This window comes from Balaenoptera borealis (genome assembly GCF_965194805.1).
Source record: "Balaenoptera borealis genome assembly, chromosome: 14".
NCBI lineage: Eukaryota > Metazoa > Chordata > Mammalia > Artiodactyla > Balaenopteridae > Balaenoptera > Balaenoptera borealis.
In genome coordinates, this window is record NC_138875.1 from 65,512,012 (window position 1) to 65,638,654 (window position 126,643).

The 126,643-nt window shown below is 55.9% G+C and overlaps 9 protein-coding genes and 1 long non-coding RNA gene across 24 annotated transcripts; 5 read left to right on the forward strand and 5 right to left on the reverse strand.

Moving 5' to 3' along the window:
- Window positions 1–18,517: 18,517 nt before the first annotated feature.
- Window positions 18,518–23,715, reverse strand: ZNF70 (zinc finger protein 70). The gene is made up of 2 exons (XM_082353966.1): window positions 23,293–23,715; window positions 18,518–20,189 (listed from the first exon to the last, which is right to left on the reverse strand). Exon 2 carries the CDS (start codon window positions 20,124–20,126, stop codon window positions 18,792–18,794), a length of 1,335 nt encoding a protein of 444 aa, XP_082210092.1. The 5' UTR covers window positions 20,127–20,189; window positions 23,293–23,715; the 3' UTR covers window positions 18,518–18,791.
- On the reverse strand, window positions 23,715–27,702 carry VPREB3 (V-set pre-B cell surrogate light chain 3). Its single transcript, XM_082353972.1, has 2 exons — window positions 25,648–27,702; window positions 23,715–24,814 (listed from the first exon to the last, which is right to left on the reverse strand). The coding sequence occupies exons 1-2, from the start codon at window positions 25,694–25,696 to the stop codon at window positions 24,498–24,500; spliced, it is 366 nt and encodes a 121-aa protein (XP_082210098.1). The 5' UTR covers window positions 25,697–27,702; the 3' UTR covers window positions 23,715–24,497.
- A 68-nt stretch (window positions 27,703–27,770) lies between these two features.
- LOC309610744 (uncharacterized protein C22orf15) lies at window positions 27,771–31,783 on the forward strand. Its single transcript, XM_082353970.1, is given in 7 exon segments — window positions 27,771–29,544; window positions 30,131–30,217; window positions 30,309–30,446; window positions 30,680–30,754; window positions 30,835–30,864; window positions 30,867–30,990; window positions 31,702–31,783. Coding segments are annotated over 6 exon segments (462 nt in total). The 5' UTR covers window positions 27,771–29,519; the 3' UTR covers window positions 30,974–30,990; window positions 31,702–31,783.
- A 14-nt stretch (window positions 31,784–31,797) lies between these two features.
- On the reverse strand, window positions 31,798–33,718 carry CHCHD10 (coiled-coil-helix-coiled-coil-helix domain containing 10). The gene is made up of 4 exons (XM_082353971.1): window positions 33,558–33,718; window positions 33,088–33,307; window positions 32,095–32,242; window positions 31,798–31,996 (listed from the first exon to the last, which is right to left on the reverse strand). Exons 1-4 carry the CDS (start codon window positions 33,596–33,598, stop codon window positions 31,977–31,979), a joined length of 429 nt encoding a protein of 142 aa, XP_082210097.1. The 5' UTR covers window positions 33,599–33,718; the 3' UTR covers window positions 31,798–31,976.
- Window positions 33,719–33,868: 150 nt separating this feature from the next.
- MMP11 (matrix metallopeptidase 11) lies at window positions 33,869–46,586 on the forward strand. Of its 6 annotated transcripts, none has more exons than XM_082353948.1 (8): window positions 33,869–35,076; window positions 41,698–41,927; window positions 42,831–42,974; window positions 43,055–43,188; window positions 43,331–43,572; window positions 43,690–43,906; window positions 44,604–44,861; window positions 45,731–46,586. In XM_082353948.1, exons 1-8 carry the CDS (start codon window positions 35,044–35,046, stop codon window positions 45,862–45,864), a joined length of 1,392 nt encoding a protein of 463 aa, XP_082210074.1. In that variant the 5' UTR covers window positions 33,869–35,043; the 3' UTR covers window positions 45,865–46,586. The 6 variants fall into 6 exon arrangements, with proteins under 6 accessions (XP_082210074.1, XP_082210077.1, XP_082210072.1 ...); XM_082353951.1 differs by lacking the exon at window positions 33,869–35,076 and adding an exon at window positions 36,324–36,553 and having other exon boundaries at window positions 43,694–43,906; window positions 44,742–44,861; XM_082353950.1 differs by lacking the exon at window positions 33,869–35,076 and adding an exon at window positions 36,333–36,553 and having other exon boundaries at window positions 44,742–44,861.
- A 1,086-nt stretch (window positions 46,587–47,672) lies between these two features.
- Window positions 47,673–74,289, forward strand: SMARCB1 (SWI/SNF related BAF chromatin remodeling complex subunit B1). 2 transcript variants are annotated; one of them, XM_082353968.1, is made up of 9 exons: window positions 47,673–47,970; window positions 51,698–51,836; window positions 53,347–53,476; window positions 55,371–55,508; window positions 57,558–57,685; window positions 60,752–60,918; window positions 67,521–67,711; window positions 73,491–73,622; window positions 73,958–74,289. In XM_082353968.1, the coding sequence occupies exons 1-9, from the start codon at window positions 47,878–47,880 to the stop codon at window positions 73,995–73,997; spliced, it is 1,158 nt and encodes a 385-aa protein (XP_082210094.1). In that variant the 5' UTR covers window positions 47,673–47,877; the 3' UTR covers window positions 73,998–74,289. The 2 variants fall into 2 exon arrangements, with proteins under 2 accessions (XP_082210094.1, XP_082210093.1); XM_082353967.1 differs by having other exon boundaries at window positions 47,739–47,970; window positions 51,698–51,809.
- Window positions 74,290–76,253: 1,964 nt separating this feature from the next.
- On the reverse strand, window positions 76,254–80,708 carry DERL3 (derlin 3). The gene is made up of 7 exons (XM_082353969.1): window positions 78,290–80,708; window positions 78,102–78,167; window positions 77,953–78,026; window positions 77,755–77,848; window positions 77,146–77,341; window positions 76,598–76,688; window positions 76,254–76,494 (listed from the first exon to the last, which is right to left on the reverse strand). The coding sequence occupies exons 1-7, from the start codon at window positions 78,380–78,382 to the stop codon at window positions 76,413–76,415; spliced, it is 696 nt and encodes a 231-aa protein (XP_082210095.1). The 5' UTR covers window positions 78,383–80,708; the 3' UTR covers window positions 76,254–76,412.
- A 6,191-nt stretch (window positions 80,709–86,899) lies between these two features.
- Window positions 86,900–110,784, forward strand: SLC2A11 (solute carrier family 2 member 11). Of its 9 annotated transcripts, none has more exons than XM_082354662.1 (12): window positions 86,901–87,430; window positions 90,574–90,672; window positions 92,930–93,090; window positions 96,183–96,307; window positions 97,948–98,077; window positions 98,594–98,742; window positions 101,389–101,576; window positions 101,699–101,809; window positions 102,215–102,316; window positions 102,410–102,485; window positions 102,704–102,831; window positions 103,139–105,128. In XM_082354662.1, the coding sequence occupies exons 3-12, from the start codon at window positions 92,963–92,965 to the stop codon at window positions 103,508–103,510; spliced, it is 1,509 nt and encodes a 502-aa protein (XP_082210788.1). In that variant the 5' UTR covers window positions 86,901–87,430; window positions 90,574–90,672; window positions 92,930–92,962; the 3' UTR covers window positions 103,511–105,128. The 9 variants fall into 9 exon arrangements, with proteins under 9 accessions (XP_082210789.1, XP_082210788.1, XP_082210790.1 ...); XM_082354664.1 differs by lacking the exons at window positions 86,901–87,430; window positions 103,139–105,128 and adding exons at window positions 87,468–87,962; window positions 107,646–109,461; XM_082354665.1 differs by lacking the exons at window positions 86,901–87,430; window positions 103,139–105,128 and adding exons at window positions 87,469–87,962; window positions 110,470–110,784.
- On the reverse strand, window positions 110,390–112,665 carry LOC309611003. Its single transcript, XR_014234277.1, has 2 exons — window positions 111,117–112,665; window positions 110,390–110,669 (listed from the first exon to the last, which is right to left on the reverse strand). It is a non-coding gene; the product is annotated as an uncharacterized lncRNA (long non-coding RNA).
- Window positions 112,666–112,793: 128 nt separating this feature from the next.
- Window positions 112,794–113,628, forward strand: MIF (macrophage migration inhibitory factor). The gene is made up of 3 exons (XM_082354681.1): window positions 112,794–113,018; window positions 113,192–113,364; window positions 113,447–113,628. Exons 1-3 carry the CDS (start codon window positions 112,911–112,913, stop codon window positions 113,511–113,513), a joined length of 348 nt encoding a protein of 115 aa, XP_082210807.1. The 5' UTR covers window positions 112,794–112,910; the 3' UTR covers window positions 113,514–113,628.
- Window positions 113,629–126,643: the final 13,015 nt, after the last annotated feature.

Sequence of the window (126,643 nt, forward strand, 5' to 3'; positions counted from 1 at the left end):
ATTTATTACAACCGATGGACCTACATTGACACATCATAATCATCCAGAATTCATAGTTTACATTCTATGGGTTTGGACAAATGTATAATGACATGTATTTATCCTTGAGTATCATACAGAGTATTTCCCTCCTTACCCCCAACCCCCAGCAACCAATGACCTTTTTATTGTCTCCATAATTTTGCCTTTTTCAGAATGTCATATAGTTGGAATCAGACAGTTGGTAGCATTTTCAGATTGGCTTCTTTTATTTATTAATACACATTAAATGTTCCTCTATATCTTTTTATGACTTAATATTGATAGCTCATTTATTTTTATTGCTGAATAATATTCTATTGTCTAGAGGTACACAGTGTATTTATCCATTCACCTATTCTAAGATATCTTGGTTGCTTCCACATTTTAGTAATTATGAATAAAGCTTCTATAGACATGTGTGTGCAGTGTTTTGTATGAGTTTCAACTCCTTTGCGTAAATATCAAGAAGCATGATTGCTGGATCTTATGGTAAGAACACGTTTATTTTTGTAATATACAGCCAAACTGTCTTCTAAAGTGTCTGTGCCATTTTGTATTCCCACCAGCACTGAATGAGAGTTCCTGTTGTTCCACATCCTCACCAGCATTTGTCAGTGTTCTGGACTTTGGCCATTCTAATAGGTGTGTAGTGATGTTCATTGTTGTTTTAATTCCCATTTCCCTGACGATATAGGATGTGGAGCATCTTTTCCTCTGCTTATTTGCCATCTGTCTATCTTCTCTGGTGACCTGTCCAAGTGTTTGGCCCATTTTTTAATCAGGTTGTTTGTTTTCTCATTGTTGAGTTTTAAGAGTTTTTCATATATTTTGGATAACAGTCCTTCATCAGATGTGTATTTTGTAAATATTTTCTCCCAGGCTATGGCTTGTGTTCATTCTCTTGATCAGTTGATTGTTAACAAGGGTGCCAAGACAATTCAACCAAAGAGTCTTTTCAACAAATGGTGCTGGGACAAATTAATATCCGCATGCAAAGAATCAAGTTGTACCTCTACCTCACACCATATGCAAAAATTAACTCAAGTGCTTGCTTCAGCAGCACATATACTAAAATTGGAATGATACAGAGAAGATTAGCATGGCCCCTGCGCAAGGATGACACGCAAATTCATGAAGCGTTCCATATTTTTTTTAGAGAAATGCAAATCAAAACTACAATGAGATATCATCTCACACCGGTCAGAATGGCCATCATCAAAAAATCCACAAACAATAAATGCTGGAGAGGGTGTGGAGAAGAGGGAACCCTCTTGCACTGTTGGTGGGAATGTAAATTGATACAGCCACTATGGAGAACAGTATGGACGTTCCTTAAAAAACTAAAAATAGGACTACCATACGACCCAGCAATCCCACTACTGGGCATATACCCTGAGAAAACCACAATTCAAAAAGAGTCATGTACCAAAATGTTCATTGCTATTTACAATAGCCAGGACATGGAAGCAACCTAAGTATCCATCAACAGATGAATGGTTAAAGAAGATGTGGCACATATATACAATGGAATATTACTCAGCCATAAAAGGAAATGAAATTGAGTTATTTGTAGTGAGGTGGATGGACCTAGAGACTGTCATACAGAGTGAAGTAAGTCAGAAAGAGAAAAACAAATACTGTATGCTAACACATATATATGGAATCTAAAAAAAATGGTCATGAAGAACCTAGGGGCAAGACGGGAATAAAGACACAGACCTACTAGAGAATGGACTTGAGGATACGGGGAGGGGGAAGGGTAAGCTGGGACAAAGTGAGAGAGTAGCACGGACATATATACACTACCAAACGTAAAATAGATAGCTAGTGGGAAGCAGCCGCATAGCACAGGGAGATCAGCTCAGTGCTTTGTGACCACCTAGAGGGGTGCGATAGGGAGGGTGGGAGGGAGGGAGACGCAAGAGGGAAGAGGTATGGGGACATATGTATATGTATAACTGACTCACTTTGTTATAAAGCAGAAACTAACACACCATTGTAAAGCAATTATACTCCAATAAAGATGTTTAAAAAAAAATTAACTCAAAATGTATCAAAGACCTAAATTTAAGTGCTAAAACTATAAGACTCTTAGAAGAAAACGTAAGGGTGTGTCTTTATAACCTTGGATTTGGCAGTGGATTTTTAGAACTGACACCAAAAGCACAAGGAAGAAAAGAAAAAATAGACAAATTTAAAACTTTTGTGTATCAAAGGACACTATCAAGAAAATGAAAAAACAACCTACAAGGAGAAAATCTTTGCAAATCATGTATCTGATAAGAGTATAATATCCAGAATATATAAAGAACATTTACAAGTCAACAAAAAAAGACAATCCAATTCCAAAATGGTGAAGAAACTCAGATATTTCTCTAAAGGAGAGAAATATATACAAATGAAGAACATGAAAAGATGCTCAACATTGTTAGTAATTATGGAAATGAAAATCAAAACCACAATGAGATGCCACTTCACACCCAATAGGATGACTGTAACTTTTTAAAATGGAAAATCACAAATGTTGGCAAGGATGTGGAGAAATTGGAAATTTTGTACATTGAAGGTGGGAATATGAAATGGTGTAGCTGCTCTGGAAAACAGTTTGGCAGTGTCTCAAAAGGTTAAATATAGAATTACCATATGACCCAGCAATTCCACTACTAGGCACATACCCCAAAGAATTGAAAACAGGTATTCTGATAAAAACTTATTTACCTATGTTCATAGCAGCACTATTGACAGTTGCCAAAAGGTGAAAAGAACCCCAAAGTCCATCTGCTGATGAATGGATAAACAAATATATACATGCAGTGAAATTTTATTTGGCCATAAGAAGGAATGAAGTACTGATACACGCTACAGCATGGATGAACCTCAAAAACACGCTAAGTGAATGAACCCAGTCACAAAAAGTCACATATTGTATGATTCCATTTACATGAAATATCCAGAATACAGGTAAATCCAGAGAGACAGAAAGCAAAATTAGTGGTTGCCAGGGACTGGAGGGAGGGGGACGGGATGGGGAACGACCACGTAATGGGTTCGGGGTCTGCCTTTGGGGTAATGACAATATTTTGGAACTAGATCGTGGTGATGGTTGCACAAAATTGTGAATGTACCAAATCCACTGAATTGTTCACTTCAAAATTCTCCATTTTTTGTGGTGTGAATTTTACCTCAATTAAAAAAAAATCTCTACCCACTCTCTCCCCCAGGGGACCCGAAGTTCTCTGGTTCATGAACTTGTGCTAACAAAAACCACACCCAAACAGACAGAAATAAAGTGTATCAAACGCAGGTGTGACGTGGAGTCAGCCAAATGACCTGGAGGAAGGAAAAATCCAGGCCTGGGAGGTATCTGTGTCCTATCTCAGGGTCATCCTGGCAGAGATGTCATCATGTTCGGGTATTGCTGGGGCCCCAAAAGGCTCAGCTGGAGGCAACGGGGTGCAGCTGAGCTACAAGGACACGGGTGTCAGCCCAGCATCAGGGAGATGATGGCTGGTTTTCTGAGTTCCTTTTAAAATACACTTTATTAGTCTTGGTCTTTAGCTTAAAAATAACAGCTCACTCCAAATAATGTGGAAAGTACAGACAAACTGGAGAACAAATTTACCCCTCGTACTTCACCCAGAAGAGCCACCACTAATATTTTGATGTACTTCCTCTATTTTAATTGCAAACTACAACAACCATAAAAAGTATATATAAAATGTACCTGTAAAGTTGAAAAAGTATTGTAATAAAACCGCCATCATGTACCATCTAAGCTCAGAACGTAGCCAGGACCTCAGGACCCCCAAATTCATCGTTTCTTTAATTTTCCTTACAGTTTTATGTCCTCCGTGTGTGCCCTTAAACTAACCATTTTTCAGCTTTGCCTGTTTTTGAACTTCATGTAGATTAAGTTGGACTGTATGTGTTTTCTTTCTCTCAACACTGCGGCTGATACCACCCACGCTGCCCAGCGCTGTTTTCACTGTGGACATGGAGGGGCCCCCACCCAGCTGTGTGCCTGGCTGGCCACCTCTGGGCAGATCTGCCCCCAGAGCAGGGCCATCAACACTGGGGCCGGAGGGAGGGTTTCTCCAGGGCCTGTCATTGTTCAATGCATTGTTTCAATTTATTCTGTTTTCAAAAATGGAGACAGCTTAATTTTTTCCTGTAATAAAACCGGAAAAATGTATAAAGAAGGAAAGTTTCCAGAACAGACTGGAGATTATGCTGGTTGTACCTGGTGTGTGTCCTTCCAGACTGGACCTCACATTCCACACAGAAAACAGATCAATGATAGATGTATAGATAGATGACGGGTAGATGATAGATACATAGACACATAGGTGATAGATGATAGATGCATACTCACATACATACACAGATGACAGAGAGAGGAGAGGGGATGGATGGGTAGATATTTTCTTTTCGTCACTGAACCGCACACGCACACAGGTGTGGTAACCTGGGCGTGCGTCACACTTGGGCATCACGCTTGTGAACCTGCGGCTCTCACGACACTCAGTGGGTCCCTCCGGGCACCACTGTCCCGCACAGGATGCGTCCAATGCCCCGGCCTCCATCCCTGGGCAGGGATGCCACCACTGACTTCCGGCTGATCCTCCCCGCAGGGATCAAAGGTCATGCCCGTCTAAGGCTTTGAGAGCTCGTTCCAGACCGACTTCCAGAAAGGCAGCACACATTGCCCCCCAACTCTCAGAGCCCGGGAGGACCCCTGGATCCTAGGGAAGGGATGGCACAGGCGTGGACAGAGAGGGGCCCGAGGACACTGCCCCCCCGCCTGTCCCACCCGACCCCTGCTCTGCTCTGAGGCGGGGGGCTGACAGGGGCCCCGAGGCCTCTTCCCAGCTCTTCAGAGCACCCGCCACAAGCTGGCCTGAGCCAGCCGGAAGCCCCCTCCTCAGGGAGTCTTCGGACCCCTCCCCTCCAACCGCGGTTGCCCTGCGTGTCTCCCTGGCAGCACGGAGCCCCCGGTGAGAAGAGAAGGCGCAGGGCTGTGAGCTCAGCCCCCCGCTGCTCTGGGGTTTGGGGCGGGGAGTGTGTGAATGCTGGGAGTGGGGGGCTGTGGGCTGGGGTCTGTGGAGTCTGCACAGGTGGAGCTGTGGGAAGGCCCTGTCGGTGGTCTCCACAGTCAGAGCCAAAGGAAGGGGTCTGGCCCCTCTGCCCCAGATAACGTCTGGTCCCTCAGCTTCTGAGGCCAGAAACCCCCAGTTTGCCCTTGATGGGGGAGCGTTGGAGGGGAGGTCCCCAGCCCCAGTGTCTTCAACAGCAGGGCCTGGTTCCCCATCTCCCTGGCCCTGATCTCAAGAGTCTGGGGTGTCGGGCCCATTAGGGGTCCCAGCTGCCCAGCCCGGCTGCCCCAGGAGTCAGAGGGGGGTGGGGGTTACTGGGGAACCTGGAAGGGGTCTTAGAGATTGGGCCCCACCCACTCACCATTCACAGGAGAAACCAGACCCACAGGGGGCAAAGGACTTGCCCAGGTCACACTGTGAGCCCAGCTGCTGGACTCAAGGCCCAGCACAACCTGCACCCCAAGACTCAGCATTGCCTCTGGGCTGTGGAGCTGAGGTCCATTCCAGCACATCCTTGCCCAGGTGGTGCTCACTTCTTGTGAACAGGAGGGATACACAGTGTCCAAGGGGAGAAGCTGATGCCGTCCGACATACCCACTCCCAGGCCTTGGGGAGTAGAGTGAGCCCCCAGACCCCGGTCCCTTCTGACCCGCCAAGCCCCAGCCCGGCTCTCCCCCAGCCTGGGGGCCTCAGTCCACGCCTGGGGCCTGGAGCTGGGCCTGTGGGGAGCTGACCTGGGGGCAGGACGGCCGAGTTCGGGAGCCCAGCCAGGCCGTCACCATGCACCACATGGGGGTGTCACCCACACAGGGGTGTCACCACTGTCACCTGACTGTGCTCATGGGCCACATGGAGGTGTCCGGGCTGCATTCCTGGTCACACACTCGTGTTCCCGTACCGTGCCACCCCCACATAGGCATACACACACATGCACACATGCTCACACAGGTGCACACACATGCTCACACATATGTACACACATGCTCACATATGCACACACGCTCACACAGGTGCACACATGCACACACTCGTATGCACACACACTCAGAGGCACACACAGAGGCCGCAGCCGACAGTGCCCTCTACTGGCCACTGTTGTCATTTCTCTGGAAGGTTGCAATCACACCTGCAAAGACCCAGGATGGTTCATTAGAAATCCCAGATGCACAAGTCTGGGAAGATCGTTCTCTCCTTTCACGGGGTGGGGGATGTGACCTGGCCAAGGTCACACAGCAGGCAAGCAGTGGAGCCCTGGTTCCTGACCCAGATTCCAGCTCATTCCAGCTCCCAAGGCCCTGTCAGAGCCCAGAGGCTGGACCCTCTGGGGCAGCGGAGCTGGGGGTCTTGTACTCCCACCCCCCTCACACACACAGGTGCACGGACCCCCAGGAGGGAAGAAGAACCATGGGAGAGGAATCTTCAGACCAGAGAGTCCCCAAGACGGGCCTCCTCTGTGCTGATGGGATGGGGTGTCGGGAGGGTAGGGGGCTGGACTTCACAGAAACCCCAAAATGCCAAGAACACTGACACAGACGTGCCACACACGCCACACAGAAGCAAGAAACGCTAACCAGTGTTCCACTAGCTAAGATCTTCTCCCAAGAGAAGGAAAACTGGTCACGCCGGGTCCCCTTGTCCCCCAGGCCCATTGTCGCTCCTTCCCCAGAAGAAACAAGCACCATTCACTCCACCCATAGCCTCTGATCCTCTCTGAAGCCCAGTGCTGCTTCGGGCCCTGTGGATGCAGCAGGGGCCTCAGAGACCAAGTCCTGGAGCAAAGTCCCAGTGGGTGAGGCAGGCCGGACAAGCAATACGTTATACTATAATGTGAGGTGTGACAAGCTCTTTAGGAAAGGAAGGGGTTGGGGTGAAAACTGTTGGTTTAGGGGGATGGTCAAGAGAGGCCACCCCTGAATGAAGGAGGGGACCCCCCGGGAGGTGCCAGGGGAGGAGCGGGCCTGGCAGAAGGGACAGCAAGTGCAAAGGCCCTGGGGTCAGATGTGTCTGACAAGTTGCAGAAACAGCAAGGAGGTCAGTGTGGCTGGGTCCAAGGAAGGGGTCAGGGGAGGGGGCAGGCCCTTGGGGGCTTGCAGAGCAGGCTGAGCACCTTGAGATTTGTCCAAGTTTTCAAAGGTACCTGGACGATATCATGCCGCCATACCTGCTCCTTCTAACTTCCTGCACATACATCTCTGGGACTGGGATCCAACCAGTCAAGCAGGGGGAGCCAGACGGCTCAGCGTGTGGACACGGCAGGTGCTGCCGGGTCTGCGTGGATGGACATTGGGCAGTTCCGGTCCTCCCCTCACAGACACGGCCCGGGGAGACCTGTGCATCCCTACTGTACGGTCAGCACTTCTGGAGGGCACACGCCCACCTGGAGCCGCTGGGACATGGCGTCTATGTCGGGGTCACTGCGACCTGCGGCCTGCTCTGCAGAGCAGCCTGACTCACAGCCCCGGGGACAGGCCAAGCCCGCTCCTGCGTCGGCGCCCCTGCTCGGATTGTGGCCCCTGGACGTTGTCCCCAGCGGTGCGCCTCCCCCACGGGATTGAGAACCCGGAAGAGGTCCACAGGAGTCACTCGGAGGTCCCTGAGTCCACCCCCGGCCCCCCACTGTCCCTGCCTAGGGTGACCCCGGGCTCTGGGCCTCAGTGTGTCGGGGTGTCACTAGGAGGTCCCTGAGCCCCGCCATCTGGGGCCCCTTCCTCCTGGTCGCCGCTCTGGGTCCCCCTGCGCTTCCAACGAGGGGATAGCGACCCCTGGCGGCCGAGGAGGGGGCGGCAGGAGGGCCCAAGTTAGAGGGGGAGGGGTGGGGCGACCCCCGGAGGGCACAGGGAGCCCCTCCCGGTCCCTACTCTCTGGGCTGAAGCTGGGACGGGTGTGCCCATGGGGGGACCCCCCACCAAGGTCGCCTCTTCAGACAGAGAGGGAGAATTCTGAGTGGGCGACGCAGGGAACCAAGTCCTTCTGGGCATGACCTTGAAACTGCCCAGGTAGCCAGGACGAAGGAGAGCGCTCCTCTCCGTCAAGAGGATCTGAGCGTCTCTTAATTGGAATCGGCTCCTTGGCTTCTGCTCTTTAAAAAAGATACAGGAATTTTGCACCTTGAACCAGTTCTGGGGGACTTTAGCAATCAATTTGAGGGAAATTGGCATCTTTTACTACATTGAACTTTCAATCCATGGATATCCACTCTCTCGCGCGCGCTCTCTCTCTCCCCCCCATTAATAGGTTTTAATAATTCTCAATAAAGTAGCATGTAGAGTTTTCCCCATAAACAAATGACTTGGGCATCTCTTTAGATTCATCCCTAGTAAACTGGTATTTTTAATGAATTGTAAAATGTATCCTTAAATGTTATTCTCCATTTGCTGTTATATAGAGATACAGTAAGTTTTTGCATTTGAAATTTGCTACACTTTTTTATAGATTCTGTTAATTTATCTGCATTCTGTGGGACTTGCTACATACTTAAACACATCATCTGTGAAGAATGACAGTTTTGCTGCTATCTTCCCAATTCTTATACATTCACTTCCTTCCTGGTCATTTCAAAAGCCAGTTTGGAGGGGGGAGAATTCCACTTCTGGAACAGCAACACAAAGAGTTCCACAGACCCACCTCTAGCAAAAGTGGTGAAAATTATTTTAAAATTTATATATTTATAATAATATTTAAATATATGTTTATAATTATATATTTATAATATACAAATGTTTGTGTTTATAATTATATACTTATAATAATATATTTATGTTTATAATTGTTTTTATGAATTCATAAAAATATATAATATAGTTATATGTTTATAATTGTGTATTTATAATTATATATGCATGTTTTATATATTAATTTTAAATTTATGTATAAATTTTAAGAAATAATATAATCTTTGTATATAAATATTTAAAGTCTTTAAATATCGTTAAACCTCTATATCTTTAAAGTCTCTGGAAACGGACCTAAGGGCATACAAAAAATGAAATATTTATTCAAGGAAGTCTACCAAAACTTGGCAAGAGCAGTGAGAATCTGTAACATTTCACCTATGAAATGACCTGTTTCCTCCCTCCCCCCCTCCCAGCACAACTTGACGGCACCTCCACTTCAAGTAGGTGCAGCAAGAACACAGGGCACCCTCTCCACCCAGCTCCAGGTCTAGGTGACATCTTCCTATTTCCCAAGGAGAAATGGATGGCTGGGGGTACGGGTGCAGGCTGATTGCTCTGGTCCCTCAGCTAACAAGCTCCAAACGTGCTTCCTCGTAAAGGATGATCATATTCACCTGGTCACATCATCACAAATGAAATACCTGCCAGCTACCCCAAAACACCAGACTGAGACCTTTCAACGCTAGAGGGCGCCAGAGACCGCCCAATCCCATCCAGGCTGCAGGGACTGCCCCACAAAACTTGTAAAAAAGAAGGTAGATTAGGTTTGAATTTCAGAAAAACAATAGTTTATGTATGTCCCCTGTAATATTTGGGACATACTTATACTAAAAAATTATTCACTGTCCGGGCATCCTGTATTTTATCTGGCAACCCTCTTCATGAGCGATGAAAAAGAACGGCGGTGACTTTGCGTCTTTTTTCTTTGCTCCTTATTGTGTATGTATTTATCAACCACGTTCTCTTTTCTTCTCAGCATTACTTTATGTAGGAGTTGTTGGAGGTTAGCAGAATATTCAGTGGAACTGTGACTGAATTTCAGGAGGAATTAACACAGTTGGCTGTGGATACGACTCTTGGGAGCAGGTGTCCCTCATTTTGGGGAGAGGGTGAGATCTCTGGGACAAGGACGGGGCCTCCGAGCTGGAGGAAAGCGCAAGGCCCAGAAACCGCCGCCCTGTTTTCCCGCTTTCCTTCCCTTTTACTGAGTGCAGGAGCCAGTGATTGGCGTGAGGATGGCCCCGGGTCTGCTCAGCAACCCTGACCGACTGTTTAGCGTAAGTATGTCCCAGATCTCAGCACCTACGCCCCCACCTACGGTAGGATAGGTGGGGGATGAGGGCAGCCCCTGAGATAGTGAAACTGTGGGTCATGATTAGTCAAATCCATTCCACCTGCCGTCACTAAGCAAGGCCGTTTTAAGACCTGCATGTCCTCCAAGCACGTAGCCCAAATGATAAAATATCTTCCGGGTTGTTTTCTAGAAACTCAGAGTCAGCTGCATCTAGTTGGAGCTGAGCTGGCTAAGACTGGATGGGACCCCTGACCCTCCCACTGGGCGTGCGCGAGGGTCCGCTCCGTGAAAAGTCCGCCCCCAGATCGTGCTGTGAGCGTGCAGAGGCCGGGAGTTGGTTACACCTGCGCAGAACCACAGTCCCTGCTCCTTTTTCTAATCGTTTCCCCCCACGCTCCCCACACCTCAGACCGCCCTGCTGCTTGATTCTCCACCCTGTAAACACCCAGCCCCTTGCTTTCAGGGAGGCAGATTTGAGAGTGTTCTCTGATCTCATTAGCTGCCTTGCGGATAAACCCTCTCTTTGCTGCAAACCTCTGGTTGTTTAAGCGTTTTGGCCTGCTGCGCTATGGACACAAAGAACCTGGTCCCGTAAAAATAGCTAAACCATTACACTTAGCACTTGGCCCCCACAATACCCCACAGATCACCGACCACCAAAGGTTTTTCTTTGAATCCCTTCAATAGTGAATCTTCTAGAAAGCTTCTGTCTAGCCCAGGCCTCCGTTTTCCAGATCCCTGGAGGCGCAAAGGGGGTAAAGATTGTAATTCAAACATAAATACCCTGGTCCAGGTAGAAATCAATCGCCATTAGCCAAAGGGAGAAATCCACTCCTCCGCAACAGACAAGGCTGATGGTTTGGGGTGGCCTTATTGATGATTTCTTGAGAAAACTGCCTTCCCTGGAGAACACAGTCCAGTATTCTGCCTCCGGTCCCTCGAGACTCCTGGGCTCACTCCTCGTCTCCACTCCCCGTCCTCTGGGCTCTGATGGGTGATGCTCCAGGTCCTGGTCCTGCACATGCAAACAGCCAGCGGCCACAGGGAACAGCAGGAGGAGGTGGGGACCTAACAGGTCGGCCCCATCCACACTGGGGTGAAACCAGAGGGATGGATCAGCAGTGAGAACACAGGCAGCTCCTTTGGGATGGCTGCTGGGGGGAGGGGACACAGAAGGATGCAGAAGTTCTTCCCTCCAGCCAGCAACGTGTAGGGCAAGGTCTCCCAGGATCAGTGAGATTTGCCCCCAGGACAGTGAAGCTAAAGAAGCCTGTCCAGGGATGTATAAAAGAAATCAATTTCCAAAGGACCCAGAAGCTGTGACCACTTAGGACTAAATACAAACACTCTTGCAAACACCACAGGCATGTACAGGCTGTGTTACACGTCAGCAAGGAGGGAACCAGTTTTCCTTTACCCTCACCTCTCCCAGAGGCCACACCTGGTGAGAGTGAGGGTGGACACTCAACTCTCTGTCCCCCCAAACATTTCCTGCTTCCAAGTGTCAGGAGGGGACGAAATCCTGTCCTCTCCCCACCCCCCTCACGACAGCTTAAAGGGCAGTACTGCTTCAGGGTGGCCTCCCAAGGGTGGCCCCAATGTCATGTTTTTCAAAAATGACCACCCCTCAGTCTGTTTGAGGGCTTTTCATAGGAGAAATCTCATGGGAGGTGAGGTGGCAGTGGAGGTGTGGCCTGCAGTAGTTAAAACCAACATTCCCAGACAAACTATTACCAAGGAGGTTGGATTTGGCTTTTTCGAGGTGATCCTCCACACGTAAGATAAGGAACAGGAGTCCCAGTTTAGCTAATTAAGCTCAGTGGGGCACAGGATGCAGCCCAGGAGTGCGGGTCACAACTTCTGAGTGGCCACAGGACAATAGGCTTCTCAACCGTTGGTCACAGACTCAGGTCATTTGGCCTGACACCCAGCAAAGGGCTGGAGTGTAGAAAACCTTCAGTTAGATCAACCCCACTGGATGCCCCCTGCTGGAAGGCAATGGTTGAGGATAACTGAATGGATAAAGAAGATGTGGTGTATATACATAATGGAATATTAGCCATAAAAAGAATGAAATAATGCCATTTGCAGCAATGTGGATGGACCTAGAGATGATCATGCTAAGTGAAATAGTTCAGAATGAGAATGACAAATACCATATGATATCACTTGTATGTGGAATCAAGAAAATGATACAAATGAACTTATTTACAAAACAGAAATAGACTCACAGACATAGAAAACAAACTTATAGTTACCAAAGGGGAAAGGCGGGGAGGGATAAATTAGGAATTTGGGATTAAGAGGTACACAGTCCTATATATAAAATAGATAAACAACAAGGACCTACTGTAGAGCATAGGGAACTAAATTCAATATCTTTTAATAATCTACAATGGAAAAGATCTGAATAAGAATCTATCTATACCTATCTATCTGAATCACTTTGCTGTACACCTGAAACTAACACAACATTGTAAACCAACTATATGTCAATTAAAAAAAAAGAGGGTGACCCTCTCCTGGACCCTTTCTCTCTTCTCAGTCTCCACTAACTGAAGTGCTGGCCCTGACCCTAAACTCAGCCTCCTTCCCCAGCTCTACTGCATCTGACACCCAGGACGCAGCACGGGGCTGGGGCGGGTTGGGGCAGGGGGCCTGGCCCTCTCAGAATAGCTGACCCTGGGCGAGAACCCCCTGTCTTTGGCCCAGGCTCTTCCTACAGATGGGAGAGGGTCCCCTGAGGACGAAGGCCTGCTCGGAACACAGGAGCTCCTGGTGGGGAGGAGGAGTCCGATCATTGGGAAGCATCTTGACACCGGTTTCCATGGAAACCAGGGTGGGTGTTTGCAGAAGAGGCTGACCCCATCAGGCTGCAGGGCAGAAAGATCACTCTGGCTGCGGTGGAGAGAAAGGCCGGGGGTGGGTGGCCAGGGAGGGGGCCATGCAGTGAGATGGGGGGGGGGGTGGCATTAGGGACATTGTGGGCAGGACTTGAGGGGATAGGTGTATGAGAAGGTAGAGGAGGAGGGGTCTCCGGACCCTGGTTGTGATCAGCGAGACCGGAGGAAACAACGGGCGACCAGAAAGAGGGTGAAGAGCGCGGCTGACACTCAGGAGGAAGCCGCCAGCTCACGAGGCAGTGCTGGGGGGGACACAGCTGCCCATGACACCTGCAGGCCACTCCCCTCCAGGGCACAGCAGGTAGAAGGGAGGATGGTGGGAGTGAGGCCCACACTGGGAATGCGGATGGGCTGCCGGCAGGAGGTAGAGGCTCCAGTTCATAAAACCCCATGCGGCCCCACCAGCCTCCAGGAGGGGAACTGGCCCTCTCACTACCTCCAACCACACGCCCAGGACAGCTCTTCGCTTGGGGGTGCCTGTGGTCCCGGGAGGCCAGTCCAGAGCCACGCAGTGCGGCTCCCTCTTCCACATGAGGCCACGTGAGGATTATGTAGGGAGCGCGTTCGTTTGTGGCTGCTCATGACCCCCTCTCAGTTCTGGGGCCCAGGAGCCGGAAGACCCAAGTGAGGGCCGGGGAGGACAGAGGTGCTCCTGTCATCTCTGCAAGAAGAGCTGGCCTGGCTGAGGGTGGCAGCACAGGGGGCAGGGATTGAAAGGTGTAGGGAGAGCCTTTCAATCTGGTGCTCTGGACCCCAGAGGGCAGAGAACTCCCAGCGAGCAGGGGCCGAGGAAGGTGAGTGAGAGAGGCAGATGCCCACCAGGGCAGATGGGGGTGGGGGCTGGGGCGTGGGAGGGTCTCCAGCACACGGCCCCACCGGCCTCCTGGCGACTGGGCGAGCGTCTGGCCTGTGGTGCAGGAGGGATGGTCCACCTCAAGACACCCCACTCCACACTCCCCAGGCCACCTTCTGACTGGGTTTCCTGGTTATCAGACACTGAAGAGGGGGTTCCCCCACAAGAAAGGGGTTGCCTTTCCCCACCCCCTGTAAGGTGGTGTGTCAGTCGATGGCAAATACATCTAGACATGTGTGATGCTGGCGAGCATCCGCTCGGCCCCAAGAGCAGAGCGACTCTGAGCAGAGAGGCCGTTTGGTTTCCACCTCGGCCCATGGTGACTGAACCCACTGTGGCCTCTGAGAAGTCCCGGCAGCAGCAGGCTGGGGCTCCAGCATCACATCTGAACTGTTCCTCCCCAGGGCTGCCGGCAGATCTGACACTAAACCACTGCACCTGTGGTAAACCACTGGCCTCGGGTTCCCACCTACAACAGGAGTGGCCAGAGTGACCATCTTCTTGAGCCTCTGCCTCCACCACGGGAGGGGTCGGGGAGAAAGGGGAAAGTTTAGGGGACCATCCTGGGACAGACAGGTGATGGGGAGAGCAGCACAAGATCAGGGTCCCCACCTCTCTTTCACATGACTGTGTGGGTTCCCTCAGGGAGGGTGGGCCTGACGTCTAGCTCTTTGCTGCATCGCGTATTATTTCTAAAAAGTAAAGCACAATGTAGTGTTCTAAGTTATGTTGAACAAACTTTGGGATTAAGAAGAACAGAAAATCAAAGGAATATTTCACAATACTAATAGTGTAATAATCACCTACGCCTTCAGTTTTCCACACAGGTTTGCATTCCTCAGTCTTCCAAGCCCCACGGGGCTGTGAGGTAACATCATTCCTCCACATCACAGCCAAGGACACTGAAGCGAGAGGATGTGGCTTCAAGAGGGGCTCAGGACAGAGCCTGGCACTGACGAAGACCAGGAGGAGCAGGTGTGCCCAATGGCAGACCTCTAGTCTACCCAGAAGTGATGCTCTACACATGGATAATAACTCATAGAGACGGGGGTGGGGGGGAGATGAGCATGACCTTTTTGGGTTAAATGAATTAATATATATTAAAATATTAAGATGAAGATAATTTATGCCTTACTCTAAACAATAATGTTAATAATAGAACTTATGTGAGAAGAATTACAGAAAGAATCAGAAAACAAAATCCAACAATTTGCTGTTTATAAGTTACAGATATATAGCAAAATATATACACAAATTTTAAAAATAAAATGCCGAGCTAAATAAACTCTCACGCAAATGCAAATTCAAAAAAAGCAAGGGGCTTCCATTATGATATTTGCAAAAGAGAAGTTGAAGCTAGAAGCATTAAAAGAGGCAAAGAGGGCACTAAAAGGCACAGTTTTTCGATATGTCACTATTAAACATATATGCCCCAAATATGGTAATTACTTGATCATTTGTACCCTGCCTATTTCTTAAGAAGATAACTGCACGACTAACAAAGCAACAACATACATAAAATAGAAACAGAAATTAAAGCAAAATAGAAATACGTAAAGAAAAAAAACACACAAAATCAGACTGTGATTTGACTAGGTAAATGAGTGTTCTTACCTACTTTGGGGTCACAGAGCCCTTCCAAAATGTGGTGAGTGCTACAGACCCCCCTCCCAGAATAATTCATGCATGCACATATCCACACAGCTTTGTTCAATCCCCGGCATCCACGACCTCTGAAACCCCTGCATGCTCATGGACTCCCAGGCAGTCCTTGGACCCCAGGTTAAGAACTCTGAAGTAAAGTTAGAGAGAGTATGGATTTGAATAAAATAATATAAAAACTGATTTAACAAATAGAACTGATGGAGTAAAAACACGTTTCTTGAGAGTACACAAATGTCTTATAAAAACTGATAATATATTCAGGCCCAGAGAAGTTCTATGGACACTTAGAAATGTTGACACCACCACGTACCATAAGAAGTAACAGCCATAACCTCAGCAGTCATCACTGGGAAATATTAAATTAATAATAACAATAACAATAATAATAGTTGGGTCAAAGGGAAAGTCCTAAGGACAACAGCAAAAGACAACACATGTCAACGTTACAGAGCGCAGAAAAAGCTCTAACTGTAAGAAAAAAATCATAGGCTAAAGTACCCCCATTTACTAGAAATATTAAAAATGATTAACTATATCTAAATAATCTTAGAAATGTAAAGTATTAAGTCAAAAAAAAAAGAAAGAAAAGAGCAGAATACATGCACTTTGACAAACAATTCAATTAGTAAACAGAACCAAGAACTGGAGCTTTACAACACTCAACACTTCCTAAAAGAAGGAAAAAATGTAAGACAATAAAACAAAAACAACTAAACCAAGGACGATTAAAATATTACCAAGATGATCTCTTATAACATCACATTGTTTGAGAACCTAAATAAATGAAAAGATTTAAAAATACATAAGAAATCAGTGAAAGAATTTGAACTGAAAGAACAAGGCTCTGCTCACACTTCCTACAAAGAAAGTACCTGCCTGGTCTGACCATGGTTTTGTGAGAGTCTGTCAACCCTTCAGAAAGGGGGTCTTAATCCCCATATTACATAGTCAAAAGGAAGAAAGGAGATGTGGGGGAGGAAGAGAAAAAGTGCATATTCAAAAATGTGAGAACAGCATAAATGAGCTGAGAGAAGCTGGGCGTGAGTGGGGTGCATCTGGGCGTGGTGGGAACACCGAGACGCTTGCTCGCGCAGGTAACCCAGGCTGGTTAAAATGGGGGTTTACGTGCAGAAGACCCCTGAAGGTTGGTTTTAAGGAGAGTGGTGACATGTGCAAAGTGATGCTTGAAAAAAAAAAATTTGGCTGGTGCACAGTGTGCGGGGACAGACATCAAAGGTAGGAAGCAGACAACTGGCCAAGGCTGAGGCCGAATGCGGGGATAGCAGGGGGCGAGGAGGTAGATCTTGGGGGGGCGCTGTCCCACTTGCACTGAGCAGGGGTGTCAGTACTCTGTCTTCACTCTCACTGGTGACCGAAGACCCTCCGTGCAGGCTGCCTGCAGACAGTGCCTGGCACCACCCGGTCAGGCTGGTCCACCTGCTCATGCAGAGGCTCTGCGGGGACCTGGAGAGCTGGTTCAGTGCTCCACAGACTCACACAGCAGAGAGGAGCTGGACGGAGCCGATCTTCCCAGCCCAACAGACCTGTCGCTTTAACACCTCTGGCCTACCAAGCCACACTTAAGAAGTAACCACTATGGCGTTCCCATTTTCATTCATCTAATCCATACACAGCTGCCCAGCTGAGCTTCTCATAAGCTGAAATAACTAGTGTGACCACGATGGGTTCGTGGGATTTCAGCCAGAGACTCGGAAAGCTTCAAAATAGCTCAGACTGCGTCCTCCCTGCACTAGCTCTGAGGAGCCTGGGGAGCCAGAACTAAAGATCCTCGTGGACACACAAAGGCCTGGGACAAACGCTTACCAACCAGCCAGACACGGCACTGCCTGAGCCCATCCCTGGGGTGGCGGGCAGGGGTCTGAGACAGGATGGCCACCTTCAAGCTCTGCTCTGGACGATGCCATCGGGGAGATGCTGGGGCTGCCGGGGAGCCAGCACGGGCTCACAGCCTGCTATGCAGGGGAACCTTCTAATCACCTGGGGAACTTTAAAAACATGCCGGAGCCCCACCTCTGGGGATGCCCAACTGAACTGGTCAGGGCAGGACGCAGACAATGGTACTCGTTAAACAACCCCCAGTGGGGAGGACAGAGAGAAGGACAGGACGCAGACACACTGCCGCTGCGGGGACGGAATGCAGGAAGTGTCCTGCCCAGGGCGCCGCACCCAGGACACAAGCTGGAGGGAGGGAGGGAAAGCCTGGCTGAAGCGGGGGTCCTGCCATGTCGGGAACCAGACAGGGATGCACCTCCCTTGCAGGTGGGGCAGGGGTCACTGTGGGTCTCCATCCTCAATCGCCAGCTGACAAAGCACGTTCATGCGTGTTCCCACTCTGAATAGGAGCCTTGCACCAGCCCTTAGGGGAATGTGGCCAGTCCCAATATGCCCACCTCACGGAAGGGGTCACCAAGGTGACGGAGGGGCCAGAACTGGAACTTGAACCCAGACCTTCTGACCGAATCACCTTCTATCCCCTTGCACTGGAGGGCGGAGCGGAGGCTGCAGAGCGCCGACCAGAGACGGGCCCCAATGATGTCCAAAGCACGCTGTGGTTGGGGCCCTAGGTCTGGTGGAGGGTTACCCCCGGGGGAGCAGTGAGCCTTTGCCCGGGCTGAGCCAGAGCCAGGCTGCACCGTCCCCCGGCCTCCTCCGGGACCACGCCTCCACCTCCTGGAAGAGCTGCCGGCCAGAACCGCCCTCAGCTAACCCAGGTGGAGGGCTGAGAGAGCACACAGGGGCCTCACCCCCACACCCAGGATGAGTCCTCCAGACCCTCCCTCTGCTCTGTCACCTGAGCTGGCCGTCCCCACCAGTGCCCGAGGCGGGCTGCTGACGCGTCTACTTTGGATCCATTTTCCTTCAGTTGATTGGACCGCGAACACGGTTACTTCTTCTAAAAGTGCCTGATGTTAGAGCTCATCTGACATTTTCATGGGTTTAACTCCACTTTCTCCCTCTGACGTTTATTCTTCTTCTGGATTCTGGAAAAAGCGAATAGAGGGCAAAACTAAACCCCATTGGGTCACAGGTGAGCACGAGACAACTGAGAGCCGGCTGTGCCCTGGCGCCCCGGCCCTTGGCCTCCCTCCCCACCCCACCTAGTACCCCTGCTGGGCCAGGGCCTTGGAGGGGGGGGCCGGACCCTGCCACCAGGGTGGGCGGGCATTTCTAGGAGGCACTGGTCTGGGGAGGCGGGCAGGCCTCACAGATGAGCGGGGGGCTGGGCTCCAGCTGGCAGAGGCGCGGGCTGCGGCGCCAGCCCCTCCTCTAGAGCTTGTCCCCCGCATGGACCTTCTGGTGGCGGATGAGGTGCGAGCTGCCCCGGAAGGCCTTGCCGCAGCGGTTGCACTCGTAGGGCCTCTCCCGCGTGTGGGTCTTGTAGTGCTCGATGAGGGCCGAGCGGTGCCGGAAGGCCTTGCCGCACTCATTGCACACGTAGGGCTTCCGGCCCGTGTGGATGCGCTGATGCTGGATGAGGGCCGAGCTGTGGCAGAAGGCCTTGCCGCACTGGCCACACTCATAGGGCTTCTCACCGGTGTGGATACGCTGGTGCTCGATGAGCGAGGAGCTCTGGCTGAAGGCCTTGCCGCACTTGTGGCACTTGTAAGGCTTCTCGCCCGTGTGTGTCTTGCGGTGCTCGATGAGGTTGGAGCTCTGGCTGAAGGCCTTCCCGCACTCCTCGCACGCATACGGCTTCTTGCCTGTGTGGATCCTCTGGTGCCGGATGAGGTGGGACCGGTGGCAGAAGGCCTTCCCACAGAGCTCGCACTCGTGCGGTTTCTTCAGCGTGTGGATCTTCCGGTGCTGGCTCAGGCCCGAACTCTGGTTGAAGGATTTCCCGCACTCCTTACACTGATAGGGCTTCTCCCCGGTGTGGATGCGCTCGTGCTTCCGGAGGCTCGAGCTCCGACTGAAGTCCTTCCCGCACTCCCTGCATGCGTACGGCCTCTTCCCGGTGTGGGTCTTCTGGTGTTGCGCAAGGGCAGAGCTCTGGCGGAAGGCCTTGCCGCACTCCCGGCACTCGTAGGGCTTCTCTCCCGTGTGGATGGCCTGGTGCCGCAGCAGGTGCGAGCTCTGGCTGAAGGCCTTGCCACACTCACAGCACTCGTAGGGCTTCTCCCCCGTGTGGATCACCAGGTGCCTGAGCAGGTGCGAGCTCTGGCTGAAGGCCTTGCCGCACTCGCGACATGCGTAGGGCTTGGCTGGCTGTGCAGTCCTGTGAGGCCCCTCGGGTCCCGAGTCCCCCCTGCCCGCCGTCTCCCCATCGGGCTTACCGGACGCTTCCCCGCTGTGGATTATCTGGCACATAGTCAGGTCTGATTTCTGGAGGAAGGTTGGGCTGGACGGCTCATCGTCCTGGGGTCTGTCTCCTGGGGGGACGCTCTGATGCTGGACGGGGCTCGAGCACAGACTGCTATTCCCCTCATAATCGTCCTGCTCCCCCAGAGGGATCTCCTTGTAGATGACAGCCATCTGCTCTAAACCCCTTTCCTGAAGAAAAGGGTCCCCCGGGTCCTCCTCCGGGAAAAGGTTTGTCTGCATCTCCAACCCATCCTCAAACACGAAAGCCTCACCCAGCTTGGCTGCCGGGGGAATCTCCATTGTGGGTCCGGGCTCACCCCCAGTGACTGTTTCTCTTTGGGACACACTTACTGCTCTCAGATTCTGAAAAGAAAACAAGAGACACTGTCAAGTCAGCAAGTCAAGCACCTAGTAGGTGCCAGAGTCTAAGGTAGAGATAACCAAAGACACAATCTTGCCCTTGAGATGGTCCTTACTGAGTTAGAGACAAGTTTGACTTACCAGAAACAACTGCAAGGAAGACAGACAGACAGACAATGCCACACTGTGGTGTCCAGACACTAAAGGCTCAGGGTGTCCAGAAAGGTGGGCAAGGACAGGAAGTGGAGCCATTCTGAAAAAGGGGCAAGACTCCAGCTACCGGAGGAGGTTGGGGCTGGGGTCTTGTTGGGAAAGAGAGAGCACACACCTCCCTGCTACGATCGGTCGGCTGCAGGCCTCCAGCCCAGAGCCCCAGCCGGAGCCCTGGGAGTCAGCCCTTCTCATTCCCGCCGGCACACCCCATCCTGTCCACTTCCCGTCTTTACTGAAGGGGTCTCTGCCTCTCTCCTCGCTGCCACTGGGCAGCTCAGGCCTCAGTGTGACTCGCCTCCCCGCTGGCTGCCTACCTCCAGCTTCCCCCCTCCCCGCAGCCCGTTCTCTACGTGGATGCCAAGGTCAGACGCCCAAAACACAGTCCTGATCACAGCATCCCCCTTCTCAGGAGCTTGCAGCAGCCCAAGTCCTCCACACCCAGCCATGCGGCCCTGTCCCCTGCTTCTCCTTCCACACACCCCCCAAACTTCCAGCTCCACCACTCACACATGCTGCTGTTTCCTCCTCCTGACTGGTCCCCACTCTTCTCACATGGCCACTTGCTCATCCTTCCAGACTCAGTTCAAATGTCCCCTCTTCCCTGCACCCTCAGACTCTGACAATCTTGGGCACATGGCCTTGGTGACCGTGGAGCATGGGGCACATGTCCATCACAGCACTCACCACCTGGAGGGCAAATGTCATGGCAGGACTTTCCCCACCACCGCCTGCGAGCTCCCCAAGGGCAAATCCGGGGCTCCTCCATATTGGAATCCCCAGCTCCCAGCACAGCCACTCAATCATTACACACACATTTATTGAATAAATAAATGATTGAATGGAGGAAAAGTTATTTGTGTTTGTGTTAGAACTGCTTACCACACTTTTATTTTATTTTGCCAAAGTACTCTTTATTCAAATAAGTCAATTATCTGGGAGATATGAATAAATGAAACATACAAAAGCAGAGCTGCTCCGGTTGAAGGGGGTGTTTTCGGAGGGACAAAGAAGGAGGCTAGAACACCCCACTCAGCCCCCCATCCCACTGTGGGGGCCCAGAGGGAGCCCCACAGGACCCCATCCACAAACTGCTATGCAGCCTCCAGGGAAACTCTTCAGGTACCATAATGATGACAACTCGAGTTTATTGAGCAACTACTGTGTGCAAGGCACGGCTAGACCTTTTACAAGCATATCTCATGTACTCCTCAGGACTCCATACAAAGGTACTATCATCCTTACACTGAAGTCAGAGAGGAACTGCCTCAAAAAGACATACTAAATTAATCAGAATAGTCATGATGGAACTCATTCCTATTTGGAATTTTTTTTTTAATGAATTTTCAGCCAGTAGAAAGGCCAGGTGTGAAAAAAAGCACAGAACTGCAATATCCTCAAGAAGCCTGTGTCAGACTTCCCTGGTGGTGCAGTGGTTGAGAATCCACCTGCCAATGCAGGGGACGTGGGTTCAAGCCCTGGTCCGGGAAGATCTCACATGCTGCGGAGCAACTAAGCCCGTGTGCCACAACTACTGAAGCCCCCACACTACAACTACTGAAGCCCGCATGCCTAGAGCCCATGCTCCGCAAGAGAAGCCACCGCAATGAGAGGCCAGTGCACCTCAACGAAGAGTAGCCCCCGCTCGCGGCAGCTAGAGAAATGCCCGTGCACAGCAACAAAGACCCAACGCAGCCAAAAATAAATAAATAAATAAATTTATTTTTTTTAAAAAAAGCCTGTCATCACTCCCATTCCTCTTCACAACCACGGTCTCCACTCCCCCCCGCCTCACCCGACCTCCTCAAACCTCACGTCCCATTTTCACCCTGGTCCACCCCTTCCCCATCTAGCTTAGACCTTCTCTACAGCGGGTCTAACTATGGGCGTCACTTCAACCAGCTCTCTGCCCAGCATCACATTCCTCACCTCCCTGCCCTGCCACTAACTACCGACCTCCTATGCCAGCTCCTCCTAAGATGCTGAATGTTGCCAAGGAAAATCATATGACTGTTTCTGGCACGGAGACAAACTTCAAGTTTCCAATTTCAGCTGGGACTTCAGCTCCAGCATCTAATGACCTCCTTACGGCCAAGCCCTCTCTTCTGGGTCCTCACTTCCTCCCCGCTCTGGAAGGCCTCCCCAAGACATCCCTCTCAAAACCCTTCATTTCAAAGACTGCAAATTGGCACTCTGGGGATCCTGCCACAGACACGTTGTGTTTGGCTCTCAAAGAGTCAGGCTTTTCCATTTTGTTTAACTTAGCTGCCAATATTTAAAACTGAGTAGGTTTTCTCATGAAAAACTGGACGATGTGAAAATACGAGCCCACCCTTCACTAACCCACCTTGCTGGCCAACCTACCCCCACTCCCACGCCCCACTTCATTCTCTCGGTTTCTTTCCCCCCCCCCTAATTTTAATGCCCTCTGACCCCTCTTTCTCGGTATCTGGGGATTGTGCCTCCACCCACCTGCTAAATCCTGGTGTTTCCGAGGTTCCCTCCTCGGGGGTTTTCCATTCCCACTATGTACCAGCTACACGCTTAAGTCTCCACTGTGTTGAAAAAGTTGGCGATACTTTATCTGTGCCCAACGATGTTTTAAATATTTTGGGACCGAAAATCCAAAGGTCTGGAACCCCACGCTTCCCACCTCTCTCGGGCCTTCCCCGGCTCCTCATGCCTCCGTCACTCCATCCTCCTGGGACCCCCAGGGCCTGGGCACCCGGCCGACCCTCGGGCCAGTCAGGGCCTCCTGGCTGGAGACCAGCGCGCGGCCGCGCACCCGCACCTGCTTCCACGGACGGGAGCCGCCCACACCTGCGCCACCGGAGGGAGAGGTGGCCACACTGGCTGCCGCGGAGCCACTCACCTAGGCCGGGGCGGGGCCGCTCACCTGAGCGGGGGCGGGGCCGCGGGCGAGCGGGGCGGGGCAACACCTGAGCTGCTCCTGCCCGCGGCCGTGGCCTCGCTCGGCTGGGGCTGCTGACGCGGAGCCCGCGGCGGCCCGAGAGCCTGAGCCCCGCCCCCTCGCGCGGCACTTCCGGGACCGCTCTAGGCCGCGGGGAGGCCAGTGTCTCGCTGGTCCCGCCGCGCGGTACGCGTAGCCGCCTGGACGCCGGGGTCCGGGTCGCAGGACCGGGGTCAGGAGAGGCCGTCTGGTCGGCTCAGGGCTCCGGGCCGTCCCCGAGCGCGTCCCGGCTGGGCAGGCGTTGGCGGGAGCGCAGAGGAGGAAACTGAGGCCGGGACGGGCGGCCGGCTCCTGGGCACCTGTCCTGGGGGTGGGGCCCGGGGTCGTGCTGCGATTCCCCCTCCCTTCCTGGGGAGCTCTGGTCCTGCTTGCTCACCTCGTCCCCGCAGAGACAAATGAGGAGAGCCCGGAGAGGGCCCAGGAGATGGCTGGGAGCGGAGCCTAGGCGGGACCCTCTGTGGACCCCACCTCTGCATCTGAGCGATGGCCTCCGTTCAGGTGGCGCCTCTTAGGGGAACCGGGAGGGAAGCGGGGTGTGTTCTTCAGCCCCCGACCCCCCTCCCAGAGCTCCCTTCTGCTTCTGGTGGCAAGACTTGCCCCTACACCCAAGGATGGCTGCTGCCCATTCTGCCCCTGCCATCTGCCCACCTGTCTTCAGCACCTTCCGTCCTGGCCCTCAGGTGCCTCCTAGCCCCATCCAGGAGTAGGCATGGGCTCCTAGGGACCCAGTCCAGTGACCCTGTGTGTGTTGGACCACAACCAACCATGCAGAGCTGGGACCAGCAAGGGCTGGTTACTTTTTCTCTCACTCCATCTCCTCCAGTCACAGGAAGGCAAGAGCCACCATTCTGAGCCCCCTGGGGGCTGGTAGGGAGGTGGGGCCCCACCCAAGGGTCTCAGGTGCTTCCCCTTCTGCAACAACCCCCAGAATCCCTACCCCCACACTCCCAGACCAACCACAGTCACTTTTTCAGCCAGGATCTCATGGCCCTCAGAATAGTTATTGTTGACATGTTGATTATTAACCCATTTTACAGAGGAGGAAAATCAAGGCTTAGAGAAAGGGAGGGTCCCAAGGTCAGGAGCATAAGTGGGAGGCAGATGGAAGGCACTCATCCCACACCCCACCCCTAGGGTATGTAGCCCACGGAGCAGTAATAATCCGCGGCGTCTTCAGGCTGCACGGGGCTGATGGTCAGGATGCAGGCATTATGGGCTGCATCCGTGGCTGCCGAGAAGCGGTCAGGGATGTCAGGGGGGCGGTGGTGGTCCTCCTCTGAGCGGTAGTGGAGGAGCAAGCGGGGGGCGCTGCCTGCCCGCTGCTGATACCAAGACACGCCGTAGTCCCCGACGGTGGCATGGCGGGGGCTGAGCATGCAGGAGAGTTGGGCCACTTGGCCTGGGAAGACCAGCAGTGTGTCCGGCTGGGTCAGGGTTGGCTGGGAGGCTGAGAGAGACAGACACACTCAGGTCTGGCCTGGGCCCCTTCCTTCCTGCCCCTGCCCCACAAAGTCTTGGTCAGACTCCCAGGAGAATCCGCTCCCTAAAGCTCACAGCCCGGTGCCATGGGATCGTCACTGGGTGGGGCACAGAGCTGGCGACCCCTAAGCCCCCATTAGTGTCATGTTCCCAAGGAGCCATGTTCAGCTAAGAATCTAGAGTTCAGAGGGTGATCTGGTGGTCGCTGGGCTGCCCACCCTCATCCCTTGCCCTGCAGACCCCTATCACTTTGGTCACACTGGCTTGTCCAAACCCTGGCTACAGACTGACAACCCCCAAGAAGCCTCCTGGGCTGTTACTACCCACTGGCTCAGCCTCTGGCCACTGGCTGCTGAAGACCTTCTCAGGGTTAGCTTGTTCCTGAGGCCCTGTGGGGTAGGAACCAGCCCACACCAGCTTCCCCTCTGAAAAACTCAAAAGATGACGAGTCTCTGAGACCCCCAAGAGTCAGAGTCCAAAGGGACCCTAGCAATCTGGTCATTCACAAATGGGGAAACTGAGGCCCACACAGAGAAATGACTTGCCTCAAGTCTGGGGCAGGGCCACCTGTGGCCAGTTCTCCTCTCCACCTCAAGGACCCTTGCAAAGCCTTCCCCACTGCCCACATGGATTTGCTTCCTTATAGGGGGCTTCCAGAGCCAGTGTGGGAGTCCTCCTCTGAGCGGTAGTGGAGGAGCAAGCGGGGGGCGCTGCCTGCCCGCTGCTGATACCAAGACACGCCGTAGTCTCCCACTGTCTCCCACTCCACCCCCGGGTGAGCAAGGCCCAGGGAGGGCTCACCTGCCAGGAGGACCCCAGTCAGAAGGAGGGCCAGATGCCAACAGGCCATGGCCAGAGGCAGGGAGGCAGGTGGGAGTCGCTTGTTGTGTTGGGCTTGCGCTGGGCGTGCTCCAGGTGCTTCAGGGCACACTGGGGAGGCTGCTGGACCACGACAGCCTGCATGCAAATCAGCCCACTGACACGGTGGGAGGGCGGTGCTGGGCCCCAGCAGCCAGACCTTATCTTCCCAGACGTCAGCATCCCGGCCCCACAGGGCCTTCTTGAGAACAGAAGCCCGGAAATCCACATGTGCAGTTAGAGCAGGTGGCTGCTCTTCACTGAGTTATAACTCATACGGTCAAGTGCACAAATCTTACATGTATGGCTCAATGATTTTTTATATATATCCCTGCAGCCTCTACCCAGACCAAGATTTAGAACATTTCCATCACCCCAGAAGGCTCCCTCATGCGCCTCCCCTGCCAGTAACGCCCTCTTAGCCCCCGACGGTAACCGAGTGGGACTCTGTGGTTAATCAGTTTTGCTGTAGAACGTCAGCTATAAATGGAGTGATAGTGTGTCCTCTTTTGTTTCTGCTTCTTTTGTTAAACATTATAAGAGTCGTCCGTGTGTGCAGCAATGCTTAATTCATTGTCACAGCTGTGTGTAAGCCACTGTGTGGATAGCCACAATTAGTTTATCCATCTCCTGTTACTAGCCATTTGGGTGCTTTCATCTTTGGCTATTTCAAGGAGAACCGCTGCGAGCATTCCTGCCTGTGTCACTGGTGCACCTGAGCTCTGGTTTCTGCTGGGCAGGCACCCAGGACGGGGAACGTTTCCGTTTAGTGTTGGTTTTTTTTTGGCCGCATCGCACCACGCAGCATGCGGGATCTTAGTTCCCAGACCAGGGAGCGAACTCGTGCTCCCTGCAGTGCAAGCGCAGAGTCCTAACCACCGGACCGCCAGGGAAGTCCCCTTTCTGTTTAGTTTTAGTAGATACCGCCAGGGTTCCCGACATGGTTGTGCCGATCTGCACTCCTGTTGTGGGTAAGAGAGTTTGCCAGACCGAGGGGAGCTGACTTTGGTTGGGATTCAACCCGCGTTGGGATTCAAACCTGAATCCCAGATCCTCCTCCTCTTAACTGCACAACTTCAGCCAAGTTCCCCTCTCTGTGCCTCAGTTTCCTCATCTGGAAACTAAAGATGAGCATTGTGCCAGCCCAAGTGTTGTGAAGATGCAAAGTTAGGACTTTGTGGGAGTTCCTTGGTTGCCTAGTGGTTAGGATTCTGGGCTTCCATTGTGTGGCCTGGGTTCAACCCCTGGTAAGGGAACTGAGATCCCACAAGCTGCACGTTGCAGCCAAAAAAAAAAGAAAGAAAGAAAAACAAAAACAAAAAAAAACATAGATAGGACTTTGTGTGTATTAATCATGCCTTTTATATTCTCTATCCTGATGGTTTGACATCTGGGGCCTTGCTGACCTTGGAGGGACTGGCCCTCCCAGGGTCAGCCAGTTCCTAGAGACAGTAACACACTTTTCAAATGCAAACCAACCATTCCTGAGTCCACACTCCCCCGACCACCTCCCCTAAGGGGCTCTCTCATTGGACCACTGCCCTCCTGCCCTGTCACCCAGGGCAAGTACCAGACAACCAGGGACGGTTCCTGTGCCCCAGAGCATGAAGGTATTCCAAACAGCCAACCCTGAGCCTGCTCACCCCACCTCACTGTTCCTTCCCTCAGAAACCACAATAGAGGCTCCCGCCCAGGGTTCCCCCTCTCTCTCTCTCTCCTGACCAGCCCTGGTGCTTTCCCATGTGGCCTCCCTCACCATGGGGTGTCATACCTCCTCCACTGCGGAACTGTAATAAACCATCTTCTCAACGGCAATCATGTCCTGATCTGCTGGCCTTACCAAGTACCTAAAAAATAATAAAACAAGTTAAAGCAGTGTGCTCTCGTTACTTTGTAGCCTTGAGAGCTCGCTTGGGGAAGGTTACAAAGCTCCCACTGTGGGTCCCACTCCAGTCCTAACACCTCCTTAGGGCACCTCCATGACACTCAAGACAAAAGACCCCTCCTCGGCGGCCCTAAAGACAAACCCCTCGGAAAACAGAGGGGTGGTCATTGGAGCTGAGGGTCCAGGCCGGGAGTTCCATTCCTTCCAGAATCTGGCTGCAGCCACTCCTGGGCTGTGTTCTGCAGGACACGGGTCCCCAGATTTTGGAAGAAAGTGCCCTGCCTGTAAGTTTGGGAAACGCTGCCCCAGGGCTTTCCCCAGTGCTGCCTCTGAGCGCCTGCTGCAGGCTGAGCACCCAGGTAGCACTCAAAAGGGTTACTGCGTTCCATCCTCACGCTAACTTGCCCGTGGTGCTGTGAGCCATGCCAGTGGTGCCGTGAGCGGTGCCTCTCACTGCTTTACAGGTGTGAGCACTGAGGCAAGTCCTGTCCAGAGGCAGTGATGCTGACGAGCTGCGGGGACGATCTGGGCCTCCCCCTGCCTTCTGCCTTGAGCTCTGCCTGCAGAGGGGGGATGAATAGTCTAATCACCGGGGAGTAGTGGGAGGGCAGCTAAGAAGGAGGTATCCTGACCTGCCATGAGTCCAGAGGCCCAACCACAACCAGACGGAAAGAGGGGCAATGCAAACGCTGCACACGCTGGAAAACAATGGCAGTTTCTTACAAAGTTAAACATACTCTCTGCAGAGGACCCAGCAATCCCTCTTGCTGAGAGTTACAGTAGATAAATGGAAACGTCTCTTCACCCAGAGACCTGCGGGTGAGTGTCTGTACTGGCTTTACTCATAGTCACCCAAAATGGGAAACAATCCAAACAGCAGCAGGTGAGTGGATCCACAGACCGTGGCACGTCCAGGCAGTGGGACCCTCCCGGGTGATGAAAGGAAGGACCCATTGACACCGGTTGACGACCCCGGTGAATCCCGCACGCATGGAGCTAGGTGAAAGCAGCCGCACCTGAAAGGCTCCGCGCTGTCTGCTGCTTCCCTCTCTGTGACATGACAGTCTAGAAGAGGTGGGAGCAGGGAACACTGCAGCGCTTGCCAGGGGCTGGGGTGACCACAAAGGGGCATGAAGGAATTTGGGAGAGTGACGGAAATGTTGTGTATCCAGACTGGTGGTGGTTCTGTGAGACTTGTCACAACTGGAAAACACTCAAAAGTGTTTTGTTCACTCAAAAGTGAATTTTACTGTATGTAAACCATAACTCAATAAACTTGACTAAGAAAGGAAAGAAACAAGGACAGAAGAGAGGGAGGCTGGGAGTGAGCCCCGGGCAGGGGGCCTTGAGTTGATAGGGAGCCTGCGAGGTTGGTGAGGATCCCGCTTCTGCTACAGCCATGCCAGCACCCCACCCCCAGGAACTTCCCCTGCTTTCAACCTGCGAGCTCTGTCTCTACTGGTGAGGCGATGTGGTCTCCGGACATCCCTGGGCCCTGAGGCTCCAGCCCCCACTAGAGCCCTGCGTCAGGGAATGTCCGGACCCTCCCCAGAGCCCGTTACCGGGATACTGGGGGGAAGGCATTTCCTGCCTAGACCTCTTGGCAGCTCCCACTCCCATGGAGACCAGCTTGGAAGCTGGGAGGGCCTGAGTCTTCTCTGATTACTCTGATCTAGCTAGCAGGAGGAAGAGGAGGCCAAGGCTCCTGGACTAGCTGCAAGGACCCCCTGGGCTGGTGGAGCCCAGCCCCAAGGGCGGCTGAGCGGGGAGCTGCACCTGGACCCACCCACCCATCACTCCCCCATCCCCGACACACACATCTCCTGCAGGGCGCCGCACGGGGTAGATCTCAGCCCCAGCTCCTTCCTTAGTCAGGAAGTTGGGGGTTGGGGGATCAAAGCCCCTACATCTGTCTCCTTCCCCCTGCAGCATGTTTATCACGGTGATGTCTGGAGGTAAGTGGGGTCCCCTGTCCCGGCAGACTGGTGGGGGTACATTCCCTCTGCCTTGAGGGAGAGTGGGGAGGCGGCGTGGGGAAGGGGTACACATGGGAAGGGATGGGAGCGTCTGCGGAGAGTCCCTTGAGGGGAAACCCCGGCTGGGTCCTGGGAAATGCGCGTGGGCTCCTCTAGGAGCACACGGGCCACCCAGCAGCCAAGCCGTTGCCGTGGAGCAAATGTTCAAACTGCTCCATCCCTTAGCTGGTCAGTGGTCCTCCAGCTTCAGGGGGCATGAGGCACCTAAAGCTCTAGCCCCAGCTGCAGATTCCTGACCTTCTGGTGGAGGCGAGGCTGGTGCGGGGTAGGGGGTGAGGGGCTGTCAGGTGCCGGAGGTGGGGCTGAAGTGGGAGGGGAGGGTCGCGTGAGAAAGGCAGAAGTTGTGCACCCCGGTCACCGACATCTTGGGAGATGGAAGGGGGTACATTCCTAATCTCATAGCCCCATTCCCTGCTCTGTAGGGAAGAGACGGGAGGGAGGCAGAGGGTCCCAGTTTGGGGGGAATAGAGGGTGCCATTCGTTCACCTCTGCTCCTCCCCCACAGCTGGCTGCTGGGAGCTGGTGAACCCCTGGTGCAGCCTGGTGATCCTCATCACCCACCTGAGGCAGAGGGGGCAGGTGCCCCTGGATGGTGAGGGGGCAGGGAGGGGTGCTGGGAGGACTGCTGAGGGCCCCCAGGCAGGGATTCCAGCCCTGCCCTGCCTCCCTCTCTGCTCCCCCAGCGACCATCGCCCTCCTGGCTGAGGACGGGCACCTGGTGAACCTGGGTGAGGGACTGGAAGAGGGGCCTTCCCTGGCGCCCTCCATGGGCAGCCCCCTGCTGCAGGAGCGTGGGACCTATGTCCTAGTGCAGATCATCAGTAAGTGGGGCCCCAGACTCCCCCTGTGCAGCTATGTTGGAATATAAGAGGGGGGACAGCAGCCACAGACCACCCAAGCCCTGCCGAGCCCCAACTTTGGCCAGGACCTAGCCCTGACCTTCCCATTCAATGCCCTGTCCTGACCCCACTGTGGACCAGCAAACAGGTCCAGAGTGAGAGGTGGGGGTGGGGACCACCAGGCCAGCCAGGAATCAGCCTTCTTCCCTCTGCAGAGTGCAAGCGTGGGGCCCCCACCTGCTATGAGTCCCTCCTGGAGAAACTGGATGAGCGGTGTCCAGACCTGGCAGGTGAGTGTCACAGGAGAGCCCCAGGGGGAGGGTGTGCCTTCCCACCAGCCCCCCACAGGCAGGATTCTTGGGCCTTCCAGAGGAGCTGCGCTGGCTGTCGGGCCTGCCCCCCCGGGCGATGGCTGGAGAAGGCACGCCGGCACTCTGCATGGCCACCAGGAGCAAGGCCCTCCTTCACGGCCCCGAAGGGTGGGCTTCCTGCTGTCTGGGACCCACTAGCTGGGGCCGAGAGCCAGGTAAGGAGGAGACATGGATCCCTGAGGGGATGCTCATGTCCTTCCCAGGGGACAGATGTGTGTGAGAGGTGGACCCCAATGGCAACCCCCCTCAGAGACACACACGTATACCCACATGATGGAAGACACTATATCCAGAGACAGGTCCCCACCATCCCGCTGGAGGCTAAGTGCCTGCACAAGGGCAGGGAGACGTGGAATAGGGCCTGGCACACCGTAGGTGCTCAGTGCAGAGCTGCTGAATGAACCCAGTGAAGGCAGCAGCACAGTGTGTGATGGCGTTTGAAGGGCCAGCACCTCTGTTCCGGCAGGCCCCGTGACCTGGCACATCACGGCCAAGTGGCCGAGCTGGACTCAGATCCAAGGGGGTTGGCCGTGACCTCTGCCTGGCGTGATCAGGCGCAAAGGCCCAGCAGTATTCCTCTTGCAGAATCTGGAATTTCTGGGAAATTGTAAGGTCGCTGACAGAACGTGAGGCCGCCGCGGGGCTCCTAAGGTGTGGGTGTGGAGAAAGGGATCCAGAGGCAGAGATGAGAAGGGTGGAGGGGCAGGGGTCCCTGAGAGGAGACAGCACGCTCCTCCAGGGATTCCAGCCCCCAGGAGTCAGATGCCCTTGAGGCTTATGGTCACCTGCTAATGCCTCACCACCCAGTCTGGACTGCCCGAGGCTGTCAGATTACACCGGATTACAAGGTCACCTTCCCCACCCAGGACACCAGCTGAAGGTGAAGCATCCCACTCCACAGTGGGACATCCATCCATCCCCCCCCACCCACAGAAAGTCCAATGAGAGCGGACACAGCAGGCTCAGATCTAACATAAACTATTTTAATTGCACATTTTCGTCTCGGGTCATCTGTGGGGTGAGAAACCCCCTCCTCACTTCCAGTCCCAGCTATGTGGGTACAATCTGACGTCATGGTCTGGCTGTCGGTGAAGGGGTGAAGGTGGCTGCAGGGCTGGCCCCTGAATCTGCACCAGTCTCTTCAGGGCAGGGAGCTCAGACCTGCAGAGGGAGGGCCGGCACAGGTGGAGGTCAGGCCACAGGTACAAGAGGAGGGACCACTGCTCCCGCCCCAGCAGGGGTCAGGGCCTCCCGCTCACCGTGGTTGTACTTGCACTGCTTCAGGGCCTCGCTGAAGCCCTCGCACAGGGTCAGGTCGCTCTGAGCGGTGGAGCAGTCCAGGAACTGCCTGATCTCATAGGCGCAGGGCCCCATCTGCAGGGGCTGCGGGGCAGCGCGGGCCGGGGCCTGGGGTTACAGCACAGGAAGCAGCAAGGTCAGCTTGGGGTTGGCACCCAGAAGAGAACTCCAAAGCTGGGGGTGCCAGCTGCCCCTCCTAATGCCCCCAGCCCTGCCAGGCCCAGCCTGCCCTGTTTAGCCTCAGCTGCTCCATCCCTGAAACAGGGTGAGCCCACAGCCCTCTCAAAGCCACCCTGTTGGTGCTAGTACAGACAGCATTCCCAGCTGCCTCATAACAGGTATGCTGGCAGGTGGGGGTGGGAGGTGAGAGAAGGTTCTAGAAAAGCCCAGTGCTCTGCTGGAGTATGAGCCCCACCCCCACAAGTTCTAGCACCTTCCTGCTCAGCAACACTGATCCTCATGACCCCCGACCCCACCACTAAGCCAGAATTTGGTTCAGGACTGGTGGGGTGCCCAGTGGGGGATAGGCCAGCAGAGAACAGACCCAGAGTCACTGGCTACCCTTCACCCTTGGGTGCAGGGGCTACAGGAAGGGGCTGCCTGGGAGAGAGAGAGCACGGACTCAGGAACTTCAACATCCCTCCCTTCTACTAGGGTTAGGTCAACTTGGGCCAGTCTCTGAGCTCCTGAGGGCCTCAGTTTCCCCATCTTTAAAGGGCTGGTTGGTGTCTGTCCACAGGGGTCTAGGGACCTTGGCCTCAGGGGAGGGGCAGGGAGAGCCAGCCTGTGACCAGAGGCCAACAGCAGAGCGACTACTAGGACCCTTCTTGGGCACAGTCCCCGGCCGAGGCAGCTCTGGACACCCTGGACACTCCTCGCTGGACGTTCCGGCAGCTCCCCGCTCAGTGGCCTTTAGAGAAGGCGGCCTCAGTTTCCCCTGAGCCCTTGCTCACCTGCTGGGCAGCAGCCTGGGCGGGCTCTGAGCTCCCCCCGCTCAAGGCTCCGGTCAGGGCGCTGCCCACGACGTGTCCCACAGCCGAGCCCACGGCCACTCCTGCGGCCGTGGTCGCCATCTGCGCCATCAGGCCGGGCTGGCCCGACGGGGCGGGGGCCGGGGCCACGGCCGAGGGCGGCGGGTGCGCGGGCGGGTGGGCAGAGGGCGCGGCGTTGCGGCTGCGGGATGGGAAGAAGCAGGGTTAATTCCGGCGGGACTCCAGGCCTGCGGCCCCAGGGGCCCGCAGCTCCAGAGAGGTACCCTCTCCTCCTCCCCGAGGGTTGACGACCACCGTCTTAGACACGTGATTGCGGTACCCCCGCCCCTCCCCCGCCAAGATGGCGCAGCAGCCGCCAAGGTCACGCTGTCACGCCCTTGGGGGCCGAGCTTCCCCAGACCCCACCCTGCGGGCCCTCGTCCCGCTCCCACCTGGCTGGCCGGGCGGCCATGCTACGGCTCCCCCGGGGCATGGTGGCGGCGGTGGGACCGGCTGAGCCGAGTCGGAGACGGCGACTGTGACTGCGGTTCCGGTTCTGGGACGAACGCGGCGGCGCCTGTCACGGCAGGCGCTGCGGGGCGGAGCCGGGGCGGGGCCTCGGGGACACGCCCCCGGCCGGAGGCTCGGGACCCGGGGCCAGGCTGCATCCCCGCGGTTCACCCGGCCTCTCCATCCGGCAGCACCCGTTGCCGGTGACCCTGCGCTCTCCCAGCTCCTGGCCCGAGCTATGTGCGCCATGGGGACACGGGCCGCTGTCGTAGGGCACCGAGGGCGTACGCAGGAGCGAAGGGCCTGGTCCTTCAAAGACCACCGCGGAGCTCTGGGAGTGGAGCTAGGGGCTGTCCCGCGCTCGGGAAGGGGGGCACTGGGAGGCCGGGCCCTGCCCCTCCCCCTCCTATCGGACCGGGCTCGCTGGCTCCGGCGTGGCCTCAGGGTCGCGGGTGGACTGGGCAGGGGAAGAAGCACCCACCCTCCGTGACGGTCCCCAGAGCTCCCGCCAGGGGGCGTCCGGACCGCTCTCGGACTCCTTCCCGGCAAAATCACTGCGGGGCGCGGGCAGCCCCCGCTGGGGTGCGACGAGGCCCCCTGCGTGGCCCTCCACCCAACCCGACCCCCTGCCCCACGGATGCAGCGCCAGACCCCGACAGCGTTTACGCAGCGTGTCCCTCCCAAAGGCCGTAACCTAGAGGTGTTTGCGCAGGTTTGAATCCTGTGGCCTCGAATTTTACCACCTTGGTTCCAGGCCCAGGGCAGGGCAATGCCGAGTTTAGGACGCTTCCCAGCCCTTCGGGAACTGGAGGTTTTCATAGTCTTTTATTGCTACCCTTAGAGGGGAGAGGTCCTGACCTCTTTACCACCCCCTCATCACTGTCCCCTATGCCCGAGGGAGGCCTCCCAAAACCAGGACTGTGGGGAGGATGAAATCGCCCACAGCAAAATCATGGGGGAGGGGTCCCTCTGTGAGGAAGGGGCGGAAGGGACGGAGGGAACATGGGCAGTGCCTGGCAGGCTCAGCATGTCTCTACTGTGTCCCAACCACACAGTCCTGTCAGCCAGCCTGGGAAGCAGGGCCCTCCCCTGACCCCCATCTGGGCCTGGGCCAGAATTTTCTCCTCTCTGCAGTGGGGGTGACCATTGGCCTCGAGGTGAGGGAAGCATGTGAAGGGTGGCTACTCTCTCCTCATAGACATGCCAGGCCTGGTCCAGCCTCCACCCCTTTACTCATGCAGCCCCTGACCACTTGTTCCCATTGCCAAACTGGCCCATCCTAGGCTGATCAGGGTCCTCCTCCTGCAGGAAGCCCTCTGTGACCAGCCCAGCTTGCTGTAACCATGGCTCTCCACTGCGGCCTGCAACGTGGGAGGTTGTTACTTGAGCTCCCATGACAGGTGGACTGCGGTTGCGCAAAGCAAGGCCATGCTCCCCTGGAGGCACTCAAGACCACTTAAGGTAGTTACACAAATATTTTTACTGTCTATATTTTCAGGTGTATCGGAAAAAAATGTATAATTAGCTCATCAAATCTATGATTTCTTGACCAATGTGGCTAAAATGAGGCTGAAGTAGGCATTTCAATTTTTAAAAGTAAATCACTTTAAAGAAAAAGATGGCAAACAGCCCAGGTAGTAAAAATCACTGCTGTCTTTCCTCTCCTTGCCCTCTAGGGGTCTCTGTAGAGCCTCCCTGGAGAGGCTGTGAAGGTTCCCAGGAGTGGGACCCGGAGGGAGGGCTGAGTCAGCTGGTGTCCCTCTCCTCCCCCTCCCCACACCGCCTCCCCCTTCTTAGGCCCAGGATGGGTGCCCACAGCCTCACCCTGAGGCAGCTCAGCACCCCGCCCACCAGGACGGGAGCCACCGCCTGTGTCCTGGCTCCCCAGCATTGCCCATGATGGAGCGGATTGCCTGGCAAGGTGGTGAGGTCCATGGTCATCACAGGGAGTATATGAGCCTGGAGGATCCCTTCCGGCGTGTGGTCATCACCCCCTCCTCTGATTCTCACCTACTTATCCTCGGTCTCAGAAGGCTGGGCCGGAGGTGTCCAGAGGAGTCTGTTAGTTCCTGACCAAGGGGCAGCCTGGGCCCCCAGTGCCCCACTCAGACACTGCCCACCATGGCTTTCTGCCCGTACCCTCCCTCCAGCTGACCAGCTAGAGGGCCTTCTGACCCCTCTGCCTGCCTGCTGGTTTGGAAAAGCCTGATCTCGTCCCTCCCTCTTAGGGCTTCAGTTTCCCCATCTATAATTGTCTATGGTTCTGCGCCAAGCTGGGGTCCTGGCCAGCCGCCTCCATATGCCTCAGTTTCCTCTGGGGCACATTTTAATATCCCTTTCCTCACAGGGACTATAGTGCCATCTTCCAGATGGATCAGCTGAGGCTCTGAGGAGTGGCAGAACTTGCCCGTGGGTACCGCCACCTGTCACAGGCTAACAGGAGGTCAGAGGTCAGGCCCCCAGGGAGACCAGCTAGGGATGCGCCTTCCAAAGGTGGCCTGGTCAGGAGGGGGAGGAGTGAAACGCGGCTCCTCTCAGACTCTCCACCGCATCGGGGAAACTGAGGCCCGGAGCAGCACCGGCTGGCCAGGGTCCCCCAGCACCAGGCCCCTGAGACCGCAGGGCCGGCCCGCCCGGGAAGGACTGGGTCCGTGGGCCGGTCCCCGCCTGGCCAGCCCTCCCCGCCCACCTCCCCCACCCTGGCCGCCAGCACGGGGCGAGTGCAGAACAAAAGACGCGGGGGCGGGGCCGGGCGGGCGGGGGCGGGGCGGAGGCTATAAGGGGCGGCGGCCGGCGCGGCCCAGCAGGCCCAGCAGCCCCGGGGCGGATGGCTTGGGCCGCCTGGCTCCGCGGCGCGGCCACGCGCGCCCTCCTGCTCCCGCTGCTGCTGCTGCTGCTCCCGCCGCCGCCGCTGCTGGCCCGGGCCCCGCGGTCGCCGGTGAGTGCCCGCCGCCGGCTGGCCGCCCCCCGCCGAGGGGCGCCGGGCACGCGGGCTGGGCCCGGTGGCCGAGCTGGACCCACGGGGATGCCCGGGGTGGCCCGGCGCGGCCCCTTACCCGAAAAGCTGTCTGGGTCCCTGGGGGGCGTGATAGATAGTGAGCTTCCCGTCCCTGGAGGTGTGCAAGTGGAGCCTGCGCCGGGATCGCTCAGGCTGGTGAGCGGGACTCCGCGCCCCCCTCCCAGCTCTGGGACCTGCTCCTCGGCGCCCCGGCCGAGATACTGGGGTGTGTGTTGGGGGAGGTACAGCGGGAGTGGCTACAGGGCCCCCTATTCACTGCAGGGACAAAGCCCAGCGGGTCTCAGGCTGGCGTCAGCCTCCAGATGTGTGGCCTCCGTGAGCACACCTCCAGGCTGGAGGATTAAGGAAGCGCTGGGGAGGGCAGCCGGTGCCGGGGAAATGGGGTCTGAGCCTGGAGGAGGCGCCACCGCCTGGCACCTGAGAGTGGCGATATTGGGGGGCGTGGAGCCAGGAGGCAGCATGAGTGTGAGAGCTAGTGTGTGTTATATGAGTTGGGTGAGAAAGAAGGGGCCGAGAGCAGGGAGTCAAGACCCTCAGAGAGCAGGGGGTAGGGTCAGACAGGGAAGGGAGAGGAAGGTGTGATCAGAAGAGGAAGGAGGTCCCGGCATGTGTGACAGCCTGTGTGTGCCTGGGAAAACTGCACCCTCCCCTCCGGCTGGCGCTTGGGGGGACCAGTCCCAGGGGCGGCCAGGTGGGCCTGGGGTCACAGCCTGGGCAACTGCAGGCCCAGAGCCCGCTGGGTGCCCAGCCCACTCAGACGCCCAGCTGAGCATCCAGCCAGCCCAGGCAGGGATGGGAGCATTAGAGGGGTGGCAGGTAGAGTCCAGTGAGGAGGGAGGTCTGGCCAGGCTGGGACCCTCTGTCCAGCCACGCCAGCTCTGCCCTCCCCTGCCCTGGCTATAGGAGCAGGAGAGGACAGAAGGGGTGGTGGGCACCTCAGTCCAGGGACCCTGCCTCTTTCCCAGCCCCTCCTGGTCCCCTAGACCTTGGGGCAGAGTCAGAAATCACCCTGGGTAGCTGTTGAATCCATGGGGTTCGGGTATGGGAGAGACCTGGGTTTGAACCACGTGACCCTAGGGGAGCCCTCTGGAGCCTCAGCACCCCCGACCTGTCTTGTCTGGGTGGGTGGGAGGCAACAGTGCCCACTGCTGGGCTGAAGAGTGTATGAGGTGAGGCCAGGAGAGGGCTCAGCCAGGCACACTGGAGACATTGTCACCTGCAGCTGCTACTTTGCCGCTTGTGTGGGGTCAGTCGGGTCTGGGTCTGAGCTGGGCCGTTGTCTGTCACGCTGCAGATATGCAGGGAGCATTTGGGGTCGCCTCCGATTTGTTTATCCCCAGACTGCTGTTGGCAGGGCCAGAAAAGCTCTGTAAATATTTATCCATCCCAGTTCACAGCCTTCAGGGTTGATGAAAGCCCCGCCGCCCAGTGGGGTGGACGCTGCCTTCCCTTCTGGAGCCAGCGGGGGAGGTGGGGGGAGATGGACCTGCCTGCCCACCAGCGGTGTGACTTGGGCTGGTTGCTTGATCTCTCTGAGCCTCAGAGGGGCATAGAATGGCGTGGTGATGCTCCCTGCCTTCCTCACAGTCTAACCAAATGCCCTCTCCTCAGGGTCACCTCCTGCCCACAGTAGAGAGAGTAGCTATGAGTAACTGTCCCGCTGGACCAACAGCAAACAGGCCCAGAGAGAGGCACACCCGGCCTGGCCTTACCCAGCACTTTCCAGTCTGGGGTCTTCCCTCACCTCCCCTCTGCTAGGTACCTCCCATTTTCCTAATTGGAGGTTGACCCAGGGGCTGACCCCAAGCCTCTAGCTCAGCCAGGAGGCTGAGTTCCCCAAGAAATTCCTCGAGTATGTTTGAGGCTGTGGTTTGGTGCCCGCCAGAGAAGGGTGGGGTGAAGGAGCTAGGCACCCTCCCCAGGGCAGGCTGAGGGAGGCCGCTGGCCGAGGAGGAGGCGGACCTTCTCCAAAGAGGCGCATTTCTCAGGAATGTGGGTTTTGGAGACAGGCCAGAGCTGGGGGGATGGGGGGCTATGGGTGGGGAGGCATGAACCCCAGGTCTAGGCCCAGCTCTTGGCTGACTTGCTGTGTGACCCTGAGCCAAGACCTTGACCTCTCTGGGCTCTGTTTCTTCCCCTGGGAAATGGGGTGAGACCTGCTCCCCAATCCCCCAGGGCTGTAGATGAGGCCAGGCGTGGTCTATGCCCACCCGCCACCTCACTGCCTCCCAGCCGCCCTGGGGGGACTGGCACACCCATCTGAGGAATCAGGTTGCTGCGTGCCAGGCCTTGCAGCTAGGGAGGGCCCCTGGCCCCAGGCCGGAAAGGACTTGGGAAGACAGAGTTCGGGAGGTCGGCAGGGCAGGGAGCATGTGTCCCATCCCAGCAATGGGAAACTGAGGCCAAGAGCCCTTAAATGGTGGCTCCAAAAAAAAGACCCCACTGCCCAGGGGCCTTGACCCTAGTTCCTCCTGCTCATTCGCTCTCCAGTACCAATGAACGTGATGTGGGCGGGGAGCAAGAGGCCCCTGGCTTGTGGGTGGACCCAGCACGAGTCACTCTTCCTCTCTGGGCCTGAGAGCTCCCTTCTAGCTGCAACTCCTTTGTTATGATTTAAAGTCTGGAAACTTCAGGGGCGCTGTAGGGAATTGGGTGGAGCAGATTCCCAGGTGTGGGAGGGGAGGGCCCACGGGGCAAGAAGCCAGACCAGGAAGAGGCTCTTCTCTGCACCAGACGCTGCAGTGGGCATTACAGATGGAGGTCATTTAGCCCTTTGCCATGGCGCCATTCCCATTTGACAGATAGGAAAGTCGAGGCTAAGAGAGGACAGTGACTTGCCCAGGGTCACTCCATCCAGGGTCTCCACAGCACAGAACTGGGCCTTCTGAATCTCAGCCCGTGGCTCTTTCTGCTGCACTGACAGTCCCATGATCCAGGAGTCCTCGTGGGGGATCCATGAGAACTTGGTGCCTCGTGGGGGCAGGAAAGGAAGGCACACCCACCTTCCCTCTGTGGCTGGCTGCTCAGGCCTCACTGGGGGGGCAGAGGAGGGAGCAATTTCTGCTCGTGGGCATAAACAGCTGGCAGGCTGGGATCTGGGCTGTTTGGGGCTCCCAGGAACGACGCAGCCCTGGCCTTCCTGGGGAGGGTCCTCAGACCATGGCCAGGGTTGGGGGGAAGGAATCTATTTATCCTGGAGGTCTACGGGCTAGACCTTCCTGGGGAGGGGAAGGTGCAGGCCGTCATGGCTCGTCACATAAGTCTGGGGTCCACATCCTTGATGTGAGACCTGGCATGCATATCCTCCCCAACTTATGCCGGGGGTGGGGGCAGGGAGGTTCAGTGAACCTGCCTCCAGAGTGCCTGGGAAGTGGCAGGTGCTTAATCATTTCCCCTTCCTCCTCTTCTGTCACCAAGGTGAGGCCAGCCTGGGTCCCTCCTCCAGGGGTAGGGTGACCCCAGCCTGAAGAGCAGAGCAGAGTAGCAAGTAGGGGGTGGGCTGTGAGTGCAGACAGCCCGCCACCTGCCAGCTGTGCCCCCCGCAAGTTGTTTAACTTCTCTGGGCTCCGGGTCCTCACCTGAGAAATGGGGATGATGACTGCAGAGATGGTGGGAGGTCCCATCAGGGGCTGAGAGCGTGTCTGTGGAGCAGTTGGCAGCGTCCTAGCCTAGATACGGGTGAGCTGCAACAGCCATCAGTACTTAGTACTGGCACACTCAGTATGGCTGGGCTCTGTCAGGTGATCAGCCATTCAAGAAGCAACTCTGAAATGGGGAAAACTGGCCCAGGGCCTCACACCCCAGAAGCTCCAGGTGTCTAGAAGACCCCTTCATCATGGGGAGTCCTTGGGGGTTGAGTGGCTCCAGGGGGTTGAGTTCTTGGTGGCTCTGGAATCGGGAGCTGGGGGGGTTGGGATGCTCATCAGAGCTCTGGGGCACCCAGGGCCTGGGAGAGCCGCCAGAGGCAGAGGCCGAGGGTGGGGCCCGGGTGGCCCGGCTCCCGCCCCAAATATGGCTGTGGGGAGGCCACAGCGGCCCTGAACAGACAGGCCCAGACTAGACAGGCGCTGAGTCTCTCAGCAGACGGCACTGCTCTGTGCCTCTCCCCCAGCTTTACTGTGTCCCAAACCAGGCCTTCGCACCCTGCCTGGGATGCCAGAATCCTCACCTGGCCCGGCCATGCCCTTGCTGGGTGACCCCGGTGGGTCTCTCTACCTCTCTGAGCTTCTGTTTTTTCCATGCATGAGAACTGCGACCTCCATCCTGGGACTCTCGGAGGGTGGGAGCTCCAGGTCAGAATCACTGTTTGTGGTCCAGGGGCTCTGGTACGGTGGGGCTGGGTGTCTGGTAACTGTCTGCCCCCCATACCCCCGTGGAGGGGGCAAACAGAGCACATCTAGCCCCGCCGTGTACCCAGCCCTGGCAGGGCGTGAGCAAGACTGCCCCCAGCAATCAGACCTCAGTTCCCGGTGCCCTTCGCACTTTGTGTGCACTGCCTGGTTCATCCTCAGATCCACGCTCTGGGGAAGTATCATCCCCATTTGTCAGCTGAGCAAATTGAGGCAGGACTGCAGCCTCTCCACGCTGGGGAGTGGCTGCCGTGGCTGTCCTGGGCAGGAGCCAGCTCACATAACTGGAGAGGGCAGAGTGGGGGCCGGGGGCGCCCAGGAAGAAAGGGAGGTGGAAAGGTATCTGCTGGGGGGGTGGAGGGGGAGCTTCCCTGGCCTTTCCTTGGAAGCTTTGTGGGGTCCCTTCCTGGGTGTGTGTGAAGAGTACAGTCAGGGCTGCACCCCAACCCAGTCCTCACCAGCCCAAATGGTGGGAGCAGGTGCCCGGCAGCCCAGGCCCTCCACAAGGGGGCAGGCGGCGGTAGGAGGCCTTGGAATCAGCATCTGGACGCCAGTCAGCCTGTGCCAAAGGCCCCTGCTGCGTGACGGCCTCAACTTGGCCATCGACACGGCCGGCTGGGGTCAAGTGAGGGTGCGCTGACCGTCCACACCTCTGACCGTGGGCCACCAGGACCCAAGGCCTGAGCAGGCCCCCGCATCCTCTCTCCTGCACAGGATGCCCACCGCCGCCACCCAGTGAGGAGGGGGCCGCAGCCCTGGCGTGAAGCTCCTCCCAGCAGCCCGGCACCTGCCCCGACTGCCCAGGAGGCCCCTCAGCCTGCCGCCGGCCCCAGACCTCCCCGCTGCGGCGTGCCTGACCCGCCGGACGGGCCAAGCGCCCGCAACCGACAAAAGCGGTTCGTGCTGTCGGGTGGGCGCTGGGAGAAGACGGACCTCACCTACAGGTAGGGCCAGGGGCTGCGAGCAGGCTCTCGCCATCCACCTACCGCCCTCACCCTGCTTCTTGAGACACAGTTGTGCCAGATCCCCATGGTAACAGGCTGGTGTATCCACTGGCCCCTGAGCCCCCTGGGTCAACACCCCAAACCCACACTTAGATGCCCACACAGATGGTACCCCCTGCACCGATGCCCTCCCTCAGCAGAGGAGTCTCAGCACATGCCTGGTCACACCGTAGACATGTGGGGACACAGCCTTCAGTCAGCCAGGCAGCCTCTGTGGGGATGCACTAAGGGCCAGGTCCTGGGATTCTGTGGTGAATGAGGCAGACACGGCCCCTCCTCTCAGCGAGCTAGGTGTTATCCACACCGGGTTCATATCTATCGCTGCAACTTGGGATCTGAGCAGGTAGGGAGCAGCAGTGGCAGGACAGGTAATAGCTCAGGTGACCTGAGGCCCCTCGTGGTGATGCAGCGGGGCTCATCCTGGGAGAGAAGGTGTGAATACTGGTGTGGTGCCCCGAGGCATTGGAGCCGAGAATGCTGGGGGCTCCGGAAATGTCCTGGGTGGGGAGCTGGGAACCAGGAGGGGGCAGGTCTAGGGCCCAAGGTCTCCCCACAGTGAGCAGTATAGTCAGGTCTAGAAGGTGGGCCTTGGGGCTCCTGGTCCTGTGTTCTTTCCACCCAATGCAGATACCCATGGGCACCTGAGGACACAAACCCACACAAAGATGTGCCCATGTGGCAGAGGGACTGGTGTGCCACATCTGAGGCCCAGAGCACACCTGGCCTGTGTCGTGCATGCCTGCTCCCCGACTGAGCAGCATCCAGGGGCAACTCCTGGCCCAACAGCCATCAGGGGCTGACGCTGCCCCATGAGCCAGGTCCAGGCCCCTCCTCCTCCCCCAGGATCCTCCGGTTCCCATGGCAGCTGGTGCGGGAACAGGTGCGGCAGACGGTGGCAGAGGCCCTACAGGTATGGAGTGATGTGACGCCACTCACCTTTACCGAGGTGCATGAGGGCCACGCTGACATCATAATCGACTTCACCAGGTGAGCCAGTGGCCGGGGACCCCTCTAGGAATGAGCCCCACCCATCAGCAGCCACTGACTCTGCCCCCACCCCCCTGCAGGTACTGGCATGGGGACAACCTGCCGTTTGATGGACCTGGGGGCATCCTGGCCCACGCCTTCTTCCCCAAGACCCACCGAGAAGGGGATGTCCACTTCGACTATGACGAGACCTGGACAATCGGGGACAACCAGGGTATGGGCTGGGGACCCACTTTCCAGATGGGGCTACTGAACATCATAGAGAATGGGGACTTGCCGATGTCCCTGAGCTGGGCCCGCAGCTCAGTGTCTTGCTGCAGGAGCTCGGGGATTGCTGGGCTATCTCCCTTTTCCAGGCACAGACCTCCTGCAGGTGGCAGCCCACGAATTTGGCCACGTGCTAGGGCTGCAGCACACGACAGCTGCTAAGGCCCTCATGTCCCCTTTCTACACCTTCCGATACCCGCTGAGCCTCAGCCCAGATGACCGCAGGGGCATCCAGCACCTCTACGGCCGGCCTCGGCTAGCCCCCACCTCTAGGCCCCCAGACCTGGGCCCCGGGGCCGGGGTGGACACCAACGAGATTGCACCTCTGGAGGTGAGGCCCAGGAGGGTGGGGAGGCAGGAGGTGAGGCCCTGCTTCCAGCCCCGACCCCCACTGCTGGCCTCTGTGGCTCCAGTGCAGGCTCCTTCTGACTCTTCTCTCCTACCCCAGCCAGACACCCCACCAGATGCCTGCCAGGTCTCCTTTGATGCAGTCGCCACCATACGCGGCGAACTCTTCTTCTTCAAGGCAGGCTTTGTATGGCGGCTGCGCGGGGGCCGGCTGCAGCCCGGCTACCCTGCGCTGGCCTCGCGCCACTGGCAGGGGCTGCCCACCTCCGTGGATGCAGCCTTCGAGGATGCCCAGGGCCACATCTGGTTCTTCCAAGGTGAGTGGGGGCTGGAGGTCACACTTCAGGAATATCATGGCCAAGGGTAGGGTCAGACGGCAGACATGATGAACAGATGGAGGGTGCCCCGAACTCTTGGGGCCAAGGAAGAGTATGGCTCACTCCTCTGGGCACAGCTGGGAGGCTTCCTAGAGGAAGCGGCTCTCGAGGTTGGAGTAGAATTGAAGGTATCACACCCCATGGAGCATGTGTGATCGTTACCCCTGGTCTAGAGACGAGGCTCCGGGGCTCAGAGGTGGTGAAGTGACCTGCATGAGGGCACAGCTTGGAAAAGGCAGAGAGGGGTGTGATCTGGGTCTGGCAGAGACGAGAGCCTGGAGCACTGCAGGCGGCAGGGACTTCACAAAGGCCCAGCTGGGGCCTGCTGCGGCAGGGCTGGGCCCAGGGATGGGCAGCAGGTGCCTGTCCGGGGCAGCCAAGTGCAGGGAAGGAGCAGGAGCCAAGGCGGCCTCTCTGCTGCTTAGAGTAAACTTTCCCATGTGTACCTCCCAGTGCCTGCATTGCCCAATGTCCTACTTGGGGGTGGGGGGTGCCAAGCAGGCATTGCTGGCCTTCATGTTTTACGGACAAGGAAACTGAGGCTGGGAAAGTCCGTGGCCATGGTGGTGGCTGGGCGGGTCCACAGTGGCTGGATGTGGCAGTTGGGCAGCTCATTGCAGCCTCCATTCTCTAACAGGAGCTCAATACTGGGTATACGATGGTGAGAAGCCAGTCCTGGGCCCCGCGCCCCTTTCTGAGCTGGGCCTGCTGGGGTCCCTGGTCCACGCCGCCCTGGTCTGGGGCCCCGAGAAGAACAAGATCTACTTCTTCCGAGGCGGAGACTACTGGCGCTTCCACCCCAGCACCCGCCGTGTGGACAGCCCCGTGCCCCGCCGGGCCACCGACTGGCGAGGGGTGCCCTCTGAGATCGACGCTGCCTTCCAGGATGCTGACGGTGCGCTGGGGGTGGGGTGGCTGGGGGAAGCGGGGTGGCGGCTGCATCTCCCACAGGTGGTGGCTGGGCATCAGCTCTCATTGCGGGTCCTCTGCCTGGCAAACTCCCTCTCCACCCCCTCCTCGTGCCAGGGCAGTGCTAGACCCCTGTGCTGCAGATGAGGAGACTGAGGGCCAGAGAGGTGCAAGGACTTGCCGAGGTCCCTCGGTCATGCCTGGTGAAGTAATAACTGCTGCTTGCTGAGGGCCAACGAGGCTCTGGGCACAGTGCTGAGCTCTGTACACGTCTCATGCGATTTCCTGATGTAGCATCTGTTATGAACCCAGTTTCCAGAAGAGCAAATAGAGATTCAGGTGGTGAGGTCCCTAACCGGGGCCACCAAGGTGGACAGAGCCAGGACCTCCACCCAGGCAGTCCCTGCTTCTAGCCAAGAGCCACCTGCCTCCTGTGATCTTGAAGCAGTAGATCTGGGACTCACAGTCCAGCGCTCTCTCCCATGTCCTCCCTTTGCTTCTGTGCTCCCCCACATCGGGACCTGCTGGGAGAGCTGTCTTGTAGTGGCCTCGGGCTCCTGGGCTCCAGGTCGCCAGTGTCCCTCATCTGACTCAAGGCGCAGGAGAGGTGGTGAGAGGGGCGGGATTTGCTTTCCTGAGAGGCAGGAGTTGGGCCTTTGAGGCTCTGGCCTCTGTCAGGCTGGGTGGTAGCTCAGACCAGCCCCTGGGGCAGGCAGAAGGGCTTGCCCAAAGGGAGGTTTTGGAAGGGACACCCTGGGGTCTACAGGTTTCAAGGAACTCAGCAGTGGCCAACGTCTGCCCACCGGGACTTCCCCCTGTGTCCACTCGCCCGGCCTGACCCTCCTGTCTCCTCAGGCTATGCCTACTTCCTGCGAGGCCGCCTCTACTGGAAGTTTGACCCTGTGAAGGTGAAGGCCCTGGAGGGCTTCCCCCGCCTCGTGGGCCCTGACTTCTTTGGGTGTACCGAGCCTGCCAATACTTTCCGCTAACCACGGCTTGGATGTCCTCAGGGTCGTTAACCCCTGCCAGGACACTGACATCGGTTGGAGACCATGGCCATCTTTGTGGCTGTGGGCACTGGGCGCGGCATGGAGCTGTGCCTACTCGGGTGGGGGGGGGCGCGCACTGCCATCAGGACTGCGGGGAGGGCCGCGCGGGTCGTGGCCACTGCCAGTGACTGCCTCAGACTGGGCAGGGCGGCTCCGGCATTAAGGGTGAGGGTGGCCTCAGGCCAGCTCCACCCAACCTATGCAGGTCACGGTCAAACCCAGCTGCCCTGGGTCTCTGTCCCCATCCCTCAGGGTAGCACCTCAGCAGGGCTGGGGGAGTTGGAGCCCTCACTGTCCTGGCTGTGGGGTCCCACAGGGTGCTGGCATGTGGGTCCCAGGGCACTGTGCCTTCTGCCTTTTCCTGAGAAGTCGGCTCTGGGTAGGTGCTTGGAACTGGCTGCCTTCCAGTTGGTGGTTCTGGAGACCTGTTCCCCAGGATCCAGGGCACAAGGGCCAGGCAGCTGGGGAGGGGGGTGCTTCCTGCCAGAGACCCTGGGACCTGGAGGCCCCAACATACCTCAATCCTATCACGGGTCGGATCTTCTCCAGCCCTCACCCCACACCAAGCCCTCCAAAGCCATGTAAATGTGTACAGTGTGTATAAAGCCTTTTCTTTCTCTTTTTTTTTACTGAGGACTGCCATTAAACATGGTCATTTTCTACCTGCCTGCCTGGGGTGTCTCTGTGACTGCAAGGCCAGGATGGGGGGAGAGCTGGGCCAGGGAGGTGGGAGGCCTGGCTGGGGACCTGCTCTGCCCTGGGAGCCAGGGTTGCAGCCCACCCCACCCCCAAGCCCCTGGTCCTCGGGGCCGGGTGCCCTGCTTAGGGCTTCTCCTCATCTTGCTGGATGCCTGGAGTGGCTTTATAATCTGTTCCCTGCCTCCCCAATGGCCCCTCATACCCTCCTCCACCAAGTGGTGGTCGCTCTTTCTGATCATGCCACGCTCCAGCCCCTATCCTGACGCTGTCGAGACACAGAACAAAACTCATGGTTACCACCGCCAACCATTCCTAACTCTCCAGGGTCTCCTCGCCTGCCACCCAGCCCCACGCGAATGTTCTTCGGAGTGGCACCTACCACGACTGCCATTTATCAGATGGAACCATAGGAAATTGTCAGCAGTGGGCCGTTTTTGACCTACTGCAATTGTTCAACCGGATACACGGATGCTTTGATGCTTTCCTGTGTGTCAGGCCCCGCTCCAGCTGTAAGCGCCCCAGGACAAGGCTGTCTGGCTTCAGTGCACCGGGCTTGTGGCAGGCATAAAGCGCAGAGTTAAGGAGGGAATGGAGACGGTCCCCTCGCCCCTGCCAACCCCAGCACTCAGAGGATGCACCAGCCAAACCAAACACCACCTGGGCCTTGAAATCCTGCAAACCCCATCCCCAAAGCGACAGGAACAGTGTGGGCCCGGAGCTGGGATAGCGGTCCCTTAGCCCTCCTATCTGCTCAGCTGCACTGAGTTCTTGGGCCGAGGAAACTGAGGCATATGTGCTTCTGGCCTCCTTCAGGCCTCGCCTCGTTCCTCCTCACTGGGCTGAGTTACAGTCCCAGCTGTGAGACTGGGAAGACCACCGCCTGAGTCAGGGCCGCGGTTGCTATTTGTGTCCGTGAGAAATTTTCCCTGGTACCTCCACTAGAGAGGCGGCCTGGGAGGAAGAGAAACGGGTCGAGACTCCTTTAAGGGGCACGCGGGGGCGCGCCCGGCCTTTTGTCTGGGCGGCAGTGGCGCGCGCGTCAGCGTCAACGCCCGCGCCTGCGCACTGAGTGCGGCCTGGTCGTCGTCTGCTGCGGCGGTGGACGAGTCCGGCGGCGGCGGCGCAAGCACCCGGCCCGGCTCGGCCAGCCCTTCGCCTCCGGCTTCGGCTTCCCTGGGCTCGGGGCTCCCCGGCCCCGCCTCAGCCCTCCTGACCCTCGCACCCCGGCCGTGGCCGCCCGACTCTGCCGCCGCAATGATGATGATGGCGCTGAGCAAGACCTTCGGGCAGAAGCCTGTCAAGTTCCAGCTGGAAGACGACGGCGAGTTCTACATGATCGGCTCTGAGGTAGCCCGCGGCGCGTCCTCTCTCTCCGGGCCCCTGGCCGGCCTGGTCCCCGCGGGAGCCTCGGGGCGGGTCTGCGCGCCGGGAACGCGCGTCTCCATTCATCGCGGCGGGCGGGCGCGCGCGTGCGCGGCCGGCCAGCGGGGCGTGGTCTGTCTGTGTCTGGGGGCGTGGTTTGACCGGGGCGTGGTTGAGCAGGCCCCCGCCCAGCGTTCGGCCGCCTGGGTTCACCCACTGGTGTTGCGGAGTCGCGGACTCGCCCGGCTGCCAGGGCTGCGGCGTCCAGGGGCCCCTGGGCCACGCTGAGTTCCACAGCTCCAGCCGGGCACATAGAAACGGGGTGTTAAGTTATCTCTTGCGACACGTGGGGGGAGATGTTGGACCCCTTACACGCACCCCTCCCACACTGCTGGAGCTGGGATCCTGAAATCGTATGTTCGAAACACGGGGCTTAGTGAGGGCTCACCCCCTTCGTGTTCGTGAACTTTGAGGTGGGCGGGGAGTTGTTCTGACCTTTGATTACCAGTGAGGAAACAGGTTGGGAGGAGGATGCTTGCTTTTGGATGGCTAAGGCCGCAGCCCCCGAGTTAGATCTATCAGCAATTCGGAAGCGCTTGACACTTCGGATATCTTGAACTAACTCTGAGTTAGTACAGGGGAAAGAGCCTTAAGCCTTTAATCCTTAACTAAAAGTGACTTTTCAGCACTTTGTTGAATCATGTGGATGACTAACTTTAGGAAAACCCTACAACTGGTTCTTCACTGGTAGTTTATAGCAAGTATATTTTTTCCAGATTGCCTCAAACTAGGCCTTTTTGGCAGTCCCCGGTTTGTGTGTGTACATGCACATACACATATATTTTTAAATTATGGATATGCAATTTAGACGTGCAAACACCAAGCAGTAGTGTCTTCCTCATGTAATGAGTTAAGTGCAGATCTTGGAGAGTTAAAGCAGTTACAAATGCCAGCGGTTACTTCTCTTTGTAGCAGTTTTCAGTATTAGACATTTCATTCCTTTTTTTTTTTTTCTTTTTTTTCCCCACAATGTTTTTTTTCCATCACAGTTGAACATAGTGTGAATGAATTAAGCCTCATGATGGTCACACTGAGGCTTCCAGGACTCCCTGTGATTCCTGGCTTGTCTGAGTTGTATTGAGTTATGAGACCAGTGTTTTCAGTAGCATCGGAACCTTAGTGTTTCCTTTTTTCACCAGTTTTTGAAAAACACAAGGGGCAGGATGCAACACATTTTTCATGTCATCATAAAAATACTACTCTTCAAAGCTAGCTATGCTGAGGAGAGGAGCCAGTGCCTGCCATCTGCCATAGCTCAGAATGGTCCTCATCGGCCGGTGGGCACAAAGGCAGTGGAGGAGTTTCAGTTTGTGATGATGGACAGGTTGTTTAGAGAACCTTTACCTGGGATTTCCCTTGTGGCGCTGTGGTTAAGAATCTGCCTGCCAGTGCAGGGGACATGGGTTCGAGCCCTGGTCCGGGAATATCCCACATGCCGCGGAGCAACTAAGCCCATGAGCCACAACTACTGAGCCTGCGATCTTGAGCCTGCGAGCCACAATTACTGAACCCATGTCCTGCAACTACTGAAGCCCACGCGCCTAGAGCCTGTGCTCTGCAACAAGAGAAGCCACCGCAATGAGAAGTCCAGGAACCACAACGAAGAGTAGCCCCTGCTCACTGCCACTAGAGAAAGCCTGCGTGTAGCAACGAAGACCCAATGCAGCCAAAAATAAATTAATTAGTTAATTTAAGAAAAAGAAAGAAAGAAAGAAACCTTTACCTGATCTTACGGTCAGGAAGAGCAGTCAGTTTAGCATTGACTCTGAGTCGGTGGTACTTTTGAAAATCAAGCTTGCGTTTATTAGGTGGAGCCCGCAGCCAGGTGGGCAGAACATCAGGAGGCCTGGTTCCAGCTCTGCCTGTGTGTCACTTTCCTCATGTATGTAATGAGATGGTTAGACTAGATGGTCTCTAAGATCTTCCCCTTAGCACATTTTAGATTCTAGAAAGCTAACTGCAGTCTTCTCTTTCAGCCCTGTTGAGTGAGAACGTTTGTCCTGAGATGCAGTTTATAGAGACCAGATGGGAGAAGGGAGAGGCAGTTTGCTTTCTGGGGCCTGGCTTAACAATCATCAGGCCTTGGGAGGCCTGGGAAGGGTTCAAGGTCAGAGTGCTGTCTACTGATAAGCAGCAGCTCCTCTGACAGCATTGGGTGGATGGCCCCCAGGCCCCTTGCCCTTGGCAAACAGGCACAGTATTCAGAGAGGTGGGCCCGCCAGAGCAGTACCCTCAGCGCCCCCACACACTTGGGTGTAGCAGCCTTGGGAGGGCATCCACAGCTGCAGTGAGCGTGTCACCCTTCTCCTGCCATCTGCAGGCAGCCGTTGTCACCACGCCAGAGTCACAGCTGAGAGGATCCTAGGAAATCCCCATAACCACACCTTCGTTTTCCATTTGGGAAACCCAGGTCCAGAGGTGGCAAAGGCTGGCTCGTGGAAAACCCAGGAAGGCAGGCCTGGTCTCCTAAGTTCTGAAGGGACCTTGGGAAGGGCCTAGGAGTGTGGGAGGTCTGCAGGACCTGCAAAGTAGTAGTGGGGGCATTATAGTCAGTGTCTTTTCAAAAACCTAATGGAAGCTATGTGTTTACCCTTGGACGGTAACCACACTCAAGCCAAATAACTGGCATGGGTCTGTGCCTGCAGTGGGGAGCACCAGTGACCCTGTGGCCACTTTCTCTTGCACTGTTCGGCAGCCCTGGTTGGGCATCGTGTAAATCTTTGATTCATGAAAAATGGAGAAACTTTTTAAAAATAAATATACTATAATGGGGTAGGTAAGCGGGAAAGTAGTAGAAGTGGTCCTTCGTGGGTGAACTTCACAGTCGATGAACATCTGACAGAGATGTAGGGAGACCCAGAAAAGGGAAGTGATGCCTGGTCACAGGTGGAGCCAGCACCCAGTTCACCTGCTGTCCCTGGCCATGTGACTCAAGTGTTTGTTTTTGAAAAGTCAGTGAAACAATGGAGTTTCTTTATAAAAACTTTAGGACTAGATTTCTTTTCATCAAGTAAGTCGTACTTCGAGTATTTGGTACAGGCAAACTGAAGCTATTGTTTGGGGCAGTAATGATTTATATAGCAATCTAAGGATTGCTGATAAGTGCATTTTAAACTCTTTGGAAAATTCCTTTGGTATTTCTGGTTTGAGTTTTGTTACTAAACAAAGCAACAAAGGCCATGGGGGAAATTATCCTGCATCTGTCTAAAATTAAAAGACCTTTTTGGTCTTTATTACATCGTAAAAATATCAAAGTCTTAAGATAAAAGAAAGTCAGAGAGGCCTTACATTTCTGGAAAGTGCCACAGATCCTTAGTCCAAAATCAGAATCACTTCGAGCTTCTTAGTGAGCTCGGGGGGCCTGCCTCCCCAGTGTCTGGTCAGGCCTTTCTGAACTTGGTCCTGTCGTCAGGATGCAGATGTTATTACCCCTGCCAGAAGGACAGATGTAGGCCAGATACGAACTGCTGTTGAACCCCTGATGTCAGCAGAATGTATTTTTACTGCTGCTGGAAGCCTGGCGCCTGGAGGCCTGGGGGCCAAGTCGAGGTGTGTTTGTCTGTCACTTATCCAGCAGAGCCTCTGAGCCAGGGCCCTCCCCTTCCTCGAGGAGCTGCGACCCTTATAATGAGCCTTCTCGCTTTACTCATAGGTGGGAAACTACCTCCGTATGTTCCGAGGTTCTCTGTACAAGAGATACCCCTCGCTCTGGAGGCGACTAGCCACTGTGGAAGAGAGGAAGAAAATAGTTGCATCGTCACATGGTAAAAAAACAAAACCTAACACTAAGGGTGCGTCTTCACGAGGGTTTGTAAACCTGTTTCAAAACCACTCGCTTATGTCATGAAGATAAAACTTTTTCACTCCGGAGCGTCTTCACGGCAGCCCTGACCTTAGGGTGGCGGAGCGTCCTGGGGTCCCCCTGGAGCGGGTGGTCCTCCGTCAGGGTCAGTCAGGGTCAGGTGTTGGCAGCGGGCGGTGGGCGGAGGGGGCGGGGCCAGGGCGGAGAGGGTGTTGTGAAGACTGCTGGTCTGAAAACGTTTTAGGAATGCTGTGATGCTCTACCATCTGCCGCGGGCGTGTTGCCATCGTCACCCTCCATGCGCCCGGGCGGCGGGGGGCCGCCCCAGCCCCCGCTCCCCACCGGCTTTCACCGCTTCGCTTCCCAGCGCACATCCATCGTGTGGCACTTGGTTCTGGCAGTCGGTCCGCTGGCGCTCGTGTGCATGTCCCGCTTGGGGCTGTGGGGCGCTGCTACCCGACCCGGGAGGGAGGGCAGAGGGTGCTCCTCACCTCTGAGCTGGGGAGAGGCCCTGTGCCTCTGGCCTCAGTCGAAGCTGCCTTCCCTTTGGCAGGGTTGCCTAGCGGAGCCGGCCCGGCCCTTGTGTGCGTGTGCCCAAGTGCGTGTGCGTCCCTGCGTGCGTGTGCCCGTTTACGTGCGTGTGCCTGCGTCCCTGCGTGTGTGCATGTGCGCTTCGCAGTCCGTCCCATGCCAGTGCGTCTGTAGGCGCTGCGGTGGTCTTGTCTATTGTATTCTTTTAATGCAGGAGCCGGAGCTGCTTTTCTATGCGCTGCTGTAACCTTTCACTCCCTCCCGCGCTTTCCAAAGCCTCCCTGGTCCTCCCTCCACCCCAGTGGAGCGCCAATCACTAACCAGTGCGTCCCCAGCTGCGCTTGCCCCTTGGATGCCTTGGCGACCCTTCGGCCTCTTGCTCCTCGCGCTCGGGAGACTCTTTCCTGTAACCATCTGTCTCTCCACCAGGCTCCCTAGGCGAGCTGTGGTCGAACTGCCTAGAACTCCCCGCTCGCTCCCGGGCAGCTCGCATCCACTGGCGCTGGGCCAGGAATTCCTGTTTGGTGTACAGCAGCTCTTTCCAACTCTCTGGGCTCTTGTTTTAAAAGAAAAATATTTCTCATCCCTCATTTCATCTCCACCTTGCTTCGTGTCGTGGACTGCAGCGGTGTCAGACCTCTTCCCACTGGCGGTGTCACTCTGGAGCCTTCCTTTCCCCGAGAGGCCCCGCGGGCTGAGCTACCCATGGGCGTCCCCTGTGCCTGGAGCCAGTGCTCCTCCCGGGACACGTTGGTCCCCGTCCATCCAGGGGGTGCTGACCCGGGAGGGCCTCTAGAGAAAGCCAGGGTCCAGACCGTCCCTTTGGAAGAGGCCAGCATTGGGCAGTAGTGAGGTTGACGCCCGCTTTCCCACCTCCTGCATGTGAGGACCTCAGTGCGCTGCATCTCCTGGCTGCTGCTGCTCACTGCCCGCCCGCAGGGTGACCGCAGCCGCATCTCTGGTTGCAGATCATGGATACACGACCCTGGCCACCAGCGTGACTCTGTTAAAAGCCTCCGAGGTGGAAGAGATTCTGGATGGCAACGATGAGAAGTACAAGGCCGTATCCATCAGCACGGAACCCCCCACCTACCTCAGGTAGTGCACCCCCGGGCTCGGCTCGCTCTTGGGACACCCACAGGTATTTTTCTCATGCTCTGGAACAAAATACTTTTCAGCAATTTACCCACTGTGTTTACAGATCGTCTTAGCCAGGCTTTGAAGTTTTTTCTGACTTTGGAATTTCTAAGAAACATAAGTCAAGTCTTGGGTTCTGGAGAGTCATTAAGAATGCTTTGAAAGTGGAATTCACTAATCTGTCAGACCAATTAGTGGCCCAGATCAACTCACAAAAGAAACAAACAATAGATTTGAACGTATCAATGTAGATCCTTTGAAAGAGCATTTACATTAACAGTTAAACAGGGGAGTAATTGGGAAGTTGCTACCTTGTAGAGTTTGTTCATTTAGATTTATAAGAAAAACTTGGATACCCCAAGTATTTGTCTATTTTATGTAGACAAATAGGTAAAGCTTGATCCACACTGAAGCACAGGAGTAAAGAAACACAGGGAATGATGTTTGTTCTTGGGTGTGATTTTAAAAATGCAAAGTAAAAAAATAAATAACTAGCAACATAAAGAACCGGGGAGGGCGTCATGGAGTGGGCACACTCACACCCACTGTGGCGGCTCTGCCTCAGGCATTGCGGCCTCAAAGTTTTTTGTTGGTCTCTGATCTATTAATTTCACTCCTGGGAATTTGTCCCAGGGAAATAATTTATACCGTCAACAAAAACCATTATAAGTACAGAGATGCTATTGGTGGCATGTGAATTATAAAGAGAACTAGGGAGCCCCTTGAGTGTCCTGCCTCAGGGAAAGGCTGTGTGAGCGAAGATGCAGACACCCAAATAGTCTGGGATTACACGGTGTGTTGTGGGTAAGTAGACCCTGCAGCAACCCGAAACCTGGCTCACATGAGCGAGACGTGCAGAATACCTGCGTGATGCTTTCAGCTCTCAAGAAAACATGCATTTATGTGCATGAGATGGTGGGAGCACTAAGGCGGGGGGCAGGCCATTGTTTCAAGTGATGCGGTTGCGGAAAATCATAAAGGTGACATGATGCAGAGGTTGGGGATGGAAAGGTGAGTTATGTACAGTTGCTGCCCTCACGTTGCTCCCAGGTTACTAGGGACACGGCCTGAGTGTGATGAAGGGGCTTGCAGAGCAAGGTGGGAGCCCACCCCCTCCTGTCGGTCAGCTTTTGGTACTTTCCTAGTAGTAAAAGCAACTTGTAATTTGGAGAGAAGAGTGAGCTCTTTGTGGGACATGGGTTCCTTGGATTACTTTGAGCATCATTTTCTAGAGAGTATTTACCAATGTGTCTTCTCACTTCTACTGGTCTGAAGGCCCAGAGGCCAGAGCCGTTGCCTAGTCTCTCTCAGCCTGGACTGCATGTCTAAAATAACTGTCTGAGTCTCTGCCTGCTTCAAACCTCCAGGAACTCACAGCCACCTGCTGAGTGCATCCGTTTCCTGCAGAGCACTCCAGCCCCTGTAATCAGGACCCCCTCTGTGTCTCCAGCCCTGCTGCCCTCTGTGTTCTTCCTGAAATGCTCTCCTCTCCTCCACCCATGAACCGTGACTCAGCATTTAAGGCTTTGCTCCAGGGCTGCTCTTCTGGGCAGCCTTCTTGTACAGTCCCTTCCTCGCAGAAGGGACGGTGCTTCCGTGCAGCTGTGCCCAGCATGTAGCACGTTGGGTCATGGCTCAGGCACTGGGCTGGGGCCCCTCTGCACCTCCCCTAACCCAGGAGCAGGTGCTGGTGGGAGCCTAGGGAATAGACACCTGCGGAGTCTGGGGTGCACAGAGGTCCCCACTGGGACCTGGGGCCCAGCAAGGGCGCAGTGGGCATCCACTGACCACGACCTGATGCCTAGTGGGCAGTTTCGGCTCGTAGACTGAGTGGAGGTATTTCCATGTCTCCCAGGGAACAGAAGGCTAAGAGGAACAGCCAGTGGGTGCCCACCCTGCCCAACAGCTCCCACCACCTGGACGCCGTGCCCTGCTCCACCACCATCAACAGGAACCGCATGGGCCGGGACAAGAAGAGGACGTTCCCGCTGTGGTGAGTGGGCCTCGCCCTCTGACTCCACCGAGGTCCTCCAGCATGTTTTAGTTTCCTCCTCCCCAGAAAAACGCTCTGCTTTGACCTCCTGTCCCCGAAACGCTGCACTGCTCCTCCTTGGGGCTGGTCTCCCTCAGTGTCCAGCATGACTGGCCTCCACGTGGTCCAGCCTGGCTCTGCCTGCGCTCACCCCCAGCTCCTCAGGTAGCGTTCCTGGGCGCAGTCCCTGGACCTTTTCTCTGCCATCTGCATGACTCAATGCTTAGTTGCCCATGGTGCCAGAACAGAACGCCACAAACTGGGTGGCTTGAAGCAACCCAAGTTTATTCTCACACAGTTCCAGAGGCTGGGAGTTTCACTGGGCCGGAATCAAGGTGTTGCCGGGCCCTGCTCCCTCCAGGGTCCTTTCCAGCTGCTGGCAGCTGCCACGTTCCTTGGCTCGTGGCAGCATCACTCCAGTCTCTTCCTCCGTGGTCACATGGCCTCATCTGTGTGTGTGAAATCTCCCTCTCTTTCTCTGACACTCTCTCTTTTTTTTTTCTGGCCGTGCTGCGTGGCTTGCAGGATCTCAGTTCCTTGACCAGGAATTGAACCTGGGCCACCACAGTGAAAACCTGGAATCCTAACCACTAGGCCACCCGGGAACTCCCTCTCCCTCTCTTTCTTGTGAGGACACTTGTGATGTAATTTAGGGCCCACTTGGACAAGGCTCCCTCGCCTTTTTTGCTCTATAAGGTGACAGTCACAGGTTCCAAGGCTTAGGACACAGATGTCTCTGGGGGGCCATTTTTCAAGCTCCTGCCCACTAAGCTGTCCTCTGAATGCCGCCCCAAGCACCTCCGGCACAGGCTGCCTGCAGGCTTCTCTACTCCAGGACACAACAATCCCGTCCTTCCTGTGCTTGGGCCACAATCCTGGAACCCTTCCTCCTTCTCACACCATAGAGCCAGTCTCCACAAATTCTACTTGCTCAGCTCTCCAAGTGTCCAGAATCCGACCACCCTTGGCCAGCTCCCCACCAGGCGTGTGCCCCTTCACCCAGGGCAGGTCCTCTAGATGCCCCGTCACACCAGCATCCACCTGACAGAGTCCTGGTGGTGGCTGCCCCTCTCTGGCCCCGGCTCCTGCCGACCTTCACCTCAGGCACAGTGGCCTCCTCAGCGCTCTTCTGCCGCCCAGGCGCTCCTGCCCTCGCAATTCCCTCGCTTCCTGCCAGCATCTGCAGGCTCATCCCTTTCCCCCTCCTCCTTCCCTCCTCACCCTTTCTTTTTCTCCCTTCCCATCTCTGTTTGAATGTCACTTCTCAGAGTGGTCCTCCCCTTTTAGAATGGCCACTCTGTCCCTTTCCCTGAGGGTGTCTCCTAGAGCATTCGTGTCTGGGCCGGGAGAGGGGGGTGTTTTCCTCATTTGTTTGTTTATCTGTCATCTGTGCCCCCAGCTCTCTGAGAACAGTTCTCAACCCTCGGTCTTCCGCCCTTGCGTTTCTTGCGCCCACCCTCACCCCATATCTTCCCGCTTCGTCTTTCTAAAATGCAGGTGTGAGCACAGAACTGCCTTGCTCTCAGTCCTCCTGGGGCTCTCTCGGGGTCGAGGCTGGAGATGGAGAACTGTGGGCACTTGGACCCCTGTGGCTTCCCAGCGTCCTCCCACTGCTCCTCCGCCCCATCTGCACCCCTCCTTCCCTCAGCAGCTCTTGACTCTCTTGCCCCTCGGCCTTTGCTCAAGGGCTTCCGCTTTTGGGAGTACCCTTCCTTTCCTACAGTTTCCTGGGGAAGTCCTGCCTGCTTTGGGGCTTAAATCTCCCTTACTTCGGACATCTCCATCTTGTCCTGCTGCCCAAGTCAGCATCTCCCCTCCCGTCCTGCGTGTCCATTAGCATGGACCCCTGCTGGCACTGTCTCTGCCCACTCAGCCCATAGTGGACAAGTCCCTGTAAGAAGCGAGGTTTCCCCTCTGGTTAGGTCACAGTGACCAGTGGTGCAGAGAGGGAGGCCCTGGGTGCAGGGACCCCAGCCCCCCTTGCTGAGCATGCTGCTGCCTCCCTTCCAGCTTTGACGACCATGACCCAGCTGTGATCCATGAGAACGCGTCCCAGCCCGAGGTGCTGGTTCCCATCCGACTGGACATGGAGATCGATGGGCAGAAGCTGCGGGATGCCTTTACCTGGAACATGAATGGTACGTGGTGGCCAACCCACCGTCTTGCACACAGTCTTGTTTCCTGCCTGCTGCCCATCGGGGGACCCTGGACTCTGATTGTGACATTCAGAGCATTGTGGAGTAGATTTGGAGGTTTTGGACTTTGGGTTCAAATCCTGGAATGCAAACCTGGTTCAGTGTTTGAAAATCAGTCGGTGTGATCCATCATATTAACAGACTAGAAAAGATAAATCCCTTGATTATATCAATTGATACAGAAAAAGCATTTAACAAAATCCAACACTCATTCTTGATAAAAACTCAGGAAATTGGGAATAGACAACATGGTGCTGGAAGTACTAGCCAGTGTAATAAGGCAGGAAAAGGATATAAAAAACATACGCTTCAGAAAGGAAGAAATAAAACTGTCTTTATTTGTAGATGGCATGATTATCTACGTAGAAAATCCCAAGAGACCTACCAAAAATACCTGCTAGAACTAATAACCAAGTCTTAGCAAGGTCACAAGACCCAAAATAAACATGCAAAAGTCAATTGTATTTCTATATATTATATACTGTCAGTGAACACGTGGACACTCAAGTGTCCAGTATAAAAATATGTTACTATTTACAGTTACTCAGTTAAGAAAAAAGGTGTAAATTTTACAAATATATAGTTTGTTTCAGGAAACATTTTGTATGCTGAAAACTATAAAGCACTGATGGAAGTAATTAAAGGAGATCTGAATAAATGGACAGACAGCTATGTTCATGGATCAGAAGATTCAAGATGTTAATTCTCCCTAAATTAATATGCAAGTTTATTTTTTTTTCATTTTTATTGGAGTATAATTGCTTTACAATGGTGTGTTAGTTTCTGCTTTATAACAAAGTGAGTCAGTTATACATATACATATATCCCCATATCTCTTCCCTTTTAATATGCAAGTTTAATGCAATTTTTTTGAAAATCCCAGCAAGACATTTTGTAGATTTAGACAAAATTATTCTAAAATTTCAGTGGAAAGGCAAAGGAACTAGAGTAGCTAAAGCAATTTTGGAAAAGAAGAAAGTAGGAGGAACGAGTCTTTCTAATCCCAAGACTTGGTGTGGAGCTGCAGTAATCAAGGCGGCATCTGAATCTACAATGATCATAGACTAAAAAAGTTAATTTTAAAAATCCTCTGCACAGTATACTCATAGGATGCTTGGCCTGAGCACCTTAGCTTCCTGCTGCTTCACTAAAACTGGATGTATGAGTTATCAATAGTAGGCTAGCTGAGTGTTCAGGTCTGGCACAGTGGTGCTGTGAGGAGGGTTGGTCTCTAGCCCTTGTTCTGGGCTAGTGAAATAATGGGGTCAGTTGTCTGTTAAGCAGACCTCATTCTTTTTATTTATTTATTTATTTATTTATTTATTTATTGCTGCATTGTGTCTTCATTGTTGCGCACGGGCTTTCTCTAGTTGCAGCAAGCGGGGGCTACTCTTCGTTGCGGTGTGTGGGCTTCTCATTGTGGTGGCTTCTCATTGCGGAGCACGGGCTCTAGGCACGTAGGCTTCAGTAGTTGTGGCACACAGGCTCAGTAGTTTTGGCTCGCGGGCTCTAGAGCTTAGGCTCAGTAGTTGTGGCGCACGGGCTTAGTTGCTCCTCCACATGTGGGATCTTCCCAGACCAGGGCTTGAACCTGTGTCCTCTGCATTGGCAGGCAGATTCTTAGCCACTGCGCCACCAGGGAAGTCCCAGCAGACCTTGTTTTTGAAGATGGAATCATGCCGAGTGCTTGTGAGGGAATTCATTCTATTTTTATATATATATACAGATTTATTTATTTTACTTATTTATTTATTTTTGGCTGCATTGGGTCTTCATTGTTGCATGCGGGCTTTCTCTAGTTGCAGTGAGCAGGGTCTACTCTTCGTTGCAGTGAGCAGGCTTCTCATTGCAGTGGCTTCTCTTGTTGTGGAGCACGGGCTCTAGGCATGTGGGCTTCAGTAGTTGTAGCATGCGGGCTCAGTAGTTGTGGCTCGTGGGCTCTAGAGCGCAGGCTCAGTAGTTGTGGCGCAAGGCTTAGTTGCTCCACGGCACGTGGGATCCTCCCGGACCAGGGCTTGAACCCGTGTCCCCTGCATTGGCAGGTGGATTCTTAAACCACTGCGCCACCAGGGAAGCCCGGGAATTCACTCTTTGCTTTCTCTTCTCCGTGGCTCATCCCAGCTTGACACGTGGTCATTGAAGTTTGGGTTATGAGAAAGAGGGCAGGTCGGGGGAAAACATTTGACTGCATAGGACCGTGCTGTAGTCCGGCCAGTAGTGGACAGTCCCCATGAAGCTCATACCTGAGACAGTTACATCTCCAGGATCCAGGATCCGTACCCACCCCCACGCCGTCACCTTGTTGAGTTCGTGTGCTGCCCACAGAGTCAGAAACTCAGCGGGAGCTTGTAAAAAGCCACACGCAGCCCCGGGTGATCTCTGAGGGATTTCCACTGCAGAGGAAGTGGTGGATGGGCATGCACCTGCTCCGTCTTCCAGTGGATGCTGGCTTCCAAGTGGCTTGTCCAGAAGGAACCTGTGTCCCACAGCCTGGGGGGCATAACAGCAGGTTTTATCTCCTTCCAGTTCTGGAGGCTGGAAGTCCGAGTCAGGGTGTTGGCAGCGTTGGTTTCCTCTGAGTCCATCTTCTCCCTGTGTCTCCACGTGGGCTTCCCTGGTTGCCTGGGTTGGAAGAGGGGAGGAAGTGGCACATCAGCTCTGAAGTGCCTTTGCTTCCCCCCTCCCCAGACAGCTCACTGGTTAGAACTAACGGAGCTGTGCAGTCCTAAGCCCGGGAGTGGGGAGCCTGGGGTTGGGGAGCACATAGGGTCTTGACCACCTCCAGAGGTGTGGGGGGGTGGTGTGTATGGATTGAGGGCCAGAAGGGGGGTGTTCGTCTTGTGCTTCCTCTCCTTACCATGTCTGGGAGGATCCATCGTCCTCATCTTCATGCTCATCTTCATCCGGGTGGGTTGGCAGAGGAGGACAGGCTGGGGGAGGTCAGGGCTGAGCACGGTGACATTAGGCCCTGTAGTCCACCAGCAATCCATACCTCTCACCTCATTTCAGAGAAGCTGATGACCCCTGAGATGTTTTCAGAAATTCTCTGTGATGACCTGGATTTGAACCCACTGACGTTCGTACCAGCCATCGCCTCTGCCATCAGACAGCAGATCGAGTCCTATCCCACAGACAGCATCCTGGAGGACCAGTCAGACCAGCGTGTCATTATCAAGGTAGGCAGCTCCCTGCCCTGCACCAGGGCCTTCCTTGTACTGGTGGGGGTCATGGGGTGCTGAAGCTACGTGGAGGCTTCAACAGAAGCCTGTTTGGGATTCATGCTGTGGCACAGGGCTTCTGGAAAGCTGTCTTTCAGGCAGCTTATCCCAGGAAAGGCGTGGGCTGACTTCTGAGTAAGGTATCACATTCTGGACGCTTTCGGGGTGCTGCTGTGGCATTGCCAGGCGTGGAGCAGAGCCTGGGTGGTACAAAGGGGGTTATGCCAGCTGACGGGTAGAGCAGGAAAGGCTACAGTAAGATGAGCACACTGCCACACTCTTCCCATGGGCAGGCTGGGCCAAGCACACCCCATACTGTCTCAGTAACCCCCACCATCCTAGGGGAAGATGCTGTGTTACAAGTGAAGAGGTGGGGCCACCTACCCCCAACTGCCCTGCTGAGAAGTGGTAGAGCTGGGGTTTGGGCCCAGGCCTGCCTGCTGCAGAGCCTGCTTGGTATGAAGCAATATCTCATTGTGGTTTTGATTTGCATTTCCCTGTTGATTAGTGACCTTGAATATCTTTTCATGTGCTTATTGGCCATTTGTTTATCCTCTAAGTCTGCATAAATCCTTTGTGTTTTTGAATCAGGTTTTTGTTCTTTTGTTGTTAAGCTTTAGCAGTTCCCTGGGTCTTCTAGATAGCAATCCCTTTTCAGGTAAAGTGATTTGCAAATATTTTCTTCCATTCTGTGGGTTGCCTTTTTATGTTGTTGATAGTGCCCTTTGATGCATAGAATTTTTTTATTTTGGTAAAGTCCGGTTTGTTTATTTTTTCATTTATCGCGTATGCCGTTGGTGGCATATCCGAGAAATCATTGCCAAATCCAATGTCATAAAGCTTTCACTCTGTGTTCTTCTAAGAGTTTTATAGATTTAGCTCTTACATTTATATGTTCCATCCATTTTGAGTTAATTTTTGCATATGGTGTTAGGTAAGGGTCCAGCTTTGATTTTTTTGCATATGTATATCCTGTTTTGGGCCCAAAACCATTTGTTGAAAAGACTATCCTTTCCTCATTGAATGGTCTTGGCAACTTTGTTGAAAATCATTTGACCACATATTTGAGGGTTTATTTCTGGGCTGTCCCACTGGTCTATTGTCTGTTTTTTTGTCAGTACCACACTGTTTTGATTCTTGTAGCTTTGCAGTAAGTTTAGAAATTAGGAAGTGTGAGTCTTCCAGCTTTGTTCTTTTTCATCATTGTTCTGGCTGGACGTCCTTTGTCTTTAGATTCCATATGAATTTTTTTTTTTTCTTGGCCGAACCATGTGCATGTGGGATCTTAGTTCCCCAACGAGGGATCGAACCCAGGCCCCCTGCAGTGGAAGCACAGAGTGTTAACCACTGGTCTGCCAGGGAAGTCCCTCCATATGAATTTTAAAATAGATGTTTTTCTATTTCTGCAAAAATATTTTTGGGATTTTGATAGGGATTACATTGGATTTGTAGATTGCTTTGGGCAGTCTTGACATCTTAATAATATTGTCTCCCAATCCATGAACATGGGATGTCTTTCCATTTATTTATGTATTTAATTTATTTCAGCATGTTTTTAAATTAATTAATTTAAAATTTTAAATTATTTATTTATTTATTTATTTTTGGCTGCCTTGGGTCTTTGTTGCTGCACACGGGCTTTCTCTAGTTATGAGAATGGGAGCTACTCTTCGTTGTGGTGCGCGGGCTTCTCATTGTGGTGGCTTCTCTTTGTGGTGGAGCACGGGCTCTAGGCGCGTGGGCTTCAGTAGTTGCAGCACGCGGGCTCAGTAGTTGTGGCTGGTGGGCTCTAGAGTTCAGGCTCAGTAGTTGTGGCGCACGGGCTTAGTTGCTCCGCGGCATGTGGGATCTTCCCAGACTAGGGCTCGAACTCGTGTCCCCTGCATTGGCAGGTGGATTCTTAACCACTATGCCACCAGGGAAGTCCCTTCAGTGTGTTTTATAGTTTTCATTGTACAAGTCTTTCATCTCCTTAGCTAAGTTGATTTCTAAGTATTTTAGTCTTTTTGATGCTATTGTAATTGGAATTTTTTTCTTAATTTCAGATTGTTCATTGTTAGTGTGTAGAAATGCAACCGATTTTTGTGTGTTGACTTTGTATCCTGCTACTTTACTGAATTCATTTATTAGTTCTAATAGTTTTTTGGTAGAATCTTTAGGGTGTTCTACAAATAAGATCATATCATCTGGGAACAGAGATAACTTTACTTCTTCCTTTCCAAGTGGATACCTTCTATTTCTTATTTTTGCCTAATTGCTCTGGCTAGAAATTCCAATGCTATGTTGAATAAAAGTGGCAAGAGTTGGTATCCTTGGCTAGTTCCTGATCTTAGAGGAAAAGTTACCAGTCTTTCACCATTGAGTGTGATATTTACATTGATTTTTTTGTGTATTAATTTTGTATGTTGACATAGTTTCCACCTATTCTTAGTTTATTGAGTGCTTTTACCATGAAAGCATGTTGAATTTTGTCAAATGCTTTTTTCTGCATCTGTTGACATGATCATATGGTTTTTGTCCTTCATTCTGTTCAAGTAGTTTATTGCATTGATCGGTTTTCTTATTGAGCCATCCCTGCATTGCCAGAATAGGTTCCACTTTTTATAATTTATTTATATTGTCGTATCATTTATAATGGTGTGTAATTCTTCTAATGTGCTGTTGAATTCAGTTTTGCTAGTATTTTGTTGATTTTTTTTTTTTTTTTGGCTGCATTGGGTCTTCCTTGCTGCTTGTGGGCTTTCTCTACTAGCAGCGAGTGGGGGCTACTTTTCATTGCAGTGTGCGGGCTTCTCATTGTGGTGGCTTCTCTTTGTTGCAGAGCATGGGCTCTGGGTTCACGGGCTTCAGTAGTTGTGGCTCTTGGGCTCTAGAGCACAGGCTCAGTAGTTATGGCGCATGGGCTTAGTTGCTCTGAGGCATGTGGGATCTTCCCGGACCTGGGCTTGAACCCATGTCCCCTGCATTGGCAGGTGGATTCTTAACCACTGCGCCACCAGGGAAGTCCATTGAGGATTTTTTTTTTTTTTTTTTTAATTAATAGCTACTCTATTTATTTATTTATTTATTTTTAGCTGTGTTAGGTCTTCGTTTAGTGCGAGGGCCTTCTCCAGTTGCGGCAAGCGGGGGCCACTCTTCATCGTGGTGCGGGGGCCACTCTTCATCGCGGTGCGCAGGCCTCTCACTATCGCGGCCCCTCCCGCTGCGGGGCACAGGCTCCAGACGCGCAGGCTCAGCAGTTGTGGCTCACGGGCCCAGTTGCTCCGCGGCATGTGGGACCTTCCCAGACCAGGGCTCGAACCCGTGTCCCCTGCATTAGCAGGCAGATTCTCAACCACTGCGCCACCAGGGAAGCCCGAGGATTTTTATATCAATGTTCGTAAGAAGTATTGGTCTATAGTTTTCCTTTCTTGTAGTATCTTTGCCTGGCTTTGGTATCAAGGCAATGAGTTATGAAGTGTTCCTTGCTCTTCAGTTTTTTGGCAGGATTTTTTTTTTTTAACATCTTTATTGGAGTATAATTGCTTTACAATGATGTGTTAGTTTCTGCTTTATAATAAAGTGAATAAGCTATACATATACATATACCCATATCTCCTCCCTCTTGTGTCTCCTTCCCACCCCTCTGGGTGGTTACAAAGCAATGAGCTGATCTCCCTGTGCTATGCAGCTGCTTCCCATTAGCTATCTATTTTACATTTGGTAGTGTTTATAAGTCCATGCCACTCTCTCACTTCGTCCCAGCTTACCCTTCCCCCTCCCTGTGTCCTCAAGTCCATCCTGTTTTTGGCAGGATTTGATAAGGATTGGTATTAGTTCTTTAAACATTTGGTAGAATTCACCAGTAAAGCCATCAGGTCCAGGGCTTTTCTTTGTAGGGAGGTTTTTAATTACTGATTCAACCTCCTTGCTAGTTAATTTCTTTTAAGAGAAATATGAGTTTATTTTTCTTAACCTATTTCAGTTTCTCATTATGGCCAACTAGCAGAAAAAGGGCACAGGTGAGAAAGAAGGGGGATGTCCTAGGAGAGAAGCGGCGGGGATGTGTGGGGTGCAGCTGTGGGACCAACACCTGTGTCCCTGTGCGCAGCCTGTGGCCCCTGGAGGATGGCCCCTACTCTGCTCTGTGCTGCGTCTTTGTCCCGTAACCATGGTGGGGACGTGGGCTTGCAGAGTTGGCTACACCCAACTGCGTGGTTCCAGATAGGCGGGGTCAGCCACAGGGAGGGTCCTTGTGAGTCTGACAGCTGGCTTCTCTGACATTTTCTTGTAACTGAGTGTCATCTTTTTATTATCCTGATGGGGCTTGTGGGCAGCCATACAGAAAGTTGTCAGGCAGTTGAAGATCCACCTGGGACCATCACCTGCTCCCTGTTCAGAGGCTTTCTTGGTGACTAGACAGCTGTCAGCCATGGGGTCCGTTCAGGCCCTCACACCCACCTATAATCCCCACCCATGGGATGGTGTCGGCTGGTAGGCTGCTGGGAGACCATCCCCAGGTTGGGGTCCTGCTTGGTTGGGGTCGTGAGGGCCTGCCAGCATTGGGGCCGGACACAGCTAGTCAGGGAAGGCCTGCTGCCGGGGGGGCAGAGCCTCGTGGGCACTGTGACCTGGGGGGAGCGTGCCACGTGGTAGGCGAGCATGCTGATGGCCACATCCAGGGTTTCCCGTGTGTCACAGACTGCAAAGGAGCCCGGTGCTTCTGGGACACAGTGGAGGACGACATCTGACCAGTGTCTCCTCACAGAGCAGCACCTTAGCTTAGGGCAGCCGCTCACAGGTGCTCCCGGAGCGGCGGAACGAAAACCCAGGCTGGCACTGTGACCAGGACACCTGGCCCTCCAGGGCCGTGGGGCTCAGTGCGGCTGAGGGTGGAGCTGTCAGACTCTGGGGGGCTGGTGGGCCCTTTCTGGGGAGGGAATGGCATGTGGGTGATACAGTTTGAAGCTGGGGAGCCTGCTTGGGGGGCCTGGCCCCACAGTCCAGCCGCCCCTCACCACCCACCACCCCCCTGACGGCTCCCACTCCCCACTCTGTGAGCTTCCCGCATCCTCTGTGGAGGTCTCAGGCCCTGCTCTGCCCAGACCCTCCCCCGGGAGCCCCACCCTGCTCTCTCTCAGCTTGTCCAGTTCTTCCTAAAATGCCCCCTCCCCTGGGCGGCCTTCCTGGGGCTCCTGGCTAACAGCTAACTGCACTTTCCACCCCTCCCCCTCTTCCCCTCAGCACCTACACCTCTGATATCCCCTCATTCACGTATTTAACCCCGCACTGGATGTCAACCCATGAAGATGACTCTGTCTGTTTTTCCCACTATGTGTCCCCTGTGCGCATCCTGGGTCGGCAGGAGTCTGTATTTCTTAATAAACGATAGCATTGTTGAGCAGTCGGCGCAGTGCACAAACAGGCACCGGTCTGCGTGGCACCCCTGATGGCCAGGCCGAGTGGTGCGCAGGGCGGTTTGGTCCCGTGTGATGTGTCCACGGGCTGCCTGCTGCTGCTTCGCTTTCTGGTCCTGTTGTGCCGACGTGGCTTACCAGACACGTGGTTCCTGCTGGAAAGGGCCGGCTCTTCCGATTCTCACCTGCAGACCTGCTTGGTCGCCCAGCAAGGGCGTGGCTTGGAGGCAGGAGTGGCGGGGCCTTGGCTGCAGAGTGGAGCGCCGTGCAGGGGGCCCAGAGGTGCAGGACTTCATGCACAGGTCAGGTGGTAGGGCCTCACGTTTCTCTGAAGGCATGGACGAGTCCCGATCCGAATCTTAAAAGCCCAGCTGAGCGCCTGGGGACAGTAGCATGAAGGGGCAGGTGCACCGTGGCCTGCTTGGCTGGCAGAGGGCTGGACAGCAGGGGCAGGGGTCTCCACACGATGCCCAGTGAATGCCGCCAGACCCTGAGTTGTCCTTCCTGTGAGTTGCTGATGCCCAGTTTCAGAGCAGGCCCAGGTCATCTGTGGGGTGAGAAGTCAGGGTGGGGAGCTCCTGGGGCACAGGCTGTGGCTGCAGGTGGCACGTCTCACAGATGCCTCTGGGGAGCGAGGCAGAGGAGCCGGCATGGCCTCCGCTCCCGCCGCCCCCCACCCCCACCCGCCCAGGCTCTGCCTGTGCCATGCGGGCTGTGGGTCTGTGAGCGCACGTAGCAGATGATTTCAGAGCAGGGCATGTTCCGTGAAGAGACAGAGTAGGGGGGTAGGCACTGGCTCAGGGGAGGGCTCGGGGATAGTATCTGATGAGTGACCAGTGTTTATCACGTTGTAAAGATCCAGAGCGGCACGGTAGAAGGGCAGAGAAGAGGGTATCGGCCGGTGCGGGGAGCGAGGGGGTGGGAACAGGGGCAAGGCGGGACTCAGGTGCCCGGGGCCCTCCAGGGCCCTCCCTAGAGGGTGACAGTGCCAGGCCCTGAACCACAGTCCCCCTGGCCGCCCAGGAGGTCTGTAGGGTCAGCCCCGTTTGCGGATGGGGAGTTGCAGCCAGAGGGATAAGGGCAGCCGTCCCACTTTCTCATGGGCCTGGAGGTGGGGGGATGCAGTTCTGCCTGCTCTGACTCATGTTCCTGGTTCTGGCCCAGCTGAACATCCACGTGGGAAACATCTCCCTGGTGGACCAGTTTGAGTGGGACATGTCAGAGAAGGAGAACTCGCCGGAGAAGTTTGCCCTGAAGCTGTGCTCCGAGCTGGGGCTGGGCGGGGAGTTCGTCACCACCATCGCGTACAGCATCCGGGGACAGCTGAGCTGGCATCAGAAGACCTACGCCTTCAGGTAGGTCTCGGACAGGTGCCTCCTCCTCCTTCTGCAGACCATTCTGGGGACAAGGCTTCCCCCTGTGTGTGGTGATGCCCTTTGGGACTTTCTGGAGCCTCATGATGCCGTCTGGCCGAGGGCAGCCTTGCGGGCTCAACGGCCTCTGTTGGCTCCTCCCATCCCCCATCACAGAGGAGGATCTAAGGAGGTGGCGGGTCTGCCCCTCTGTCCTCACCCACTCTGCCGCCAACAGCCCCTGCCACCCTCACACGCCACCTCCTCCCTGCACTCACCCAGACCCTTCCTCGGTCAGGGTCGTCTGATGGACTGGCACTGAATCTCAAACAAGGGCTACTCCATGCTGCCTTCCCTGGAGGGGAGTCAAGAGGCTGCTGTCGCCTCTTGTTCAGTCAGAGAGTGGGTGGTGGGCGCCCCCGCTGGCTGGACCCGTACTGGGTGCCGGTGTGGAAGAGGGAGTAGCGTTCAGGCTGCTGGGGATGGGCGGGGGTAGGGAGTGTAAATGGAGCATTTGGTCCAGTGTCCTGGGTGCTGGTGGGGGTGGACCGGGGGACGGGGCTCCTCATGACACAGATGTGGCCTTCCTGTTCCTGGTGGCCCTGCCGTGCGGGCCTGGCCGGGGCAGGAGTCGGCGAGCGTTACGTACATAGCAGAGCTCGCCCACCGACAGGACTGTTCGTCACATCCAGCCCTGTCCCCCGAGCTCCTTTACCTCGGCGGGATGGGGTGCCAGCGGGGGCGGCGCTGAGTATCTCTGCATCAAAACAGGATGTTAGGATTTATTCTGCTCGTCAAGCTGTCACCGTCCACATTTGGAGGCCATTACTGAGGGACCACCCCTTAAGGTGGTGCAGAGGAGCAAAGACGAAGAGCCTTGCAGAGACGGAACAGCTAAGGGAGCGCATGAGTCTGTTTGTGTCTCAGCTGGTTCTCCCAGAAATCCCAGGAGGTAGCCTTCTCAGTTTTCCTGTAGCTCTGAGCAAGAGAGAAGGAATGACCAACACCCGCAGGGCCTGAGGCCCCAGGCGTCCCAGCTGACATAACATGCATGGTCTCCCATAACCTCCAGCAGCCCCGCTAACTGGGGATCCTGCTCCACAGATGGGGGTCCAGGCCCATGCTCTACATCCCATGGGAGGTCTGCTCACGGTGTCGCGGTGCGTGTCCACTGACGGCATGCAAGCTGAGGCCGACTGGCCTGGGGCCAGTCTGGGGTGGCCTTGCTTCCTAGAGTCGACCCTGAGGTCCTGGGAGTCCCTTATCCCCAAATGCTGAGTCAGAGCCCACATCTCACCGGTGTGCAGTAGGGGGACTTGGAGGGTGTCCACACACGAGGCCGCATCCCTCCTGCTCTGATTCCCGGGTCTCCGGGCTGTCAGCAGTGTGACCTGCAGCTCCAGAGCAGGCCCCCGGGGGCCCTGGGGGGTGCAGGTCAGGACTTGGATGGAGTGCTCCCATTTCAGCAGCCAGTTAACACGTTCCGTTGTGTGGGTGGGAATGACTCTGGTACTGAGGATGCAGGCTTCAAATCCTCAGGATCAAAGGCAGGGCCGCCCCACTGGGGACCGTCCCCTCCACAGCAGCTTGGCCCAGCCAGCTGGGTGGGTGCAGCCTGCCTGCTGGTCTGGAGGCGGCCACAGGCCTCCTTTGGCGTCAGGAGGGCTTCTGCACTTCCCCAGCCAACCAGGCCTCGTGGGCTTACGTGTGCTGGGTCTGGGCTGGGCAGCGGGGTGCTCGGAGAGCTGGCAGGACAGGAAGGGGAGCGCGAGGTCAGGCTTTATCATCCAGGGGCAGGACTGCGGCTAGCAGGGGGCCTGGAACTTTGTCTCCTCACCCCACCTCGCGTTCTCCCCACCCCTCGGGAGCTCCCCAGGAGACCAGTAGCAGCCTTTCCCTGCTGTCCAGCCTCTGCCTGGGGAAAGGAGAGGGGCTCGCCGCGTCTCCAGGGCCAGGGCCTGCCTGGCCCACAGAGAGCTGGACTGGGAGCCCCGGCCTGGTTTCTGCTACGCGAGGCTTGGCAGCTGCTGAGTCACGTGACTCCTCAAGGGGACTTTAAGCTTTGGGCCCCGTCACCCGTTGGAAGCACTCTGGATTCCTGTGAGCTGGTGCTGGCTGTCTCCCCTGGACTGAGCTCAGCCCGGTGTCTGGCCGCGGTGCCCTCCTCTGCGACAGTGGAGCAGGCTAGTCACAGGCCATGCGTGAGCAGGGGCACCAGTGCGGAGAACAGGCAGCGGGCCAGGCAGGCCTGATGTGGGCAGAGGCAGGCAGTGAGTATGAGGGGGACGCGGGTGTGTGGCTGCTAGAGGACAGAGCTGAACCAGAAGGACATATAGATGTCCTGGAGCCAGCGGAATGGAGACAGAGACAGTGACGAGGGGGCAGGGCTCCCCAGGGGAGGGCTGGGCAGAGGGTGTGAGGGTGTCAGATGGTCACCGAGACTGTGAGGGGGGTGGCATCCTGCAGAGTTCCTCCACCTCCTCCAGGCCAGCCCTGCGCCCTGGCTGGGGACACAGAGGAGAACCAGCGCGCTGTCCAGCAGAGGAGGTGCGAGTGCCTGGCCACCGAGGCCAGAGGGTGTGGGCCGGGGAGGAGGCAGCGGGTGGCCAGGGCAGGAGCGGCCGGAGGAAGCTGGGGACAGGCAAAGGGTCAGAGAACCTGGCAGCTGTGCCCGGTGGGGGACAGAGGCATTGTCACTGGAACAGCCTCAGGGTTGGGAGGCACCAGGGTCGTTGTGGACTGGCTGACCAGAGCCACCAGAAGAGGTTAGTCCTGGGGCTGCATCCCCTGCGCTGGCCCCACGGCAGGGCTGGCCGGCTTGTTTTCGTTCACCACCTAGAGTGTCGACTCAGTGGGTTTTTGTGTGTTTTCACAGTTCCGCAGTCCTGGGCAACCGCTGATCTACTTCCCGTCTGTAGATCTGCCTGTTCTGAATACTTAATGTAAATAGAATCATATAACATATGGTTTTTTGTGGCCGGCTTCTTAGCATAATGTTTTCAGGGTTCGTCCATGTGGAGCCTGTATCAGCACTTCATTCCTTTTTGTGGCTGAATGATATTCCATCGTATAGACAGACCATACTTTATTTATCCAGTCATCAGTTGGTGGTCATTTGGGTTGTGTTAACTTTTGGCTGTTAAGAGTAGTGCTGCCGTGAACACTTGTGCACAAGGTTTTGTTTGAACACCTATTTTCAGTTCTCTTGGGTATGTACCTAGGGGTGGAATTGCTGAGTCACGTGGTAGCTCTGTTTAGCGTTTGGAGGAACCACTAGACTTGTTTTCAAAGCAGCTGCGCCGTTTTACATTCTCTCCAGCAGAGCAAGGGCTCCAGTTTCTCCACATCCTCGCCAGCCTTTGTTATCTGACTTTTTGATCCTAGCCACCCTAGTGGCATCTCGGTGTGGTTTGATTTGCATTTCCCAATGGCTGATGGTGTTGCGCATCCTTTCATGTGCTATTGGACGTGTGTATATCTTCTTTAGACAAAAGGTTATTCATGTCCTTTGTGTTTTAATTGGGTTATTTGGTGTTTTATTATTTAGTTGTAAGAGTTCATTATATATCCTAGCTACAGGTCCCTTATCACATACATGATTTGCAAATATTCTCTCCCTTTTTGTGGGTTTGTATTTCACTTTCGTGACAGTGTCCTTTGAGGCACAAAAGTTAAAAATTTTTTATTTTTGATGTGGACCATTGTTTTAACGTCTTTATTGAATTTCTTACAATATTGCTTCTGTTTTGTTTTGGTTTTTTGGCGAGAGGCATGTGGGATCTTAGCTCCCCAACCAGGGATTGAACCTGCACCCACTGCATTGGAAGGCAAAGTCTTAACCACTGGATCGCCAGGGAAGTCCCACAAAAGTTTTAAATTTTGATGATGTCCAGTTTATCTATTTTTTCTTTTGTTGCTTGTGCTTTTGGTGTCATACCTAAGAAACGGTGGCCTGATCCAGGCTCCTGTCCCAGCACCATTTGTTGGAAAGACTGCTCTGTCCCCATCGAGTGGGTTTGGCTCCTTATCCAAAGTTAGTTGATCATAAACAGGAGGGCGACGTCGAGTTTTGCCCCCTCCTCCCAGCTGAGGAGCTGTGGGCAGGTTGCTCACCATCGCAGTCTTGTTCTCATCTACCAAGTGGGCACAGTCATGCTTCTCAGCTGGCCTCTTGTATCTCGTGAGGTCATAAAAGTGAGGTCACATCGAAGATGAACCTCCAGGTCCTCTGCCTCCTCAGCCATGGCCTCCCTGCCTGGACACCGTAGGTCGCGGGAACATCAGGGTCCCAGGTGGCCTTGAGGCCCGGGAAGCACAATCCCCTCAGAGGGGATTCTGAGGGCGGCAGGGCGGCTCTCTGCCCGCATGTCCCCCGCAACACCTATGGGGCCTGCTGGCTCCAGGCCCATCCTTCCGTGCCTGGTTCAAGCAATTCTTATTTTAGAACAAACCCACTGGGGTGGAATCTTCCCAGAGACACGGGGAGGTAAACACAGGGGCCTCCAGGACCCACGCACCAGCTCTTGTTTAAGAGGAAAACATGTTTGCCTCCCCTCCGCATGGGCTTGGCGACTTTCATGTTTTCCCCTCCTGAGGAAGGCGGCTGGGAGCCCTCGAGGTGAGGAATGATGTTTGGGTCTGTGGCCGGCTGGTTTTGGGATTGCCAAACCGCCACCCGGCTGGGGAGCAGCTGTCAGGAGCGGCCAAGGAGGGGCGGCCCAGCCACGGGCCTCTGAGTCACCAACACCAGCTCCAGCTCCGGGCCTCATGGGCATGGACCCCACGGGCCAAGCTGTGGCAGCAAGAGGTGAGCCCCACTTCTGCAGGGGAGCAGGGCAGCCCTGGGCTGTGCCCCGTGCGCCCGCGGTCCCTGAGACTCCAGGCCGAGGAGCAGCATGAGGGGGGTGGGCGGGGGCTCTGCAGTCACGCTGGGCAGCCCCTTGGTACGGGCTCGGGGGGCTGTGGGAGTGGCACCTGTCCCCCACATAGCGGATGTACGTTGGATGTTTAATAATAGTGATCCTCTGAAATCCCTCACAGCAAGGACATTGTCCCCATTTTCGAGATGAGGTGTTAAAACCAAGGCCAGGGGCCCGTTTTTTTCTGTGCCATCATCCACTGGGCACCTCCCTGGGGCCCCCCCGCTCTCCCTCCTCCAGAGCTGACTCTACAGGGCTCCAGGTAGACGAGGGCAGGGCTTGGGCTGCACTGAGGCTCACCGGGCAGCCTGGGCTTGGCCCTCCTGGCAGAGGCGGCAGCTCGGTCAGGCACCCCCAGCCTTGGTGGCCTCGCTGAGGCTGACCCCCCCACCGCTGAGTCCACTTAGCCAGAGGGTGTGCAGGTGGCCCTCAGCCAGAGTCGGAGGCGTCTCTGAGGGACCCCAGGGTGGAGCAGTCAGGGGTCTTGGGTTCTGGGCCCCATGACGGGCTGAGGAGCCATGTGTGGGACCATCGGGGGCAGTGGCCCTCGGTGAGCGGCGTCTGGACTCCTTTGCTTTCCTTTTTCGTGGACGCTGAGCGAGGCGAACGGCCCTCCCCCTCCCCGCAGGTGCAGTGGGAACAGCTGGCCCTGCAATGCTGTCCTGTGGACCCTTCCCCAGCATGCAGACCCAGAGTCGCTGTCGTGGTGTCCGCTGGGCCGCAGCACCCCCGCTGCCCTGTTGGGGGCTGGGCACAGAAACCAGGCTCCAGGGTTCAAGCTGCCCGTGGGGCGTGGACAGCGCTTTCTGGGGCCTCTCCGGCTGCTGCTCTGTGAACTGTCTACTTCCTCCCATCTTCCACAGTGAGAACCCCCTGCCCACGGTGGAGATTGCCATCCGGAACACAGGTGACGCTGATCAGTGGTGCCCGCTGCTGGAGACCCTGACAGATGCCGAGATGGAGAAGAAGATCCGCGACCAGGACAGGAACACAAGGTGCCTCCCCAGCCCCCTTTCCAGGCAGGACAGGACCGTCACCTTTCCCGAGACCCAGCAGGCCCCTGGATGATGAGTCCTAGTCTAGCCCTGCAGGGGACAAGAGTAGCCCTTGGGTTGGTCTGACCACAGCCTAGACCAGGTTTCGGGACCCCTGGAGAGGTGGGTGGAACAGAGGGCAGCTTCAGGGCCCCAAGTAGCAGACAGGCCAAGGCTGAGGGAGGGGCTGGGGATCCCACCTACCACATCCTGTCTCTGCCCCTTCCCCTGGCTGCCCTAGAGATCCCTGGTGGTGGGGCAGCTGCCCAGGGTCACCGCCCTCTCCCCTCCTGCAGGCGGATGAGGCGTCTGGCCAACACTGCCCCGGCCTGGTAACCACCCAGTGGTGCTTGGCTCCCACGGAGCATCTGGAAGATTGGACCGTCTCCCCTCCATCTTATGGCAAGGAGGGGGCAGCCCGGCCATCCTGAGGAGCATGGGGCAGGGGCCTCCTGGTCATCCACCCCAGGGTACACATTCCTTTTGCTGAGCTCCAGTCCCCGCCGCCCGTCTCTGGTCAGGAAGAAGCCTCATTTTGGGTTGTGTTTTGTTTTTGTATAGGAGCCCCAGGCAGGGCAAGCAACATTTTTTAAATAAAAGGCGACAGGTCCTGTTTCATTTCTTCAAAGTGGTGGCATAAAAACAAGAATGGGGGAGAGCACACGTGGTCGAGGCTGCGGGCTGACCCCTCACCCTCCTCCGCCTCATGTCCCCAGCTGGGCCTTAGCAGGGCCGTGGCTCTATTCTCAGCCCTGCAAGGCCCCTGAGTCAGAGCAGTTTTGATTCCCCTTGGCCCCGGCACCCCACCCACCCGTGCTCGGCAAGTCCTTGCAGTCCCAGAGGGATGAGAAGGTGGTGAGGCTCAGCAGGCAGGGCCGCTTGCCCTATCAGCCACAGCTCCGCCCCCAGCCAGGAGCATGCGTCTCTGGTCCTTGGAGAGGCCCCATCTTATGCGGTCATTGAGGGCGTGTTGCCAGCCCGGGTGCCCGTGCCCAGCTGTTCAGCTCCAGCAGGTGTGCACTGCTCTTGCCACACCTCCTAGCACCTCACACATAACAGGTGGACTGGGGCCCATCTCCACCCCCAGCTGATGCTGTGGCCGGGCCAGCCCCTCCCTCCCCACCAGTTGTGAGGAGTAACAGGAGAAGAGTGTGGAGCAGTACACCCAACCTGGCGCCAACTCGTAGAGTGATGCAGCTCTGCATCCTCTTCTGTAATGTGGAAGGGTCCCCACTCTGCCTGGGATGTGGGACCCAGGAGGGTGGCACATGGGGGCCTCCTCACTGGGCCAGGCACCGCAGGGTGACCCGGGCACAGCTACAGTCTAACTGAAGACCATGGGCCCAGACCCCGCACCTTCAGTTGCTGGCAGGGCTGAGGGTCAGGACTGCTCTGCTCCCCGGAGCATGGCTGGGGCCCCATGGCACCCGGTACCCAGCCCAAGCCCCACACTGGGCAGGGGCAGAGCTCTGAGGGTTCTCGCTGTGGGATGTGGGGTGAGATGGGGCTGGCGTCTGGGCTGGGGCGGGGGTGGTGGGGGGCTTCATGAGCATGTCCTAGGAATTTGTACTCCAGCCACTGCCCTTCATCCAGGAGTGGAACTTGCTGGACCCCAAGCAAGGAGACAGCTGGGCTTCACTGGAAGGCCCTGAACAAAGAGGAAGGCTCCAGGCCCAGCTGGCTTTGGAGACAAGTGGGCTCCACTGCTGAGGTGTGTGTTCAGGCCAGCAGGAGGTGGCCCAAGCCCCCAGCTGGTGGGTGGGACACACCCTGCCTGCCTCAGCCCACTGGCCAGGCTGGCCACCTGCCTGGGAGAGGCCCGGCGAGGGGCCTTCACATGCCGCCTGCCCACCGCAGAGCCCACTGCTGCACCAAAGGTTTCACTACAACGTCAAGGTCCAATTCCATGGCGAATACTTCTGTCATCTGTGAATGTGACAGCCGGTGGCTGGAGGAGCGCTCGTGCTGGTGACGATCCAGGAATAAACCATGTGGACTGGTCATCTGATGCAAGTGAGCTGTGGGCCAGAGGAGGCTTCCGCGTCCTCAACTGAAAATGGCAGGGGCAGAGCTTCCCAGAAGTCTCTGCCTCAGCCGTTGGACTCTGCTAAGGTGACACTTAAGGCTTTGGGGTCACAGAAAGGAGCTGCCCCCTTTCTGCACCTGGCCCTGTGGGTACTTAGCCAGTCCTTTAGCTGCTTAGCTGGAAAATGAGGCAAAGCTCCCCTTGTGGGTTGCTGGTGAGGGACAGGAGGGGCCTAGGGAGGCATCAGCCTGAGGGCCCCTCGGGCAGCAGCCACCACAGACTGGGCTCAGCATGACCGGCTAGCCCAGTCCTGGCCCCGCCACCAAGATCTGACACCCCTCACTGAAGGCTGAATTGAGGCACAGTCAGGGTGGGGATGAGAGCTCAAAGCTCTGCTGGGCAATTGTGGGTAGGTTCTGGACCCTCTCTGGGCCTCCCATCCTACCACCTGCTCTTGGTCTGAGAGAGCAGGTCAGGCTCGGTTGGTGGCCCTTGGTGAAGGCCAGCAGCACCTACCCTGCATGGAAAGGTGTGGCCGGCCGAGGCAGGAGGGCCAGTGCTGTGTGTGAAGAGGATACAGGTCATTGTTTATTCGGGTGGGCCCTGGGCATGGCCCAGCCTCCAGGACAGGTAGCTGTGCTACAAGCCGGGGTTGCGGGGGGAATGCAGGCCTGCCGGAGGCCGGGAAGATGGGCCCCTGGGGCTGGCCCTGGCCTTGGGTGGGGTCACTGCTGCAGAGGTCCTGGTTGCTCCTCGGGGAGGGGCAGGTAATTGGGGTCCTCCTCTGGGGCATCCAGTAGCAGCTTCCTGTGGGGAGGGGCCCACGCTGAGCTTCAGCCAACAGGGGTTCCCCCATGGGGTAGGGAACCATCTGGGGGGGAGTAGGGAGGGCTGTCATCTCAGCACTCACAGGAAGCCAGGGGTCAGCAGCAGCCTCTTGCCGCCAGGCTGGTTGGGGAAGACATCCTCCAGGAAGTAGTAGATGTGGCCCACAACAATCCCTGTGGGAGAGCCACCAACTGCTGAAGCCACTCTCCACAGCCCAGAGCCCACGGCCAGTGCAGCCCTGAAGGCCCCAGAGCACGGGTGACCAATGTCCTACACAGACTGCCAGCCCAGGGTGGGGCCAGGATTGGCCCAGAAGAGAGCAGGTCCTGGGAGGGGGTCAGGCCTGAGAACATGGGAGGAATGGGAGCCATGAAGCAGGAACCCTGACCCACCCATCCCCACCTGGGTCAGAACCTAACACAAGCATCAGCAAGCAGGTGAGGCCTGAAGAAGTAAAACCGATAGGCTGGCTTGGTTGAGGGGCTGGAAGAACAGGGTAGCCGTGAGGGCAGGAAGAGGTGGTGGGGACAGATGAGAGGTCCAGTGCAGGTGGATGGGGGGCTCTGGCCAACCAGACCCTCAGGTCCCTGACAGCCTGCTTGGGGAAGGCTGGATGGACAGCAGGCTTACCCAGGAGGTCCACGAGGATTGAGTTGCCCAGCAGCATTGAGAAGCCCATGAGCGCCCAGGGCAGGAATGGCGCCTGGAAGGTGAGGAGGCCGAAGAAGTTGACCCTCACCCGGGGGCTGCGGCGGCTCCATACGTATACCAGCATGGCTGTGAGAGCCTGGCCCAGGAAGAAGAGGCTGCCCAGGAGCCCCAGCAGCTGGGCCAGAGTCAAGGCCTCATGCCCTGCCCAGGGCCCCTCTGACTTCCTAAACCCCTGGAACCCTCCCGCTGGCTGGTTTCCCTTCCCAATCTAAGGCCACATTGTGGCCTCCAGGGGCCACCTGATCTGCACTGCCTCTCCACCTCACCCCAGGCCCCACCACTGGTCATCCCGGCCCCAGTTCCTCCTGGATACTGGCATTCAGGGCTCAGAGCCCCGGGTACCCCACCGTGTGGCATTTTGGGTACAGCACTGGACCTAGCCCTGGCACCTGGAGCTGAGCACGCGATGCACGCTCAATACAGCCTAAGCTGGAGGAAGCGACTCTGTCCCTCTCCGGCCGGCGCTCAAGCCGGGCCTCAGGGCCAGCACAGGCCGGGCCCAGAGGTTCCAGAGCCCGGGAAGGATACGATCATAAGGACACCCCCGAAGAGAAACATGAAGACGAAGTCGGCCGTGCGGCCGCGAAAGGAACCCTCCTCCAGCAGACGGCAGTAGCGAAACCTGCGGCGTCCGTATAGGAAGTGCCTCCCAGCGGAGCTCAGTTTCCCCGCTCCCGCCGCCACCCACCCCCACCCCGCCTCCCGGGGCCGCACAGCGGAGGATACACGAAGAGCATGTTGAAGAAGAAGCTGAATCCCAGGGGCCCGAAGAAGAGGAAGTTGGTGACGAGCCTCCAGACCTGCATGGGGGCGGGCGGTCAGGCGCGGGGTGGGCGGGCCTGGGCCAGCAGGTGCAAGGGGCGGGGCGGCCTCACCTGGAACTTCCGGAACACGAGGTGCGGATTGAAGTAGAGCTGGAAGGGGCTGAGGAGCTCCAGTTGCTGCGGAACCAGGGGGCGTCAGGAGCTGCCCCCCGGCGGGGGGGCGGGGGCGGGTCCAACCGTAACCATGGCAACCCCCGGGGCTGTAACCATGGTGATACCCACCCACCCGCCCAGCTCACCACGGCGGCGGTGGTGAGGACGCAGGCTGCGGTGTAGGTCCGCGTCACCGCCGGCACCTGCAGGAACTCGGTCGCCATCCCCTGCCACGCCATTGAACCTTCTCAGGAACGCGTGGCCCGACCACCAAGCGCTCTTAACCTGCCTCCAAACCCCGCCTTCCTGTCTTCGGCCAATCCTCACCCGAGGTGCAGCGCGCCCGGGCTAGAGAGAGGGGTTTTGCGACAGATAACCAATAGGAGGAGGAAGCAGGAAGCCGGGGGGCAGGATGGGGGCGTGGGCGAGTCGGGACTCGCGGCCAATGAGCAAGCCCCACGGTTGAGCACGTGGCGCTTGTTGTGGTGACTGCGGCGGCGGCGCGGGAGAATGTGTGGCCAATGAGGAAAGGGGCGCTTCGCGGCAAACTAGGGGAGGACCAATAGCGAGGACCTACGAGCCACCCTGGGGGCGAGGCTAGGAGTGCTTGCTCGAGGAGGCCCCGCGAGACTGAAGGGGCGGGGCCACTCGGGGTGTGGGCGGGGCGGAATCCGGAGTTCGGCCGCGCTGGTATGTCGATCCACCTGGCTTGGCCGGCGACGCGGGTTGTCCTTCTTCCCTCCGGGAACAAGAGCAGCGAAGAAGGCGCTCAGCCGCGAGTCCAAATCCCCCCGCACGTCCAGGCCCTGCTGAAACTGCCAGCTCCTTGGGAAGCCCCACGAGGGCCGCCGGAGGAGGGCCAGGCTGGGGACTTGCAGCCCCGGTGATGAGGCAGGCTGGAGCAAGTGGACGGGCTTAAGAGGACCTTGTTATTTTGGTGGAAAAGGGAAACAACATTTATTCATTCTAATGAACAAAGTCAATCATTTATTGAGCACCGACTATGTGCCAGGCACTGATCTGGATGCTGAAGACACAAAGGCCAACAAAAGATGCTATCCCTCCTGGTATAGCCAAGGAGACAGGCCGTCATGGTCTTGTGCTAAGATGAGAGCTAGTGTTTGCAGAACAGCGCGCTAACGGAAATAACAGCCAAGTGGAGGCTGGAGGGTTGGGTAGTGCGCCCATGCCAGATGGGGTGATATGGGAATCCTCTGTGAAGAGGTGATGTTTGATTGTCACTGCTGTGAGTACAGTAGACTGCCAGAGGAATCGGTGAGCAAGGGATGATGCAAGGGACGCTGGTGGCTTGGGCAGGGTGGAGCCTGGAGGACCAGGAGGGGCGGGATGTGGGTTTGCCAGCAGACTAGACAGAGCTGTGAGAGAGGAGTCAAGGGTGACTTCAGGGCCTGAGCTGCAGGGTGGATGGAAGGCGGTGGCCTTTACTGAGCTAGAGAATGCTTGGGAGAAAGGCAGGCAGATGGAGAGTCCTGTTCTGGCCTCACTGAGTTTGGGGCATCTGTATGACATCCGTGGTGTTGGGGGAGATGTCAGGCAGGCGGTCCAAGTGTGGGTAGCAGCCTTCAGTAGACCAATGACATTTGTAGCCTTGGGCCTGCGTGAGATGCCCAAAGGGCGAGGCCAGACCTGGGCAGCTCGACCTTCGTTAGTTAGAGAAGGCAGACAGCCAGGGAAGCAGGGAGACCAGGGAGGCTGCAGCAGAACCAGGAAAAGGCTGCAGGGACAAGGTAGTGAGAAGCCCTGGGAGACGTGGCCTGGGAAGCCACGCCAAGGTCCCTGGATAATGGCGGCCATGAGGGAGAGGAAGGTGGCCGGACCTTTACCAAATGGGAGCTCAACCTTGGACTCGAGTGTGGCAGGTGAGGGAAGCCCTGGGCTGGACCCTGAGTCCCCCAGGGAGACTGGAGTGGGGAGAACCAGCCGAGATACCTTGTTATTTTGGTGGAAAAGAGAAACTCCAATTCAGGTGGATCCTAGGAGGGCTAAGAGGGGTCCCCTGGGGAGTGGCTCCTGGAGGCCCACTTGGGAGGGGCGGGGAGGGAGAGGCTGGGAGCATGAAGGGGGTTGTGCATTGGGTTCAGGAGTGAGGAGAGGTCAGTCTGATACAGCAGGAGTTGGACCAAGGGCTGAGAGGCTGGTGGGAGCAAGCTGAAGAGGCCCCCTCAGACAGCCTCCATTTTCCAGCAAAGCAGATCTAGGTCACGTTCGAGGTGAGGCCGGCGGAGCAGATCCCACCCAGGTGGGATCCCACCCAGGTGGAGGTGCGGCTGCAGGGCTGGGATCCAGGGCCTCAGACATCAGGGCGGGCGCCTGCCAGGCTTGAAGGAGCCAGCAAGGGGGTCGGGTTTCCTGTCTGCACTGGGAAGGGGAGGCATTCCTGTCTCTGGGCCCTCAGCAAGCAGGCGCTGGCTGGCCCTCCGCTCAGGGTCAGGCTGGGGCTAACGGAGGGGCGTCATGTGATAGGGGTGTCTGTCTCTCCCCTTCGATGGGGCTGATAGGGCTGATAAGGCAGGAGCCGGGTTTGGGGCTGGAGAAGCACATTCCTGGGAGACGGAGCCCAGGGTGGGGGCGGGACATGCCGGGAGCAGCGGCGGGGTTCTACTGCACATCTTCCCTTCTCAGGCCCAGGGTACCCTCAGGTGGGGACTGAGGCCCCTAGGAGGCAGAACAGGGCCTGGGGCAGACTGTCACCACCAGTCCAGGCTTTCACGTCCAGTGTCAGGCCCAGGACAGGCCACTCGAGAGGCACCGGGCCCGCTGCTCCGACCCCTGGCACCTCCAGACAGTTAATTACAGAGAGAAGACCTGGGTGAGCCAGGCAGGCGGGGTGCTGGATGCTAATGGCTGTGTAGCCATCTGTCTGTCCTGAGCAGCTGGGCAGCAGGCCTGCCCGAGGGGCCGCCTCCTCTCTCCTGGGCTGAGGACTATGGCAGGAGGCGGGCCTGTGGCGAGGTGACGATGGGCCTGCTCTCCAAGCCACCTCGCTGGCCTCGGGACCCTGCCTGCTACAGAACAAGGAGCCCAGGTCTGGGGACAGGTGCCCAGGTCCGGGGACACGTGCCCAGGTCCGGGGACACCCGAAGACCCCTGATTTCTCTGTCCAGGCTCTCCAGTGCCTACAGGCAGGACAGCACCTGCTGCGTGCCCACCAAGCTGGCCTTCTTCCTCACAGGGCTTGTACACCAGGAGAGACCCTCATGAGACCCCAATGACAACCCCAAAACCTGGAGCCAACCCTGACTCCCACTCCCCGGCCCCACAGGGAACCCTCCAGTCCTTTCCCCACCTCTTATTCAGCATCTCTCTCCTGGGACGGCCCAGATCTGACTTATTCAGTCACTCATTTCCCTCCCTACCAGCCTAGATGTTCTGTTAAAAGGAGAGGGAGAGAGGGTGATAGAAATGCCCCCTATTCCAGGAAGCCCCCCCTGAAGGGACCAGAGCTCACCTACCTTCTGTTAGGGCCCTACACACTCAATTTTCAGATGTATTTTATTCCGAAGGCAGCACGTGCCTGTGGTAACAGCTGGCAAGAAGCAGAAACAAGGTGAGTGCTGGAGGCGCTGTGTCTTCCTGTGGATAACATGTGGCACCCCTCGCGGGGCCTTTCCTCAGGGGCTGCGAGCTCAGTGCCCACCCCCTCCCAGCACATGGACCACGCCCCCAACTGCTGTGGGTGGGTCTCACCGCGGCTCCAGCCAGTGCCCCCAGGAGCAGCTGTGTCCCCGGTGGCCCTTCCTGTCTGGGTCATGGGATATTTTTAGCACTGAGTCCGGAACTCACTCGGCAGCAGCTGCTCGTGACCGGAGCATAAGAACCACAAACCGTCCAGGTGGGCTGTGTCAGGCCTGCCCGGCAGAGGGGGCGACCTGGGCCTGGCCTTCTGAGCCTGGTAGCAGAATCAACTTTCCAGGAATTTGAGGGTCTCTGGGTGGGCTGGGGAGGGAGGAGGCAGTCAGGATAGAGGAAGAGTTAGGATTAGCCAGGCCCAACAGGAGAGCAGCTTGTGCAAAGGTCTTGAGGTGGCATGGAGGGACAGAGGCAGGGAAGGAGCTGCATGTGATGAGAGGCTGGCTGACCAGGCCCTGTAGGTGATGGTCTCTGTCCCAAGGGCAGTGAAGAGCCCCAGGTGAGGTTAGGATCAGATGGCAGCTCTTTGGAGAAAGCAGGGGTCAGAGGGGAAGATGGCTGCGGCCTGCAGTGGCGGGCACGTGACAGCGGGCGTGACAGGGTCAAGGAGGCGGAAGGCATAGACCTTAGTGAGTGCTTGGCGAGGGGGCTGAGACGTAGGGGAGGGCCAGGATTGGGAGGGAGACCCCCTGTTGGTTTGGGACAGGCTGAGTTAGGGGTCCCGGGGGGACAGGACCGCTCAGGGAAGCCCTCCCTGGCCTCCCCAGCCCTGCCCTCCCAGCTCCTTGCCTTCACCCTTCTCCAGCTGTGGTTCAGAGACAAAAACCTCTCTGCCACCTCTGGGCTCCTGCCATGTCTCTGACAGGTGACTCTGCTCCCTGGATGCTCCCCTGCTGAGTAGCTGGGGTGTGGGACTCCCCGCCTGGACCCCAGTTTCTCTATCTCTGACCCTCAGTGGCTGGATGAGATGGTCCCTCCCCAGCCCCAGCTGCCAGGCCAGCCTGACCTTCAATGCCCGGCTGTCATGACCCTCATCAATTGCCCCCATTCCACTCGCTGCTGTGGCCACTACCTGACCATCAAAGCCGCCTCCAGCCAGAGCCCCAGAGCAGCTGGCAGCCCCCCCGCCGCCCCCTCCACCTCACCTATTTTCGGGCTCAGTGTGGCTGCGGGGCTGTGTTTTGGAAGAAGATTATCTGCTTGGCTGAATCAGCCAAATGGCAGGGCCGGGGATGTGAGTTCATGGAGACACAGTGAAAAGACTGTGTGGTCCCACACGGGTCTGCTGCCCACCTGCACACCCGGGGATGCGCATGGGATCCGGTCCATGTGGAACCTGAGGCCACACTGTCCCACCGTCTTCCTACCCATCGCCTGCCTGCCAGATCATCAGGCAATTCCCATCTGTGGTCTGGCAAGGACCTGGAAGGACAGCGGCCACCACTCTGGGAGCCTTGCCCAGAAAGTGACTGAGTGCTCAGAGCAGGTGGATGGAGAAGCTCAGAAAGGCCCGGGGCTCCCGCATCTCCCACCTGGCTTATACCCCCAACACCCCTGCCAAGCAGCCCAGGCCCTGCTCACATACCGGGGAGGGTGAGCCCCAGGCCAGGTGCTCGCTCAGCCCCTGGGACAGGAACCCTGCGTCCTTGTCCCCCTCCACCCCCCGCCCCCCCGCCCCAGACACCACCACAAGCCCTGCCTCCACATTTCACTCAAGATGTTCTCCCAGCCTCGAACGCCCTTCACTTGTGTGAGGTATTGGGGCCTCTTTAAGAAAACAAATGCAAAATTGCAAATCCAAGATTAAGTACAAAAGTACCTCATTTGTTTAGAATGAGGACACAAAACAAGCAACAAGTTCATAAAAGGTAACAAATAGCACTCACTATCAAACCCAGGAAAAATCCCCTCCCCGGTCAGAAGCTGTGCCTATGTCAGGCAGGGGCTGGTGAAAGAAGCAGTGGGCGTTAACCAGGACCCTGGGGAAACTGAGGCTGGGGTGTGGGGAGGGCATGGGGAAGGGGTGAGGGTGGGCCCAGGAAGGGGTGGGCTGCCTGTTCAGCTCCATCCCAAACCTGCACCAGGTGGCCCAGCCACAGGGGACTGGCCGCTTTGGTGTCCTCCCCTCTTCCCCCACCATGGGCCCTGCTGGGAGGGGGCCTCCCCCACCGGGGAATGCAGGCGTCAGCACTTCAGACTCTGTCTAACCGCCATCCCCACCCCCCGCCTCCCACCCTTCCCCTCCAGATGTGGGCACAGCTGTATTTTTAGAACAGCCAACCCCGAGGACATTCTTTGCTTCTAATTAAGATGGCTTTAAATCTCCTATCCTCAATCAGCTCCACTGTTCAGTCCTCAAATATCAAAGGGTGGCCAGGAGGGGCTGCTCGGCTGGTTGTTGCTTGGGGTTTCTTCTTTCTTTCTTAGTTTTGAATCGTTAAGTTGGAAATGTGACCCAGAACTGGAGTGGATGCCAGCTCTGAGGAGGAGGGAGAAGCTGGATTTGGGGTAGAGCCTGCAGGGGCTGCCCCTAGGCCTTGCCCTCCACACTCAGTCAGGCTGCAGCCCCCCGTGTTCACCTACCCACAGTCAGGGTCTGTCTGGAGATCAAGAGAGGGCACGGTACCTGCCCTCAGGATGCTCAGTGCAGGCAGTCAACAGACACACCTGGGGCCTGAGGGCGCAGGGCCTGTGCAGGGGGCAGGTCAGTTGTCATGATGTCCCCATTTTACAGGTGAGCAAATGGAGCATGGAGAGAGGAAGTACCTGTTGGGACTGCAGGTACCCCATTGGTATCAGCTGCAGCCAGGCTTGTGGCCAGCCTGCTGTGCTTGGTGATGGCTCACTGCCCACCCTGACAGCCTGGTGCCCAAGGTCAGCTGGCCTCTGAACTCCAGCCAGTGCCTCCTTGGGAGGCTCCTGGTGTGGAGTAGAGTTGCCAGTCCAAGTGGGAGGAACAGGGAAGGCTGCAAGGAGGAGGGGCCTTGAACCACTCCCCAGCCCTTCCTGGAAAGCACAGCTGACAGATGAAGACGCTGAGGTCAGAGGGGAGGCAGTCGGGTCAAAGCAGGTCAGCCCACCCACCACCCACCCGGTGATGGATGCCCAGCTGATGGGCTTTGAAGGAGAGACCAGGGACCATGGGGGCCAGCCTGAGCCCAGGCTCCAGGGGTTAGGCCACCATCCAGACTCCTGTCCCACCCCTCATGGAGCAGAGAGGGGAGGCACACAGCGAGGCAGAGGCAGGGTGGGCTGGGTGTCAGACCTCCGAGCTCCCGACCAAGGCCCTGCACCCCCCACCGCTCCCCCCCAGCGGGGCGCGGTCTGGGTGCGCCCGACCAAGAAAGCGAAACCACCTGGGGCTCATGGAACAGGGGACGCCCGGGCTCGGCCAGGACTCGGCGCCCAGGGGCGTGGGGGCAGCTTCCCCCGGAGTTCCCCGCACCTGGCGGGGCCCTGGCTCAGGCCTCTTGGTTTCCCTGCCACCGCGGAGCCCCGAGAGGTCTGGCGACCCGCCGCGCCAACTCCCGAAGCGCGGGCTTTGTCGCCCCCTCGCGGCCGGAGCCGGTCTCGGCAGCGGGGACGGATCCCGGCAACTGGCGGGGGCGGCCCGGGAGGGCTAAATGGGGTCTGGAGGCCGAATCCGGGGGTCAGGGGAGTCCCTGGGCCCGGGTAACAGTGGAGGCACCTTCTGGGGCGGGCTCGGGTCGACGAGGCGGCCTCGCCGCTTCTGCGGGGGTAGGAGCAGCCGGGGGCTCGGTGGAGCGCGGACCCGGTGGAGCCCTCCAGCCGGCTTTGCTGTGTCGATTACCTTCGGTGCGAGCCGCCGTGTTCCCTGCCTCCAGCTGAGTGCCGGGGGTTGGATTCCCCTATTCCCCCCTCCCCGCCAGCTCTGGGCCTCAGTTTCCCCATCTGCAGAGTGACAGGCTCCGGAGTGTAGGAGGGAGCGTGGGTCGTGGCTCCCATGGCGGAGGAGGGGCGTCACCACCCACGTTAGCCTCCCTCCTGGAGGTCCTGAGCACTGGTGGCTGAAAGCAGGCCACCCCTCCTCCCTTGCCCATGTCGCAGCAAAAATAGACATGAGAATTTTCTGATAAATAAGGAAAATAAGGAAACAATGAACAGGCTGGGGAAACTATATAAACAGGCCTGAAAGAGTTAAGTAATCTTGGTTATTCTTCAGCTATTACTGCTAATAAACACTTGTAGCTAGACTTGTCCTTCACAAAGCTGATTACTCTCTGACTCCATACAAATTACCCTTTGCACCTGGCATTTCTTCTCCCCCTACACTCCCTTGTAGCACTCTTCATTTCAGAAAGAAGGTCACCGGCCGATAACACTTCAGGGACACCAGACCTGGTTGCTGAGCAGCCTGATGCCAGCTTTGGCCATGAATTTGCAGAAGAAAAGAAATGCAAGACCTTCGCTACTTTTGATCCTTATCATATACCCCGGACTGCAAGCCCCACATATAAAATCTTCTCCGATTCCCCAAGGAGGGGGGCACAGTTCTTGAGGCGCTAGCCTACTGTGTTCCCCTCTTGCCTGGCAAAAGGAATAAAGCTACTCTGTTCTATTTCCTCCAAATTCTGTCTCCTTATTTCTATTCGGCATCGGTGGACAGGGAGCCAAGATTTGGTAACACCCCCACCTCTGCCTTCTCACCAGGGAAACCAAGACTGGGTGGGAATCCACGCGGGAAGCTCCTCGGAGGAGGAGTCGGCACGCGTGGGGGTTGTCTTTCCACGCTCCCCTGACTCAGGCGTGTTTTGGCGGCCCCATCCCGTAGGGTCTGCGCTGGACTTGGAGACCTGAAAGCCCAGCCCCGACTTCCAGCAGGGCTGCAGGGGTGCTGCGGACACAGACTCCACCTTGTGGAGTCTCAGGGACGTTGAGAGGATTAGCTATCAGCACTGGGCAGCCACAAACACTCACAACCTTGACTTTCACACACTCAAGGTTAAACTCCTGATTAATGTTTGCCAAAGAGAAACCTCAAGCTCCCTTGCTTAAGGATAATAATTAGTGGCTGGGGAGCCCACGCACTGGGGGGGCTGACTCCAGCGAGGTGTCCATGGGGGGGGGTGGCGGGGAGGGAGCGAAGAGGGTATTATCACAGCAGTGGATCACCTCAATAGATGCAGAGATGCAGAAAGGCGTGTACTTAGCAACTGCTAATATTTTATTTATTGTATCGATATTTTTCCTTAAAAATGCATGGTGTTTTTTAGAAACTTTTAAAAGTTCAGGGCAGCAAAAATAAAACAGTATCCCTTCTGGTGTATGTCCTATCACAGTCTTTGCTCAGATGACTTCCTAGGGTCACTTTCAGGTCTATGTTTCCATGACCACAAATAGCATCTTTGGCAAGTCTGGTTTCGATTTGGCCTTAATCCAACTCCTGGATTCATGAAGGACCTGAGAAGCCCTGAGAAATAAAAGATTAATCCTGCCCAGTGGACCCGGTGGCTCCTCATCTCACAGGGTCCACTGTGCCGGACTAATCTTGTCGCATAGGCCGGGCTGGCCTCTCACGGAATGGATCCCCGGGCTGCAACCCGAGACTGGGTCTCCCATCCGCGTTCCAAGTCACTGGCTCTGCCAGGACGGACGGATGAGAGCTCTCCAGACTGGTGGGTCTACCTTTTGGCCCTCCTAATCCTGTCCCTCCTCCGGGGGGAAAGGGCGGGGACACCTGTACTAGAGGAGAGTGGGGATGTCTGTGCAGAATCAAGGGCTCGGCCCTCACAGTGCCTGGGGACAGGGGCCTCCCGGAGGCGGGCAGGGGCGCCAGATTCGGGTGAGAGGAGGCCGGGCAGAGGGGCCGGAAGGGGCGGCGGCGGAGGTCCAAAGGGGAGCGCAGCAGTGACCGGCTGAGAGTCACTCCGGAGGCGGAGGCGGCAGCGGGGGAGGAGACGAGGGGACTAGGGGCAGGGCCGGGATTTCGGGGGAGTCTGGAGCGCGCTGATCAGAGCCGCCGGCCAAGACATGCGAAGGCGGATTCAGGGGTTGGCCGTGGTGACTTCGGACCTGAGCCCCCTTCCGATCTGCGGAGATGGGCCACAGGCTCGGCCGAGGAAGGAGTTAGCGGCTTTTCACCTTCAGAGCTGCAGAAAGGGAGGGATGGAGGATGAACATGAGCCGCCGTTACAGCCTCGGACTCAGGTGACCCGCTCGCGGGACCCCAGCCCCCCACCCACTTTACGCCCTGTGCGCCTGCGCACGTGTCTCGGCCGCGCGCTCTGGCTAAGGTAAGCTTTGAGCGAGCCTTCGCAAACGCCCACTACGCATGCGCCTCCCTCTTCCACGCCGATCCGCTTTTCGCAAACTTCTGAATTCCGAGACCTGCCGGCCCAGGCTTCTCGGATGAGGGATTGCGGACTGGCGTGCACTCGGGAAGGCTCAACCAACGCGTCCAGTGTCCAGAAGTATCTGATCCTTGTTTGCACAGTGGAACTAGGTGCTCGGCCCAGACGAACAAGAGCAGGTGTTCACGCGCAGTGTTGGGCTGGGGCGCAGTGTGCGGGACCTGCGCACCGGCCGCGTCCCAGGAGAGCATCCCTCTGGTCCTCGTGCGGGCCGGACACGCCCCCAGAAGCAGCAGCCCCTGGGCACTGCAGTCCTGGCCGCCTCATCCCGTCCTGGGCCTATTTCCCACCTTCACTTCTCTCCCCAACCTTCATCTCCTCCACGCTGGTTCTAAACTCCGTCCTCCCGTCCTGCTGCACCGAGGGGGCGGGGCAGCGGGAAGAGCTAAGCCTATACCGCTCACCACCCCACCTCAGGGTTTCCCCCGCCAACCGGCGCTGATCTGCATGGCCCTTCCCCTCACCTCCTTCAAGTCTTTGTGCGGATGTCCCCTTCTCATGGCGTATTCCCTGACCACCTTTTCCAGACACCACATCTCACCTTCCCCTGCTTTCTGTCTACGTCGCACAGCTGACATACTATGTATTTTCCTTGTTCATTTGTTACCGCCTGTCTTCCCCAGCTGGAATGGTCACGGATTTCGTCTCTTTTGTTCACTACTATATCCCCAGCACCTAGAACAGTAGATTTATTGCCCACAGTAGGGAGGCAAGAAATCTTTATTCACTGACTTAATAATCACCACCATAGCTAATGTCTGAATGCTTTTCATGACCAGTCAGAGGACTAGGCAATCTCCATGCACGATCTCATGGAATGAAGTAATTTATGCTGTCTTGGAGACCTGCCAGCACCCCTGCCACATGGGCTCAGTTCTCATCAGGTGGTGCGTGACTTGCTACTTCCTGCAGATCTGCTCTCTTAGTGGAACTCTCACCTCCGGGTAGCCCAGCAGGGTGCTTCCAGTGACTCCAGTGAGACGGGACTCCTGGGTTCTCACCTGGCTTCCCCCTATGGCTTCAGGCTTGGGAGGAAGTTACTTAGACCTTGTAGGAACTTGCGGGCAGCCAGGGTGCCTGTCATAGACCTGCCTGCAGACCTGTGGCAAGATCTTTGGCAGGATCCTGCCCTCAGAGCCTCTTCCTCTACCTCCCCACCCCCAGGCCAGGTTCTCACAATACGGTGAAAGCAGGTCTGTCGTCCCCCCCCCTCCCCCTGCCCCGCTGTATCTGCCTCCCAGCTCAGTTCCTGGCTGGGACAGGCACTTGGTATTTCACTGATGAATGAGTAAGTAGTCTTCAGGTTCTGGAAATTCTTCAGAGAGCCCTTAGCCAAACATCCTTCTGACTTGAAACTTGTATTTAAGTATTAAAAAAATAATAAATATGACACAGTGCTTTATATTTGAGGGACAATTTGCCCGAGCAAGAAAGGTAGTATAGAGTTACTAGGAAAAGATCAACAATTTGATTTTTGTATAGTTAACTTCTTTGTGAATGTCTCAGAAAATATCTGAGGGAAGCAGTTCACTGCTCTTTGGGAGAGTGGAGAACTGTCAGTGTACACTGGATTTTCAAAAACTTTAACGAGCATGTTATTTTGTAATTAAAAATTATAAGAGAAAAAATATAAATAAGACTGTGAATCCCCCGAAAAAATACCAACCTAATGATGGGGCATCAGGGCGCTGAGCTGGGTGCCTTGGGGAATTCTCCCTCCATCTCTAAGGGTGCTGCATGAGGATGAAAAGCTGCCCTTTGTTGTACCAGGTGTGTGTAGTGCACATGCGCATTGGCTGTCCCCCAGCCTGAAGGTAGGCATTATCATCACCAGGGCCAGCGAGGAAGCCACTCAGAGAAGATGAGGGAGGAAAGGCAGAGCTGGCACTGACCCAGGCTGCTCTCTGCTGCTCCATGTGCCCCCCAGGCCCCCACACATGTAGGTCCGTGTGGCCCCTCCTCTTAGCCTCCTGGCAGAACAGGCTGGGAGGGAAGAGAGGGAGGCCCAGCCACTCTGTTGAGAGAGTTTCACTGGGGCGAGTCACTGTAGCTCAGGGTCTCCTGTCCTGCCAGAGGCAGAGCTTCACACCTGTGGGGCCCCAGCTCAAGGCATTGTCCCCTGAGCCACAGCAGGCATGCCCAGGGGCAGCCCAGCAAGGAGGGCCAGGAATGGCTGTCCATCTCAGGAAAATGCTGTCAGGGGTGAAGGGGCAGCGAGATCCTGGACTCAGAGCAGAAGGCTAGGGGTGCCTCTGCTACCTGCCAGCCATATGACCTAGGCAACTCCTCTCTGCCTCAGTTTCTTCATCTGCAAAGTGGAGCCATCATTGCCTGGTTCAGATAGATTGCAGTGCTGGGATTGGTGGAGGCTGTAATCAGGCACTCTGTGTCCTCTCCTCTCTCCTCAGTTCCAGGGCAGGGTCCTGCTCCTGACCATCTGTGCGGCTGGCATTGGTGGGACTTTTCAATTTGGCTACAACCTCTCCATCATCAATGCCCCGACTTCGGTATGTACCCTCTGTGCCCACTGTCACCATCCCAGTGGGTGCTGGGCCAGGGCCAGCAGCTGCCTGCAGCAGATCTTCAGGCCAGCATCCACTTGGTGGCGCTTTCTCCCACATGCCCACCTCCGCTGTGATGTCCCACAGGCCCTGAGAGTTCAAACCCAGCTCTGCATCCTCCCCTGAAACTCGCAAGTTCTCCTGAGTCCCTGATGTCAGTAGATGACTCCACCATCCACCCAGTGACTGGGGTCCGCCCTGACTCTTCCCTCCCTCTTGGACACCAAGTCCTTCCTAACTGCCTCTGGCTTCCAGCCATTTCTCCTCAGGTCTCTTCCACAATCCCAGTTCAGACCCCGTCTCTCCTGCCTGTATCACTGGCCTCCCTGCCTTTGACCTCCCCCTTCTAGATCCTCTCAAGTTTGATCAAACCACTCCCCTGCCCAGAAACATTCTGTGGCTCCCCAGTGCCTACAGGAATAAGGACAGACTCATCCACCTTAAGTCCAAGGCCTCCTGGGATCAGAACCTGTCCACCTGTCTCCCACCTTCGTTCCCCCAACTCTGCTACCAAAGCAGGTTAAACGCAGTTCCCCAAATGCACCCAGCCCTTCCTTGAAGTCTCCTTCTGATGGGAAGCCCTCTCTGCCCCACCTGCAAGAACCCCCTCAAGAGCCACCCAAATGCCATCACCTCCCTGAAGCCTTCCTTTAGCAGCCCCCCAGCTGGAGTCACCCTCCCTCCCCAGTCCTTGGTCTCAGCCTCCTGCTGGTCTCCTCTCAGTGTCCAAGTCATCTTTGAGTCCCCAGCACCTGACTCTGTCCTGGCCTGTGCCGATGTTCAGTAAATGCCTGTGGAAAGGATGAATCTCTCGGCCCCATTGATAGAAGCCACCTCTATTCCACCTAAGTGAGAAGGGCAAGTGTCCTGTCACATAGCTGTGAAGGAGGTGGGGCTGCAGGAAACAGGTCCCAGGACGGAACTGGGGCTCTCCCATCCCTGCGGGGCATCATCCTCCACCCAGCGCAAGAGAGCAGCAGTCACCAGACTCACTTCCTGTCCTGGACTGGGAACCCCCAAACAGAAATCCTCCCTGTTAGTTCCAGCAGAAAGGCTGGGGAAGAGTTTGATTGGCTGGTTTGGATCACATGCTCTCTGATTGGCTGGTTTGGATCACATGCCCACTAGACCAATCATGTGGTCAGGAGGGTGGAGCACTTTGATTGGCCAGGCCTGGGTCAGGTGACCAACTGTATAGGGGGCTGTAATTGTCAAGGGGAAAGAATTTCTCTCAAAGCATGTTGGTGCTTAGAAGTTGGGGATGGGAGTACATTCTGGGCAGAAACAACTATAGCTGCCCAGTCCCTTAAGAGAGGATGAAATGAAGGGTTTAGAAAGGGAGGTCTGAGCTCCATTTGCTTTTTTATTTGTTTATTCAACAAGCATGCGAGTGTCCACTTCAGTGCAAACTTCATGGCTGGAGAAGGATCTGCCCACAGCAGGACACTCTCAGGCCTTGCTTCCCATAGGCCATCACTGGCTCCTGCAAATGAGACTTCCTTGGCTTCTGAGGCTTCCCCTACCCCCTTGAATGGTCACCCTTGAGGATTTCAAGCCAATGTCAGGGGAGGCTGGCCCTGGTCCCAGCTCCCCCGGGCATGTCCTTCCCCCAGAAGGACCTGGCGGGCACCAGGCTAACAGCCATTACCCTGAGGTGGCCTGCTCACCTACACCCCCTGGTCATCCTCACGTCCTCCCTCACGCCCTGTTGGGAGGCCTAAGACCAGCCAGATACTGACATTCATCTCTGACCAAGAGGAGGGTATCTGGGTCTTTTGGTCAGGCGTTGCAGCAATCCTGAGGTGCCCCCAGCGAAGGAGCCCTGGGGACAAACACCCCTCCTGCCTCCTCTGTTGCTCTGCTGATGCTCACTGATGGCCAAGTCCATCAGAAAGCTGGTCATCAAGGGAGCCTGCTGATGTGGCCCATACAGGTGGCTTCCCAGGCCAAAAGTGGGGGAGGGGGGCTGATAGTGGACTCAGAGGGGCACATAGAGACTGGCCAGCTCTGCGCTCCAGGACACACTGTGTTTGAAAGAGACGGCACAGTGCCCTGCAGTTGGGTGAGTTCGGTCCTGCCCCGAAGGGAGTAGGATTGCTGGGGAGACTTGCCTGCTCTGCAGAGGCAGGGCCTGTGGGGAGAAGGCCTGTTGTGGGGAGGGAGCCCCCGCCCCCGGGGGACTGACTGGCATCTCTGTCCACAGCACATTCAGGAATTCACCAATGAGACGTGGCGGATGCGAACCGGCCGGCCGCTGCCCGACCAGCTGGTCCCGCTCCTGTGGTCCCTCATCGTGTCTCTGTACCCCGTGGGTGGCCTTCTGGGAGCGCTGCTTGCTGGCCCCATGGCCATCACACTGGGAAGGTAAGTGCTTCCTGTGGACCCCCAAATGCCCTTCAATGAGGGGCACCCCGGGTGTGGGCAGGATGCCCGGCAGGCCCAGGCCCGAGTCAACTCCTCACCGGCCTCCCGCTCTGCCTGCAGTTTCCCCGGGTGACTCACGTTTCCCAGCACATGTGGCAGAGGGAAGAGTCCTATGCTGGGAGGGAGGGAGGACCCATGGCTGCCAATACAACACACGTTGTCTGACTGTGAACAGGTGTTTTCTCCCCAGTGCCCCCCTTGGTATCCAACTGATGCAGATCTTGGGTCGCAAACAAGAGAGACAGACTGACAGACTGAATGGAAAGCTGTGATAATGCAAAGGATACTGGGGCAGCTCATAGGACAAAAGGAAGTGGTCAAAAGCCAGGCCTGGGGAGGGCAGGATGCAAGGCCACCCTAGCCTAGGCTTTCCTCTTGGGAGATGCCTTCAGCGCATCAGCTCCAGCCTCGTTCCACCTCCTGCATCTTCACTCACTCTCAGAATCAAGGGAGATGGGTTGTTCCTGGCCCACCTTGGGTAGCACGCCTACACCCGTGAGACAGCAGGAGAGAAGCAGGGCTGGGCAGAAAAACAAGCGGCTCTCATGGTCCCCCCCCTTGGCTGGCCACCCAGCACGTGTCAGTGCCTTTCGCCCATATATTCAGCTCCCCATGTGCCCCTCCTCACGTTAGTTGGTTCAGTCCTTCCTGAGACCACCCAGGGCACTGCCTCGTCACAGCCACCAGGGACGACACAACGGAGGTGTCCTCCTTGAGTGCAGAGTTTCCATGTGACGACCAATCTGCCAGCCCTGCCATTAACGTGTTGATATTCTGCAATCTACACACTTAATGGTAAACTTAACTGCCCTCAAGACACCTCATGGGAAGAAGAAAGAAGAAAGTGTAGGGGAAACTAATCAAAGAAAAGGAAACTAGTGGATGAATTTAGTTTAAAGCGTATGATCCAGAACCTGGAAACATAGGTAGAGGGCCTGCTCCTGGGTTTTGGAGCTGGTCACTCCAAAACCTGCCTCGGGGACGTCCATCCCCAGGTTTTCTCCTCCTGTCTTGGTTCAGCACTTCCACCGGCTGAGGCTGTTTGCCCATCGGGGTGACCCCCATCTTCATGCTTGGGTGGGCATGGCAGTCATGATGGTGGGTCCTTCAGCAGGTTATTACCGTCTGAGGTCATCTACTTCTGAATGACGGGGTTCCTAATGCGATACTGAGTTCCATGGGCACCCATCCTTCCGCTTTCACTGATGTAACCTCCTTTGTTGGAAGCAAAATTGCAAAGATAACATGTTTGTGTATTTAGCAGGAGTATCAACGGCAAGTAACAGAAAACCAGGACTCAGCTGGCTAAAACAAAAGCCAACCACCCCATTCTGGTGTTTATTCTCCACTAGGGCTTAGTGACCAGCCAGGAGTTATTTCTGATTAAGGGGGTAGTAATTCACTGAAGTAGTGGCTTTACTCCAAAATCCTAGGTCTTGCACTGTGATTCTCCTTGCAGGCACTTTGAGCACCACAATCTCTCAGGTCTAGAGGGTCGAGGGGCGGAGCATCTGGCAGCTGGTTTGGACCCACTAGGGCATACTCTACTCACAGCTTCCAGGTTTGCAAATCACCAAGTGTAGGTGTCAGATCGCGACACTCACTGTGGGACAGGCTGCCTCCAAAGTAGAAAGAAGCCATCTGAGATTTGTCCATCTTCTTAGAGGAAGGGCAGCAAGCCATCCCGCACTTTGGAGGAAATGTGCCCTCGGACGTCAGGAACTCCACTGGTGTGGCGGCTCCCACTCTGTCATGCTTGTACGTTACCATGACGTCGGGTGCACTTGCCGCTTCCTCTTCCCCAGGTCCTTTCAGCATAAAGTCATCAAAGCAGTGGGCCAGCAAGTTGCCTGAGGCGGGCAGCTCCCCATGGAGCAGGTGTGGCCCAGAGCTGGAGAGCTGCCATGTCCCTAAGGAGGTCGGTAAAGGTGCAGTACTCTCCCTGCCGGGCGGAAGTAAAGTGTTTCTGCTGTCGTCTGTGTATTGAAATGCAGCAAAATGCATTCGCCAGATAAATAGCTACAATGGATGTACTGTGTTTTTTTGTTTGTTTGTTTTTGGCTGCACCACGCAGCATCGGCATGCAGAACTTCCTCAACCAGGGACTGAACCCGTGCCCTCTGCATTGGAAGCGTGGAGTCTTAACCACTGGACCACCAGGAAAGTCCTGGAAGTACTCTATTAATTTATACCAGTGAGGAAGCCGTATGTGGCTTATAAGTCACAACTGGAGTTACCACTGGATCAAGTTATAATCCACTGTCATTCTCCATTCTCTAGGCCAGGGGATCTGAGCTTTGGCCCATCTTTCACCCCTGTGCTGTTGGTTTGGAGCAGGCCAGCGGCTTCCTGTGGCTCATTTCCTTGTCAGTACATGAGCCATATGACCTCCTGTGGCCTCTCTTGGGTGACCTGCATGACGGCGCCTCTGAGCGCGGTGTCAGGAGCCCAGAGCTGACACCTCATCGTGTGGAGCTGCTGACATGCCCAGTGCCCCTTCCTGTTTTGCCGTCTGTCCCATTGAACCAGCCTCGCAGAGGCCACCCAGCCATGCTGAAGGTTCTGAGCAGTGACTCTGCAATGCACGGAGGAAACGGGAAGGGACTTGGCACCCCAGGTGTCCCTTCCCTCACTCCGGAAGTCCCTGTTCTTCCTCCCCAGGGTTTCCTTGAGCCTGAGAAATCAGATATTAGGCCCTTCGCTTTACAGAGGAGTTTGAGGAGAGCAATGCTCAATCTGTAGGGATAAAGCCATACGAGTTCTGTCACTTCAAGCAGTGGCGGAGGCAGAAAGGAGAGTAATTTGGGACATATTGAAGGAGGGGAGTGGGAGTAGGCCCCTGGGGGCATCCCACAAGTGACCCCAGCTACAGTGGCCAGCGTCATTTCTGTTCGTGTAGCTTACACTCCTGACTCAGTCCCCTCATGCACACACAGGTCTGATCAGGGCTGGCTGCAGCTTCAGAGAAGGGTCCCCAGGGGTGGTCCTCAGGACTGAACCCACCTCTCTCGCCTGTGTTTGGCTTCCCCAAGGAAGAAGTCCCTGCTGGTGAATAACATCTTCGTGGTGGCCGCAGCGACCCTGTTTGGCTTCAGCCGCAGAGCAGGCTCCTTTGAGATGATCATGCTGGGACGGCTGCTCGTGGGTGTCAGCGCAGGTACAGTGTGTGTGTGGGGGGATCCCCTCCTGCCTCTGTTCCTACTCTTTCCTGTATCCTCTTTATTCCCTTCATTCATTGATTTGTTTTCCATTCATGCCCACCATTTTTTTGTTTTGCAGAATGATTAGATATGATTTATCTTAAAAGGGTCATATAACTAGGTACTTAAAGTGGATCTAGAAAAATGGAAAAGTTGTAAGGGATGGGAGGGCAAACATCCCCAAACTTAAACCAACAGAAGTCCTCTAAGCCGGGAGCTTCCTGGCAGTCAAGATGAAAAGGCATCTAGGACGAGCTCTCTGATCTTCCCTACAGAAGCAGAGTAGCCTGTTAGGGACCCCTCAGGCTCTGGGTCATGGGAGGGAGCAGAATTTTGAGCGTGTCCACCTGGGCTTTTAGGGGCACCCATCAACAATCCCCCTTGACTCCTACTGTTTATACAGCCAGGTGCTGATGTCTTTATTAGTTAGTTATCTATTCCTGTGAAACAAAGTACTCCACAATTTAGTGGCTTAAGACCAGCAACATTTATTAACTCATGGTTTCTCTGGGTTAGGAACCAGGAGTGTCTTAGCTGGGTGGTCCTGGCTTGGGGCCTCTCAGGAGGCTGTGATCAAGCTGTCAGGCAGGGCTGCAGTCACCTGAGGTTTGGCTGGGGCTGGAGGACCTGCTTCTGAGATGGCGCTCTCGTGTGCTGTTTGCAGGAGGCCCAGGCTCCTCAGCTTATGGGTCTCCCCGTAGGGCTGCTTGAGTGTCCTCACAGCATGGCGGCTGGTTTCCTCCAGAGGAAGTGATGGGAGAGAGGGAGCCCACGTGTGTGCGCAAGGATGCAGTCCCAGTGCATTTTATGGCCTGATCTCAGAAGTCATACACCATCAGTTTTGCCACAGACTACTTATTAGAAGTGAGTCACTCAGAACAGCCCACATTTCAGGGAAGAGGGACCAGGTCAAACTTTGTGCCCTGAGTACCTGGCACAGAAGGAATCCCTCCCTAATTTTCTGTAGGAAGAGTGGGTGTACCTCTGTGGGAGAGCTTCTGGCAATCAGTGCACCCACCTTCCTCCCAGCTCCCCCCACCCAGTGCTCAGAGAGAGGCAGGACCTTGCTGAGGGCTGTTTCCTGATCCCACGTCAGGGAGGGGATGGGGCAGCACTCCCTGACGTGTTCCCAGGTGGATGGTGACCCAGTACTGCGGCCTCCTAGCTTTTGCCGGCTGTCACCCTCTGGGGTGGGCAGTGGGGGCGCCATCCAATTCCATTTTCCCACTGGCTGCCCTGGGTGCAAGGTGCATCCTCAGGGAAGCCAAGATGGGGGAGAACATGCAGTGGTAGTTGACGTGAGAGGTGAGAGCCAGGGCCACTGGTGGGCATCTGCTCCCTCTGAGCCCCTCACACCCCTCCCGGTGATGGGGCTTCTCTCTCAGAAGTCCTGGGAGTTGACTGGAGTCCTGCTGGCCCTACATCAGGTGGGCAGGAACCCCTCAGAGCGCTTGAGCTGAGGGAGCAGCACTCAGTGCGTGTAGATGATGGGCTGGTGGCGCCAAGACCGCGGCGGGGGCGGGCAGGGTGGGGGGAGGTGGGCCCAAGCGTTGTGGGAGTCCAGCCTGTGGCTGATGGTTGCTGTGCTCATGTCCAGGTGTGAGCATGAACGTCCAGCCCATGTACCTGGGGGAGAGCGCCCCCAAGGAGCTCCGAGGGGCTGTGGCCATGACCTCAGCCATCTTCACCGCCCTGGGGATCGTCATGGGTCAGGTGGTTGGACTCAGGTAAGTGCCGCCCCCACCACCCCACGTGCACTGAGAGGTTAGAGGGATGCCAGGGAAAGCCCTTCTTCACCTAAATTTCTCCTCTACCCCCCAAGTGGATTAAGGCGTTGCTTCCTTGTATGAAGGCGTTGAAACCCTGTCCACGTGCATCTGGCCAGTGTGGTGTCAGTCAGCCACACTTGGTGTGAGTCACCCTCTTCTCGCCCCTCCGGATCAGGGAGCAAAGAGGAGAGGGTGCAGGTTTGGGCTTTTAAAGGGAGCGTGTCCTGTTCATCCCAGAAAAGGGAGGTGAGGGCAGAGCCCTGTGCCCTGGGAAGAGCCCTGGGGAGAGGAGTTGCCAGGGGTGAGGTGGGGCCATGACCCTGTCCTATCGCGGGTCCCTACCTGGGTGTCCAGACCCAGAGCTGGTTGGGAAGAGGCACAGGGTAATGCAGACCCTCTGCCATCAGGGGGGCCGGTAGGGGACAGAGCTCTGACAAGGAGGCATCTGGCCCAGCCTCTCCTCTGTCTCCCCAGGGAGCTCCTGGGTGGCCCGCAGGCCTGGCCTCTGCTGCTGGCCAGCTGCCTGGTGCCTGGGGTGCTCCAGCTGGCCTCCCTGCCCCTGCTCCCCGAGAGCCCACGCTACCTCCTCATTGACTGTGGAGACTCCGAGGCCTGTCTGGCAGGTGAGTCCCTGACCTCGGGCCCCCAGACCACCCTTGACCATGGGGCACATCTGGCCAGAGCATGTGGGTCCTCATTTCCTGGGTCGCATTTATTCAGGAAAAGCTATCCCTCTCTTTGTGCCTCAATTTCATGATCCATCCATCCCTTCAGAGCTCTTTATCAAGGGGCTGTCCCAAGCGCCAAGGCAGTAGGATGGAACAGACCCAGCACCTGCCATCTGGGAACCCCCAGGGTGGTGCAGAGAAGGAGCGCCACCTGCCCCCTGCCTGACATGCAAGATGAAGAAACACTGAGTAAGACCTCAAGGGCCCAATGCCAGCTGGGCTGATGGTCTTCCCTGTTAGCTATGGCCACAATAATGATGCCGAAGGAACAATCCCAAAATCTCTGGCTTAAAGCATGCAATCCTTTACTGCATCTTCTACTCATTTACTTGCTGGGCTGTTTGCACGACCCTGCTGATCTCAATTGGGCTGGCTCATGGTGTCAGGGTCAGCTGGGGCTGGCCAGTCGAGGCTGGTCTGGGCTGGAGCAGTTCAGCTCTGCTGCACACGCTGCTCCTCGCACTCTTGGTACTGACAGACTAGCCCAGAAGGCAGATCCAACTGCACAAGCACTTTCCAAACCTTTGGTCCCTTCCTGCCCACTAAACTCCCATTAGCCAAGGAGAGTCACGTCACTGAACCCAAAGTCCAGAGATGGGAAAATCCATGGCATCTCCACTCATGTGGCAAGGGGCGAAGACCAGGGCCCACTAATGTATTCTTCCCAGCTTGCCATGGTGGCCACAATTATTATTCATGTCCCTCCCCTGAGCAGGAACATGCTCAGTGCTATCCGGAAACACCCCCCACCCCCACCAAGTCTCACCCAATCATGGCATCAGGCTTGAAGTCCAGGATCTTAAGATCATGTCAAGTCTATATATGCCTTTTCTTGAGCCAAAGACCTAGGAGATAAACACAAGTCTTCTGCCTCGCGTGCACTCAGCAGACACTGGTGAAAAAATGTTTTTCAAAAAAGAGGCGACAAGGAGGCAGAAAGCAGTTGCCGATCCATAGCAATGCTGAGTGCCCCTGGGAGAACGCTGCCAGGTTCCCCTGCCCTGGGATGGAGAGTGCTCCTGCATGAAGCCCTGGCTCTGCCCCCAGGGAGGGGCTCCCCAGGCCACCGAGAAGTCCTTCCTTTTCTATCACCTTCCTTGACACCAGAAGAGGGCCCTGGAAAATGTACCTATAGAAAACTGGGGCACAGAAGTCTTTACATTTCAAACTGTCTTGGTGTCTTTTCATCCAGGCTGGCAGAGCTTCTGTCAATACAACTTTCTCCAAAAATGATATGAATTTTCTGTGCATTTGATTTATGTGCCAGAAAGCCACACCCACAATTCTTTTCTAGACATGCTTCTCTCTTGCAACCTAATTACTGGAATTTAGGGCATGTCGAGCTGCGGCGGACCAATACCCTTAAGCCTCTGTAATGCTTGTTTTTCCAGCCAGGAGGGTCTATGAGGCACTGCAGTAAGCCATACCCTTGATTTGATCTTTACCCTCAGACCAGGGCTCGCTGGCCTTGCTCTGGATTTAGTCTTTGCTCTCAGGCTGTGATTTAACTTAGGACTCTGCTAGATGGAGAAGCTAGAGATGAGAAACAGATTTCTTTTTCTTTTTTATTTAACTAACCTAGCAAGCTCTGGAATAAGTTAAATTTGATTAAATTGTGTTCCCTCTGAAGGTCTTTTTGAGCTCATTTTCCTTACAATCAGCTTAGAATACTCAGGTAAAGGCAGCTAGTTCATGCTTTTGACACTTGGAGATCTCTTTGCCCAAGTCCAGAAGTTCATTAGACCTGTTTTGTTTCTTGCACGTTACACGGGCTTTCATTCTTCCAGCCTCCTCACCGTCCTCTGCCTGGTTAGGAACCAACACTGTATGTCATAGGTCCTAGTTATGGCGTCACCTACTCCCGTACCAGGGTTTTTTTTAGTCCGTTTTTTTTCTTGCTGCCTAACAGTCGCACCTCCGTGGGAGACCAAGGAAGCAATTACTTAGCCCAAGCCTCTGAGTTCTCTGGGGTTGGCTGATGAAGGTTGGGTCTGGCTGGAGGCTCTGTCACTGGTGTGGGTCAGCTGGACATTGGTTGATCTAGGACGGTCCCAGCTGGGCCATCTCTGCTTTTTCCTGGGACCAGTGGGCCAGCCCCACCACAAGTTTTTATGATGATGACAGAAGACCAAATAGAAACCAGCAGGTCTCTTGAGGCTGGATTGGAACACGCGGCACGCCCTCCTACAGCCTAATTCTACGGGCCAGAGCGAGTCGCAGGGCGGAGCCCAGCACCAAGGGGCGGATGTATACACACCTCCTTAGTGGGAGCAACTGCCAAATCCCATGGCCCAGGGAGGGGTGGAGAACTGAGACGGCAGTGGAGATCTGCCACAATTGTCGTGTCCTGTGTGATGCACCCACAGAACCCTGAGTTTCTAAAGCCCATTCTGCTCCGTGGTGCTGTGAACTGATCATCCCTATCAGACCAAGGGGACCCCGGGAAGGCGAAAGGAGGTGGGCGTGGGCAGCTCACTGTGGGGGCCACAGAGGGCCTGGGGGAGGGGAGCTCAGCGTCCTCTGCCCTGCCCCCTCCCCCAGCGCTGCAGCGGCTGCGGGGCCCCGTGGACCTGGCCGGGGAGCTGGCCGAGTTGGAGCGGGAGCGCGCCGCCTGCCAGGGCCGGCGCGCGCGACGCCCGTGGGAGCTGTTCCGGGACCGCGCGCTGCGGAGGCAGGTGGCGAGCCTGGTGGTGCTGGGCGGGGTCATGGAGCTGTGCGGGAACGACGCGGTGAGCAGTCCGCGCCAGGCCCAGGTTGGGGGGGAGAGGGGAGGGGGAAGGGAGTGGAGCGGGGTCCAGGAGGGAGACGGTGCGCCTCGGCCTCTCGCCCCCCCGCCCCACCCCTCCGGCAGGTGTACGCCTATGCGTCAGCAGTGTTCAGCCAGGCGCGGATTCCCCCAGAGAAGGTCCAGTACGCCTCCATCGGGACCGGGGGCTGCGAGCTGCTGGCGGCGCTGCTCAGCGTGAGTCTGCCTCCGGGATGACACCCCATCCCCCAGCCCTGCGGCGGACCCTTGCGGGTGCTGGCCCTCGGGGTGCTGGCCCTCCGGGGACCGCAGGCCTCGGCGCTAAGCCACTTACACTTCAGGTCGCTATGTTAAAATACGGCGAGTTAGCAAGCGCTTATCGAGCACCTAGTTTTCCGGGCACTCCCACCACCATTTTGAGATGGGGAAACTGAATGAGGTTGAATGACTGAGGTCCTCTGAGAAGTTAATAATGTCTTAATCCACTGAAGCGGTAAATTGCTCTCGCGCCCGCCTCCCCAGCTTCCTCATGAGGCCCCTCCCCACTGCTGGCCCGCAAACCGAGGGACCCGCGACCGTGGCCCACACCAGTGAATCAGTGAGGGCTCCTTTCCTTTGCAGTGTGTGGTGATCGAGAGGGTGGGCCGACGGATGCTGCTGATGGGGGGGTACGGACTGATGACCTGCTGGGGGAGCGTCTTCACAGCGGCCCTGTGCCTGCAGGTAGCTGGGCGTTGATGAGGGCCGGGCGGCTGGGCCCCTTCTGACCTCCCCTCACCACCCCCCCACCCCCCCACCCCCGCCCCTCTGCCTCAGAGCTCCCTCCCCTGGATGCCCTACCTGGCCATGTCCTGCGTCTTTGCCTTCATCCTCAGCTTTGGCATTGGCCCTGGTGAGTGGGAAGAGCTCCTGCCTTTGGGCCTGGCTGAAGGAGCACAGATGTCTGGGTGAAGGATGCTTGGGTGTGCCTCCCCCCACTGTACAGGCTTCTGGGAGGGAATGGCTGGAGGAGCGCTGGAAGGGCCCCACTTTCCTGTCTGGGACAAGGTTGGGGGAAGGCCGGCCAGGGAGCCCTGGCTGGCAGCCTCCTGTCCCCACTCCTCCTTCCAGCCGGAGTGACCGGGATCCTGGCCACAGAGCTGTTTGACCAGATGACTCGGCCTGCTGCTTACATGGTCTGCGGGGCGCTCATGTGGACCATGCTCTTCCTAGTCGGGCTGGGGTTCCCCTTCATCATGGTAGGCCTGCCCCCCCCTCCCTCCCGGGGGCCCTGCCGTAGGTTTTGTCCTTGTCAGCATGAGAACCCCAGGGGAGGCTCCATCCAGGAGGCGTGAGACTGAAGGGGATGGGGCTTATCTGAGCCAAGAGGGTCGAGTCCCTCATCAGGACCTGTGGTGGGGCCTTCCATGTGGGGGCTGAACGGGCCACACCAGATCTTGGGTCTCTTAACCCACAGGAGGGCTTGTCCCACTTCCTCTATGTGCCTTTCCTCTGTGTCTGTGTCTGTGGGGCCGTCTACACTGGCTTCTTCCTCCCTGAGACCAGAGGCAAGAGCTTCGTGGACATCTCAGAGGAATTGCACAGACTCAACTTCCCTGGGGTGGAGCCAGGGCCCCACGTGGACGGGCCGGAGGTCATCCGGTCCACAGAACTCTAGCTCAGCAGGTTTGGCTGGGGCCCAGCCGGCCGCTGCTCTTCCCTTGGGCCCTCTCCATTCACCAGCCCTGCATCCCCTTGTTTAATGGGTGCTTGTTGAGCACCTACTGTGTGCAGGCCTGGTGTTTAGCCATCAGCGGTGAGCTGGAGAGATGGGGTCTGGGACCTCTCGGTGCTCCCTGTCTGGAGGCAGTTAACAGGAAACCAATAAAAACACAATTACAAACTTGGGCGGGACTTCCTTGGCAGTCCAGTGGTTAAGACTTCGCCTTCCAATGCAGGGGGTGTGTGTTCGATCCCTGGATGGGGAGCTAAGATCCCACATGCCTCGCAGCCAAAAAACCAAAACATAAAACAGAAGCAATATTGTAACAAATTTTTAAAATTTTCTTTCTTTATTTATTTTTGGCTGCATTGGGTCTTCATTGCGGCGAGCGGGCTAGCGGTTCTAGCGGCGGGGAGCGGGGGCTACTCTTCGTTGCGGTGCGTTGGCTTCTCATTGCGGTGGCTTCTCCTTGCGGAGCACGGGCTGTAGGCGTGCGGGCTTCAGTAGTTGTAGCACGTGGGCTCAGTAGTTGTGGCTCACTGGCTCTAGAGCACAGGCTCAGTAGTTGTGGCGCATGGACTTAGCTGCTCCGTGGCATGTGGGATCCTCCTGGACCAGGGCTCAAACCCGTGTCCCCTGCATTGGCAGGCAGATTCTTAACCACTGCACCACCAGGAAAGCCCTATTATAGCAAATTCAATAAAGACTTTAAAAAAGGTCTACATCAAAAAAATCTTAAAACAAAACAAAACAAACAAACTTGGGGAAATGAAGTGGAAGAAAATACAGCTTGTGAAGGGTGTGTATACCAAGGGATGTTTGAGAGGGGAGTGGTCAGGGAAGGATTTTCTGAGGAATTGATTGTTAAAAATCAACTTTATTGAGGTATAATTTACATACAATAAAATGTATCCATATTAAGTTTACATTTGATAAGTTTTGACAGGTGTACATATCCATGAACCACCACCACCATCAAGGTAGACCAGTCACATCATCTCCAAAGTTCCGTCGTGCCCCTTTGCAATCAGGCCCTAGACCCTAGGCAACCGCAGACCTGCCTTCTGTCACTATAAGTCAGATTTCTTTTTCAGAATTTGATATAATTTCATACCGTATGTATGCATTTGTGTCTGGCTTTGCTCCAGATGAAGTTTTTGAGGTTCATGTGTGTTGTTGCATGTATTAGCATATATCCCTTTGTATGGCTGAATAGTATTCCACTGTATGGATATACCATCATTTGTTAACCCATTTCCCTACAGGTGGACATTTGGCTGTTCCTAATTGGTTGGTTTTTTTTTTTTTAATAAATTTATTTATTTTATTTATTTATTTTTGGCTGCATTGGGCCTTCGTTGCTGTGCACAGGCGTTCTCTAGTCTCGGCGAGTGGGGGCCACTCTTTGCCACGTTGCGCGGGCTTCTCATTGTGGCAGCTTCTCCTGTTGCGGAGCACGGGCTCTAGGCACGCGGGCTTCAGTAGTTGTGGCATGCGGGCTCTAGAGCGCAGGCTCAGTAGTTGTAGCACATGGGCTTAGCTGTTCCGCGGCATGTGGGATCTTTCCGGACCAGGGCTCGAACCCATGTCCTCTGCATTGGCAGGCGGATTCTTAACCACTGCGCCACCAGGGAAGCCCTGTTTCTAATTGTTGGCCATGATGAATAAAACTGTTATGAACATTCCTGCACAAGTTGTGTAGACGTATGCTTTCATTTCTTTGGGGTAAATGAATTGCTAAGTTTAATAATGAATGTATCACTTTGTTATAAAGCAGAAACTAACACACCATGGTAAAGCAATTATACTCCAATAAAGATGTTAAAAAAATAATGAATGTATGCTTAACTGTAGAAGAAACTGTTTTCCTAAGTGCATATACTGTTTTACATTCCCGCTAGCACTTGATGAGACTTCTGGATGCTCCAAATCCTCATCAGCACTTGGCACTGTCAGTCTTCTTAATCTAGCCATTCCACTGAGTGTGTAGTGGCGTCTTGTGGTTTTATTGAGGTATTTCCCTGATGGCTAATAATGCTTAGCATCTCTTCATGTGCTAATATGACCATTCACATATCTTCTTTTGTGAAGACTGTTCAAGTCTTTTGCCCACTATTTTTAAAAAAAGATTTTTTTTAGAGTAGTTTTAATTTCACAGCAAAATTGAGAGAAAAGTACAGAGATTTCCCATATGCCCCCTCTCCCACACATGCACAGCCTCCTGTTATCAACGTCCCCCACCAGAGTGGGACATTTGTTACAATCCACGACCCTACATTGACACGTCATTATCACACCCAAATTCCTCGGTTTACATTAGGGTTCACTCCTGTAGTTGTACATGCTGTGGCTTTGGACAAATGTATGATGACGTGTATCCACCATGATAGTATCATACAGAGTATTTTCCCTGCCCTAAAAATCCTCTCTGTTCTACATGGTCATCCCTTTCCTGCCCCTGCTCAGCGCCTGGCGACCACTAATCTTTCTGTGGTCTCTACAATTTTGTTTTCTCCGGAATGTCATATAGTTGGAATCATAGAGTATGTAGCCTTTTCAGATTGGCTTCTTTCACTTAGTAATATGCATTTAAGTTTCTTCCATGTCTTTTCATTGCTTAATAGTTCTTTTTGCACTGAGTAAAATTCCATTGTCTGAATGTCCCAAAGTTTATTCACCTACTGAAGGACGTTTTGGTTGCTTTTGGCAATTATGAATAAAGCTGCTATATACATCCATGTGCAGGTTTTTGTGTGGACATACATTTTCACCTCCTTTGGGTAAATACCAAGAAGCATGATTGCTGGATCATAGGGTAAGAGTATGTTTAGTTTTGTAAGAACCTGCCAAACACTCTTCCAAAGTGGCTATACCATTTTAATTCCCACCAGCACTGAATGAGAGTTCCTGTTGCTCCACATCCTCACCAACATTTGGTGTTGTCAGTGATTTTGGCCATTCTAATAAGTGTGTGGTGGTATTTTCTTGTAATTTGCACTTCCCAGATGACAAACATGGAACATCTTTTCATATGCTAATTTGCCATCTGTATATATCTTCTTTGGTGAGTGTCTGTTAAAAGTGTTTTGGGACTTCCCTGGTGGCGCAGTGGTTAAGAATCCACCTGCCAATGCAGGGGACACGGGTTCGAGCCCTGGTCCGGGAAGATCCCACATGCCGTGGAGCAACTAAGCCCGTGTGCCACAACTACTGAACCTGAGCTCTAGAGCCTGCAAGCCACTGGGCCCGCGTGCCACAACTACTGCAGCCCGCGTGCCTAGAGCCTGTGCTTGGCAGCAAAGAGAAGCCACCTCAATAAGAAGCCCGCACACTGCAACAAAGAGTAGCCCCCGCTTGCCGCAAATAGAGAAAGCCCGCGCACAGCAACGAAGACCCAATGCAGCCAATAAATAAATTAATTAATTAAAAAAAAAAAACTGTTTGGCTGTTTTTAAAAATCAAGTTGTTTGTTTTCTTATTGTTGAGTTTTAAGAGTTCTTTGTATATTTTGGATAACAGTCTTTGATCAGATGCATCTTTTGCAGATATTTTCTCCCAGTCTGTGGTTTGCCTTTTCATTTTCTTGACAGTGCCTTCCACAGAGCAGACGTTTTTATTATTTATTTATTTATAAAATGTATATTTTAATAAATTTATTTAATTTATTTTTGGTTGCATGGGGTCTTCGTTGCTGCATGCAGGCTTCCTCTAGTTGTGGCGAGCGGGGGCTACTCTTTGTTGCGGTGCACAGGCTTCTCATTGCGATGGCTTATTTTGTTGTGGAGCGTGGGCTCTAGGCACGCGGGCTTCAGTAGTTGTGGCTCGCGGGCTCTAGAGCGCAGGCTCAGTAGTTGTGGTGCATGGGCTTAGTTGCCCCATGGCATGTGGGATCCTCCTGGACCAGGCCTCGAACCCGTGTCCCCTGCATTGGCAGGTGGATTCTTAACCACTGCGCCACCAGGGAAGTCCCTGTATATATTTTTTAAAGTCCTTTTTTTTTTTTTTATTAATTTATTTTATTTTATTTATTTTTGGCTGCATGGGGTCTTCATTGCTGTGCACGGGTTTTGTCTAGTTGCTGTGAGCGGGGGCTACTCTTCTTTGCGGTGCGCTGGCCTCTTATTGCTGTGGCTTCTCTTGCTGCGGAGCGCAGGCTCAGTAGTTGTGGTGCACAGGCTTAGTTGCCCCGTGGCATGTGGGATCCTCCTGGACCAGGGCTCGAACCTGTGTCCCCTGCATTGGCAGGAGGATTCTTAACCACTGCACCACCAGAGAAGCCCATTTTTAAAGTCTTTATTGAATTTGTTACAATATTGCTTCTGTTTTATGTTTTGGTTTCTTGGCCTGGAGGCATGTGCGATCTTAGTTCGTGGACCAGAGATGGAACCCGCACCCCCTGCATTGTAAGGCGAAGTCTCAACCACTGGACCACCAGGGAAGTCCCCAGATGTTTTTAATTTTAAAGAAGTTCAGCTTATGAATTCTTTCATAGATCGTGTTGTATCTAAAAAGTCATCACCACATCCACAGTCATCTAGTGTCCACCATTTTTTTTTTTTTAAGCTGCGCTGCATAGCTTGCAGGATCTCAGTTTCCTGACAAGGGATTGAACCTGGGCCCAGTGAAAGCGCCGAGTCCCAATCACTGGACCACCAGGGAATTCCCTTATTCATTTACTTTTAATGGATGTCCAGTGGTGCCGGCACCGTTTGTTGAAAAGACATCTTTTCCCCATTGGATTACCTTGGCACTTAGGTCAAAAAAACAATTGATCATTGTTGTATCATAAAGAATTTGTCTGGCTTTCAGTGGGAAGCAGTAACCGCCATATTAGCAGAAGTGGCAAGCAGTAGGTTCTCTGGGGAGCGAGAACTCTCTGAGTCGGGGTCAGGAGAGGTCTCATGGAGAAGTCACCTGGAGCTGGCTTCCTGAGGACAGGCCCAGCTGGGGTTCCTTTGGAGGCAGGAGTGTTGAAGGATGGGACTGAAGGCCTGTGGGTCCGGTAGATGTGGAGCTTTCTGGAAGGCAGGTGTCAGCACTCTGGGAGCCCTCTGTGTGTTCTCCCAGCTTCTCTCTGCCACCTGCCCCATCTCCGCCTCTGCTGACCCGCTCCCCAGCTGCCCCCCCACCCTCGGCACCAGTGGCCACCCTGGCCACTACTGGCCCCTGGTGAAGATTAGTGAGAAAGGATCCATCCCTCGAAATCCCGTGGTGCACAGGCTGTGAGCAGGGCAGGCGTCAGGCTGTGTCCCAGGTCTGGGACTGCATTGGTCACACTTAGGTGCCCTGGTCCCCAGCATGGACCATAGAGATGCCCCAAGCCCGGGCCTAGCCCTTGGGCCGTGTCCCACTTGCTGTCCACCCAGCCAAATTGTCTCTGAGAGTGTGGGGTGGGCGTTGGGAGTCCTTGTTGCCCAGGGAACCCCTCAGCAGGGCAAGGAAACAGGGACAGGACCCCGCAGACAGGAGAGGCCGTGCCAGGAGAGGTGGGGGAGATGCAGCCTGGCCTCAGGTTTGATGGGATGGGGGAGGGGCGGGGGTGGGGAAGGACCTGGCCACCAGGGAGGGAAAGCACAGTCACCCACACTGCCCCGTGCCACCATTAGGGTCAGGCCTGTTAGTCCGTTTTCTGCTCCAGGACACTTGATGACAAAGGAATAAGATCAGGTAGCTTTTACTGAGCACATTCTGAATGCAGGCACTTTGCGCTTGTCCTTAATCTCGTTAAATTTTCACACAAATCTATGGAAAAGGAATTCCCCCAGTTTGAAATTTTGCAGCTGAGCCTCAGAGAGTTTAAGAGGCTCAGCCCAGATCACCCTCTCTGAACCATGTCTCATCCTGTGCGGGAGAGCTGGCCATGACCGCTAGCTCCCCAACAAGCCTAGGCCCTGCTTTTGCAGTGTGGTGGTCTCCTGGCAGACACCCCTCTTAAAATCCTGTACCTTCAGGTACAGCTCAGGGGGGGGGTCTCCAGCAGGGATGATGACCTCCCAGGTCTTCTTCCGCTGTGACTGGAGGGGGAGGGTGTTTCCTTTGCTTGTCTTTGCTGCAACTTTTACCACATTCAGCGAACAAGGGCACAGGGACTGGTGCGTGGGGGACAGTCGGGGGCTCAAGGCTGGCTGGGTTCTTGCTGTGAGTGATGAACCGCAAGTGCCCGGGGGAGGGATGGCAAGGGGAATGAAGCTGGCGAAGGGGCTGTGGGAGCCGGTGGTCAGGTGGACCATCCGTGGACGTGGACCGATGGCCAGGTCCGTGTCAGGCAGAGGCAGCAAGAGGACAGCAGTAGCCCTGCATCATGGAGTCAGCAGGCCCTCCCCCTCCCCATGCACCCCTTCCAGCGTGGGTGACTTGCATCCTGCCCACAGAGATGTTCAACCGGGGTGGGGGGCACGGCTGCCAGCTTTAGGGGCCTGCCGGGTGCTCGTATGGGCCGTATTCCTCCTCATCTAGCTGGCGTTTCCCTACATCCTGAGGTTTCCTTCCCACCCCCTCTCTGCCCAGCAGCCCTCAACTGTGGGGCGTGGCCCTCAAGAAGTCCTCTGTACCAGCTAGGAGCTGCCCTGGGGCTGCAAACGTCACAAACCCTGACCAGTGGTGCTTCAAGCAAGAGAGGGGCTTACTTTTCTCCTGTAATGTAAAGGCAGCTGAAGGGGATGGGCAGAGCCGCCAGAGCCCCAGGCTCCTCGGGGTTGCCACTCCCCCTCCTTTGCCTATGTTTTTCCAGCTCAGGGTTGCCTGGCAGCTGCTGCACATCTGGCAGTCCTGCCCAGGTTCCAGGCGGAGGTAGGAGGAAGGGCGTAGGGTAGAGCCTCCATCTGCAGGCAGCTGCTTCCCTGTGGACCCTGCACATCACATGGGCCACAGCTACCTCCGGTGGCCATGCCTGGTTGCCAGTGGCTCCGGGGCGGTGAAGGTTCTAAGCAAACAGAATTGGGATGCTGTCAGTGAGGAGGGAGGGGGAGAGGATTTTGGGGGCCAAGGGCTCCTCGTGCGTGTGTGCTGTTGTTCAGCAGGTGATTATAGAGCCCCTGGGGATGCCGGGGGTGTTACTGTTCTATAGCTCTTAGAGCAAATTACCACAAATTGAGCAGCTTAAAACAACACACGTTTATTATCTCAGTTTCTGTGGGTCACAATCGAGTACAAAGTGACTGGTCTTCTTCTTCAGGTCTCACGGCCGAAGTCAAGGCGTCTCCAGGTCAAGTAGGGAGGAACCCACTTCTGAGCTCATTCAGGCTGCTGGCAGAATTCAGTTCCTTGCGGCTGAACGACTGAGGGCCCTTCATCTTCAAAGCCAGTAACGGCACATCTGAGTCCTTCTGCTTCGAGGCTCTCTGACCGCCCCTCCTGCTGCATCTCTTACTTGAGCTGGAGAAAATTCTCTGCTTTTAAGGGCTCATGTGATTACATTGGCCCCACCCAGATAATCCACGATAACCTCCCTACTGTAAAGTCTGTAACCCTAATTACATCTACAAAGTGCCTTTTGCCACGTAAGGTAACATATTCACAGGTTCCAGGGAATTGGGCATGGTCATCTTTGGAGGCCCTCCGCCTGCTACCTAGTAACAGGTCAGAAGGTAGGCCACAGCAATGTCCCCCACCTCATGCAGCCCAGAAAGGAATCAGTAACTCGCAAACAGAGATATGGTGACGGCCTTGAAGGAGAGGACCTGACGGGGCCAGGAGCTCTGGGGCTTTCCTGACGAACTGAGCCTGAGGCAGATGAGGGAGAGTACAGGCCTACAGCGTTCCAGGACCAACGCCCAAGCCAGGAGGCAGGAGCCAGGAGCACGGCCCCGAACAGTGGCTCACCTACAGGGCGTCGCAGGTTATTTGTTGGCGAGGCTTCACTGTGTCACCCACTTCCACTATCAGAGAACCGCCAACCAGGTGCTGGCTCCTGAGTCTTCTGGCTGGAGTCACTTGGGTCAGTTCTGTTCACATTTCACTGGGCAAGGCAAGTCACATGGCCAGATCTACTGCCAGGGGGTGGGGAGACAGACCCCTCCCCCAGGCAGGCCAGGCCAGGCCAAAGGTGGTGCCAGCTAACTTAGACTAAGGCGGGGTGGGGGCAGGAGAAGTGAGGATAAAGGGACAGTGGAGGGAGGCACATTTCACTGGCAGGCAATCAGGGGTGGGAGAATAGTCATGCACTTGGATTTGGACACAGGTAGCAGGACACGCGGAGTTGGCTGCTGGGGCTCAGAGGAACGCCCCGGGCTGGAGACAATGCGTGGGGTGCATCAGTGCATCAGTGGTAACAGAGCCCTGGGCACAGGAAGTCTGCTGGGGTGTGGGAGTGGGGAGGGATATGACCTGGGGCCCACCTGGAGGGATCCACATTTTACAGAGTATTTGCACAGCTGGGCCATGTGACCTCCTGCCTGAGGCTGCCTGCTCTCACAGGCATGGTGGTCTTGCTCTATCACATGGCCAGTGTCCAGGCCAGTGTGTGCTGTGCCACCTTAACCAGACCACACCTGCCAAAGACCAAGGACAGGACCTCCCTGGAGAGCTCTGAGACTTGGCCAAACCAGCATGAGCCAAACCCCCTCAAGTGCCTGCAGAGCTCTGCTCCCCAGCACAGCCCCCTGACCAGGGTCTCCTCGGAGCGGGAGTCGGGTGGCCCTCCTGCCCAGTAATGGCAGGGCCTGCAGGCTCCTCCCTGGCCCTGTCCTCTTCCTGTCGTGTCATGGCTAACTTCATTCAGCCAGCATTTAGTCCATGTCTCTTGTATGTTTGGCACCTACTAGGTGCCCCCTGAGCTGACCAACAGTGGAAGAGAGAGACTGCACCCAGGGCTCTGTGAGAGGGCATCCCCACAGGGCCTGGCTAGGGTGGGGCTTCCCTGAGGAGCTCAAGTTTCCAGACCTGCAAAGGGGTTGCCCAGGGGACCGGATGGGGCTTTGGGGTGGGCTCTGAGACGGAGTTGCTGACTGCCTTTGGAGCCCCTCCTACTCCCTGCCTCTCCCCTGGGCACCTCCCAGCATCCTCACCCACCCTGAAGAGCAGGGGTGCAGGGAAGGCCTCTGGATGGTGACTCGCTTGTGGCAGCCCCCTCCCACCTGCAGCAATGACCACCCCTCCCCATCACACACAGACACACACACACACACACACACGCACGCACGCGCGCGGAGACTGCGGACACAGGAGGGCTTAGTGGAATGAGCTGGGACTCCATCTGCTTGTCTGGCTGTGATCTCATGGAGGGCCAGGGGCCACCTGTCCCGCTAAAAGCCGCATCCCTGCTGCTCCCGGCACACAGACGTCGCTGTGACTAGATGAAAGGACTGACAAACGAGGGACAGGCAGATTTCTGGCCGCCGCGTGGAGAACGACTTTGAGGAGGTGCTCAGGGCCAAGGGCCGACTCTGCAGGGGCTCCGAGTTCCGCCGGGCGGGCTGGGCCTCCGCAGGCGGTGACGTCACCAGGCGCGAGCGCGCCTAGGCCTCGGGGGCGGGGCCTCCGCCGGCTGTGGCGTCACGGGAGGCTGGGCCGCAGCCGCACTGGGAGGGGCGCTGGGCGGCGGTCACGTAGCTCAGAGGTTTCCCGGCTGTGTTTCCGCGCGAGTCGGTTGGTTCCTGTATCCCTGTCTTCGCCGTCATGCCGATATTCCTGGTGAACACCAACGTGCCCCGCGCCTCTGTGCCGGACGGGCTCCTCTCCGAGCTCACCCAGCAGCTGGCGCAGGCCACGGGCAAGCCGGCGCAGGTCTGCGGGGAGGGCCCGGCCAAGCGGTCCCGGGCTGGGGCGGGGGAGGTGGCTCCGGGATGGGGTTTGGGCGGGGCAGGCGGCTCCGGGATGGGGCTCCGGGAGGGGAAGGGATGGGGGCGTCCGGGCCGGCGAGGCCAGGAGGCCCGCTGACCGCTGCCCCTCCCCCGCAGTACATCGCGGTGCACGTGGTGCCGGACCAGCTCATGGCCTTCGGGGGCTCCAGCGAGCCGTGCGCGCTCTGCAGCCTGCACAGCATCGGCAAGATCGGCGGCGCGCAGAACCGCTCCTACAGCAAGCTGCTGTGCGGCCTGCTGGCCGAACGCCTGCGCATCAGCCCGGACAGGTGCGTGGGCGCCGGGGGACGGGGGGCGCACGGCCACGGCGGCCACCTCGCAGCCGGCTTAGACCCGCTTCCTCCCCCGCAGGATCTACATCAACTACTACGACATGAACGCGGCTAACGTGGGCTGGAACGGCTCCACCTTCGCCTGAGTGTCGCGCCCCGGACTCCCCTGCCCCGGACCCGCAGCCTAAGCGCGGTTTTCTGCCCGCCCCGCCCCCAGCGACCCCACCTACCGGGACGGAGAAATAAACGGTGTGGAGACTGCGGCTGCCTCGGGCTTCCTTGGCTTGCGGAGGAATCGGTGCAGGGCTGGGTCAGTGACTGGGCAACCGAGATCGGGAGGGGTGTCCCCAGAATCTGCAGCCTAGCCTCTCCACGCCCCCAGCCCCCAGCAGAGGGCCCAGCTGAGGTTGGCATCCTGTCCGAGGCCGCAGACCCCGGAATCCTACGGGAATTCATTTTGGATCGTCCCCCACCCCCCACCTCCCGCAGAGGCCGGACTACCTCTTGGGCTAGGGCTGGCGGGGAAAGGGGGAGGGGTCAGAATCTGAGTGGGGGCGGGGGGGGGGGGAGAGAAAGCCTTCCCCACTCCGTCCAGGGTCACTTTTCGATAGGCTGCTGCCTCAGTGTCTTGACTTGGGAAATCCCGTTGTTCTGGAACTTTGCAACAGCTTTTGGGTCTGGTAGGAGGGAAGGTGCCCAGGAGGTAGAGTTCCTGGTTATGTTGCCCTGTTCACCCCAGTTCTGGGCCTGGGCTCTGCTCCCCTCAGGCACAGCAGTTCCCTGAGGGAACATCCCCTGTAATTTGGGTACCATTCAGGTCTTATTGCGCAGCAGCTCTGAAAGCCTCCAGGAGGCTAGTTAACCCCACTAGGCCTCTGGAGGTCCTGGCGCTGAGGGTACCCTGTCAAAACAAAATCAGTGTCAAGGTCCAGTGTAACTGGGGTCTCCTGGCCTAGGATCCCTTCTCCAAGTGCAGGGGCTCGCTCCCTCGTGGGGGCAGCGATAGGGCAGCAGGCAGTCCTCCAGCCACGAAGTGCTGCTTGCTCGGGTCCGGTCGCCTTTGGGCTGAACACTTCACCGCCCTGCAGCATGAGCGCCTCCATGGGCCCTGGCAGCGACTCCTTCCAAGTGAGGCCCAGCCATGAGCACTGGGAATTTGTGTGAAGGGCCAGCTCCACCCCTTCTGCACTGCCTACCCTGGGGGAGAAGTCCAGTTCATTGCAGCTGCTGGCACAGAGAAGGGGCTCCTCTGGCCACATGAACCCCATTCCTGGGGGCCTCACCTCTGGATTCCTGCTGGCCCCGAGCCATTGAAACCCTTTGTTCTTCCTCAGCCCCTGAGATAGACAAGAACATCCTAGATGGAGGTGATTTTTTTAAAATCCACAGAATTTAAGTGAATTTGTTTTTGGAAGCTGAGGGGCTCTGGGGAAAAGGGTTATTACTACCTGGACCAAGCCTCTGGAGCTCTTCCCTTCTGATGCTGGGAGTGAGGAGCAGGCCCACCTTTGAGTGATACACAGTGACAAGGGCCACCTTGTATGTGTGCTGGGGCCTGGGGTGGCCACGGGCTCCTTCCTTGGGACGGCTGCCAGTGGCCCAGCCCATGTGGCACCCACTGTGGCTTCAGTGTGAGCTCCCAGCAGGCAGGAAGCTTCGGGTGCCCATCCCAGGCTTGTAGCAGGTCACACTTGCCCTCTGATTATGGTAACTTCAGAACAGCCCAGGCCCCAGGGCTGCCTAGCCCAGTCCCTTGGCACTTTCCACTTGGATCCGCCCCCCACCCCACACCTCTGGGGCAGTCTGCCAGTGCCAGCTTCCTCATTCAGATGCCTGAGGGCTGCTCTCCTTCAGTCCAGGTCCAGGGGGCACTCTCCACCCTCAGCCCCCAGTCAGCTCCCTGGATATTGAGGATTTACTTCCAGGACAGTGGGGATAGTCGTGACCTTTGAAAGGAGGAGAATCGGTTCAAGGGAGTCTGGAGGGTGTGGCCCATCTTTCGGAGGGGACGCTCCTCTTCCACAGAGGTCTTCCAGCTCACCTCAGTCTCATTCTGTCCTCAGTGAGGGGACTGGAGTCAGTCTCCGTGCTGGGGGAGGGGGTGGGGGGTGGCATGGCTCCAGCTGCAGCCAAACATCCCTCAGCCTGGCTCGCGGCCTGGGGCCTCCCTCTTGGGTATGAGCACCTGCCCTGTGACAGGCTCCTGCCTCGGCCTGGCCTTCGTCACATCCCACAGCTTCTTCCCCCTGCTCTTGGCCTTCACCTTGATGCACCACACGAGGTCGTGAGAGCAGGGGCCTAGGTGTCTGTGAGCATCTCATCCGACTCCTTCATTTCACAGGTGAGGACACCATCCCAGTTCCCAGGGTGTGTCAACACCAGGTCACCACCTCCCAGGGTCCGACCTCACATTCCCTCCCATTGTCCCCAGCTAGGACTTTCACCTTGTGGCCTCACATGAGCCATGGGGGTCTCCCCAGCTGCAGGGGTCTCTGAGGGCCAAGGAGGCTGGGCGCCTGCTGTGTTGGGGAGGATGGAGGGGCTCCAGAGGGCAGAGCACAGCTCGCTGCCCCCATGAATCAGGGAGCGCCAGAGGCTCTGGTCAGCTGGGGTATCACACAGCAGTGGCTCCTTGGATAGGAAAAAGGGGGCATCGGTGGATCAGGGTCGCACATTCTTAACCCTGCCCACCATGCTCCCAAGCCCCCTGGAGCTAATAATCGTCCCTGCATGCCGAGGAGAGCAGCTGCTGCACCTCCCTCTCAAGACATCTGTCCCCAACCCCAGTCCTCCCCCACCCCCCGCCCCGCACCCGGCCAGCTCCATTTCCTCTGAAGCATGGGCTCCGCTGCCCACCAAGCAGCCTGTCCCTTCCCCTGACGCCACCAACTGCCCCAAGGCCCACAGGGGTGTCGTCAGCCTTCAAAACAGCAGCAGAAACTCATTTCCAAATAACAGCTCGAACTGAGATGTGGGACAGACGGGGGTGGAGGCACAGACTGCCACCCGCTCTCCACCATTGCCCCAGTGGTACCGCGTCACCTGCCAGCAAAGACCCCTGGCCTCTGGGGCAACCAGCGCCTTCAGCCCCGGTTTGCAGCCTGGCACCTCCCTTGCCGGTGCCGTTCCTTCTGCATCGAATGCCTTTCCCCCACCAGCCCACTGGGAGCCCCACACTGCACCCTTCTAGGAAGCCTTCCCTGAGGCCACCCAGTGCTGCACAATGCCAAGTCCCCTTTGCTTCAGCCCAGGCCCTGTGAGCTGCTCCTGGGTCCTGTGTCCCCCAGCACCCTCTGGGTGGCTGCACCCGGCTCTGTGATCTTTGCGCCGGTGGCCCGGAGGCCACTTGGGGCTTGTCCATTCTGGAGAGCTGGGCAGCGTAGGCTCCCCCCCAGGCCTCCCACCTTGTCCTCTGCAGGCTTGCCCCACTGCCCTGTCCCCTGGTCTGAGACCCCTGCCTCAGGGCCTGCTTCCCCTGGGAGCCTGATCTTAGGGACCCTGGGGTCGAGAGCCTGCTTGGCTCCCCTTCTGGGCCTCAGTTTTCCCCATCTGTGAAATGAAGAGATTCACCACATGTCTTTCCTACATATTCCCTAAACCACGGAGCTGACAGGACAGCTCAGCCTCAGAGACACGAGTAATGTGGATCACCAGGGGAGCTGAAGCAGGGAGCAGCGGGCCCGTGCCTGCACACAGGTCTTGGTATTATCTGGGGAGGTCAGCCAATCCCAGAGCTTAGGAAGTTTCCAGTGTTTCTGGGCTGCTGATGTCTTCCTTGACTCCTTGGCCCCCTTTGCACTAAGTGCTGGCCCCCAAAACTTTGTTTTTGTAAAGCTCCCTCCTGCCACCCAGCCCTTCTTCCCAGCTGTGCAAAGCCAGGTTCCAGTCCTCCAGGCCTCCCAGGGAGAATTCCAGAATGGGCTTGGAAGACGTGGGGGTGGGGGGGAGCGGCCATACTGCAAACCCACCAGCCGCCGTTTGCCCAGATTTCCCCTCCTAGTGAAGTGAGCACACCTCACTTCTGTGTTTGAAGCCGACGTAAAAGAGACAAAAATGGTCAGTTTTCAGAAATTGGCTCTGTCCCCTCACTCCTGGAGCCTCAGCCCCCCATCTGGGGACAGTGGGGTCTGGACTTGATATTCTCATAAGTCTACCCCCCAAACATCCAGACAGGGCTCCAAATCCCAAAGCTACAAATGGGAAGTCTCTGCCACCATGCCCCTCTGCCACCTGGTTTCTTTTCCTAATTCTGCTCTCATTTTAATAGGTAATATATTTACATGGCTCAAATTCAAAGCATTCCAAGGATCCCCAAAGAGAAAGCTCCCTCCTGCCGCCTCCCTCCACCAGGCAGCCCTCTCTCAAATCCCTCTAGAGCTATTTTATGCACATATAACACCCCCACCCCTCCCCCCAACTTTTTTTTTTTTCCACAAATGGTAGCATATTCTACACTAGGTTGCACTTTTTTTTTTTTACTTAAAAGTCTATCTCAGTACCTGAAGAGTCTCCAGTATTCCCTTGTTGGGACCGGCCATGGTTACTTACTTAGCCAGCCCCTATTGAGAACGTTCGAGCTCTTTCCATCCCTCCACTCTTAGCTCTGCGCTGTTGGCGTCCACGTATGTGTAGGTATATTTGGAGGATAGGTTCCTAGAAGTAGGATTAGTCAGTCAAAATCGATGCTGTTTTAATATGGCCAGATGTCCCTCCTAGAAGGGGGTCTAGGGCACCAACCCACCTGGCACAGGAGCATCCCCACCTGTTTTGACTTTGGGCTGCCTGGTGGGGAAAGGCTTTTCCCCAGAAGGTGTTAATTTGCATTTCTCTTCTTCCGAGATGGAGTGTCTTTTCCTCTAGTGAATAGCCATTACCTTTTCCTTTTCTGGAAACTAAGTCAAATCCTCAAGTCCATTTTTCCCACTGGGCTGTTTTTTGTTTTAGAGCTTTTTATATATCAGAGAATTTAACCCTTTACCATGAGTTGCAAATGTTTTCCCAGTTTGGGCCCCAGGGCCTCAGATGTCCCGAGTACTGCGTGGATGAAGTGCTCACGGGCCACATCGATGATGCTAGCAGTAAAAAGGAGCTGCCTCAAATTCCAAAGCTGTCAACTTAGCTTATGAATTAGGACCTCTTGTTGGTGCCAGCGCCCTGCTCCCTAAGGAGCTTCTTCCCTCCCACCACTAGCTCTGCGGGAGATGGGGGGGGCGATGCCCATCTGAACTGTTACTTTAAGACATAAGCCTAGACCTTCCTGAGGATAAAATTGGCCAGTCAAAAAAGCAATGTGGGGACTTCCTTGGTGGTCCAGTGGTTAAGACTCCGCACTCCCACTGCGGGGGGCACGGGTTCGATCCCCTGGTCGGGGAACTAAGATCCTGCATGCCGCACAGCACGGCCAAAAAAAAAAAAAAAAGGTAATGTGGCGGGGAAATCAGGTGGACTCTCTGTCAGAACCTTCCAGTATTTTCCCGGGGAGAACCCAACTCTTCAGGGAGCAAGTCTCCTCTTTTGCTCTCTGATAATTCAGAGGATAATATTCTTGATTCTAAAATAAGCCCATTTCCTTCTTGTTCAGAAAGAAGTGAAAAGACCCTTTGGATTTCATGCCTTTCGACTATTCTTTAAATTCTGGTGAACGCCCAGACTTCCACTCCAGCACCGGGAGCCGGGGCAGGGGCTGGAACTAGGCCCCTTCCGGTGAGGTGAGTGCATGGCTTCGGAGAAGAAGGTGAGTGACCCTGCCCACCAGCACATGGGGCTGTGACACCCAGGTGACACTGCCCCCAGGGAAGCAGCCAAGTAAGAGGTGGCAGAAGCCTCCCATCAGCTTGATCAGCCGTTCAGACTGAGTGACTGATATGATACCAGGGACACCTCACAGCAAAGAGCCCAGGGCCTCCACACCACCAACAGCAAAGCACGAGGAGAGCTGTGCTCTGAGAAAGGTTCAGGAGGGGAGCCCCATTTCCAGGAATGAATCCTTCAGTGAAGGGCTGATTCCTTGGTGAGTTGCCGCCAGTCAGAACAAAACACAGTGACAAAGCCAAGAAGCAAGTGCAGGCTTTATAGCCCCCCTACCGGCATTTCAAGTGTAGACAAGGATAAGGACCCTGGTGATCATGGGTGGATAAAAAAGGCCAAAGAAAGACTCGAAGGGTGTAAATTCATACAAGTTTGACATTTAAAGCCCCTGTTGAGTCACTTCAATACCATATTTACCAGACAAGCAAGACAAAGAATAGTTAGAATACAGTGAAGACTGGTGCAGAAACAGACATTTTCCAGAATAGGATGTGACTTTACAGGTACCATACAGAATGTGACTTCATACGTGCAGAGAAGAGAAGCTGGCCGGGGAGTAAGGGAAACGAACAGTTCGAGAGTACATTGCTCTGTATCAGGGAATGAAGCCAAGAGGTTCCAATCTCTACAGAGCAAACTAACACCTGGGGGCGGGGTGGTCAATGAAGGACCACATAAGTGGGGAGACCACACACGTCCATGATTGGAGGCAGTGTGGTCTTCACTTCTCTCCATTCTGCCCTCTAATTCAACACAGTCCCAATAGAAATTCCAACAGATTTTGGGTGGAATTTGACAACCAAATTCTAACATTTATGAGACTCCAAAGGGCCAAGAGGAGCCAAAACATTTTCAAGGTGGGAGGACTTGCTTTTCAATGTCAAGATTTCTTAGCAAGCTATATAAATAAGGTGAAGTGAAATCAGCACGGGGCAGACATCTACACACACATATGGACCTGATACAGGATCAGGGCAGCTTGGAAATCTGTGTGACAGGAAGCACAATTCAATTAGCTGTGCAGGGCCACTGGCCACCACATGGGGAGAAAGCGCAAATTGGACTTCTATTTCATACTCACACAAAAATCAGTTCTCTGTGAATTAAAGACATAAAGATCATAGAAGAGAATATCATCTTAATGATTTCTTAAATGAGGTACACAAAGCACAAATGACCAAGGAAAAGATGGACACATTTGACCTTATATTAGTAAGACACCATGAAGAGTCAAAAGACATGCTACACCTAAAGGGTTCACATCCAGATAGTATTAAAAACTGCTACAAATTGGTAATAGACAACCCAATAAAAATTAGCAAAGGATTTTATAAGCCTCTTCACAGAACAGTATATCCAAATGGAAAAGGTGTTCAACCTCAGTAGAGATCAGGGAAATGCAATTAAAGGCACCACAAGATGCTACTGCCACCCATCATGTTGGCTGTAATTAATCCGCCCACAATCCCACTTCCAGGTATAGATCCTAAAGAAACCTGCATCTGGAAACAACCCAAATGTCCATCAAGAACAGAATGGATAAATAAATTGTGGCCTATTCACAGCATGGAATACAACACAGCAGTGCCATGAACAAGCTACAGGGACACTTACCACTATGGATGAATCGATTTCATTTATTTACAGTTCAAAACCAGGGAGCCCCAAACTACATTGTTCAGAGGTCCAGGCCTAGGTGGTAAAACTGTGATGAAAGCCAGGAAACAATTCCCCTCCCATCAAGACAGTGGGCTGGCTGGCGGGGAGGGTGGGAGCTAACCGGGCCAGGGCACACAGGAGTGGATGGGGGCTGCAGTGATATTTTTCCCTCACTCTTCTTACAAGTGTCTGTGTTATACTTGTTAAACTGTTATGCATTTTTCTGTGTGTATGTTATACTTCACGGTATGAGTGACCACACACACACATACATACACACGCACACACACACACGAAAGGAAAGGGAAGGGAAGACCATCACCACATACCATGCAGAGGTGTTACCCAGGCCCCCACCCCTCTGAGACCTTGCCCGACTCTGGCCTGACAAGAGCTGCCCCACTGGCTGCCTGCTCTCCAGCCCACCCCCAGCCTCCCTGAGCCTCCAGCCACTGTGGGCCTGCTGAGGTGGGGGGCCCTTCCCCCTCATGGCCTCACATTTCCTTGTGAGGTGTTTCCATCCCTAAAGTAGCCCTCCCACCCTTGCCCCCCCATAACCTGCTGGCTAGGTCCTCCTGGGCTCTGCTGTGTGCTGCTTGCTTTCTGGCACACCCTATGACTCCCACGCTACGGCCGAGGCCCCAAAATTGGAATTGGAAGAAAGCAGTGGTCTACGCAGGCCCCTCAAACCCACCATGTTGCACACTGGAGTCAAGCTTTGAGTCCACACCAGTGACCCCACACAGTAGCCCATGTGAAGTCTGAGGCTCTGGGGTTGCCCGGGGGCCTTGGCAGTGCCCCACGGGGTTTTGGTGCTGTGAGCTGATGCCTAGGCTGTGTGGTCCTGATGAGAATCTCCACCTGCTATGTAAGCAGGGTCCTTGTGGGCAGGTTTGTGAGCCGCAGGAGGCCTCGCCTGGGCTCCAGAGAGCTTCCACCTTCTGGGCGGAGGTGGGGGTGGGTGTTCTCCTGGGTCAGTCACAGGGAGGTGGTGGCCCATGAGTTGCTGCCAGAACAGGGGCTGTGCAAGGTCCTCCGGCACCTCCAAGTACATCCGAGGTTCATCCCGGGAGCTGGGAGACAGAGCCTGCCTGGCCTGCAGGAGGTGCGGGGTTGTTAACTGACACAGCATCCCCAGCAGTCGGGGCCCTTCAGAGAAGAGGGGTTGAGATAGTAAAACAACTCAAAGAAATCACTGCACACCCAAAGCTAGCAAGGCAGAGCAAAAGGCGTGAGTGGGAGCCGTCTGGACAGGCGTCAGGTTCACTGAGGAGAGCCAGAAGGGCCTGGAGCGGTTTGAAAAACACACCCTAGTCTCACTCCCAGAACAGGAGCAGCGGAAATAAGAGGAATGTCCTCAAAAGAACATGGGGTGTCAGGGGACAGCCTGGGCAGACATGAAGGGGCGGATGGGACCCTGGAGTGGCCAGGCCAACAGAGCAACTCAGGCAGGGGCCAGCAATGCTCCCTGGGGTGGGGGGGCAAGGCTCGGGACAAGGCAAGGCCCCCCAGGGAGCCAGGTGACTCAGAATACTCCTGAGGGGCTGCCGCTCCACACAGAGTTGGGAGAACTCTGCTCAGGGCCAAGATGGCTTCTGTGAGACCCAGAAGCCATCCACGAGCCAGCAGTTCTCAGAGGCTGTGGAGGATCCGGGCAAATGCAAGGACGGAAGATCAGCACCAAACACTGAGAAGATCTGGGGACGCCTTTTGGGACGGGAAGACTGGGGGGTAGGGTCCGGGATCACACAGCCCTAAGGGAACATGTTTTTAAATGTAGGGATTACGTCTCAGGAAGGCTCAGCTGAGCCCTACCAGAGGCGAGCAGAGCCAGGCACAAGAGGAGCCGGCAGCGGGGAGAGTGGCCGATGGACCGTCACTCTTGGGTCTCTGGGGTGGAGCCCTGGGGCTATTTCAACAGTGGATGCTGTGACCAAGCCGGAGTTGACTGGTTTTTCTTTCTCTTGCCCTGGGAGACCCCAAGAGACAAAATCTAGAGGAATATGTCAGAAAAAGTAAAATGTTTGGGCGAGAAAGTATTAAAAGGAGGGAAGGCACTGGAATCCAACAAAAACGGCCAGCCCTCTGTGTGGTCAGGAAAAGGGATGAAACCACCGCCAGGAGCCGACACAGCACAAGTGCACGGGGCTCAGCCTGGAGCCGCAGGCAGCAGCACAGCCAGCATGCTCCCAGGGCACAGAGCCTCGCACCGGAAACGAGGCTGCAGAAACAGCTGCCACGCCAGGCCGGAGTATCCCAGATGGAGAACAGACAGTGTCCTGAGAATCAACCGGGCAGAGCGGCTGCTCCCTGGCCCTTGGTTCAGGAACCTGCTCCAGGCAGGATGCACAGACACTGGGCAGAGCTCAGCCCTGGGTGCCCAGAGGGAAACCGAAAATTACGAGGTTTCGAACATTCTGGAAGAAAGAAGGTATCGTAAATGAGACTCTACAGCTGGGCTGTCCACAGCCATTTGTGAGAAGGCAGGAGTGGCACATATGCGCTCAGAGAGGAGAAGGAACGCAAAGTTGCTCCCTGCCCCGCCCAAAGCGTCCACTGGGCTAAGCTAACCCTCCACCAGGTCCAACCCTCAGGGAGTGGGGTCGGGGGCTGGCATCCTCTTTCCTGTCCACTCTCCTTCCATCCCTGCCTGGGTCTTGAGCCAGCAGGAAGAGAGATCCACATGGGGCTGAGTACTGGCTGGATTCTGAGGACACCCAGCAGCCTGCAGGCTGCCCGAGGGGTTGATTTCCCTGTGGCAGGCAGGGCCTAGTAACTCTGAATCCTTTAAAAGTGGGGCACATGACAGGCTAGCGGAAATCCTGAGGTGTGGAGAAGAACCCCATTCTAGGAGCCATGCGTGTGGCTGGGCTGGCACGGATGCTTGGAGAGGGAGTTAACAGCTGGGCTCTCTGGGAAGGCTTTGGGCTTCAATCCTCGGACCTTAAGACTTTTAGTTTTTATTTCCTTGAACTTTAACCTAAAAGGGCAAAGGAATTTAATTTTTTGATATGAATTTCACCCTAGGAAATTCACGAGAGAGGGCATTTCTATGTTGACTTTTTTTAAAAAATAGATTTATTTATTTATTTAGTTAGCTAGTTAGTTTTGGCTGCGTTGGGTCTTCGTTGCTGCCCGCGGGCTTTCTCTAGTTGCAGAGAGTGGGGGCTGCTCTTCGTTGCGGTGCGCGGGCTTCTCATTGCGGTGGCCTCTCTTGTTGTGGAGCACGGGCTCTAGGTGCGCGGGCTTCAATAGTTACAGCGCGTGGGCTCAGTAGTTGTGGCTCGTGGACTCTAGAGCGCAGGCTAAGTAGTTGTGGCACACGGGCTTAGTTGCTCCGCAGCATGTGGGATCTTCCTAGACCAGGGCTCGAACCTGCGTCCCCTGGATTGGCAGGCGGATTCTTAACCACTGTGCCACCAGGAAAGCCCTATGTTGACTTTTAATTGGAGTATCTTTGTCATTTTATCTCTTTGCAGAACGTCTGAGCCAAATTTGGACTTTGAGGTTGGCCCTAATTTAGGATGGAAAGGTTAGGGAGAGAATTCTTGGTTTGGGTTCTAGTGTGCCCTTGGAGTTCAGTGATGCCCGGTTCTGGCCCATCCCGAGGCGGCTGAGGTGGGGGAATATTAACTGCCCACGGGCCCCAAAGGGGAATGGATGGAATGGGGCCCTCACCCCTCCCCCTGGGAAACAGTTGAGGCGGCCCTGAGGGCCCTTTCCCTCCCACCCCTTCCCACCCACCACTCTGCTCAGCAAGCAGCAGCAATAGCGCCGACCCATGAATTTGGGAAAAGAAAGTGGGCAGGTTTGATTCGGCTCCTTTGGGGCCTCTCTCGGGATCTGGCCTAGCCTGCCCTGTGGGTGCTCAGCTCCGCCCTCGCTCTCTTTGGGGGTGAAGGGGTGCAAGCTGCCCAGCGTGGGACGGTCTCTCTCCATCGCCCCAGGCCTCCAGCAGGCTGCTGACCTATCGTCCCAGCCCCACGCCCCGTCCCCACCTCCTCCCTGGCCTCCTCCTCCTCCTCGTCCATGCGGCCTCACTGCCCTGACCGCTGCCAGCCCGTCCCCAGAACCCAACACCCATGCTCTTGGCCAGAAATGAACTCCAAACTATCACTTCAGGTAAGCTTCTTTTGTTTCTTAAAGGGCTCACTCTGCACACATTGGCAGAGGCAGACTGTGGTCAGATCATGGAGGCACCAGGTACCAGGTGGAGGAAAACCAACCAGGGGGGCAAGCGAGCAGGCCCCTGTACCCCATTCCCGCCAGTGCCCGCCAGCGCCAAGCCGCAGCCCCCTGCTGAGTTGGACCCCTTGCTCCTCACTGCCTGGCCCGGGCCCCACGGCTGCCCTTTCACCGCCTGTGCTGGCTGTCCTCCCCGGTCCCCGGCCTCTGCTGCTCATCTTCCCTGCAGTCCCTGGAGAGGCAGCTGGGGCTGCACCAGAACAGCAGCCCCTCAGTTTTCCAGGCTTTTCCAATGGCCTGGGGCACTCACTTACTGAGCTTGGAGTTTCTGACCTCAGGCCAGTGCTCTCAGGGGCACCGCCTGCTGCTCCGCCTAAGGCAGGGTCGGCTTTGAGTAAAGGCCAGGGCGGCTTCCCCTAAGAGGCAAGGCCCAGGCCGGGTCCAGGGCCTCCAGGTCTTCTGTCCCCCTTCAGCCAAAAGGATAATGAGGGGCTCCCATGTGAGTGGCCTTTCCCAATTTCCCAAGCAATTTCCCCAGACATTACCTCGTGGTATCCTCACAACAACCCTGTGAGGTAGGTGTTAGTGGCCTTACTTTAAAGGGGAAACTGAGGCCCAGAGAGGTAAAGTAGGAGATTTCCCCTACGGTCACACAGCAAGTTAGCCGCAGGACCGGTGCCCGTCCTCACCCCCCTGCCCTCCCTCCCAAGCCGAGGCCTTCTTGCTTTTCTTCCAATTCTTCTTCTACACTTTTCCTCTCCCGTCTCCCCTCCCCTGTCCTATCAGAGGACAGGCAGGTTAAGGGGAGCTGGCCTGGGGCTCTGCCAGACTTGTCTGGGACCTGAACAGGAATCAGCTTTGCCGGCTCCCACCCCTCTGCCGCTCAGGAAGTGGCCTGTGGCTCAAGGATCAGCTTGACCAGCCCTGTGTGTGCAGGAGAGGGCGGGTGGGCCCAGCAGGGAGAACTCTGCTCAGGGCCAAGGACCCTCTTCTTGTCCAGAGGAGGGCTTTGGGGGGGGGGGCACAAATGCCAGGAACCTCCCTGCTGTGTGTACTGGAGGAGGAGAGCAGGGTGGGTAGGTGTGGGAGCCTGTGTGTCAACACAAAATGAGGCAAAATTAGAGAGTGAACCAGTGCCTGGCAATGGTCAAAGGTGTACACTATCTTCCCTTGAACTCTCCGGTGGTGCTAAACTTGAGCCTGGCACAGCTGTGATTACTCAGAGCAGAGGGGGATTTACAGCCAAAGTAAACAGAGCTGAAGCTTCAGGGCATGTGCTTATCCCTTCAGGGGCCCTAGCCATGCTTTCAGTTGTCAGGTGCTTTTGGAAAATTTGCAGAAAATACTTTTACAAGTTGGTTGAGGCCCATTGTGTTTTTCCACTGCAAATTTCCTTCATCACACATATCCCGTGAGCATTTGGGCATTTGGGATGTGGCTAAGGGGGAAGGTAAAACTGGGGGATCACTAATATATGGGTTGAGTGGGATATGTCCACGGGATTTGAAGTCACTCCTGTGTCTGACATCTTGGTGCATAAATGGCTTTCTGGGACACACTTACTGCCAAAGGAGACGTGGGGGAATCACCTCTTCTGTGTAGGAAATATAAAATCATTGTCACA

Excerpts from the sequence above, each read along its gene's own strand:
- CHCHD10 (XM_082353971.1), bottom strand. The coding sequence starts at position 33,598 with ATGCCCCGGGGGAGCCGTAGCATGGCCGCCCGGCCAGCCAG. Across the intron at positions 32,243-33,087 it reads CCCAGGCTGCTGCCCAGCAG|GCCCCGGCCCGCGCTGCCCC; the intron begins GTGAGCAAGGGC and ends CTGTAACCCCAG. Across the intron at positions 31,997-32,094 it reads GCAGTGCAAGTACAACCACG|GTCTGAGCTCCCTGCCCTGA; the intron begins GTGAGCGGGAGG and ends CTCCCTCTGCAG.
- SLC2A11 (XM_082354657.1), top strand. The coding sequence starts at position 87,786 with ATGCGAAGGCGGATTCAGGGGTTGGCCGTGGTGACTTCGGACCTGAGC. Across the intron at positions 90,673-92,929 it reads TCATCAATGCCCCGACTTCG|CACATTCAGGAATTCACCAA; the intron begins GTATGTACCCTC and ends CTCTGTCCACAG. Across the intron at positions 102,486-102,703 it reads CAGCTTTGGCATTGGCCCTG|CCGGAGTGACCGGGATCCTG; the intron begins GTGAGTGGGAAG and ends TCCTCCTTCCAG.
- SMARCB1 (XM_082353968.1), top strand. The coding sequence starts at position 47,878 with ATGATGATGATGGCGCTGAGCAAGACCTTCGGGCAGAAGCCTGTCAAG. Across the intron at positions 57,686-60,751 it reads CTTTACCTGGAACATGAATG|AGAAGCTGATGACCCCTGAG; the intron begins GTACGTGGTGGC and ends ACCTCATTTCAG. Across the intron at positions 60,919-67,520 it reads ACCAGCGTGTCATTATCAAG|CTGAACATCCACGTGGGAAA; the intron begins GTAGGCAGCTCC and ends GTTCTGGCCCAG.
- MIF (XM_082354681.1), top strand. The coding sequence starts at position 112,911 with ATGCCGATATTCCTGGTGAACACCAACGTGCCCCGCGCCTCTGTGCCG. Across the intron at positions 113,019-113,191 it reads CCACGGGCAAGCCGGCGCAG|TACATCGCGGTGCACGTGGT; the intron begins GTCTGCGGGGAG and ends CCTCCCCCGCAG. Across the intron at positions 113,365-113,446 it reads CTGCGCATCAGCCCGGACAG|GATCTACATCAACTACTACG; the intron begins GTGCGTGGGCGC and ends CCTCCCCCGCAG.
- DERL3 (XM_082353969.1), bottom strand. The coding sequence starts at position 78,382 with ATGGCGTGGCAGGGGATGGCGACCGAGTTCCTGCAGGTGCCGGCGGTG. Across the intron at positions 78,168-78,289 it reads TCCTCACCACCGCCGCCGTG|CAACTGGAGCTCCTCAGCCC; the intron begins GTGAGCTGGGCG and ends CTGGTTCCGCAG. Across the intron at positions 76,495-76,597 it reads CTGCTGACCCCTGGCTTCCT|GAAGCTGCTACTGGATGCCC; the intron begins GTGAGTGCTGAG and ends CCCTCCCCACAG.
- MMP11 (XM_082353946.1), top strand. The coding sequence starts at position 36,443 with ATGGCTTGGGCCGCCTGGCTCCGCGGCGCGGCCACGCGCGCCCTCCTG. Across the intron at positions 41,928-42,830 it reads AAGACGGACCTCACCTACAG|GATCCTCCGGTTCCCATGGC; the intron begins GTAGGGCCAGGG and ends CTCCTCCCCCAG. Across the intron at positions 42,975-43,054 it reads ATCATAATCGACTTCACCAG|GTACTGGCATGGGGACAACC; the intron begins GTGAGCCAGTGG and ends ACCCCCCTGCAG.
- ZNF70 (XM_082353966.1), bottom strand. The coding sequence starts at position 20,126 with ATGGAGATTCCCCCGGCAGCCAAGCTGGGTGAGGCTTTCGTGTTTGAG.
- VPREB3 (XM_082353972.1), bottom strand. The coding sequence starts at position 25,696 with ATGGCCTGTTGGCATCTGGCCCTCCTTCTGACTGGGGTCCTCCTGGCA. Across the intron at positions 24,815-25,647 it reads GACTGGGGTCCTCCTGGCAG|CCTCCCAGCCAACCCTGACC; the intron begins GTGAGCCCTCCC and ends TGTCTCTCTCAG.